Source organism: Mustelus asterias, chromosome 31 (genome assembly GCF_964213995.1).
Source record: "Mustelus asterias chromosome 31, sMusAst1.hap1.1, whole genome shotgun sequence".
NCBI classification, from domain to species: Eukaryota; Metazoa; Chordata; class Chondrichthyes; order Carcharhiniformes; family Triakidae; genus Mustelus; species Mustelus asterias.
In genome coordinates this window covers 3,292,814-3,434,621 of record NC_135831.1, presented here as the reverse complement: position 1 = coordinate 3,434,621, position 141,808 = coordinate 3,292,814, and the positions used below count along the sequence as shown (strand labels likewise).

Here is a 141,808-nt window from a genome sequence, read left to right as displayed (position 1 = left end):
ATGCTTTTCCATGACTATCCGAAAGTTTACGGAATTGTGGTCACTGTTCGCCACATGTTCCCCCACTGAAACTTTGATGACCTGACCGGGCTCATTCCCCAGTACTAGGTCCAGTATAGCCCCCTCTCTAGTTGGACTATCAACATATTGTTCCAAAGAACCTTCCTGGACACATTTTACAAATTCCTCCCTGTCCAGGCTCCCGGCCCTAAGGGATTTCCAGTCTATGTGAGGGAAATTAAAGTCTCCCCACTACAACAACCCTATTTTTCCTGCACCTGTCCAGGATCTCCTTACATGTCCGTTCCTCAACTTCCCGTGGGCTGTTGGGAGGCCTGTAGTACACCCCCAGCACAGTGACTGCGCCCTTCCTGTTTCTGAGCTCCACCCACAGTGACTCGTTACATGATCCTTCCAAATTGTCCACCCTCTGTACCGCTGTAATATGCTCCCTAACCAGTATTGCTACTCCCCCACCTCTCCTCGCCCCTCCTCTGTCTCGCCTAAAACACTTACACCCCGGAATATTCAGCTGCCAGTCTGTCGTTTTAACCAAGTCTCCGTCACTGCAACCACATCCAAGTTCCGCGCAAGCATTAAGGCTCTAAGCTCGTCTGTCTTGCCCGTGACGCTCCTTGCACTGAAGCAGATGCACTCCAGACCTCCAGGCCCACTGAGTTCATCCTCCCCCAGATTGCTCTTAAGAACATAAGAAATAGGAGCAGGAGTAGGCCATCTGGCCCTTCGAGCCTGCCCCGCCATTCAACAAGATCATGGCTGATCTGAAGCGAATCAGTTCCACTTACCCGCCTGCTCCCCATATCCCCTAATTCCCTTACCGATCAGAAAACTATCTACCCGTGATTTAAACATATTCAACGAGGAAGCCTCCACCACTTCAATGGGCAGAGAATTCCAGAGATTCACTACCCTCTGAGAGAAGAAGTTCCCCCTCAACTCTGTTCTGAACCGGCCCCCCCTTATTTTGAGGCTGTGCCCTCTAGTTCTGGTTTCCCTTCTAAGTGGAAAGAATCTCTCCACCTCGACCCTATCCAGCCTCTTCATTATCTTATATGTCTCGATAAGATCACCCCTCATCCTTCTAAACTCCAACGAGTACAGACCCAATCTGTTTAATCTCTCCTCATAAGCTACACCCCTCATCTCTGGTATCAACCTGGTGAACCTTCTCTGCACTCCCTCCAAGGCCAATATATCCTTTCGCAAATAAGGGGACCAAAACTGCACACAGTACTCCAGTTGCGGCCTCACCAGTGCCTTGTACAGTTGCAGCAAGACCTCCCTGCTTTTATATTCTATCCACCTCGCGATAAAGGCTTCCCCTGAGGTAGCCTTGTCTTGGCCCCATGCTCGTCCCCAGTCTCTACGTTTGCTGACCTATTGTCCTGATCCCGACCCCACCACCCCCCCCCCCCCCCCCCCCCCCCCCGCCACATTAGTTTAAACCCACCCGAACCACACTCGCAAACCTCCCAGCCAGGGCGTTGGTGCCCCTCCAGTTCAGGTGTAACCTGTAATGTACTCGGGAGAGCTTGCTAGCTGTAAATTATCCCCCTGCTTGTGAGTCTTTCTGTGCCGGAGGTCACTCGGAGGTTTTGCTGCCACAGAGCCTGTGCTGTAGGGTCCGTTCATTCCTTTGAATAGGTGAAGACGGTACTCACACGAATGAATTTCTTTGATTGAACAGAACTTGAAATTAAATCATTACAAAGGCAAAAAGAAAATAGTAAAACTGGAGAGAGACTGGCTTCTGCCAGTCCAGTACCGATCAAAACAGCCCTCGGAAACAGACTGCCCGCTGCGCGCCCGGCTCCAAAACTATATGTTAACTCTTATCTCGTATTGAAGTTGTTTGGCACATGCTGTCTCTGACTTGGAGAAACCAGCCTCGCAGACGTTGTTCATGAAAAACTTTGCTCTGCTTATAAAAAAAGTCTGTTTTTGCTGGCATTGTACTTTCCAGAAAGTAGGTGCGGGTTCGGTGGATTGTCCGTGCTAAATTGCCCCTCAGTGTCCTGGGATGCGTAGGTTAAGAGGGGGTTAGCAGGGTAAAATATGTGGGATTTGATTTATTATTGTCACATGTATTGGGATACGGTGAAAAGTATTGTTTCTTGCGCGCTATACAGACAAAGCATACCATTCATAGAGTACATAGGGGAGAAGGATTTGATTTGATTTATTATTGTCACATGTATTGGGATACAGTGAAAAGTATTGTTTCTTGCGCGCTATACAGACAAAGCATACCGTTCATAGAGTACATAGGGAAGAAGGATTTGATTTATTATGGGGGTATGGATTGGGATACAGTGAAAAGTATTGTTTCTTGCGCGCTATACAGACAAAGCATACCGTTCATAGAGTACACAGGGGAGAAGGATTTGATTTATTATTGTCACATGTATTGGGATACAGTGAAAAGTATTGTTTCTTGCCCGCTATACAGACAAAGCATACCGTTCATAGAGTACATAGGAAAAAAAACTCCACCAAATTTGTAAGGCACGACCTCCCTCTTACAAAACCTTTATAGGACGGGGTATAGAGTATAAAAGCTGGAGTCTGATGATGCAGCTGTATAGAACGCTGGTTAGGCCACATTTGGAATACTGCGTCCAGTTCTGGTCGCCGCACTACCAGAAGGACGTGGAGGCGTTAGAGAGAGTGCAGAGAAGGTTTACCAGGATGTTGCCTGGTATGGAGGGTCTTAGCTATGAGGAGAGATTGGGTAAAGTGGGGTTGTTCTCCTTGGAAAGACGGAGAATGAGGGGAGATCTAATAGAGGTGTACAAGATTATGAAGGGTATAGATAGGGTGAACAGTGGGAAGCTTTTTCCCAGATCAGAAGTGACGTTCACGAGAGGTCACGGGCTCAAGGTGAGAGGGGCGAAGTATAACTCAGATATCAGAGGGACGTTTTTTACACAGAGAGTGGTGGGGGCCTGGAATGCGCTGCCAAGTAGGGTGGTGGAGGCAGGCACGCTGACATCGTTTAAGACTTACCTGGATTGTCACATGAGCAGCCTGGGAATGGAGGGATGCAAACGAATGGTCTAGTTGGACCAATGAGCGGCACAGGCTTGGAGGGCCGAAGGGCCTGTTTCCTGTGCTGTACTGTTCTTTGTTCTTTTGTTCTTTGGAAGAAGGATTTGATTTATTATTGTCACATGTATTGGGACACAGTGAAAAGTATTGTTTCTTGCGCGCTATACAGACAAAGCATACCGTTCATAGAGAAGGAAAGGAGAGGGTGCAGAATGTAGTGTTACAGTCATAGCTAGGGTGTAGAGAAAGATCAACTTAATGCGAGGTAGGTCCATTCAAAAGTCTGACGGCAGCAGGGAAGAAGCTGTTCTTGAGTCGGTTGGTACGTGACCTCAGACTTTTGTATCTTTTTCCCGAAGGAAGAAGGTGGAAGAGAGAATGTCCGGGGTGTGTGGGGTCCTTAATTATGCTGGCTGCTTTTCCCCGAGGCAGCGGGAAGTGTAGACAGAGTCAATGGATGGGTGGCTGCTTTGCGTGATGGACTGGGCTACATTCACAACCTTTTGTAGTTCCTTGCGGTCTTGGGCAGAGCAGGAGCCCCAGACCAAGCTGTGTTACACCCAGAAAGGATGCTTTCTATGGTGTATCTGTAAAAGTTGGTGAGAGTTGTAGCTGACATGCCAAATTTCCTTAGACTTCTGAGAAAGTAGAGGCGTTGTTGGGGCTTTTTTAATTATAGTGTCGGCATCAAGGGACCAGGACAGGTTGTTGGTGATCTGGACACCTAAAAACTTGAAGCTCTCAACCCTTTCTACTTTGTCCCCATTGATGTAGACAGGGGAATGTTCTCCTTTACACTTCCTGAAGTCGATGACAATCTCCTTCGTTTTGTTGACATTGAGGGAGAGATTACTGTTGCCGCACCAGTTCACCAGATTCTCTATCTCATTCCTGTACTCTGTCTCGTCATTGTTTGAGATCCGACCCACTACGGTGGTGTCATCAACAAATTTGAAAATTGCATTGGAGGGGAATTTGGCCGCACAGTCATAGGTGTATAAGGAGTATAGTAGGGGGCTGAGACAGCCTTGTGGGGCACCGGTGTTGAGGATGATCGTGGAGGAGGTGTTGTTGCCTATCCTTACTGATTGTGGTCTGTGAGTTAGGAAGTTCAGGATCCAGTCGCAGAGGGAGGTGTTGGGTTATGGGTATAAGGCCTCGGGCCTAGATGGGATAGTTGTTGGTGCTGACTCGGGCCGAATAGCGTCCTTCTGCACTGTAGGGATGCTGTGAGATGCAGCCAATTCCTTGCTAACCCAGCATGCCTTCTGAGTTTTAAAATATAGTCAAGTTTTCGCTGAGTTAGTTCGTCATTGTTGAAGCTTTGCGTTGAAATGCAATTGCATCGGCAAAATACTAGGAAGTCCTTTGGCTGGACGAAGCCACCCACACACGATTTTTTCTCCCCCGCAGGATGGGTGCCACCTTCTTTGTCCAGCCCCTGGACCTGGTGAAGAACCGCATGCAGCTGAGCGGCCAAGGGGGGCGCTCGAAGGAATACAAGACCAGCTTCCACGCCCTGTCCAACATCCTGAAGGCTGAGGGGGTGCGAGGAATCTACACTGGGTGAGCGAACTGCCTGCCGTCACTGCTCCCCCCCCCCCCCCAACAACCCCTCCCTCCCCCGGATTCACGTATAGAGATCTCACTGGGCAGGTGACCCAGACCAGGCAACTGCCAATCTCAGTCTCACTGCGGGGAACTGGGGTTCAGGTCAAAAATCTGAAAGCCGGGGATTGGCGGGGAGGGGGCGGCGACACTGATTGGGATTTCAGAAGGCAGACTGGGCCCTGATTCGGGGTGGTCGGCAGCGGGCTCTTTAACTAAGGCAGGCGTCACAGCCGGACCAACTGTGAGCTGACACTCGCGCACATACACTCACACTAGCGCGCGCGCACTCCCTCGCACGCACTCCCTCGCGCGCGCCCCCCTCGCACGCACTCCCTCGCACGCACTCCCTCGCACGTGCCCCCCTCACGCGCGCCCCCCTCGCACGCACTCCCTCGCACGCACTCCCTCGCACGCGCCCCCCTCGCACGCACCCCCCTCGCACGCACTCCCTCGCACGCACGCACTCCCTCGCACGCGCCCCCCTCACGCGCGCCCCCTTCGCACGCACTCCCTCGCACGCACTCCCTCGCACGCGCCCCCCTCGCACGCACCCCCCTCGCACGCACTCCCTCGCACGCGCCCCCCTCACACGCACTCCCTCGCACGCACCCCCTCACGCGCGCCCCCCTCGCACGCACTCCCTCGCGCGCGCCCCCCTCGCATGCACTCCCTCGCGCGCGCCCCCCTCGCACGCACTCCCTCGCGCGCGCCCCCCTCGCACGCGCCCCCCTCGCACGCACTCCCTCGCGCGCGCCCCCCTCGCACGCACTCCCTCGCGCGCGCCCCCCTCGCACGCACTCCCTCGCACGCGCCCCCCTTACACGCACTCCCTCGCACGCGCCCCCCTCGCACGCGCTCCCTCGCGCGCGCCCCCCTCGCACGCGCCCCCCTCGCACGCACTCCCTCGCGCGCGCCCCCCTCGCACGCACTCCCTCGCACGCACTCCCTCGCGCGCACTCCCTCGCGCGCACTCCCTCGCACGCACTCCCTTGCACGCACTCCCTCGCGCGCACCGGATGAGGCTCAAGCGAGAGCTGGATTCTACCCCCCTGGGCATCACAGAGCACTGGACGGGCTGCTTATCTCGAACAATGGGGAGTCTCAGAACCGGCGGTGGGGGGTGGAGGGGGGGGGAAAGAGGTGCTGTTGCGAGCTTTGCCACCTCAGATAGGGTCCCGAGGTGTACACCCTCGACAGTGAGCGGGCAGCTTTGAGGACACGGTGTGTTGAAGCTTCTGTTTCAGTGCTGGCCACAGAGTGCCATTTTCCCTGACTACAATCGGCCCGGTTTGGCCTTTTCCTTTCTGCCCTCAGCCCGGGGGCTCCACCCTCAGCCCGGGACCCCTGACCCTCGGCTCTGGGACCCCCCCCCCCCCTCCCCCAGGCCCACTGGGTACATGATCCGATCCCCATTCACCTCAAACGCAGGTGTCACTTTGTTTGAGAAGTAACGTGAACAGGTGCATCCTCTGTGCTCCATCACCTCCCCCCCCCCCCCCCCCCTCGCTCCCGGTCCCCCCTCCCCTCCCTCGCTCCCGGTCCCCCCCCCCCCCTCCCTCGCTCCCGGTCCCCCCCCCCCCCACTCTCTCTCGCTCTCTCACTCCTCTCTCTCCGCCTGCAGCCTCTCCGCTGGTCTGCTGCGACAGGCCACGTACACAACCACCCGCCTGGGCATCTACACCATCCTCTTCGAGAAACTCACCCAGGATGACGGGACGCCGCCCAACTTCTTCCTCAAAGCGGGGATCGGGATGACGGCGGGCGCCATTGGCGCTTTTGTCGGAACGCCGGCTGAGGTGTCGCTCATCAGGATGACCGCCGATGGAAGGTACGTGCTTGTCCATTCGCCCCTTAGGAATTCAGTGCTTGAGTATCGTTGGGGGAACAAAAGAGACATCCTGTCGAACTTTTTGTACCTTGGACTCATCAGGCCAGGTGCAAGAATACCAAATTTCAAAGGGAACAGCGATTTGTACCGCATGAAGAAACGGTGCTTTCAGACCCCCAGTGCTAACAGAAGTTTAAAACGAGCAGAAAACCATTGATCCAACTCAGTCAGGACCCTCTGACCTTCTGAGGGTCAAGGACTTGGTTGGCAGGTGGACTCTGATAAGTTTCAGGGGAATAGGGATGTTTGGCTGCAATTGTACAGGGCGTTGGTGAGGCCACACCTGGAGTATTGTGTACAGTTTTGGTCTCCTTATCCGAGGAAAGATGTCCTTGCTATAGAGGGAGCGCAGCGAAGGTTTACCAGGCTGATTCCTGGGATGGCAGGTCTGTCATATGAGGAGAGACTAAGTCGGTGAGGATTATATTCAGTGGAGTTTAGGAGAGTGAGAGGGGGATCTCATAGAAACTCACCCCCCCTCTCCCTCTCTCTCCCACTCCCTCTCTCACCCCCTCTTTTTCTCTCTCCCGCTCCCCCTCTCCCTTTCCCCCTGTCTGTCTCTCGACCCTGCCTCCTGTCATACCTATGTGGCCAAATTTTTAGCCATCTGTCCAAATCTCTCCTTGAGTGTCAAATTGGGCGCTGGTTAGCACTGCTGCTTCACAGCTCCAGGGTCCTGGGTTCGATTCCCGGCTTCGGTCACTGTCTGTGTGAAGTTTGCACATTCTCCTCGTGTCTGCGTGGGTTTCCTCCGGGTGCTCCGGTTTCCTCCCACAGTCCAAAGTTGTGCGGGTTAGATTGATTGGCCATGCTAAAATTGCCCCTTAGTGTCCTGAGATGCGTAGATTAGAGGGATTAGCGGGTAAAATATTTAGGGATATGGGGGTAGGGCCTGGGTGGGATTGTGGTCGGTGCAGACTCGATGGGCCGAGTGGCCTCTTTCTGTACTGTAAGGATACTATGAGTTCCCATCTTGGGTCACTGTCTGTGCGGAGTCTGCACGTCCTCCCCATGTCTGCTAACCACTGTGCCACCATGCCCCCCCCCCCCCGGATTGCAGGTGGGACCTCAATAAATTCAGGCCCAAAGCACTCTTCCACTCTTTAGGATTATATTCACGAGTGTGTAGAAGAGTGAGAGGGGCAACTTATCAAATTCTAACAGGGTTAGACAGGGTGGATTCAGAAAGAAGGTTCCCGATGGTGAGGGGGGAGCCCAGAACTAGGGGGTCATAGTTTGAGGATAAGGGGTAAACCTTTTAGGACTGAGGTGAGGAGAGATTTCTTCACCCAGAGAGTGGTGGAATTCACTCCCACAGAAAGTAGCTGAGGCCAAAACGTTGTGTGATTTCAAGAAGGAATTAGATATCGCTCTTGGGGCTAAAGGGATCGAGTGGTATGGAGGGGAAATCAGGATATTGAATTCGATGATCAAAATGAATGGCAAAGCAGGTTCGAAGGGCTGAATGGCCTCCTCCTGCTTCACATAGAATCATGGAATCCTACAGTGCAGAAGAAGGCCATTCGGCCCATCAAGTCTGCACCGACCACAATCCCACCCAGGCCCTAACCCCGTAACCCCATGCATTTACCCGGGCTAGAACAGGCGCCGGAGTGTGGGGCGACTAGGGGAATTTCACAGCAACTTCATTGCAGTGTTAATGTAAGCCTTACTTGTGACACTAATAAATAAACTTTAACTTAGTCCCCCTGACACTAAGGGGCAATTTAGCATGGCCAATCCACCTAACCTGAACATCTTTGGACAGAGGGGCAATTTAGCATGGCCAATCCACCTAACCACATCTTTGGATACTAAGGGGCAATTTAGCATGGCCAATCCACCTAACCTACACATCTTTGGACACAAAGGGGCTATTTAGCACGGCCAATCCACCTAACCTGAACATCTTTGGACAGAGGGGCAATTTAGCATGGCCAATCCACCTAACCACATCTTTGGATACTAAGGGGCAATTTAGCATGGCCAATCCCCCTAACCCGCACATCTTTGGACACTAAGGGGCAATTTAGCACGGCCAATCCACCTAACCTGCACATCTTTGGACAGAGGGGCAATTTAGCATGGCCAATCCACCTAACCTACACATCTTTGGACAGAGGGGCAATTTAGCATGGCCAATCCACCTAACCACATCTTTGGATACTAAGGGGCAATTTAGCATGGCCAATCCACCTAACCTGCAAATCTTTGGACAGAGGGGCAATTTAGCATGGCCAATCCACCTAACCACATCTTTGGATACTAAGGGGCAATTTAGCATGGCCAATCCACCTAACCTACACATCTTTGGACAGAGGGGCAATTTAGCATGGCCAATCCACCTAACCACATCTTTGGATACGAAGGGGCAATTTAGCACGGCCAATCCACCTAACCACATCTTTGGATACTAAGGGGCAATTTAGCATGGCCAATCCACCTAACCTACACATCTTTGGACAGAGGGGCAATTTAGCATGGCCAATCCACCTAACCACATCTTTGGATACTAAGGGGCAATTTAGCATGGCCAATCCACCTAACCTACACATCTTTGGACAGAGGGGCAATTTAGCATGGCCAATCCACCTAACCACATCTTTGGACACTAAGGGGCAATTTAGCATGGCCATTCCACCTAACCTACACATCTTTAGACTGTGGGAGGAAACCCACGCAGACACGGGGAGAAAGTGCAAACTCCACACAGACAGTGACCGGAGCCGGGAATCGAACCCGGGTCCCTGGCGCTGTGAGGCAGCAGCGCTAACCCACTGTGCCACCCCTTAGTTTCTATGCTCCTAGGAATGGCGGAGCCGGCGCGAAGGTCCGAATTTGAGTCGTCGGCCGTATACGTGAAAAACCTCTCAATTAGTTCCACCTCGCTTCCCCGCTGCCAACCTGAAAAAAATGTCCTTTCTCTGCAGGTTGCCTGTCAGTCAACGCAGGGGCTACACAAACGTGTTCAACGCACTAATCCGCATTACCCGTGAGGAGGGGGTTGTCACGCTCTGGCGGGTAAGTTCGCACTGAAGGGGGGATTGGCACCGGGCAGGTAGCAGAGAAGCCGTTTCCCCTGTTTGCGGGGTCTAGAACCAGGGGGCGGGCAGCCACCGTCTCAGGGTAGGGGTTTCCTTGCGCTCGGAGGATTGTGAATATTTGCAGCCCTCTGTCCCCGCCGAGGGCCATGGAGGCCGCACCTGGAGTATCGTGCACTGTTTTGGTCCCTGTATTGGAGGAAAGATGTAGGAGGCAGTTCAGAGGAGGTTCACTCCAGATTGATTCCAGAGATGAGGGGTTTGTCGGGTGAAGAGAGATTGAACAGTTTAGGCCGAAACTCTCTGGAATTTAGAAGAATGAGGGGAGATCAAATTGAGGGAGACAAGATGATAAAAGGTGTGGATAAAGTAGACGTGGAGCGGATGCTTCCTCTTTGTGGGACATTCTGGGACGGGAGGTCTTAGTCTTAGGATAAGGAGCAGCAAATTTAAAACAGAGTTGAGGAGAAACTACTTCTCCCAAAGGGTTGTGAATCTGTGGAATTCGCTGCCCCCCAAAGTGCGGTGGATGCTGGGACAGTGAGTACATTAAAGGAGGGGTTAGACAGATTTTTAATGGGTTGAAGGGTTACGGGGAGAAGGCAGGAAAATGGGGATGAGGGGCATATCAGCCATGATCGAATGGCGGAGCAGACTCGATGGGCCGAATGGCCTCATTCTGCTCCTAGATCTTGAGCTTATGGTCGCCTGGTACAATCAAGACTGAAACTGATGGATCCTCGGACACTGAAGGATTTGGGGGGGTTTTGCAGGGAGCAGAGATGGAATTTAGATCCAAGGTCGACCTTGTCAAAAGGGATAGCATTGCCAGAGGGCCTGAGGGGCCCCCTCCAGCTCCCGTTTCTCACATTCCTTAAAGCTTCAAAGTTTATTTATCAGTGTCACAAGTAAGGCTTACATTAACACCGCAATGAAGTTAGTGTGAAGATCCCCTTGTCGCCCCACAGTCCGGCGCCTGTTTGGGTAACACTGAGGGTAGCACGGCCAATGCACCCAGCCAGCGCGTCTTTCGGAGTGTGGGAGGAAACCGGAGCACCCGGAGGAAACCCACGCAGACACGGGGGGAGAACGTGCAGACTCCGCACAGACAGTGACCCAAGCTGGGAATCGAACCCGGGTCCCTGGCTCTGTGAGGCAGCAGAGCTAACCCACTGTGCCACCGTACCGAGGGAAGAAGGATTTGATTTGATTTATTATTGGGATACAGTGAAAAGTATTGTTTCTTGCGCGCTATACAGACAAAGCCTACTGTTCATAGAGTACATAGGGGAGAAGGATTTGATTTATTATTGTCACATGTATTGGGATACAGTGAAAAGTATTGTTTCTTGCGCGCTATACAGACAAAGCCTACTGTTCATAGAGTACATAGGGGAGAAGGATTTGATTTATTATTGTCACATGTATTGGGATACAGTGAAAAGTATTGTTTCTTGCGCGCTATACAGACAAAGCATACCGTTCATAGAGTACATAGGGGAGAGGGATTTGATTTATTATTGTCACATGTATTGGGATACAGTGAAAAGTATTGTTTCCTGCGCGCTATACAGACAGAGCATACCGTTCATAGAGAAGGAAAGGAGAGAGTGCAGAATGTAGTGTTACAGTCATAGCTAGGGTGTAGAGAAAGATCAACTTAATGCGAGGTAGGTCCATTCAAAAGTCTGATGGCAAGGTTGCATGTCTTTGATGCTGGAGCTGTCTGGGGGTGGCACTAACTTTGACCCTCCTTGCTCGGTGTTTCCAGGGTTGTGTCCCTACGATGACTCGTGCTGTCGTGGTGAATGCAGCCCAGCTGGCATCGTACTCTCAATCCAAGCAGTTCCTCCTGGGCCTAGGTGAGATCTCTACCTTTCGGGCTCTGTCGCTCGCTCTCTCGCTCTGCTGTCTCACCCTCCTGTCTTCCTTTTCCCCATTACACCTTTCACAGGGTGTGGGTGTCTCTGGACACCGACTTATCATCCACTCCTCATTTCCCTGGAATTAAAAAGCTAGTTATGGGCAGTGTCGAGGGAGCTTTACTCTGTATCTAACCCCGTGCTGTATATGTCCTGGGAATGTTTGATGGGGGACAGTGTAGAGGGAGCTTTACTCTGTATCTAACCCCGTGCTGTATATGTCCTGGGAATGTTTGATGGGGGACAGTGTAGAGGGAGCTTTACTCTGTATCTAACTCCGTGCTGTACCTGTCCTGGGAGTGTTTGATGGGGGACAGTGTAGAGGGAGCTTTACTCTGTATCTAACCCCGTGCTGTACCTGTCCTGGGAGTGTTTGATGGGGGACAGTGTAGAGGGAGCTTTACTCTGTATCTAACTCCGTGCTGTACCTGTCCTGGGAGTGTTTGATGGGGGACAGTGTAGAGGGAGCTTTACTCTGTATCTCACCCCGTGCTGTCCCTGTCCTGGGAGTGTTTGATGGGGGACAGTGTAGAGGGAGCTTTACTCTGTATCTAACCCCGTGCTGTACCTGTCCTGGAAGTGTTTGATGGGGGGACAGTGCAGAGGGAGCTTTACTCTGTATCTAACCCCGTGCTGTACCTGTCCTGGGAGTGTTTGATGGGGGACAGTGTAGAGGGAGCTTTACTCTGTATCTAACCCCGTGCTGTACCTGTCCTGGGAGTGTTTGATGGGGACAGTGTAGAGGGAGCTTTACTCTGTATCTAACCCCGTGCTGTATCTGTCCTGGGAGTGTTTGATGGGGGACAGTGTAGAGGGAGCTTCACTCTGTATCTAACCCCGTGCTGTACCTGTCCTGGGAGTGTTTGATGGGGACAGTGTAGAGGGAGCTTTACTCTGTATCTAACCCTGTGCTGTACCTGTCCTGGGAGTGTTTGATGGGGGACAGTGTAGAGGGAGCTTCACTCTGTGTCTAACCCCGTACTGTGCCTGTCCTGGGAGTGTTTGATGGGGGGACAGTGTAGAGGGAGCTTTACTCTGTATCTAACCCCATGCTGTACCTGTCCTGGGAGTGTTTGATGGGGGGACAGTGTAGAGGGAGCTTTACTCTGTATCTAACCCCATGCTGTACCTGTCCTGGGAGTGTTTGATGGGGACAGTGTAGAGGGAGCTTCACTCTGTATCTAACCCCGTGCTGTACCTGTCCTGGGAGTGTTTGGTGGGGGGACAGTGTAGAGGGGAGCTTTACTCTGTATCTAACCCCATGCCTGCAGTTTGCTACAAAGTGATATCAACTCTCAAACTCCACATGGCTTCACAGTGTCATCACCAATACACTAATGTAATCACCTGCAGCTTTGAATATAGTTTATCTCAGTTGCAACACAATCTTGCAGATCGCAGAATCCTACAGTGCAGAAGAGGCCCTTTGGCCCATCGAGTTCACACCGACACATGAAAGGTCCTGACCTCCCACCTAATCCCATTTGCCAGCACTCGGCCCCATAGCCTTGAATGTTACGGCGCGCCAAGTACCCATCCGGGTACTGTTGAAAGGATGTGAGGCCTCCCGGCTCCACCACCCTCCCAGGCAGCGCATTCCAGACCCTCACCACCCTCTGGGTAAAAAAACGTTTTTCCTCAAATCTCCCCCTAAACCTCCTACCCGTCACTTCTAACTTGTGTCCCCTCGTGACTGACCCTTCAACTCAGGGGAACAGCTGTTCCGTATCCACCCTGTCCATGCCCCTCATAATCTTGAACACCTCGATCAGGTCGCCCCCTCAGTCTTCTCTGCTCCAGAGAAAACAACCCAAGCCTCGCTTTCATAACTTAAATGTTCCATCCCAGGCAGCATCCTGGTGAATCTCCTCTGCATTCCCTCCAGTGCATTCACGTCCTTCCTATAATGTGGCGACCAGAACTGCGCACCGTACTCCAGCTGTGGCCTCACCAAAGTTCTACACGACTCCATCATAGGGTGGCACAGTGGGTTGGCACTGCTGCCTCGCAGCTCCAAGGACCTGGGTCCGATTCCCGGCTCGGGCCACTGTCTGTCTGGAGTTTGCACATTCTCCTCGTGTCTGCGTGGGGTTTCCTCCGGGTGCTCCGGTTTCCTCCCACAGTCTCAAAGATGTGCGGGTTAGGTGGATTGCCCGTGGTAAAATTGTGTCCCGGGATGTGTAGGTTAGAGGGATTTGGGGGGGGGGTAACTGTGTGGGGATAGGGGCCTGGGGTGGGATTGTTGTCGGTACAGACTTGATGGGCAGAATGGCCTCCTTCTGCACTGTCGGGATTCTATGACCTCTCTGCTTCTGTAAGCTACTCCCCCATTGATAAAGGCGAGTGTGCCATGCGTCTGGGCAGCTGAGTTACAAGGAGTCCTCGCAGCAGATTGAACACAGCGGCTTTATGGAGGCAGCGTTGTTCCCATCTCTGACTTGTGGCTTTTCCCTTCACCGCAGGTTACTTCAATGATAACATCCTGTGCCATTTCTGTGCCAGTATGATCAGCGGGCTTGTGACAACAGCAGCCTCAATGCCAGTGGATATCGCAAAGACCCGGTAAGAACATGACCTCAACTGTGGGAGTGTTTGATGGGGGACAGTGTAGAGGGAGCTTTACTCTGTATCTAACCCCGTGCTGTACCTGTCCTGGGAGTGTTTAGTGGGGACAGTGCAGAGGGAGCTTTACTCTGTATCTAACCCCATGCTGTACCTGTTCTGGGAGTGTTTGATGGGGGACAGTGTAGAGGGAGCTTTACTCTGTATCTAACCCCGTGCTGTACCTGTCCTGGGAGTGTTTGATGTGGACAGTGTAGAGGGAGCTTTACTCTGTATCTAACCCCGTGCTGTACCTGTCCTGGGAGTGTTTGATGGGGGACAGTGTAGAGGGAGCTTTACTCTGTATCTAACCCCGTGCTGTACCTGTCCTGGGAGTGTTTGATGGGGGACAGTGTGGAGGGAGCTTTACTCTGTATCTAACCGTGTGCTGTACCTGTCCTGGGAGTGTTTGATGGGGGACAGTGTAGAGGGAGCTTTACTCTGTATCTAACCCCGTGCTGTACCTGTCCTGGGAGTGTTTGATGGGGGGACAGTGTAGAGAGAGCTTTACTCTGTATCTTACCCCGTGCTGTACCTGTCCTGGGAGTGTTTGATGGGGACAGTGTAGAGGGAGCTTTACTCTGTATCTAACCCCGTGCTGTACCTGTCCTGGGAGTGTTTGATGGGGGACAGTGTAGAGGGAGCTTTACTCCGTATTAAAGTTGGGATTTGCAGTTCGTGGCTCGTTTCCCTGTTTCCTGTGGTGGAACAGAACGTTGTAAAAGGGAAATAAACATTTCTTTTTTTTCACGTCACAGAATTCAGAATATGCGGATGATCGATGGAAAGCCGGAATACAAGAACGGCTTGGTAAGCTGATGTGTTACCCTGACCTGGAAGGGGGCGAGGGAGAGAGATACTGCAGGGTTGAGGGCAGAGGGGCTAACGCAAGGCTGCGGTCATGCAGGGTTCGACGGAGTTGGGGTCGCTTGCGGGGCGAGGGAGGAGGTGTAACGTGGGAGGGGCGGATGAGGGGGCTGACGCTGGGGTGTGAGGGAGGTGTGGTGGTACAGGGTCCAGGGGAAGATGCGCATCGCTGGGGCCCAGAGTGGAGGCATAATCATAGAATCCCTACAGTGCATATTGAGGCCGTTCAGCTCATCGAGTCTGCACCGACCACCATGCCACTCGGGGCCTATTCCCGTAACCCCACATATTTACCATGTTAATCCCCCTGACACTCAGTCAATTTACCATGACCAATCCACCCTAACCTGCACATCTTTGGACACTAAGGGGCAATTTACCATGACCAATCCACCCTAACCTGCACATCTTTGGACACTAAGGGGCAATTTACCATGACCAATCCACCCTAACCTGCACATCTTTGGACACTAGGGGCAATTTAGCATGGCCAATCCACCTAACCTGCACATCTTTGGACACTAAGGGGCAATTTAGCATGGCCAATCCACCTAACCTACACATCTTTGGGGAAATGGGCCGACTGAAGGGGTGGAGCGGGGAAACATTGCATGGGCTGAGGGAGGGGTCCCCATAGGGGTCGAGGGAGGGTGTATCACAGGGATTCGGGGGTGGGGGGGGGGCAGGGTATTGCAGGGGCTGAGGGAGGGATCCTCGGGATCGAGGGAGGGTGTGTCGCAGGGAATGGGGGGGTGGGGGGGTCTTGCAGGGGCTGAGAGAGGGGTCCTTGTGGTCGAGGGAGGATGTATCGAAGGGATTGAGCGACGGTCGTCATCGGGGAAAAGGAAGGGGATATCATAGGGTATGAGGGAGGGGGGAAGGTGGGGCCGAGGGGGGTGAGGTGGGGGCCGGGTGAGGAGGGGGCTGAGGGAGGGGCGGGTGAGGAGGGGGCTGAGGAAGGGGCGGGTGAGGAGGGGCTGAGGGAGGGGGCGGGTGAGGAGGGGGCTGAGGGAGGGGCGGGTGAGGAGGGGGCTGAGGGAGGTGCCGGATGGGGAGGGGCGGGTGAGGAGGGGGCTGAGGGAGGGGCGGGTGAGGAGGGGGCTGAGGAAGGGGCGGGTGAGGAGGGGGCTGAGGGGGGGGGGGGTGAGGTGGGGGCTGAGGGACGGGCGGGTGAGGTGGGGGCTGGGGGAGGGGTGGGTGGGGAGGGGGGAGGAGGGGGCGGGTGAGGAGGGGGCTGAGGGAGGGGCGGGTGAGGAGGGGGCTGAGGGAGGGGCGGGTGAGGAGGGGGCTGAGGGAGGGGCGGGTGAGGAGGGGGCTGAGGGAGGGGCGGGTGAGGGGGCTGAGGGAGGGGTGGGTGAGGTGGGGGCTGAGGGGGGGTGGTGAGGTGGGGGCTGGGGGATGTGGGTCCATCGCTGAACCCCCGAGTGTTACGCAGCGACAGAGCTGTGGCGGACGGGGTGTATTCTCTGTCGCTGTGTGGGGGTGGGGAAAGTCTCTCTCTCTCTCTCTCGCTCCTCCCCTCACCTCGCTGCTTTCTCTCACCCCTCGTCTCTCACAGGAAGTCCTGGTCAGAGTCATCCGGCAAGAGGGATTTTTCAGCCTGTGGAAAGGATTCACTCCGTACTATGCCCGCCTGGGCCCTCACACAGTCCTCACCTTCATATTCCTGGAGCAGATGAACAAGTTCTACAAGCAGTACTTCTTGGATCAATGAAATGATGACTCCGTTCGCCCACGCCCCGCCCCCCCCCCTGCCCTCGCTCTCCCCCATCACCTGCCTGAGGTGTGTAAAAAAAATATATATTAGTGCAAATGGGGAGAGGAGCGAGAGAGACTGACTGACTGTACAGTATTCGCCAGGCGTGGGGATCAGTGCTGGCATTTTCTGTGGTTATTCCCTCGGTTGTGGTGTGATTTTGTCCTGATGGGGGGGTGTATTTTCTGTTTTTCCGGGCGTCGGTCACTTTTACTTCTCAAAGTCTTCAATCCGGCCGGTTGCCGTGCTCTCCACGCAGGTTGGGGAGCGCTGAAGGGTGGCCTGCGTTCTGTCCTAACGTGGCACCCACGTTGCTGCTTCATTTTAATTAGCTTGGCCGGTTTCTCCTGACCTTTGACCCTCTGGGGAGGAGCTGCCCCTTCTCCTGACCTTTGACCCTCTGGGGAGGGGCTGCCCCTTCTCCTGACCTTTGACCCTCTGGGGAGGGGTTCCCCCTTCTCCTGACCTTTGACCCTCTGGGGAGGGGCTGCCCCTTCTCCTGACCTTTGACCCTCTGGGGAGGGGTTCCCCCTTCTCCTGACCTTTGACCCTCTGGGGAGGGGCTCCCCTTCTCCTGACCTTTGACCCTCTGGGGAGGGGCTCCCCCTTCTCATGACCTTTGACCCTCTGGGGAGGGGCTCCCCCTTCTCATGACCTTTGACCCTCTGGGGAGGCCACCCCCCTCCCTTTTTCCTGACCTTTGACCCTCTGGGGAGGCGCAAAGGAGTGTAGGAGGAGACCATTCGAGCCCTCGACTGGCCAACCCAGGTGTGAGCTGTGTCTTAAACCCCATCTCGAACCCCGGACGCCCATTGCCACTTGACCTGGGAGGAGGAAGTAGAGTTGGGGGGTAGGGGGGGTGGAGGTGGGGGGGCAGGGGCGAAGTTTAAAGGTGGTGGAGACCTTTCCAGTCGGACCCCTGACCCCAGGCCCTGAGATTCCTGGGACCCGTTGCCGGGGTTGGGGGGAGGGGGAGGGGAGCAGGAGGGAGGGGAGCAGGAGGGAGGGGGGATGGAAAGTGTTCCCCACCAGCAGTTACGCCTCGCTGCGCGGGACTCTGGTGAGGGCCCCTCCATGTCTGTCTCTCTCTCTCCAGCCGAGAGTTTCAGCATCTCGAGGGGGATCACCTTGGGTAGAGACTGCGGATTCTGTCCAGCGCACGGTACGCACTTATTCATGTACCTGTTGAGTGCTGGGGGTCGTGGGATTGGGGGAAGATGCGGGTCAGGATGGAATCAATGGGCTGGGAGAGGGAGGGGCTGCTGGAATAGAGTGAGGGGCCTCGGGTAGAAAGATCCGCTGCGGATCTTGTGTCCTATTATTCCAGCAGCTCTTGGGCCATGTGGCAGGACGTTGATAGCCAGGCCTGACTGATTGGGATATAATTAAATAAGCACCTTACAAGCTCAGGGCATTAAAATAGCCGCAAGAAATGTCACACAAGACACATCAACCGCACACTCATTAATGTCCCCAACAGTAATGCCTGGCTTCTCGAATATTCCCCGGCCCCCACCTGCAACATATAACTTGGGGAGGCGATGGCCCAGTGGTGTTATTGCTGGATTATTAATCCAGATACTCAGTTCATGTTCTGGGGGGACCCGGGTTCGAATCCCGCCCAAGGCCGATGGTGGAATTTGAATTCAATTAAAAATATCTGGGATTAAGAATCTACTGATGACCCGTTGTTGGAAAAACCCATCTGGTTCCCTTTAGGGAAGGAAATCTGCCGTCCTTACCCCGGTCTGGCCTACATGCGACTCCAGAGCCACAGCACTGGGTGGCACAGTGGGTTAGCACTGCTGCCTCTCAGCACCAGGAACCCGGGTTCGATTCCGGCCTCAAGTGACTGTCTGTGTGGAGACAGTGCGTTCTCTCCCCCCCCCCCCCCCCCGCCCTCCTTGTCTGCGTGGGTTTCCTCCGGGTGTGCCCCCCCCCCCCCCGCGTCTGTGTGGGTTTCCTCCGGGTGCTCCGATTTCCTCCCCCAGTCCAAAGATGTGTAGGTTAGGTGGGTTGGCCGTGCTAAATTGCCCCTTAGAGTCCAACGATGTGTAGGTTAGGTGGATTGGCCATGCTAAATTGCCCCTTAGAGTCCAACGATGTGTGGGTTAGGTGGATTGGCCATGCTAAATTGCCCCTTAGTGTCCAAAGATGTGTAGGTTAGATGGATTGGCCATGTAAATTGCCCCTTAGTGTCCAACGATGTGTAGGTTAGGTGGATTGGCCATGCTAAATTGCCCCATAGTGTCCAAAGATATGTAGGTTAGGTGGATTGGCCATGCTAAATTGCCCCTCAGTGTCCAAAGATATGTAGGTTAGGTGGATTGGCCATGCTAAATTGCCCCTTAGTGTCCAAAGATGTGTAGGTTAGATGGATTGGCCATGTAAATTGCCCCTTAGTGTCCAACGATGTGTAGGTTAGGTGGATTGGCCATGCTAAATTGCCCCATAGTGTCCAAAGATATGTAGGTTAGGTGGATTGGCCATGCTAAATTGCCCCTTCGTGCAAGGGGAACTGACAGGGTAAATATGTGGGGTTACGGGGATAGGGCCTGGGTGAGATTGTTGCCAACGCAGCCTCGATGGGCCGAATGCCTTCCTTCTGCACCACTCTGCTCCCACTGACTCACCAGCCTGTGAGGGAAAGCATTTCTCCCCGTCTCCGTCTCAAATGGGCACCCCCCCACCTTATTTATAAACCGTGACCCCACTAGTTCCAGATTCCCCCATAAGAGGAACCATCCTCTCTACATCCCACTCTGTCAGCGTGCCTCAGGATCGCAAAGGTTTCAATCGAATCGCCCCTTACTCTTCTAAGCTCCAGTGTTTACAGGCCCGACCTCTCCTCACCAGCCTATTCCTGGTATTCGTTGCATTAACCTTGTCTGAAATGCTTCTAATGTATTTACATCTTCCCTTAAATAAGGAATCCAATAGTGTGCACAGGTGTAGTCTCACCAACACCCCTGTACAAGTCAAGAACAGTCTCCCTGTCTTAACATTCAATTCTGCTCGCAATAAACAGTGATGTTCTATCAACTTTCCTCATTACTTGCTGTACCCCGTGAGGTGGCACAGCGGGTTAGCGCTGCTGCCTCACAGCGCCAGGGACCCGGGTTCGATTCCCGGCTCGGGTCACTGTCTGTGCGGAGTCTGCACGTTCTCCCCGTGTCTGCGTGGGTTTCCTCCGGGTGCTCCGGTTTCCTCCCACAGTCTGAAAGACATGACGGTTAGGGTGCTAAATCCTCCCTCGGCGTTACCCCGAACAGGCGCCGGAGTGTGGCGACTAGGGGATTTTCACAGTAACTTCATTGCAGTGTTAATCATAGAAATCCTACAGTACAGAAAGAGGCCATTCGGCCCATCGAGTCTGCACCGACCACAATCCCACCCAGGCCCTACCCCGATATCCCTATATATTTTACCCGCTAATCCCTCTAACCTACGCATCTCGATACTAAGGGGCAATTTTTAGCATGGCCAATCGACCTAACCCGCACATCTTTGGACTGTGGGAGGAAACCGGAGCACCCGGAGGAAATCCACGCAGACACGAGGAGAATGTGCAAACTCCACACAGACAGTGACCCGAGCCGGGAATCGAACCCAGGTCCCTGGAGCTGTGAAGCAGCAGCGCTAACCACTGTGCTACCGTGCTGCCTTACTTGTGACTAATAAAACTTTTTTAAAAAACTTTTACCTCCGTGCTAGGACACCCAGATCCCTCTTTTTATCTCAGAGTTCTGCAATGGGCGGCACGGTAGCACAGTGGTTAGCACTGCTGCTTCACAGCTCCAGGGACCTGGGTTCGATTCCCGGCTCGGGTCACTGTCTGTGTGGAGTTTGCACATTCTCCTCGTGTCTGCGTGGGTTTCCTCCGGGTGCTCCGGTTTCCTCCCACAGTCCAAAGATGTGTGGGTTTGGTTGATTGGCCATGATAAAAATTGCCCTTAGTGTCCTGAGATGCATAGGTTAGAGGGATTAGTGGGTAAATATGCAGGGATATGGGAGTAGGGACTGGGTGGGATTGTGGTCGGTGCAGACTTGATGGGCCGAATGGCCTCTTTCTGTACTGTAGGGATTCTATATTATTCTATATTAATGTCTCACCACTGCGAAAAAGTGCTATTTTAAAAAAATTCTTCCTGCTGGAAATCTAAAATAGATATTCTTTTTAAAAAACAGCAAGTTGGCTGTTGGGCTGGTGTGGTGCGGGGGGGGGGGTGTCTTTACAGTTGAAAATTTATTTATTAGTCACAAGTCGGCTTACATTAACACCGCAATGAAGTTACTGTCAAAATCCCCCTCGTCGCCCCACACTCCGGCGCCTGTTCGGGTAACACTGAGGGAGAATTTAGCACGGCCCAATGCACCCTAACCAGCACGGTCTTTCGGACTGTGGGAGGAAACCGGAGCACCCGGAGGAAACCCACGCAGACACGGGGAGAACGTACAGACTCCACACACAAGGCGGCACTGTGGGTTAGCGCTGCTGCCTCACAGCGCCAGGCACCCGGGTTCGATTCCCGGCTTGGGGTCACAATCTGTGCGGAATCTGCACGTTCTCCCCTCCCTCCCCCCCCCCCATCTCATGTCTGTGTGTGTCGTGAAGGCCGCCTTGGAGAACGCTTACCCGAAGATCAGTGCTCCAAAAGTTTGTGGCTTTTGCTACCAAATAAACCTGTTGGACTCTAACCTGGTGTTGTGAGACTTCTTACTGGGTTTACCCCAGTCCAACGCCGGCATCTCCACATCAGTCTCATACAACAGATCTGCTGTCCCTGGAATCAGCCTGGTAAACCTTCGCTGCGCTCCCTCTATAGCAAGGACATCCTTCCTCAGGTAAGGAGACCAAAACTGCACACAATACTCCAGGTGTGGCCTCACCAAGGCCCTGTATAATTGCAACAACACATCCCTGCTCCTGTACTCGAAACCTCTCGCAATGAAGGCCAACATACCATTTGCCTTCTTTACCGCCTGCTGCACCTGCATGCTTACCTTCAGCGACTGGTGCACAAGGACACCTGGGTCTCCTTGTACATTCCTCTCTCCTACTTTCAGATAATCTGCCTTCCCAGTTTTCCTGCCAAAGTGGATCACCTCACATTTACCCACAATATACTGCATCTGCCATGCACTTACCCATTTGGGCGGCACGGTAGCACAGTGGTTAGCACTGCTGCTTCACAGCTCCAGGGACCCGGGTTCGATTCCCGGCTCGGGTCACTGTCTGTGTGGAGTTTGCACATTCTCCTCGTGTCTGCGTGGGTTTCCTCCGGGTGCTCCGGTTTCCTCCCACAGTCCAAAGATGTGCGAGTTAGGTTGATTGGCCATGCTAAAATTGCCCCTTAGTGTCCTGAGATGTGTAGGTTAGAGGGATTAGCGGGTAAATATGTAGGGATATGGGGGTAGGGTCTGGGTGGAATTGTGGTCGGTGCAGACTCGATGGGCCGAATGGCCTCCTTCCGCACTGTAGGGTTTCTATGATAAAGGGGGAGGTGGCTAGATGGGTGGAGAACTGGCTTGGTCACAGATGACAGAGGGTGGTAGTGGAAGGGTCTTTTTCCGGCTGGATGCCTGTGACTAGTGGTGTTCCGCAGGGCTCTGTATTGGGACCTCTGCTGTTTGTGATTTATAAAAACAATCTGGAAGAGGGTGTAACTGGGGTGATCAGTAAGTTTGCGGACGACACGAAAATGAGGAACATTGTCAGAGGCTACAGAAGGATATAGACAGGCTGGAAATTTGAGCAAAGATGTGGCAGATGAAGTTCAATCCAGATAAATGCGAAGTGATGCATTTTGGTGGAACTAACGTAGGGGGGAGCTATACGATAAATGGCAGAACCATGAAGGTTGTAGATACGCAGAGGGACCTGGGTGTGCAAGTCCACAGATCCTTGAAGGTGACGTCACAGGTGGAGAAGGTAGTGAATAAGGCATATGGCATGCTTGCCTTTATAGGACGGGGCATAGAGTATAAAAGTTGGGGTCTGATGTTGCAGTTGGTTCGGCCGCATTTGGAATACTGCGCCCAGTTCTGGTCGCCACACTACCAGAAGGACGTGGAGGCTTTAGAGAGAGTGCAGAGGAAGTTTACCAGGATGTTGCCTGATATGGAAGGGCTTAGTTATGAGGAGAGATTGGGTAAACTGGGGTTGTTCTCACTGGAGAGACGGAGGATGAGGGGTGACCTGATAGAGGTGTATAAAATTATGAAAGGCACAGATAGGGTGAACGGTGGGAAGCTTTTTCCCAGGTCGGTGGTGACGTTCACGAGGGGTCATAGGTTCAAGGTGAGGGGGGTGGGGGAGGTTTAACATGGATATCAGAAGGGTGGTGGGGGCCTGGAATGCGCTGCTGGGCAAGGTGGTGGAGGCGGACACACTGGGAACGTTTAAGGCTTATCTCGACACACAGGGCTTAGGCAGAAAGGGCGAGGCAGGGTAAGTTATTTTTATCCAAACCTATATAGGAAAAGGGTAACTATGAATGATAGGCCAGTTCGGTGCTTCCGGTGTGAGATGTGGGAGTTCCTGGAAACACCTAGCCTCCCTGAGGTTCATATTTGCGCTGGGTGCGTGGAACTGCAGCTCCTGAGGGACTGCGTCACGGAACTGGAGCTGCAGATTGCTGACCTTGGTCTAGTCAGGGAGAATGAGAGAATAACTGACACGAGTTATAGGGTACTAGTTACACCGGGGCATCGGGAGGAAGACACGTGGGTCACAGTTAGGAGGAGTAAAGGTCAGAAGGGTAACGTACCAGAGAGTATTCCAGTGGCTGTCTCTCATAATAGGAAGGGCTCGGCGACAGGTGTGAGAGGGGAGGGGAGTGAGCAATTAGTGGAGGGGTCACCTGTGGTTGTCCCCCTCCAAAACAGGTATATTGTTTTGGATAGTGTGGAGGAGGATGACTCTCCAGGGGTAAGCCACAGTGACCAGGTCACTGGCACAGAGTCAGGCTCTGTGGTCCGGAAAGGAAAGAGAGGGGTTAGGAGAGCAATAGTGGTGGGGGACGCGTCGGTTAGAGGCACAGACAGGCGATTCTGTGGGTGCGAACGGGACTCCAGGATGGTAGTCTGCCTACCTGGTGCTGGGGTAATGGATGTCTCCAAGCGGATAGGAGGCATCTTAAAAGGGGAAGATAATGATGGTGGAAAGATGGTGCAAATGACGTAGATAGGAAGAGCAGGGGGATCCTACGAGAGCAATTCAGGGAGTTGGGAAATAGACTAAAAAGTAGGGCCTCCAGGGTGGCCATCTCTGGGCTGCTCCCAATGCCTCGTGCCAGTGAGGCTAAGAATAGGGAGTTAGTACAATTGAATGCTTGGCTAAAGGACTGGTCCAGGAGGGAGGGCTTCATTTTCCTAGATCAATGGGAAGTTTTCAGGAGAGGATGGCACCTGTACAAGGAGGATGGGTCACAACTAAGTTGGAAGGGCACGAATATCCTGGCTGGGAGTTTTGCTTGTGCAGTTCGGGGGGGTTTAAACTAGTATGGCAGGGGGGTGGGGATCAAAATATTAGGTCTACAAGTGTAGAGACTGGGGACGAGCTTGGGGCTGGGACAAGGCTGGCAAAGAAGAAGAGCACTCTGGGGGAGGATGACCTCACTGGGCCTGGAGGTCTGGAGTGCTTATACTTCAATGCAAGGAGCGTAGCAGGTAAGACAGACGAACTTAGGGCCTTAAAGATGTATAGAACGTTGGTTCGGCCGCATTTGGAATACTGCGCCCAGTTCTGGTCGCCTCACTACCAGAAGGATGTGGAGGCTTTGGAGAGAGTACAGAGGAGGTTTACCAGGATGTTGCCTGGTATGGAGGGGCTTAGTTATGAGGAGAGATTGGGTAAACTGGGGTTGTTCTCCCTGGAAAGACGGAGGATGAGGGGAGACTTAATAGAGGTGTATAAAATTATGAAAGGCATAGATAGGGTGAAAGGTGGGAAGCTTTTTCCCAGGTCGGTGGTGACGTTCACGAGGGGTCATAGGTTCAAGGTGAAGTGGGGGGAAGGTTTAACACAGAAATCAGAAGGGCATATTTTACACAGAGGGTGGTGGGGGCCTGGAATGCGCTGCCGGGCAAGGTGGTGGAGGCGGACACACTGGGAACGTTTAAGACTTATCTAGACAGCCACATGAACGGAGTGGGAATGGAGGGATACAAAAGAATGGTCTAGTTTGGGCCAGGGAGCGGCGCGGGCTTGGAGGGCCGAAGGGCCTGTTCCTGTGCTGTATTGTTCTTTGTTCTCTCAGCTTGTCCAAATCACGCTGAAGCATCTCTGCATCCTCCTCACAGCTCACCCTCCCGCTCAACTTTGTATCATCTGCAAATTTAAAGATTTGGGTTCCCTCATCGTTAATATATATTGTGAATTGCTGTGATCCCAGCACCGATCCAGAAGAAAAAGGACAGGCCGAATGGCCTCCTCCCGCACTGTGTGGATTCTATGGGATGTCCCTGAGGTGGTGGGAGACGCCATCCCGATGCAAACCTTTCCATCACTGTGCATAATTGCCTGCTGTGCCTTTTTCTTTGCGAGCGATACTTGATAACCCGTGCGTCTCTCTCTCTCTCTCACTCTCTCACTCACTTCCCGCTGATAACAGGAGGAAGAGAGTGTGCGGGGTGAGAGATAAAGCTGGGCGCCGGGTGGAAGGACGTGCATTCATCGGGGCTGCTCCAGAGCCAGGGAGGTCGTGATTCCTCGCTTGTCTCGCCGCCGGACCCTTCTCGGGAGCCAGGACCCTCGCGTTCCCGTGCCAGCAACGCCGCGTTTGTGGACTGAAGATCAGAAGGGAGAGCCTCCCCTCTGGAGAACAGTATGGGTAAGCATGCGCCCCTATCCTGCATTCTACTCTCCATCAGGCAAGCGAGGAAAGCGTTTATATGGAGCAAGGGGAAATATGAAGACATTGGACAGCAAATTAGAGGAGTAAATTGGAAGGAGGTATTCTCGGGGAAATGTACTGAAGAGAGGTGGCAGTTTTTCGAGGAATGTCTGTCTAGGGTTCTACAGGACAACGTTCCGAGCAGACAGGGAGGAGTTGGTAGGTTAAAGGAACCGTGGTGCACGAAAGCTGTGCGGGACCTAGTCGCGAAGAAAAGGAAAGCGTACAAAAGGTTCAGAGAGCTTGGCGAAGATAGGGATCTAGAGGAGTATACGGCTTGTAGGAAGGGACAAAAGAAGGAAATTAGGAGAGCCAGAAGGGGTCACGAGAAGGCCCTGGCAGGTAGGATTAAGGAGAACCCTAAGGCGTTCTATAAATGTGTGAAGAGTAAAAGGATGAGACGTGACAGAATAGGGCCTATAAAAGGTGAAGCGCGGAAAGTCTGTATGGAACCAGTAGAAATGGCAGAGGTGCTTAATGAGTATTTTGCCTCGGTTTTCACAGAGGAGAAGGGCCTGGGTGGATGTACTGCGGGCGTGCGGTGGACTGAAAGGATTGAGTATGTGGACTTTAAGGAAGAGGTTGTGCTGGAATCTTTGAATGGCATCAAGATAGATAAGTCGCTGGGTCCGGATGGGATGTACCCCAGGTTACTGTGGGAGGCGAGGGAAGAGATTGCAGAGCCTCTGGCGATGATCGTTGCGTCGTCGATGGAGACGGGAGAGGTGCCGGAGGATTGGAGGATTGCGGATGTGGTTCCTATTTTCAAGAAGGGGAATAGGGATAGCCGAGGTAATAACCGACCGGTGAGTCTAACCTCAGTGGTTGGTAAACTAATGGAGAAGATCCTGAGGGACAGGATATATGAGCATTTAGAGAGATTTAGTATGCTCAAGAATACTCAGCATGGCTTTGTCAAGGGCAGATCGTGCCTTACGAGCCTGGTGGAGTTCTTTGAAAATGTGACTAAACACATTGACGAAGGGAAGGCGGTAGATGTGGTTTATATGGATTTTAGCAAGGCGTTCGATAAGGTCCCCCATGCAAGGCTTCTAGAAAAAGTGAGAGGGCATGGGATCCAAGGGGCTGCTGCCCTGTGGATCAAGAACTGGCTTGCCCAAAGGAGGCAGAGAGTGGGTATAGATGGGTCTTTTTCTAAATGGAGGTCGGTCACCAGTGGAGTGCCCCAGGGATCTGTTCTGGGACCCTTGCTGTTTGTCATTTTCATAAATGACCTGGATGAGGAAGCGGAGGGATGGGTTGGTAAGTTTGCCGACGACACGAAGGTTGGTGGGGTTGTGGATAGTCTGGAGGGATGTCAGAAGTTACAGAGGGACATAGATAGGATGCAAGACTGGGCGGACAAGTGGCAGATGGACTTCAACCCAGATAAATGCGTCGTGGTCCATTTTGGTAGGTCAAATGGGATGAAGGAGTACAATATAAAGGGAAAGACTCTTAGTACTGTAGATGATCAGAAGGATCTTGGGGTCCGGGTCCATAGGACTCTGAAATCGGCCCTGCAGGTGGAGGAGGTGGTTAAGAAGGTGTATGGTGTGCTGGCCTTTATCAATCGAGGGATTGAGTTTAGGAGTCCGGGGATAATGATGCAGCTATATAAGACCCTCATCAGACCCCACTTGGAGTACTGTGCTCAGTTCTGGTCGCCTCATTACAGGAAGGATGTGGAAAAGATTGAAAGGGTGCAGAGGAGATTTACAAGGATGTTGCCTGGATTGAGTGGCATGCCTTATGAGGATAGGCTGAGGGAGCTCGGTCTTTTCTCCTTGGGGAGACGAAGGATGAGAGGAGACCTAATAGAGGTGTACAAGATGTTGAGAGGCATAGATCGGGTGGACTCTCAGAGGCTTTTCCCCAGGGTGGAAATGTCTGCTACGAGAGGACACAGGTTTAAGGTGCTGGGGGGTAGGTACAGGGGAGATGTTAGGGGGAAGTTTTTCACACAGAGGGTGGTGGGCGAGTGGAATCGGCTGCCGTCAGTGGTGGTGGAGGCGAACTCCATTGGGTCTTTTAAGAGACCCCTGGATGAGTACATGGAGCTTAATAGGATGGAGGGTTATAGGTAGGTCTAAAAGGTGGGGATGTGTTCGGCACAACTTGTGGGGCCGAAGGGCCTGTTTGTGCTGTAGTTTTTCTATGTTCTATGTCTTTGTTCTGATGTCGGGGGGAGATAAGGGCTGAAGGAACCTCCAGGTGCGTTTTGTTTTGGAATCCAGAATCTGTCCCAGTTATATTCAGACTGAAGCTCCCTTCCCTAGGTCCCCAGCACTCGCAGTTCACCCGAGTGTTATAAGAAAGGCAGGCTTGCATTTGCCGCAGTGTCTTCAGCTCTGAGATTTCTTCACTAAACCTGTCTGTCCCACGATCTCTCTCTTTGAGACACTCCTTAAATCCTACATCCTGCACCCTGCTTTTACTGATTCCTCCGATCAGTTCTTTCCCCTTTCTCGCTTGTCGATTTGCGTCCAACATCCGTGTGAAGCTCTTTGAGACAGAATGGTAGAATTCCTACCCTACAGAAGGTCCATTGAGCCTGCATCCTCAACAATGCCACCCAGGCCATTTCCCGTAGCCCCACGTATTTACCCTGCTAATCCCCCGACATTAAGGGGCAATTTAGCATGGCCAATCCACCTAACCTGCACATCTTTGGACCCTAAGGGGCAATTTAGCATGGCCAATCCACCTAACCTACACATCTTTGGACACGAAGGGGCAATTTTGCATAGCTGATCCACCTAACATGCACATCTTTAGACACTCAGGGGCAGTTTAACATGGCTAATCCACCTAACCCGCACATCTTTGGACACTAAGGGGCAATTTAGCATGGCTAATCCACCTAACCCGCACATCTTTGGACACTAAGGGACAATTTAGCATGGCCAATCCACCTAACCTGTACATCTTTGGACACTAAGGGACAATTTAGCATGGCCAATCCACCTAACCTGTACATCTTTGGACACTAAGGGACAATTTAGCATGGCCAATCCACCTAACCTGTACATCTTTGGACACTAAGGGCAATTTAGCATGGCCAATCCACCTAACCTGTACATCTTTGGACACTAAGGGCAATTTAGCATTGCCAATCCACCTAACCTGCACATCTTTGGACACTAAGGGCAATTTAGCATGGCCAATCCACCTAACCTGCACATCTTTGGACACTAAGGGACAATTTAGCATGGCCAATCCACCTAACCTGCACATCTTTAGACACTAAGGGGCAATTTAGCATGGCCAATCCACCTAACCTGTACATCTTTGGACACTAAGGGGCAATTTAGCATGGCCAATCCACCTAACCTGTACATCTTTAGACACTCAGGGGCAGTTTAGCATGGCCAATCCACCTAACCTGTAAATCTTTAGACACTCAGGGGCAGTTTAGCATGGCCAATCCACCTAACCAGCACATCTTTTGACACTAAGGGGCAATTTAGCATTGCCAATCCACCTAACCTGTACATCTTTGGACACTAAGGGCAATTTAGCATGGCCAATCCACCTAACCTGCACATCCTTTGACACTAAGGGGCAATTTAGCATGGCCAATCCACCTAACCTGCACATCCTTTGACACTAAGGGGCAATTTAGCATTGCCAATCCACCTAACCTGTACATGTTTGGACACTAAGGGGCAATTTAGCATGGCCGATCCACCCAACATGCACATCTTTAGACACTAAGGGGCAATTTAGCATGGCCAATCCACCTAACCTGTACATCTTTAGACACTCAGGGGCAGTTTAGCATGGCCAATCCACCTAACCAGCACATCTTTAGACACTAAGGGGCAATTTAGCATGGCCAATCCACCTAACCTGTACATCTTTAGACACTCAGGGGCAGTTTAGCATAGCCAATCCACCTAACCCACACATCTTTGGACACTAAGGGGCAACTTAATATGATCGATCCAACCTGCTCATCTTTGGGACTGTGGGAGGAAACCGGAGCACCCGGAGGAAACCCACGCAGACACGGGAAGAATGTGCAGAATTCGCACAGACAGTGACCCCAAGCCGGGAATCGAACCTGGAAGTTCCCCTCTGAGCCACTCACCATCCTGACTTAGAAATACATCAGCTGTTCCTTCACAGTCGCCGGGTCAAAATCCTGGAACTCGCTCCCTAACAGCACTCCGGAGAACCAACTCCGCATGGACTGCAGTGGGATCAAGAACGCAGCTCACCCACCACCTTCTCAGGGGGCAATTAGGGATGGGCAGTCAATAATCTAGCAAGCCCGTGAACTAAGATTAAAAAATGTAGAGAGTGGCTTGAAGGGGAACCTCCAGGCGGTGGTGTTCCCAGGTATCTGCTGCCCATGTCCTTCCAGATGGTAGAGGTGGCAGGTTTGCAAGCTGTTGTCGAAGGAGCCTGGTGGTTTTCATTTTGTAGTTGTGGACCATACTTACTTTAGTGATCTGGTCTGATGTGTAAGAACTTGCCTCACAACACACTAAAGTTTTTTTGTGAAGTAAAGTTTACTTATTAGTCACAAGTAAGGCTAACATTAACACTGCAATGAAGTTACTTTGAAAGTCGCCACAAGTCCGGCACCTGTTCGGGTCAATGCACCTAACCAGCAGGTCTTTCAGACAGTGGGAGGAACCCGGAGGAAACCCACGCAGACATGGGGAGAACGTGCAAACGCTGCACAGACAGTGACCCGAGCCGGGAATCGAACCTGGGTCCCTGGCGCTGTGAGGCAGCAGCGCTAACCCACTGTGCCGCTCCCACTCTTCAATAATGAGTGACCTATGATTATTATCATGTTGAGAGCTTTATTTATTAGTGTCACAAGTCGGCTTACATTAACACCGCAATGAAGTTACTGTGAAAATCCCCTAGTTCCCACACTCTGGCGTCTGTTTGGGTAACACTGAGGGAGAATTTAGCACGGCCGATGCACCCTAACCAGCACGTCCTTCGGACTGTGGGAGGAAACCGGAGCACCCGGAGGAAACCCACGCAGACACGGGGAGAATGTGCAGACTCCGCACAGACAGTGACCCAAGCCGGGAATCGAACCCGGGTCCCTGGCGCCGTGAGGCAGCAGTGGTGTCGATAAACAGGTCACATCAGATCTGGGAGAATCCCTCAACGTGAAACTTAATGGGGTAGACCTCTTGGTAATGTGGAGTCAGATGCTTCTGGTTTCTAGTCTCACTCCCAACACGTATAATCCAAGCTGATCATTTCATAAGACCATAAGATGTGGGAGTAGAATGAGACCATTCGGCCCATCGAGTCTGCTCCACTATTCGATCATGGTTGATATTTTTCTCACCCCATTCTCCTGCCTTTTCTCTGTAACTCTTGATCTCCTTATCAATCAGGAACCTATCTATCTCTGTCTTAACTTAAAGACACTCAATGACCCGGCCTCCACAGCCTTCTGCGGCAAAGAGTTCCACAGACTCACCGACCAGCAGCACAGTGGGTTAGCGCTGCTCCCTCACGGCGCCAGGGACCCGGGTTCGATTCCCGGCTTGGGGTCACTGTCTGTGTGGAGTCTGCACGTTCTCCCCCCCCGTGTCTGCGTGGGTTTCCTCCGGGTGCTCCGGTTTCCTCCCACAGTCCGAAAGACGTGCTGGTTAGGGTGCATTGGCTAAATTCTCCCTCAGTGTTACCCAAACAGGAGTGCGGCGACTAGGGGGAATTTCACAGTAACTTCATTGCAGTGTTAATGTACGCCGGTTTGTGACACTCATAAAAAAACTTTAACAGACGCCAGAGTGTGGGGCGATTAGGGAATTTTCACAGTAACTTCATTGCAATGTGAATGTAAGTCTACTTGTGACACCAGTAAATAAACTTTAAACTTAAGTTCTCCCTCAGTGTTACCCGAACAGGCGCCGGAGTGTGGGGCGACTGGGGGATTTTCACAGTAACTTCATTGCAGTGTTAATGTAAGCCTACTTGTGACACTAATAAATAAAATTTAAACTTAAATTCTCCCTCAGTGTTACCCGAACAGGAGTGCGGCGACTAGGGGGAATTTCACAGTAACTTCATTGCAGTGTTAATGTACGCCGGTTTGTGACACTCATAAAAAAACTTTAACAGACGCCAGAGTGTGGGGCGATTAGGGAATTTTCACAGTAACTTCATTGCAATGTGAATGTAAGTCTACTTGTGACACCAGTAAATAAACTTTAAACTTAAATTCTCCCTCAGTGTTACCCGAACAGGCGCCGGAGTGTGGGGCGACTGGGGGATTTTCACAGTAACTTCATTGCAGTGTTAATGTAAGCCTACTTGTGACACTAATAAATAAAATTTAAACTTAAATTCTCCCTCAGTGTTACCCGAACAGGCGCCAGAGTGTGGCAACTGGGGAGTTTTCACAGTAACTTCATTGCAGTGTTAATGTAAGCCTACTTGTGACACTAATAAATAAAATTTAACAGGTGCTGGAGTGTGGCGACTGGGGGATTTTCACAGTAACTGTGCCACTGATAAATAACTTACACTGCGGGACAGTTTAGCACTTGTGACACCAATATATAAATACACTTTAAACCTCTGGCTGAAGAAATTCCTCCTCATCTCGGTTCTAAAGCATCATCCCTTCACTCTGAGGCCACGTCCTCAGATCCTGGAATCTCCTACACAAGAGTGCGGTGCCGAGAGAGTACCGCACTGTCGGAGGAGCCTGGAGGGCCGGAATTCTGTCCACGTCGCGTCACTGCCAGCGAGGACGGAGCATTTGGCGCTCAGCCACACCTTCACTCACCGCAGCGGGCCGGGGGATCACGGCCCTGAGCGAGGTCAGAGAACCCGACCTCCCTCTGCCTCTCCAAGTGGACGGTCCAGCTCGAGAACCCCATAGGGAGAAGAACAGGGGGAGCGCAGCCTGGTATCCTGGCCAATATGTGACCCCCCCCCCCCCCCACCCCCCAGCCACTCATGTAGCCAACGTCTGCACAGCAAGATCCCATAAACAGCCGGGAGAAGACGATTGGATCATCGGTTTCCAGTGCAGTTGCTCTAGGGACTTTCATTTGATTTATTATTGTCACATGTATTGGGATACAGTGAAAAGTATTGTTTCTTGCGCGCTATACAGACAAAGCATACCGTTCATAGAGTACATAGGGGAGAAGGATTTGATTTATTATTGTCACATGTATTGGGATACAGTGAAAAGTATTGTTTCTTGCGCGCTATTCAGACAAAGCATACCGTTCATAGAGTACATAGGGGAGAAGGATTTGATTTATTATTGTCACATGTATTGGGATACAGTGAAAAGTATTGTTTCTTGCGCGCTATTCAGACAAAGCATACCGTTCATAGAGTACATAGGGGAGAAGGATTTGATTTATTATTGTCACATGTATTGGGATACAGTGAAAAGTATTGTTTCTTGCGCGCTATTCAGACAAAGCATACCGTTCATAGAGTACATAGGGGAGAAGGATTTGATTTATTATTGTCACATGTATTGGGATACAGTGAAAAGTATTGTTTCTTGCGCGCTATACAGACAAAGCATACCGTTCATAGAGTACATAGGGGAGAAGGATTTGATTTATTATTGTCACATGTATTGGGATACAGTGAAAAGTATTGTTTCTTGCACACTATACAGACAAAGCATACCATTCATAGAGAAGGAAACCATAAGACCATAAGACATAGGAGCAGAATGAGGCCACTCGGCCCATCGAGTCTGCTCCGCCATTCAATCACGGCTGATATTTTTCTCATCCCCATTCTCCTGCCCTTTTCCCCATAACCCCTGATCCCCTTATTAATCAAGAACCTATCTATCTCTGTCTCAAAGACACTCAATGACCCGGCCTCCATAGCCTTCTGCGGCAAAGAGTTCCACAGATTCACCACCCTCTGGCTGAAGAAATTCCTCCTCATCTCTGTTTTAAAGGATCGTCCCTTTAGCCTGAGGTTGTCTTGAAACGAGAGTGTGCAGAATGTAGTGTTACAGTCATAGCTAGGGTGGAGAGAAAGATCAACTTAATGCGAGGTAGGTCCATTCAAAAGTCTGACGGCAGCAGGGAAGAAGCTGTTCTTGATTTGGTTGGTACGTGACCTCAGACTTTTGTATCTTTTTCCTGACGGAAGAAGGTGGAAGAGAGAATGTCCGGGGCCCGTGGGGGTCCCTAATTATGCTGGCTGCTTTTCCCCGAGGCAGCGGGAAGTGTAGACAGAGTCAATGGATGGGAGGCTGGGTTTACGTGATGTATTGGGCTACATTCAAGAACTTTTGTCGTTCCTTGTGGTCTTGGGCAGAGCAGGAGCCCAGACCAAGCTGTGATACAACCAGAAAGAATGCTTTCTATGGGGCATCTGTAAAAGTTGGTGAGAGTCGTAGCTGACATGCCAAATTTCCTTAGTCTTCTGAGAAAGTAGAGGCGTTGGTGGGGCTTTCTTAACTATAGTGTCGGCATGGGGGGACCAGGACAGGTTGTTGGTGATCTGGACACCTAAAAGCTTGAAGCTTTCGACCCTTTCTACTGCGTCCTTGTTGATGTAGACAGGGGGTAGATAATGGCCCTGACACTGAGGCTAACCGCAGTCTGACGAAGGAATTAAGTTATCTCTTTCCTGTCATTTTATCAGAATTGGACTTTCAGAGTACCAATTCATTTCCTGTTCTTGGAAATGCAGAGTGACAGCGGTGAGATAAGGAATTGTTCAAACATTCTGCTCCGCTCCCTGCCTGTCCCAGATAAGGCACGCCGCTGCCCCAAGCCAGAGCAGCGGACTTCTTAACTCACCCCAGCCTGCGTCCTAACCCGCTCCGAGCCTCGCACAGCCAACCGATCTCGTGTCCACTGGCCCCGTGGGCATCTGGGCTCCTCGTACAAACACGGAACTCGTACGGCGCAGAAGGAGGCCGTTTGGCCGATGGTGTCTATCCGAGTACTCTGTGGGAAGTCACCGCGTTCCATGCTCCCCCCCCTTCCCCAGCCTTCTCCCCGTATCCCAGCACATTCTTCCATTGCTGATCAGATTCTATTGAATCTGCCTCCACCGCACTCTCGGACAGTGCATTCCCGGTCCTAACCCCTCGCCTGGTGACAAGGTTTCTCCTTGTGTCTCCATCTCTCTCTCCAGCTATATCTCTTTCTCTCTGTCTCTCTATCTCTCTCCATCTCCCTCTCTCTCCATCTCTCTCTCCAGCTATATCTCTTTCTCTCTGTCTCTCTATCTCTTTCCATCTCTCTCTCTCCATCTCTCTCTCCAGCTATATCTCTTTCGCTCTGTCTATCTCTCTCCATCTCTCTCTCTCTCCATCTCTCTCTTTCTTTCTATCTCTCTCCTCTTTCATTCTCTCCATCTCTCGCTCTCTCCGTCTCTCTCTCTCTCTCCTCTCTCTCACTCTCTCTCTTTCTCTCTATCTCTCTCCATCTCTCTCTCCATCTCTCGCTCTCTCTCTCCATCTCTCGCTCTCTCCGTCTCTCTCTCTCTCTCCATCTCTCTCTCTCTCTCTTTCTCTCTATCTTTCTCCATCTCTCACTATCTCTCTCCCTCTCTCTCTCTCCATCTCTCTTTCTCTCTCCATCGCTCTCTCTCTATCTCTCTCCCTCTCGCTCCCCATCTTGCTCTCTCTCTCCATCTCTCTCTCCATCTCTCTCTCCATCTCTGTCTCTCTATTTCTCTCCATCTCTCTCTTTCTCCATCTCTCTCTCCATCTCTTGCTCTCTCCGTCTCTCTCTCTCCATCTCTCTCTCTCCATCTCTTGCTCTCTCCGTCTCTCTCTCTCCGTCTCTCTCTCTCCATCTCTCTCTCTCTCTCTCTCTCTCAATTTCTCTCCTTCTCTCTCTCTCTCTCTCTCCATCTCTCTCTCTCTCTCTATTTCTCTCCATCTCTCTCTCTCTCCATCTCTCTCTCCACGCCTTGCTCTCTCTCTCTCTCTCTCTCTCCATCTCTCTCTCTCTCCACCTCTCTCTCTCTCCACCTCTCTCTCCATCTCTTTTTCTCTCTCTCCATCTCTCTTTCTCTCTCCATCGCTCTCTCTTTCTCTCTATCTCTCTCCCTCTCTCTCTCCATCTCTCTCTCTCTCTCTCAATTTCTCTCCATCTCTCTCTCTCTCTCTATTTCTCTCCATCTCTCTCTCTCTCCATCTCTCTCTCCACGCCTTGCTCTCTCTCTCTCTCTCCATCTCTCTCTCTCTCCACCTCTCTCTCTCCATCTCTCTCTCCATCTCTTTTTCTCTCTCTCCATCTCTCTTTCTCTCTCCATCGCTCTCTCTTTCTCTCTATCTCTCTCCCTCTCTCTCTCCATCTCTCTCTCTCTCTCTCTCAATTTCTCTCCATCTCTCTCTCTCTCTCTCTCTCTCCATCTCTCTCTCTCTATTTCTCTCCATCTCTCTCTCTCTCCATCTCTCTCTCTCTCCACCTCTCTCTCTCCATCTCTCTCTCCATCTCTTTTTCTCTCTCTCCATCTCTCTTTCTCTCTCCATCGCTCTCTCTTTCTCTCTATCTCTCTCCCTCTCGCTCTCCATCTCTCTCTCTCTCTCTCCATCTCTCACGCTCTCCGTCTCTCGCTCTCTCCATCTCTCTCTCTCTCTGCCTCTCTCTCTCCACGCCTTGCTCTCTCTCTCTCTCCATCTCTCTCTCTCTCCATCTCTCTCTCTCTCCACGCCTTGCTCTCTCTCTCTCTCCATCTCTCTCTCTCTCCATCTCTTTTTCTCTCTCTCCATCTCTCTTTCTCTCTCCATCGCTCTCTCTTTCTCTCTATCTCTCTCCCTCTCTCCCTCCATCTCTCACACTCTCCGTCTCTCTCTCTCTCTCCACCTCTCTCTCTCCATCTCTCCATCTCTGTCTCCCTCTCAAATCTCTTTTTCTTCCCTTTCTCATCCCATTTCTCTCTCAGTCCCTCTCTCTCTCTCTCTGTCTCTCTCTCCCTCTCTCAATCCTCTCACCCTCCCTCTCTCTCCTTCCCCCTCCCTCCCTCTCATCCTCCTCACCCTCTCTCTCACCATCTCTCCCCCTCCCTCGCTTATCCCCTTTCTTTCCCCTCTCTCGCCCCCTGTTTTTCTCCCTCCCTCCCCCTCCCTCTGTCTCACACCCCTCTCTCTCACTCCTCTCTATCCCCCCTCTCTCCCTTTCCCCACTCCCACTCTCCCCCCATCTCTCCCCTCTCCCACTCTCTCTTCCTCTCTACCTCCCTCTCTGACCCCCTCTCTTTCTCTCTCTCTCTCCCACTCCCCTGTCTCTCTCTCTCTCTTTCTCTCTCTCTGCGATCGTACCTCCAGCGTACCCATGTGGCCACATTTTTGGTCACCTGTCCAAATCTCCCTAAATGTCAAATTGGACAGCACGGTGACACAGTGGTTAGCGCTGCTGCCTCACAGCGCCAGGGACCCGGGTTCGATTCCCGGTTTGGATCACTGTCTATGTGGAGTCTACAAGCTCTCCCATGCCCGCTAACACTAGGCCACCATGCCACCCTGGACTGCAGGACGGACCTCAATAAATTCAGTCCCGAATTCTTTAGGGTTCTATTCACTGGAGTTTAGAAGAGTGAGAGGGGATCTCTAAATTAAGAAACTTATAAAATTCTAACAGGGTTAGACAGGGTAGATTCAGAAAGAATGTTCCCGATGGTGAGGGGGGAGTCCAGAACTAGGGGGTCAGAGTTTGAGGATAAGGGGTAAACCTTTTAGGACTGAGGTGAGGAGAAATTTCTTCACCCAGAGGGTGGTGAATGTGTGGAATTCACTCCCACAGAAAGTAGTTGAGGCCAAAACCTTGTGTGATTTCAAGAAGAAATTAGATATAGCACAGAATCCCTACAATGCAGAAGGAGGCCATTTGTCCCAAGGCCTAACTGCACATATTTACCCTGCTAATCCCTTGACACTAAGGGGCAATTTAGCATGGCCAATCCACCTAACCCACACATCTTTGGACACAAAGGGGCAATTTAGCATGGCCAATCCACCTAACCAGCACATCTTTGGACACTAAGGGGCAACTTAGCATGGCCAATCCACCTAACCTGCACATCTTTGGACACTAAGGGGCAATTTAGCACGGCCAATCCACCTAACCCACACATCTTTGGACACAAAGGGGCAATTTAGCATGGCCAATCCACCTAACCAGCACATCTTTGGACACTAAGGGGCAACTTAGCATGGCCAATCCACCTAACCTGCACATCTTTGGACACTAAGGGGCAATTTAGCACGGCCAATCCACCTAAACTGCACATCTTTGGACACTAAGGGACAATTTAGCATGGCCAATCCATCTGACCTGCACATCTTTGGACACTAAGGGGCAATTTAGCATGGCCAATCCACCTAACCCACACATCTTTGGACACAAAGGGGCAATTTAGCATGGCCAATCCACCTAACCAGCACATCTTTGGACACTAAGGGGCAACTTAGCATGGCCAATCCACCTAACCTGCACATCTTTGGACACTAAGGGGCAATTTAGCACGGCCAATCCACCTAACCCACACATCTTTGGACACAAAGGGGCAATTTAGCATGGCCAATCCACCTAACCAGCACATCTTTGGACACTAAGGGGCAACTTAGCATGGCCAATCCACCTAACCTGCACATCTTTGGACACTAAGGGGCAATTTAGCACGGCCAATCCACCTAAACTGCACATCTTTGGACACTAAGGGACAATTTAGCACGGCCAATCCACCTAACCTGCACATGTTTGGACACTAAGGGACAATTTAGCATGGCCAATCCATCTGACCTGCACATCTTTGGACACTAAGAGGCAATTTAGCATGGCCAATCCACCTAACCCACACATCTTTGGACACAAAGGGGCAATTTAGCATGGCCAATCCACCGAACCTGCACATCTTTGGACACTAAGGGGCAATTTAGCATGGCCAATCCACCTAACCTGCACATCTTTGGACACTAAGGGGCAATTTAGCATGGCCAATCCACCTAACCAGCACATCTTTGGACACTAAGGGGCAATTTAGCATGGCCAATCCACCTAACCAGCACATCTTTGGACACTAAGGGGCAATTTAGCATGGCCAATCCACCTAACCTGCACATCTTTGGACTCTAAGGGGCAATTTAGCACGGCCAATCCACCTAACCAGCACATCTTTGGACACTAAGGGGCAATTTAGCACGGCCAATCCCCCTAACCTGCACATCTTTGGACACTAAGGGGCAATTTAGCATGGCCAATCCACCGAACCTGCACATCTTTGGACACTAAGGGACAATTTAACATGGCCAATCCACCTAACCTGCACATCTTTGGACACTAAGGGACAATTTACCATGGCCAATTCACCTAATGTGTACACCTTCGGAGACCGGAATCCTAGCTCTTGGGGTTAAAGGGATCAAGGGATATGAGGGGGAAGGCCGGGGGGGGGGGGGTGGAATCAGGATATTGAATTCGATGATCAGCCATGATAATAATGAATGGTGGAGCAGGCTCGAAGGACCGTAATGGCCTACTCTTGTTTCTAGTTTCTATGTTTCCATTGGGATGTCAATGACCAGGGGTTGATCACTCAGTGGAGATGGGTCAGGAGTATGGAAGTGATGGTCGAGACTTACAATTGTTGTGCTTCTGGTTTTCACTCTTAGGAATGTGGCTATTGAGGATGTTGTATCTGCAAATCCTCTGTCTCCAATACCTCTTCAAGGATTCCTTATCTGCGCCCCCGTGCACCTCATATGTCGATCTGGAAGGTAAAAGAGGAACCAACTGCAGTCACCGGTCCCTTGTGTCCGTCCCTCATCCTCTCCCACCGGATACAGAGATCCTCTTACTGAACTACAACAACCTCTCCTCTGTCCCCTTAACCTCGTTCCAAAGCCTCCCGTACCTCAAAGACCTCGATCTCTCCCACAACCAGATTCAACACTTTGACCTGGTCTCTCTTCTCCCATTGGAAAAGTTGGATATCTCGTCCAACTCCTTGACCGGAATTCCTGACTTCAAGAACCTCCGGAACCTCAAGAAGCTGGTCCTCGACCACAATCAGATTCCCGATCTCCCCGAGAGAGCGTTCGACGTCTTGGTGTCCCTGGAGGAGCTCAGCGTCAAGGGAAACGCGATCCGCGTCATTCCCGATGGCATCTTTGACCAGTTGGAGGAACTCACACGCCTAACCCTGTCTGGGAACCGAATCGAGAGATTCCCTGGGAATTTTCTGCAAGGCCCCAAAAACCTGGACACCTTTGACATCTCAAACAACAATCTAAGTTCATTTCCTCGAGCCTTTGAGAACATCTTTGCCCCTTACATCTATATTTACAACAATCCGTGGCATTGTGATTGCGACACTGTGGAGAACTTTACAGAATGGATTAGGAATGTTGACGGAAGTATTTACGATAGTATAGGACTGTCCGACTCCAAAAGCGTTGTTTGTTCTAGTCCGCCGGGATGGAAAACGACGCCGATTGTCGAATTCCCGCTCGAACAAATCTGTCACGTTGTGACAACCATCAGAACGGCCCCTCAGATGCCCACAGGCACAGAAAGATCCCACATATCCACTTCCACCCTTAATTTGTTCAAGACATCTCCTCCCCCGGAGCTTTGCGCCTCATACACCGATTTGGAAGGTAAGAGAGGAACCAACTGCAGTCACCGGTCCCTTGTGTCCATCCCTCATCCTCTCCCAACGGATACAGAGATCCTCTTACTGAACTACAACAACCTCTCCTCTGTCCCCTTAACCTCGTTCCAAAGCCTCCCGCACCTCAAAGGCCTCGATCTCTCCCACAACCAGATTCAACATTTTGACCCTGACTCTCCACTCGCCTTGGAAAAGTTGGATCTCTCGTCCAACTCCTTGACCGGAATTCCGGAGTTCAAGAACCTCCGGAACCTCAGGAAGCTGGTCCTCGACCACAATCAGATTCCTGATCTCCCCGAGAGAGCGTTCGACCTCTTGGTGTCCCTGGAGGAGCTCAGGGTCAAGGGGAACGCGATCCGGGTAATTCCCGATGGCATTTTTGACTCCTTGGGGAATCTCAGACACTTAATCCTGTCTGGGAACCGAATCGAGAGATTCCCTGAAAACTCTCTACGAGGCGCCCAAAACCTGGACACCTTTGACATCTCAAACAACAATCTAAGTTCAGTTCCTCGAGGCTTTGAGAACATCTTTGCCCCTTACATCTATCTTTACAACAATCCGTGGCATTGTGATTGCGACACTGTGCCCAATTTAATAGAATGGATTCAGTTCAAAAATGGAAGTATTTACGAAAGTATAGGACAGTCCGATTCCAAGAGTGTTGTTTGTTCTAGTCCGCCGGGATGGAAAGGGACCCCGATTATCGAATTTCCGCTCAAACAAATCTGTCACGTTGTGACAACCATCAGAACGGCCCCTCAGACGCCCACAGGCACAGAAAGATCCCACATATCCACTTCCACCGTTAATTTGTTCAAGACATCTCCTCCCCCGGAGATTTGTGCCTCATACACCGATTTGGAAGGTAAGAGAGGAACCAACTGCAGTCACCGGTCCCTTGTGTCCGTCCCTCATCCTCTCCCAACGGATACAGAGATCCTCTTACTGAACTACAACAACCTCTCCTCTGTTCCCTTAACCTCGTTCCAAAGCCTCCCGCACCTCAAAGACCTCGATCTCTCCCACAACCAGATTCAACACTTTGACCCGGACTCTCCACTCCCCTTGGAAAAGTTGGATCTCTCGTCCAACTCCTTGACCGGAATTCCTGACTTCAGGAACCTCCGGAATCTCAGGAAGCTAGTCCTCGACCACAATCAGATTCCCGATCTCCCCGAGAGAGCGTTCGACGTCTTGGTGTCCCTGGAGGCGCTCAGCGTCAAGGGGAACGCGATCCGGGTCATTCCCGATGGCATCTTTGATTCCTTGGGGAATCTCAGACACTTAATCCTACCTGGGAACCGCATTGAGAGATTCCCCAATAACTCACTCCACAGCCTGAGAAATCTGACAACCTTAGACATCTCCAACAACCAGATCAGGACAATTCCTCGGGAGATTTTTGGGATAAATCCTGCATTTTGTCTCCTTCTGTCTGGGAACCCATTGCATTGTAATTGTGACGTTGAGTATTTGATGGAATGGATGGAGTTGATGGAGAGAGCAATGTCTTGTGGCAATGGAACCTTCGATGACAAAGGCATTATTTGCAATACCCCCATTAGCATGGAAGGGCGACCCCTCTTTCAGCTTTCCCCATTGGAACTGTGCAAATCCAGCACGCCTGGATACGGGGCCCTGACGGTTCGCAGCAGCCCTCAGGCCACCAGTCGATCCCACCCGACCTCCGCCAGCCCCGAGGATTCAGTTAACCGCTGGGGGCGGATGTTTGGCCTCCTCGAGGCGCTGGGCCCCTGGGGTTCGAGCTGCTACCTGCTCTTCCTCCTCCACTGCCTCGCCCTCGCCCTTGTGCTGTTAGCGAACTGCCTCCTCCTGTTGTCTGTTGCCCGCTTTCACCGCAGGTGCCTGGTGCCCATGAGGGAGCTGGCCCGGAGGCCCTTTGGCATCAAGCTGGTGCGGTACAGCCTGCTGCTGCCCGACCCTCGGCAGATCTACCCCGCCCCCAGCCCTGACGGCGAGCCGGGGGGCAGGGAGAGGGACGACAGTGGGCAGCTCCTGGATGATGACTTAACCCCCAGCATCAGTGGGATGGGGAGCCCCCCACCATCGGGCGAAGGCTCCTACTGACGCCTTTGTGCGCTTGTATTGGAAAATCAAACATAGGAGCAGGAGTAGGCCATTCGGCCCCTCAAGCCTGTTCTGCCAGTCAATAAGATCATGGCTGATCTGATTGGAGCCTTAAATCTGCATCGCCTCCACCCCTGCTATTCCTGATAACCTTTCACCCCTCCTTGTTAATCAAGAATCGATCTCGCCCTGTCTTAAAAACATTGCAAGAAAGCAGACAAAATACCGAAAGGACTACGGATCACGAACCCACTCAGGTCAACCTATAACACAGACTACGCTGAGAGACTTTGCCGTCGCACCTCTCTCACCCTCCTCAACCACCTCATACACCAACTCTACAGCAAACGCCGCAGCCTGGAAACCAAGATAGAGTCCATATTCTCAACTTGCGCTCAGGACGCAGACCAGGTGTGAAACTCTGCCAAGCAGACGAGACAACGGAACTACGCCATCTACATGCACACCAAGAACAGGAAACTTGAGAAACTCGGCATCACCACCAGCATCAACCAAGCCTCCCCCGGTACCACAGTAGGAAACAGTACCACTGCAGGGAAGTCCATTGTCAACTTGTCCGACTACACACTTCAACCAGATGAAATCGAAGTTCTAAGCCGAGGGCTTAATTTTTGCCCCACCACCAAAATAGACCCATCAGTCTCGCAGCAGACACAGAGGAATTCATCAGGCGAATGAGGCTGCGGGAGTTCTTCCACAAACCCCAAGAGGCCAACAGCGAACACAATGAGACAGCCAATGAACCGGAACAGCCGACAGAGAGATCCGCAGTGCATCCGAAGAGGAAAGAGTCGAATTGGACTCCTCCGGAAGGCCGCTGCCCTCGACTTGACATGTATGCCCAAGCCGTCAGGAGGTGCGTCAACACCAAATTCATCAGCCGCACTCACAAGACAGCCCCGAACATCACCCAAGCACAACGTAACGCCATCCACGCTCTCAAGACCAACCGCAACATTGTCATCAAACCAGCAGACAAAGGAGGGGCCATCGTGATATTGAACGGAACAGATTACTGCAAAGAAGTGTACTGACAACTCAACAACGAGGAACACTACAGACAGTTACCTGCAGATCCGACCAAAGAACACACCCGTCAACTCAACAGACTGATCAAGACCTTTGATCCGGACCTTCAGAGCACCCTCCGTGCTCTCATCCCACGTACTCCCCGCGTTGGAGATCTCTACTGCCTCCTGAAGATACACAAGGCAAACACACCCGGCCGTCCCATCGTATCGGGCAATGGGACCCTGTGCGAGAACCTCTCCGGCTATGTCGAGGGCATCCTGAAACCCATTGTACAAAGAACCCCCAGCTTTTGTCGTGACACGACGGACTTCCTACAGAAACTCGGCACACATGGAGCAGTTGAACCAGGAGCGCTCCTCGTCACAATGGATGTCTCGGCACTCTACACCAGCATCCCCCATGACGATGGCATTGCTGCAACGGCCTCAGTGCTCAGCGCCAACAACTGCCAGTTTCCAGATGCAATTTTACATCTCATCTGCTTCATCCTGGACCACAATATCTTCACCTTCAACAACCAGTTCTTCATCCAGACACACGGAACAGCCATGGGAACCAAATTCGCACCTCAATATGCCAACATCTTCATGCACAGGTTCGAACAAGACTTCTTCACCGCACGGGACCTTCAACCGATGCTATACACTAGATACATCGATGACATTTTCTTCCTTTGGACTCATGGTGAACAATCACTGAAACAACTCTATGATGACATCAACAAGTTCCATCCCACCATCAGACTCACCATAGACTACTCTCCGGAATCGGTTGCATTCTTGGACACACGCATCTCCATTAAGGACGGTCACCTCAGCACCTCACTGTACCGCAAGCCCACGGATAACCTCACGATGCTCCACTTCTCCAGCTTCCACCCTAAACACGTAAAAGAAGCCATCCCCTACGGACAAGCCCTCCGAATACACAAGATCTGCTCGGATGAGGAGGATCGCAACAGACACCTCCAGACGCTGAAAGATGCCCTCATAAGAACAGGATATGGCGCTCGACTCATTGATCAACAGTTCCAACGTGCCACAGCGAAAAACCGCACCGACCTCCTCACAAGACAAACACGGGACACAGTGGACAGAGTACCCTTCGTCGTCCAGTACTTCCCCGGAGCGGAGAAGCTACGGCATCTCCTCCGGAGCCTTCAACATGTCATTGATGAAGACGAACATCTCGCCAAGGCCATCTCCACACCCCCACTTCTTGCCTTCAAACAACCGCACAACCTCAAACAGACCATTGTCCGCAGCAAACTACCCAGCCTTCAGGAGAACAGTGACCATGACACCACACAACCCTGCCACAGCAACCTCTGCAAGACGTGCCGGATCATCGACACGGATGCCATCATCTCACGTGAGAACACCATCCACCAGGTACACGGTACATACTCTTGCAACTTGGCCAACGTTGTCTACCTGATACGCTGCAGGAAAGGATGTCCCGAGGCATGGTACATTGGGGAAACTAAGCAGACGCTGCGACAACGGATGAATGAACACCGCTTGACAATCACCAGGCAAGACTGTTCTCTTCCTGTTGGGGAGCACTTCAGCGGTCACGGGCATTCGGCCTCTGATATTCGGGTAAGCGTTCTCCAAGGCGACCTTCGCGACACACGACAGCGCAGAGTCGCTGAGCAGAAACTGATAGCCAAGTTCCGCACACACGAGGACAGCCTCAACCGGGATATTGGGTTCATGTCACACTATTTGTAACCCCCACAGAGTTTCACTGGCTGTCTTGTCTGGAGACAATACACATCTTTTTAGCCTGTCTTGATGCTCTCTCCACTCACGTTGTTTTGTTTCTTAAAGACTTGATTAGTTGTAAGTATTCGCATTCCAACCATTATTCATGTAAATTGAGTCTGTGTCTTTATAAGTTCTGTTTGTGAACAGAATTCCCACTCACCTGAAGAAGGGACTTGGAGCTCCGAAAGCTTGTGTGGCTTTTGCTACCAAATAAACCTGTTGGACTTTAACCTGGTGTTGTTAAACTTCTTACTGTGTTTAAAAACATTCACAGCTTATTTTCATATTCATTAGCGGGGCATGGGCATCGTTGGCTGGGCCCAGCATTTATTGCCCATCCCTAGTTGCCCTTGGAGGGCAGTTGAGAGTCAACCACATTGCCTTGGCTCTGGAGTCACATTTAATTTGATTTATTATTGTCACATGTATTGGGATACAGTGAAAAGTATTGTTTCTTGCGCGATATACAGACAGAGCGTACCGTTCATAGAGAAGGAAAGGAGAGGGTGCAGAATGTAGTGTTACAGTCATAGCTAGGGTGTAGAGAAAGATCAACTTAATGCGAGGTAGGTCCATTCAAAAGTCTGACGGCAGCAGGGAAGAAGCTGTTCTTGAGTCGGTTGGTGCGTGACCTCAGACATTTGTATCTTTTTCCTGACGGAAGAAGGTGGAAAAGAGAATGTCCGGGGGCGCGTGGGGTCCTTGATTATTCTGGCTGCTTTTCCCCCCGAGGCAGCGGGAAGTGTAGACAGAGTCAATGGATGGGAGGCTGGTTTGCGTGATGGCCAGACAGGGGTAAGGACGGCAGATTTCCTTCCCTAAAGGAACCGGATTGGTTTTTCCGACAATGGGTCATCAGTAGGTTCTGAATTCCAGACTTTTTAAAAATTAAATTCAAATTCCACCAACTGCCGTGACGGGATTCGAACCCGGGTCCCCCAGAACATTAGCTGAGTTTCTGGGTTAATAGTCTAGCGATAATACCACTAAGCCTCTCTTGAGGAAGAGAGTTCCAGAGAGTCATCGCCCTCTAAGAGTAAACATTTCTCCCCATCTCCGTCTCAAATGGGCCTCCCTTATTTTTAAACACTGGCCCCCTAGTTCCAGTTTCTCCCACAAGAAGAAAGATCCTCTCCACATCCCACCCTGTCAACAGCCCTCAGAATCTTAAAGCCACAAAAGTCTGAGGTCACGTACCAACCGTCTCAAGAACAGCTTCTTCCCTGCTGCTGTCAGACTTTTGAATGGACCGACCTCGCATTAAGTTGATCTTTCTCTACACCCTAGCTATAACTGTAACACTACATTCTGCATTCTCTGCTTTCCTTCTCTATGAACGGTATGCTTTGTCCACACAGCGTGCAAGAAACAATACTTTTCACTGTATCCCAATACATGTGACAATAATAAATCAAATCCTTCTCCCCTATGTACTCTATGAACGGTATGCTTTGTCTGTATAGCGCGCAAGAAACAATACTTTTCACTCTATCCCAATACATGTGACAATAATAAATCAAATCCTTCTCCCCTATGTACTCTATGAACGGTATGCTTTGTCTGTATAGTGCGCAAGAAACAATACTTTTCACTCTATCCCAATACAATAATAAAACGTGCAAAGTGGCCAAACTCTAGTTTAATTTTAGTTCCAATTTGAACTCTTTATCTTTAAGTTTTTGAGTGAATGCAAATACTACCCACATGGGTGAACTGGCCAGGTCCGCTTCCCAGTACGAATCTTCCTCTCGGTCCTTCTCTGAAGCTATCTTCGGGGCACACGTTGCCAATGCCATTCTCACACTTCTGGCGAGGACAAAGACTTCTTTTATCTTAAGCTTCGCACATCCTTCCAGAAAGTTCTCTGGACTCCAGCCAATGACACCACCGGAAACTGATGGCAATATTCGATTGTAGCCAGTGGAGTTACTCGTCAGCCACTCCCAAACGGTTATACCAGGGCGGCATGTAAGGTACGTAGCCTCACCGTGTATGGTGACAAAGGCTCAGGGGATGCCTAACACCGGCCTAAACAACCATCCTTAATTGGTCAACAAAGGAATGTCAAGTAACCTCTCCCAGGACAGGTCATAGGGTCATGGAGCACCACAGCATGGGAACAGGCTCTTCGGCCCAACCGATCCATGCTGCTCTCCTAGCTAGTCCCAATTGCCCGCGTTTGGCCCATATCCCTCTAATTCTTTCCCATCCCTGTACTTATCCAAATGCTTTCTAAATGTCGCTATTATACCTGCCTCGACCACTTTCTTTGGCATTCCATACAGGCACCACCCTCTGCGTCAGGAAGGTGCCCCTCAGGTCCCTTTCCCCTCTCACCTTTAACCTCTGCCCTCCGGTTTTCAATTCCCTCTATCCTGGGATAAAGACTTTGTGCGTTCTTCCTATCTCTGCCCCTCGTGGTTTTAAACGCCTCAGATACGTCACTCATTCTCCTATGTCCCAAGGAATAAAGTCCTAGTTTGGCCAACCGCTCCCTAAAACCCAGGCCCACCAGTCCTGGCAACATTCTGGTAAATCTTCTCTGCACTCTTTCCAGTTTGTCAATATCTTTGGCTTTGTCAAAGGCAGATCGTGCCTTCCGAGCCTGGTGGAGTTCTTCGAAAATGTGACTAAACACATTGACGAAGGGAAGGCGGTAGATGTGGTTTATATGGATTTTAGCAAGGCGTTCGATAAGGTTCCCCATGCAAGGCTTCTAGAAAAAGTGAGAGGGCATGGCATCCAAGGGGCTGCTGCCCTGTGGATCCAGAACTGGCTTGCCCAAAGGAGGCAGAGAGTGGGTATAGATGGATCATTTTCTAAATGGAGGTCGGTCACCAGTGGGGTGCCCCAGGGATCTGTTCTGGGGCCCTTGCTGTTTGTCATTTTCATAAATGACCTGGATGAGGAAGTGGAGGGATGGGTTGGTACGTTTGCCGACGACACGAAGGTTGGTGGGGTTGTGGATAGTCTGGAGGGATGTCAGAGGTTACAGAGGGACATAGATGGGATACAAGACTGGGCGGTGAAGTGGCAGATGGACTTCAACCCAGATAAATGCGTAGTGGTCCATTTTGGCAGGTCAAATGGGATGAAGGAGTACAATATAAAGGGAAAGACTCTTAGTACTGTAGAGGATCGGAAGGACCTTGGGGTCCGGGTCCATAGGACTCTAAAATCGGCCCCGCAGGTGGAGGAGGTGGTTAAGAAGGCGTATGGTGTGCTGGCCTTTATCAATCGAGGGATTGAGTTTAGGAGTCCAGGGATAATGATGCAGTTATATAAGACCCTCGTCAGACCCCACTTGGAGTACTGTGCTCAGTTCTGGTCGCCTCATTACAGGAAGGATGTGGAAAAGATTGAAAGGGTGCAGAGGAGATTTACAAGGATGTTGCCTGGATTGAGTGGCATGCCTTATGAGGATAGGCTGAGGGAGCTCGGTCTTTTCTCCTTGGAGAGACGTAGGATGAGAGGAGGCCTAATAGAGGTATATAAGATGTTGAGAGGCATAGATCGGGTGGACTCTCAGAGGCTTTTTCCCAGGGTGGAAATGTCTGCTACGAGAGGACACAGGTTTAAGGTGCTGGGGGGTAGGTACAGGGGAAATGTTAGGGGGAAGTTTTTCACACAGAGGGTGGTGGGCGAGTGGAATCGGCTGCCGTCAGTGGTGGTGGAGGCAAACTCAATAGGGTCTTTTAAGAGACTCCTGGATGAGTACATGGGACTTAATAGGATGGAGGGTTATAGGTAGGCCTAAAAGGTAGGGATATGTTCGGCACAACTTGTGGGGCCGAAGGGCCTGTTTTGTGCTGTGGTTTTTCTATGTTTCTATTTTTCTATGTCTTTCCTTTAATGGTGTAGCCTTAGAAATCATAGAAACCCTACAGTGCAGAAGGAGGCCATTCGGCCCATCGAGTCTGCACCGACCACAATCCCACCCAGGCCCTACCCCCACATATTTACCCGCTAATCCCTCTAACCTACGCATCTCAGGACTCTAAGGGGCAATTTATTTTTAGCATGGCCAATCAACCTAACCCGCACATCTTTGGACTGTGGGATGAAACCGGAGCACCCGGAGGAAACCCACGCAGACACGAGGAGAATGTGCAAACTCCACACAGACAGTGACCCAAGCCGAGAATCGAACCCGGGACCCTGGAGCTGTGAAGCAGCAGTGCTAACCACTGTGCCACCGTGCCGCCCTTCTCTGACCTGCATCTGTGTCCGACCCAGCTTGGCTATAATTCCCAGCATGCTTGTCTCTCACAGTTACCGTTGCCGTGGCTGAATCCGGCCACGCCGTGTACAACAACAACCTGTGCCTTCGCTAACGCCTTTCACATGACGAGACGTCCCCCCACGGCCATTCGCAGGAGTTCTGAAAAAACAAGCTACATAGAAACCAGAAGCAGGGGTGGCACAGTGGGTTAGCACTGCTGCCTCACAGAACCAGGTTCGATTCTCGGCTTGGGTCACTGTCTGTGCGGAGTCTGCACACTCTCCCCGTGTCTGCGTGGGTTTCCTCCGGGTGCTCTGGTTTCCTCACACTGTCTAAGATGAGGTGCGGGTTCGGTGCTTAGGCCATGTTAAATTGCCCCTTAGTATCCAAAGATGTGTAGGTTAGGTGGATTGGCCATGTTAAATTGCCCCTTAGTATCCAAAGATGTGTAGGTTAGGTGGATTCACCGTGCTAAATTGCCCCTTAGTGTCCAAAGATGTGTAGGTTAGGTGGATTGGCCATGCTAAATTGCCCCTTAGTGTCCAAAGATGTGCAGGTTAGGTGGATTGGCCATGCTAAATTGCCCCTTAGTGTCCAAAGATGTGCAGGTTAGGTGGATTGGCCATGTTAAATTGCCCCTCAGTGTCCAAAGATGTGTAGGTTAGGTGGATTGGCCATGCTAAATTGCCCCTTAGTGTCCAAAGATGTGCAGGTTAGGTGGATTGGCCATGCTAAACTGCCCCTTAGTGTCCAAAGATGTGCAGGTTAGGTGGATTGGCCATGCTCAATTGTCCCTTAGTGTCCAAAGATGTGCAGGTTAGGTGGATTGGCCATGCTAAATTATCCCTTAGTGTCCAAAGATGTGTAGGTTAGGTGGATTGGCCATGCTAAATTATCCCTTAGTGTCCAAAGATGTGCAGGTTAGGTGGATTGGCCATGCTAAATTATCCCTTAGTGTCCAAAGATGTGTAGGTTAGGTGGATTGGCCATGCTAAATTGTCCCTTAGTGTCCAAAGATGTGTAGGTTAGGTGGATTGGCCATGCTAAATTGTCCCTTAGTGTCCAAAGATGTGCAGGTTAGGTGGATTGGCCACGCTAAATTGCCCCTGAATGTCAAGGGGACTAGCTTGGGTATATGCAGGGGGTTTTGGGAATGGGGCCTTTGTGGGAATGTGCTCGGTGCAGACTTGATGAACTGAATGGTCTCCTTCTGCACTGTCGGGATTCTATGAATCACATGGAGTCACAGAGGTTTACAGCATGGAATCAGGCCCTCCCACCCAGCTTGTCCATGCCGCCCTTTTTTTTAAACGATTAAGCTCGTCCCAATTGCCCACGTTTGCCCCAGATCCCTCTGTACCCATCTTACCCTCTGTGTGAAAACATTACCTCTCTGGACACTTTTGTATCTCTCCCCCTCTCACCTTAAACCTATGCCCTCTAGTTTTAAACTCCCTCACCTTTGAGCCCATCATTCCAGGGCATGGTGGCGCCGTGGTTAGCACTGCTGCCTCACAGCCCCAGGGACCCGGGTTCGATTCCCGGCTTGGGGTCGCTGTCTGTGTGGAGTCTGCACGTTCTCCCCGTGTCTGCGTGGGTTTCCTCCGGGTGCTCCGGTTTCCTCCCACAGTCCGAAAGACGTGCTGGTTCGGGTGAATTGGCCATGCTAAATTCTCGTTCAGTGTTACCCCAACAGGCGCTGGAGTGTGGGGCGACTGGGGGATTCTCACAGTAACTTCATTGCAGCGTTAATGTAAGACATATTTGTGACGAATAAGTAAACTTTTTTTAAAAAAACAGAGTTTGGCCCAGGGCCCTTGGGTGGTGTGGGGGAGGGAGGGCTGTGCACTGAATGCTGGGAAGGGGCAGGGTCCAGTGGGCAGGGCCTCAAATTGGAACCAGTGGTCATTGGGGCAAAGGTCTCTCTGACTAACACAGCGACACGGGTCGGTGGAGAGAGCAGGCATGTCCAACTGAACCAGCAGAAAAATCTAATATCCCCGCGAGATCTTCCGCACAGAATCCGCTGGCCATAGATTTTGGGATCTTGCTGTGCCTTGTCCCCACGGTATTGGCAGTGGACGGTGAGTCCTAAGATCTGCTTTCCAAAGGCGTGACGCTTAACCACCGCACCCCCTCCTCCAACCCCCTACTTTGCCCCCCCCCAACCCCACCCCCCCCAAGGTGGAATTGTATAATCCCGTTCCCCTGTTGGGGCCTTTCAGCAAAGACATGGGGCTATTCCACTGCGAGAAGCATCACAGACCAGTCCCAGTTTTGTCTCCAACTAAGTCTTTGGCCGTGCACACTCCCACTGCCACTCCCTCGAGTGGGCACTGTTGGTATTTATTACTCATCCCGAATTGACCCCCCCTTGAGAAGGTGGTGGGTGAGCCGCCATCTTGAACCCGCCTGCAGATGTAGGTGTAGGTGCACCCTGAGTGCTGTCAGGGAAGGGGTCACTGTCCATGTGGAGTCGGCACGTTCTCCCCATGTTGGCGTGGGTTTCCTCCGGGTGCTCCGGTTTCCTCCCACAGTCTGAAAGATGTGCGGGTTGGGTGGATTGGCCATGTTCAATTGCCCCTTCGTGTCAGGAGGACTAGCAGGGTAAATGCATGGAGTTAAGGGGATAGGGCCTGGGTGGGATTGTAGTCAGTGCAGACTCGATGGGCCAAATGGCCTCCTTCTGTACCGTAGGAATTTTATGATTCTATGAAAATTATGAGAGGCATAGATCCTTAGTGTCCAAAGATGTGCAGGTCAGGTGGATTGGCCATGCTAAATTGCCCCTTAGTGTCCAAAGATGTGCAGGTTAGGTGGATTGGCCATGCTAAGTTGCCCCTCAGTGTCCAAAGATGTGCAGGTTAGGTGGATGTTCCGTGCTAAATTGCCCCTTAGTGTCCAAAGATGTGCAGGTTAGGTGGATTGGCCATGCTAAATTGCCCCTTAGTGTCCAAAGATGTGCAGGTTAGGTGGATTGGCCATGCTAAATTGCCCCTTAGTGTCCAAAGATGTGCAGGTTAGGTGGATTGGCCGTGCTAAATTGCCCCTTAGTGTCCAAAGATGTGCAGGTTAGGTGGATTGGCCGTGCTAAGTTGTCCCTCAGTGTCCAAAGATGTGCAGGTTAGGTGTTATAACAAAGGCAGGCTTGCATTTGCCGCAGTGTCTTAAGCTCTGAGATTTCTTCACAAAACCTGTCTGTCCCACGATCTCTCTCTTTGAGACACTCCTTAAATCCTACATCCTACACCCTGCTTTTACTGATTCCTCCTATCAGTTCTTTCCCCTTTCTCGCTTGTCGATTTGCGTCCAACATCCGTGTGAAGCTCTTTGAGACAGAATCGGAGAATTCCTACCCTACAGAAGGTCCATTGAGCCTGCATCCACAACAATCCCACCCAGGCCATTTCCCGTAGCCCCACGTATTTACCCTGCTAATCCCCCTGACAACAAGGGGCAAATTAGCATGGCCAATCCACCTAAACTTCACATCTTTGGACACTGAGGGGCAATTTAGCATGGCAAATCCACCTAACCTACCCAACTTTGGACACTAAGGGGCAATTTTGCATAGCCGATCCACCTAACATGCACATCTTTTGACACTCAGGGGCAGTTTAACATGGCCAATCCACCTAACCCGCACATCTTTGGACACTAAGGGACAATTTAACATGGCCAATCCACCTAACCCGCACATCTTTGGACACTAAGGGACAATTTAGCATGGCCAATCCACCTAACCTGCACATCTTTTGACACTAAGGGGTAATTTAGCATGGCCAATCCACCTAACCTGCACATCTTTGGACACTAAGCGATAATTTAGCATGGCAAATCCACCTAAACTTCACATCTTTGGACACTAAGGGGCAATTTAGCACGGCCAATCCACCTAACCTGCAAACCTTTGGACACTAAGGGACAATTTACCATGGCCAATTCACCTAATGTGTACACCTTCGGAGACCGGAATCCTAGCTCTTGGGGTTAAAGGGATCAAGGGATATGAGGGGGAAGGCCGGGGGGGGGGGTGGAATCAGGATATTGAATTTGATGATCAGCCATGATAATAATGAATGGTGGAGCAGGCTCGAAGGACCGTAATGGCCTACTCTTGTTTCTAGTTTCTATGTTTCCATTGGGATGTCAATGACCAGGGGTTGATCACTCAGTGGAGATGGGTCAGGAGTATGGAAGTGATGGTCGAGACTTACAATTGTTGTGCTTCTGGTTTTCACTCTTAGGAATGTGGCTATTGAGGATGTTGTATCTGCAAATCCTCTGTCTCCAATACCTCTTCAAGGATTCCTTATCTGCGCCCCCGTGCACCTCATATATCGATCTGGAAGGTAAAAGAGGAACCAACTGCAGTCACCGGTCCCTTGTGTCCATCCCTCATCCTCTCCCACCGGATACAGAGATCCTCTTACTGAACTACAACAAGCTCTCCTCTGTCCCCTTAACCTCGTTCCAAAGCCTCCCGTACCTCAAAGACCTCGATCTCTCCCACAACCAGATTCAACACTTTGACCTGGTCTCTCTTCTCCCATTGGAAAAGTTGGATCTCTCGTCCAACTCCTTGACCGGAATTCCTGACTTCAAGAACCTCCGGAACCTCAGGAAGCTGGTCCTCGACCACAATCAGATTCCCGATCTCCCCGAGAGAGCGTTCGACGTCTTGGTGTCCCTGGAGGAGCTCAGCGTCAAGGGGAACGCGATCCGCATCATTCCCGATGGCATCTTTGACCAGTTGGAAGAACTCTCACGCTTAATCCTGTCTGGGAACCGAATCGAGAGATTCCCTGGGAACTCTCTGCAAGGCGCCCAAAACCTGGACACCTTTGACATCTCAAACAACAATCTAAGTTCATTTCCTCGAGGCTTTGAGAACATCTTTGCCCCTTACATCTATCTTTACAACAATCCGTGGCATTGTGATTGCGACACTGTGGAGAACTTTACAGAATGGATGAGGAATGTTGATGGAAGTATTTACGATAGTATAGGACAGTCCGACTCCAAAAGCGTTGTTTGTTCTAGTCCGGCGGCATGGAAAGGGATCCCGATTGTCAAATTCCCGCTCGAACAAATCTGTCACGTTGTGACAACCATCAGAACGACCCCTCAAATGCCCACCGGCACAGAAAGATCCCACATATCCATTTCCACCCTTAATTTGTTCAAGACATCTCCTCTTCCGGAGATTTGTGCCTCATACACCGATTTGGAAGGGAAGAGAGGAACCAACTGTAGTCACCGGTCCCTTGTGTCCATCCCTCATCCTCTCCCACCGGATACAGAGATCCTCTTACTGAACTACAACAACCTCTCCTCTGTCCCCTTAACCTCGTTCCAAAGCCTCCCGTACCTCAAAGACCTCGATCTCTCCCACAACCAGATTCAACACTTTGACCTGGTCTCTCTTCTCCCATTGGAAAAGTTGGATCTCTCGTCGAACTCCTTGACCAGAATTCCTGACTTCAAGAACCTCCGGAACCTCAAGAAGCTGGTCCTCGACCACAATCAGATTCCCGATCTCCCCGAGAGAGCGTTCGACGTCTTGGTGTCCCTGGAGGCGCTCAGCATCAAGGGGAATGCGATCCGCGTCATCCCCGATGGCATCTTTGACTCCTTGGGGAATCTCAGACACTTAATCCTGTCTGGGAACCGAATCGAGAGATTCCCTGGAAACTCACTGCAAGGCGCCCAAAACCTGGACACCTTTGACATCTCAAACAACAATCTAAGTTCAGTTCCTCGAGGCTTTGAGAACATCTTTGCCCCTTACATCTATCTTTACAACAATCCGTGGCATTGTGATTGCGACACTGTGCCCAATTTAATAGAATGGATTCAGTTCAATGATGGAAGTATTTACGATAGTATAGGACAGTCCGATTCCAAGAGTGTTGTTTGCTCTAGTCCGCCGGGATGGAAAGGGATCCCGATTGTCAAATTCCCGCTCGAACAAATCTGTCACATTGTGACAACCATCAGAACGGCCCCTTAGATGCCCACAGGCACAGAAAGATCCCACATATCCACTTCCACCGTTAATTTGTTCAAGACATCTCCTCCCCCGGAGATTTGTGCCTCATACACCGATTTGGAAGGTAAGAGAGGAACCAACTGCAGTCACCGGTCCCTTGTGTCCGTCCCTCATCCTCTCCCAACGGATACAGAGATCCTCTTACTGAACTACAACAAGCTCTCCTCTGTCCCCTTAACCTCGTTCCAAAGCCTCCCGTACCTCAAAGACCTCGATCTCTCCCACAACCAGATTCAACACTTTGACCTGGTCTCTCTTCTCCCATTGGAAAAGTTGGATCTCTCGTCCAACTCCTTGACCGGAATTCCTGACTTCAAGAACCTCCGGAACCTCAGGAAGCTGGTCCTCGACCACAATCAGATTCCCGATCTCCCCGAGAGAGCGTTCGACGTCTTGGTGTCCCTGGAGGAGCTCAGCGTCAAGGGGAACGCGATCCGCGTCATTCCCGATGGCATCTTTGACCAGTTGGAAGAACTCTCACGCTTAATCCTGTCTGGGAACCGAATCGAGAGATTCCCTGGGAACTCTCTGCAAGGCGCCCAAAACCTGGACACCTTTGACATCTCAAACAACAATCTAAGTTCATTTCCTCGAGGCTTTGAGAACATCTTTGCCCCTTACATCTATCTTTACAACAATCCGTGGCATTGTGATTGCGACACTGTGGAGAACTTTACAGAATGGATTAGGAATGTTGAAGGATGTATTTACGATAGTATAGGACAGTCCGATTCCAAGAGTGTTGTTTGTTCTAGTCCGCCGGGATGGAATGGGATCCCGATTGTCAAATTCCCGCTCGAACGAATCTGTCACGTGTGACAACCATTGGAACGGCCCCTCAGACGCCCACAGGCACAGAAAGATCCCACATATCCATTTCCACCGTTAATTTGTTCAAGACATCTCCTCCCCCGGAGATTTGTGCCTCATACACCGATCTGGAAGGTAAGAGAGGAACCAACTGCAGTCACCGGTCCCTTGTGTCCATCCCTCATCCTCTCCCAACGGATACAGAGATCCTCTTACTGAACTACAACAACCTCTCCTCTGTCCCCTTAACCTCGTTCCAAAGCCTCCCGCACCTCAAAGACCTCGATCTCTCCCACAACCAGATTCAACACTTTGACCCGGACTCTCCACTCCCCTTGGAAAAATTGGATCTCTCGTCCAACTCCTTGACCGGAATTCCTGACTTCAGGAACCTCCGGAACCTCAGGAAGCTGGTCCTCGACCACAATCAGATTCCCGATCTCCCCGAGAGAGCGTTCGACGTCTTGGTGTCCCTGGAGGAGCTCAGCGTCAAGGGGAACGCGATCCGGGTCATTCCCGATGGCATCTTTGATTCCTTGGGGAATCTCAGACACTTAATCCTACCTGGGAACCGCATTGAGAGATTCCCCAATAACTCACTCCACAGCCTGAGAAATCTGACAACCTTAGACATCTCCAACAACCAGATCAGGACAATTCCTCGGGAGATTTTTGGGATAAATCCTGCATTTTGTCTCCTTCTGTCTGGGAACCCATTGCATTGTAATTGTGACATTGAGTATTTGATGGAATGGATGGAGTTGATGGAGAGAGCAATGTCTTGTGGCAATGGAACCTTCGATGACAAAGGCATTATTTGCAATACCCCCATTAGCATGGAAGGGCGACCCCTCTTTCAGCTTTCCCCATTGGAACTGTGCAAATCCAGCACGCCTGGATACGGGGCCCTGACGGTTCGCAGCAGCCCTCAGGCCACCAGTCGATCCCACCCGACCTCCGCCAGCCCCGAGGATTCAGTTAACCGCTGGGGGCGGATGTTTGGCCTCCTCGAGGCGCTGGGCCCCTGGGGTTCGAGCTGCTACCTGCTCTTCCTCCTCCACTGCCTCGCCCTCGCCCTTGTGCTGTTAGCGAACTGCCTCCTCCTGTTGTCTGTTGCCCGCTTTCACCGCAGGTGCCTGGTGCCCATGAGGGAGCTGGCCCGGAGGCCCTTTGGCATCAAGCTGGTGCGGTACAGCCTGCTGCTGCCCGACCCTCGGCAGATCTACCCCGCCCCCAGCCCTGACGGCGAGCCGGGGGGCAGGGAGAGGGACGACAGTGGGCAGCTCCTGGATGATGACTTAACCCCCAGCATCAGTGGGATGGGGAGCCCCCCACCATCGGACGAAGGCTCCTACTGACGCCTTTGTGCGCTTGTATTGGAAAATCAAACATAGGAGCAGGAGTAGGCCATTCGGCCCCTCAAGCCTGTTCTGCCAGTCAATAAGATCATGGCTGATCTGATTGGAGCCTTAAATCTGCATCGCCTCCACCCCTGCTATTCCTGATAACCTTTCACCCCTCCTTGTTAATCAAGAATCGATCTAGCCCTGTCTTAAAAACATTGCAAGAAAGCAGACAAAATACCGAAAGGACTACGGATCACGAACCCACTCAGGTCAACCTATAACACAGACTACGCTGAGAGACTTTGCCGTCGCACCTCTCTCACACTCCTCAACCACCTCATACACCAACTCTACAGCAAACGCCGCAGCCTGGAAACCAAGATCGAATCCATAGTCTCAACTTGCGCTCAGGACGCAGACCAGGTGTGAAACTCTGCCAAGCAGACGAGACAACGGAACTACGCCATCTACATGCACACCAAGAACAGGAAACTTGAGAAACTCGGCATCACCACCAGCATCAACCAAGCCTTCCCCGGTACCACAGTAGGAAACAGTACCACTGCAGGGAAGTCCATTGTCAACTTGTCCGACTACACACTTCAACCAGATGAAATCGAAGTTCTCAGCCGAGGGCTTAATTTTTGCCCCACCACCAAAATAGACCCATCAGTCTCGCAGCAGACACAGAGGAATTCATCAGGCGAATGAGGCTGCGGGAGTTCTTCCACAAACCCCAAGAGGCCAACAGCGAACACAATGAGACAGCCAATGAACCGGAACAGCCGACAGAGAGATCCGCAGTGCATCCGAAGAGGAAAGAGTCGAATTGGACTCCTCCGGAAGGCCGCTGCCCTCGACTTGACATGTATGCCCAAGCCGTCAGGAGGTGCGTCAACACCAAATTCATCAGCCGCACTCACAAGACAGCCCCGAACATCACCCAAGCACAACGTAACGCCATCCACGCTCTCAAGACCAACCGCAACATTGTCATCAAACCAGCAGACAAAGGAGGGGCCATCGTCATACTGAACAGAACGGATTACTGCAAAGAAGTGTACTGACAACTCAACAACGAGGAACACTACAGACAGTTACCTGCAGATCCGACCAAAGAACACACCCGTCAACTCAACACTCTGATCAAGACCTTTGATCCGGACCTTCAGAGCACCCTCCGTGCTCTCATCCCACGTACTCCCCGCGTTGGAGATCTCTACTGCCTCCCGAAGATACACAAGGCAAACACACCCGGCCGTCCCATCATATCGGGCAATGGGACCCTGTGCGAGAACCTCTCCGGCTATGTCGAGGGCATCCTGAAACCCATTGTACAAAGAACCCCCAGCTTTTGTCGCGACACAACGGACTTCCTACAGAAACTCGGCACACATGGAGCAGTTGAACCAGGAGCGCTCCTCGTCACAATGTAGTACATTGTGTCCTACATTCCTACATACATTGTGGACATTCATGAACACAGACACAGATCGGCACTCTACACCAGCATCCCCCATGACGATGGCATTGCTGCAACGGCCTCAGTGCTCAGCGCCAACAACTGCCAGTTTCCAGATGCAATTTTACATCTCATCTGCTTCATCCTGGACCACAATATCTTCACCTTCAACAACCAGTTCTTCATCCAGACACACGGAACAGCCATGGGAACCAAATTCGCACCTCAATATGCCAACATCTTCATGCACAGGTTCGAACAAGACTTCTTCACCGCACGGGACCTTCAACCGATGCTATACACTAGATACATCGATGACATTTTCTTCCTTTGGACTCATGGTGAACAATCACTGAAACAACTCTATGATGACATCAACAAGTTCCATCCCACCATCAGACTCACCATAGACTACTCTCCGGAATCGGTTGCATTCTTGGACACACGCATCTCCATTAAGGACGGTCACCTCAGCACCTCACTGTACCGCAAGCCCACGGATAACCTCATGATGCTCCACTTCTCCAGCTTCCACCCTAAACACGTTAAAGAAGCCATCCCCTACGGACAAGCCCTCCGAATACACAGGATCTGCTCGGATGAGGAGGATCGCAACAGACACCTCCAGACGCTGAAAGATGCCCTCATAAGAACAGGATATGGCGCTCGACTCATTGATCAACAGTTCCAACGTGCCACAGCGAAAAATCGCACCGACCTCCTCAGAAGACAAACACGGGACACAGTGGACAGAGTACCCTTCGTCGTCCAGTACTTCCCCGGAGCGGAGAAGCTACGGCATCTCCTCCGGAGCCTTCAACATGTCATTGATGAAGACGAACATCTCGCCAAGGCCATCCCCACACCCCCACTTCTTGCCTTCAAACAACCGCACAACCTCAAACAGACCATTGTCCGCAGCAAACTACCCAGCCTTCAGGAGAACAGTGACCATGACACCACACAACCCTGCCACAGCAATCTCTGCAAGACGTGCCGGATCATCGACACAGATGCCATCATCTCACGTGAGAACACCATCCACCAGGTACACGGTACATACTCTTGCAACTCGGCCAACGTTGTCTACCTGATACGCTGCAGGAAAGGATGTCCCGAGGCATGGTACATTGGGGAAACTATGCAGACGCTGCGACAACGGATGAATGAACACCGCTCGACAATCACCAGGCAGGAGTGTTCTCTTCCTGTTGGGGAGCACTTCAGCGGTCACGGGCATTCGGCCTCTGATCTTCGGGTAAGCGTTCTCCAAGGCGGCCTTCGCGACACACGACAGCGCAAAGTCGCTGAGCAGAAACTGATAGCCAAGTTCCGCACACACGAGGACGGCCTCAACCGGGATATTGGGTTCATGTCACACTATTTGTAACCCCCACAGAGTTTCACTGGCTGTCTTGTCTGGAGACAATACACATCTTTTTAGCCTGTCTTGATGCTCTCTCCACTCACATTGTTTTGTTTCTTAAAGACTTGATTAGTTGTAAGTATTCGCATTCCAACCATTATTCATGTAAATTGAGTTTGTGTCTTTATATGCTCTGTTTGTGAACAGAATTCCCACTCACCTGAAGAAGGGGCTTGGAGCTCCAAAAGCTTGTGTGGCTTTTGCTACCAAATAAACCTGTTGGACTTTAACCTGGTGTTGTTAAACTTCTTACTGTGTTTAAAAACATTCACAGCTTATTTTCATATTCATTAGCGGGGCATGGGCATCGTTGGCTGGGCCCAGCATTTATTGCCCATCCCTAGTTGCCCTTGGAGGGCAGTTGAGAGTCAACCACATTGCCTTGGCTCTGGAGTCACATTTAATTTGATTTATTATTGTCACATGTATTGGGATACAGTGAAAAGTATTGTTTCTTGCGCGCTATACAGACAGAGCGTACCGTTCATAGAGAAGGAAAGGAGAGAGTGCAGAATGTAGTGTTACAGTCATAGCTAGGGTGTAGAGAAAGATCAACTTAATGCGAGGTAGGTCCATTCAAAAGTCTGACGGCAGCAGGGAAGAAGCTGTTCTTGAGTCGGTTGGTGCGTGACCTCAGACATTTGTATCTTTTTCCTGACGGAAGAAGGTGGAAAAGAGAGAATGTCCGGGGGCGCGTGGGGTCCTTGATTATGCTGCCTGCTTTTCCCCGAGGCAGGGGGAAGTGTAGACATAGTCAATGGATGGGAGGCTGGTTTGCGTGATGGCCAGACAGGGGTAAGGACGGCAGATTTCCTTCCCTAAAGGAACCGGATTGGTTTTTCCGACAATGGGTCATCAGTAGGTTCTGAATTCCAGACTTTTTAAAAATTAAATTCAAATTCCACCAACTGCCGTGACGGGATTCGAACCCGGGTCCCCCAGAACATTAGCTGAGTTTCTGGGTTAATAGTCTAGCGATAATACCACTAAGCCTCTCTTGAGGAAGAGAGTTCCAGAGAGTCATCGCCCTCTAAGAGTAAACATTTCTCCCCATCTCCGTCTCAAATGGGTCCCCCTTATTTTTAAACACTGGCCCCCTAGTTCCAGTTTCTCCCACAAGAAGAAAGATCCTCTCCACATCCCACCCTGTCAACAGCCCTCAGCATCTTAAAGCTACAAAAGTCTGAGGTCACGTACCAACCGTCTCAAGAACAGCTTCTTCCCTGCTGCTGTCAGACTTTTGAATGGACCTACCTCGCATTAAGTTGATCTTTCTCTACACCCTAGCTATGACTGTAACACTACATTCTGCACTCTCGCCTTTCCTTCTCTATGAACGGTATGCTTTGTCCACACAGCGCGCAAGAAACAATACTTTTCACTGTATCCCAGTACATGTGACAATAATAAATCAAATCAAATCCTTCTCCCCTGTGTACTCTATGAATGGTATGCTTTGTCTGTACAGCGCGCAAGAAACAATACTTTTCACTGTATCCCAGTACATGTGACAATAATAAATCAAATCCTTCTCCCCTGTGTACTCTATGAACGGTATTCTTTGTCTGTATAGCGCGCAAGAAACAATACTTTTCACTGTATCCCAATACATGTGACAATAATAAATCAAATCCTTCTCCCCTATGTACTCTATGAACGGTATGCTTTGTCTGTACAGCGCGCAAGAAACAATACTTTTCACTCTATCCCAATACATGTGACAATAATAAATCAAATCCTTCTCCCCTATGTACTCTATGAACGGTATGCTTTGTCTGTATAGCGCGCAAGAAACAATACTTTTCACTCTATCCCAATACATGTGACAATAATAAATCAAATCCTTCTCCCCTATGTACTCTATGAACGGTATGCTTTGTCTGTACAGCGCGCAAGAAACAATACTTTTCACTCTATCCCAATACATGTGACAATAATAAATCAAATCCTTCTCCCCTATGTACTCTATGAACGGTATGCTTTGTCTGTATAGCGCGCAAGAAACAATACTTTTCACTCTATCCCAATACAATAATAAAACGTGCAAAGTGGCCAAACTCTAGTTTAATTTTAGTTCCAATTTGAACTCTTTATCTTTAAGTTTTTGAGTGAATGCAAATACTACCCACATGGGTGAACTGGCCAGGTCCGCTTCCCAGTACGAATCTTCCTCTCGGTCCTTCTCTGAAGCTATCTTCGGGGCACACGTTGCCAATGCCATTCTCACACTTCTGGCGAGGACAAAGACTCAAAACGTTTCTTTTATCTTAAGCTTCGCACATCCTTCCAGAAAGTTCTCTGGACTCCAGCCAATGACACCACCGGAAACTGATGGCAATGTTCGATTGTAGCCAGTGGAGTTACTCGTCAGCCACTCCCAAACGGTTATACCAGGGCGGCATGTAAGGTACGTAGCCTCACCGTGTATGGTGACAAAGGCTCAGGGGATGCCCAACACCGGCCTAAACAACCATCCTTAATTGGTCAACAAAGGAATGTCAAGTAACCTCTCCCAGGACAGGTCATAGGGTCATGGAGCACCACAGCATGGGGACAGGCCCTTCGGCCCAACCGATCCATGCTGCTCTCCGAGCTAGTCCCAATTGCCCGCGTTTGGCCCATATCCCTCTAATTCTTTCCCATCCCTGTACTTATCCAAATGCTTTCTAAATGTCGCTATTATACCTGCCTCGACCACTTTCGTTGGCACTCCATACAGGCACCACCCTCTGCGTCAAGAAGGTGCCCCTCAGGTCCCTTTCCCCTCTCACCTTTAACCTCTGCCCTCCGGTTTTCAATTCCCTCTATCCTGGGATAAAGACTTTGTGCGTTCTTCCTATCTCTGCCCCTCGTGGTTTTAAACGCCTCAGATACGTCACTCATTCTCCTATGTCCCAAGGAATAAAGTCCTAGTTTGGCCAACCGCTCCCTAAAACCCAGGCCCGCCAGTCCTGGCAACATTCTGGTAAATCTTCTCTGCACTCTTTCCAGTTTGTCAATATCTTTGGCTTTGTCAAAGGCAGATCGTGCCTTCCGAGCCTGGTGGAGTTCTTCGAAAAGGTGACTAAACACATTGACGAAGGGAAGGCGGTAGATGTGGTTTATATGGATTTTAGCAAGGCGTTCGATAAGGTTCCCCATGCAAGGCTTCTAGAAAAAGTGAGAGGGCATGGCATCCAAGGGGCTGCTGCCCTGTGGATCCAGAACTGGCTTGCCCAAAGGAGGCAGAGAGTGGGTATAGATGGATCATTTTCTAAATGGAGTTCGGTCACCAGTGGGGTGCCCCAGGGATCTGTTCTGGGGCCCTTGCTGTTTGTCATTTTCATAAATGACCTGGATGAGGAAGTGGAGGGATGGGTTGGTACGTTTGCCGACGACACGAAGGTTGGTGGGGTTGTGGATAGTCTGGAGGGATGTCAGAGGTTACAGAGGGACATAGATGGGATACAAGACTGGGCGGTGAAGTGGCAGATGGACTTCAACCCAGATAAATGCGTAGTGGTCCATTTTGGCAGGTCAAATGGGATGAAGGAGTACAATATAAAGGGAAAGACTCTTAGTACTGTAGAGGATCGGAAGGACCTTGGGGTCCGGGTCCATAGGACTCTAAAATCGGCCCCGCAGGTGGAGGAGGTGGTTAAGAAGGCGTATGGTGTGCTGGCCTTTATCAATCGAGGGATTGAGTTTAGGAGTCCAGGGATAATGATGCAGCTATATAAGACCCTCGTCAGACCCCACTTGGAGTACTGTGCTCAGTTCTGGTCGCCTCATTACAGGAAGGATGTGGAAAAGATTGAAAGGGTGCAGAGGAGATTTACAAGGATGTTGCCTGGATTGAGTGGCATGCCTTATGAGGATAGGCTGAGGGAGCTCGGTCTTTTCTCCTTGGAGAGACGTAGGATGAGAGGAGGCCTAATAGAGGTATATAAGATGTTGAGAGGCATAGATCGGGTGGACTCTCAGAGGCTTTTTCCCAGGGTGGAAATGGCTGCTACGAGAGGACACAGGTTTAAGGTGCTGGGGGGTAGGTACAGGGGAGATGTTAGGGGGAAGTTTTTCACACAGAGGGTGGTGGGCGAGTGGAATCGGCTGCCGTCAGTGGTGGTGGAGGCAAACTCAATAGGGTCTTTTAAGAGACTCCTGGATGAGTACATGGGACTTAATAGGATGGAGGGTTATAGGTAGGCCTAAAAGGTAGGGATATGTTCGGCACAACTTGTGGGGCCGAAGGGCCTGTTTTGTGCTGTGGTTTTTCTATGTTTCTATTTTTCTATGTCTTTCCTTTAATGGTGTAGCCTTAGAAATCATAGAAACCCTACAGTGCAGAAGGAGGCCATTCGGCCCATCGAGTCTGCACCGACCACAATCCCACCCAGGCCCTACCCCCACATATTTACCCGCTAATCCCTCTAACCTACGCATCTCAGGACTCTAAGGGGCAATTTATTTTTAGCATGGCCAATCAACCTAACCCGCACATCTTTGGACTGTGGGATGAAACCGGAGCACCCGGAGGAAACCCACGCAGACACGAGGAGAATGTGCAAACTCCACACAGACAGTGACCCAAGCCGAGAATCGAACCCGGGACCCTGGAGCTGTGAAGCAGCAGTGCTAACCACTGTGCCACCGTGCCGCCCTTCTCTGACCTGCATCTGTGTCCGACCCAGCTTGGCTATAATTCCCAGCATGCTTGTCTCTCACAGTTACCGTTGCCATGGCTGAATCCGGCCACGCCGTGTACAACAACAACCTGTGCCTTCGCTAACGCCTTTCACATGACGAGACGTCCCCCCACGGCCATTCGCAGGAGTTCTGAAAAAACAAGCTACATAGAAACCAGAAGCAGGGGTGGCACAGTGGGTTAGCACTGCTGCCTCACAGAACCAGGTTCGATTCTCGGCTTGGGTCACTGTCTGTGCGGAGTCTGCACACTCTCCCCGTGTCTGCGTGGGTTTCCTCCGGGTGCTCCGGTTTCCTCACACTGTCTAAGATGAGGTGCGGGTTCGGTGCTTAGGCCATGTTAAATTGCCCCTTAGTATCCAAAGATGTGTAGGTTAGGTGGATTGGCCATGTTAAATTGCCCCTTAGTATCCAAAGATGTGTAGGTTAGGTGGATTGGCCATGCTAAATTGCCCCTTAGTGTCCAAAGATGTGTAGGTTAGGTGGATTGGCCATGCTAAATTGCCCCTTAGTGTCCAAAGATGTGCAGGTTAGGTGGATTGGCCATGTTAAATTGCCCCTTAGTGTCCAAAGATGTGTAGGTTAGGTGGATTGGCCATGCTGAATTGCCCCTCAGTGTCCAAAGATGTGTAGGTTAGGTGGATTGGCCATGTTAAATTGCCCCTTAGTGTCCAAAGATGTGTGGGTTAGGTGGATTGGCCATGCTAAATTGTCCCTTAGTGTCCAAAGATGTGCAGGTTAGGTGGATTGGCCATGCTCAATTGTCCCTTAGTGTCCAAAGATGTGCAGGTTAGGTGGATTGGCCATGCTAAATTATCCCTTAGTGTCCAAAGATGTGCAGGTTAGGTGGATTGGCCATGCTAAATTGCCCCTTAGTGTCCAAAGATGTGCGTGTTAGGTGGATTGGCCATGCTAAATTGCCCCTTAGTGTCCAAAGATGTGCAGGTTAGGTGGATTGGCCACGCTAAATTGCCCCTGAATGTCAAGGGGACTAGCTTGGGTATATGCAGGGGGTTTTGGGAATGGGGCCCGTGTGGGAATGTGCTCGGTGCAGACTTGATGAACTGAATGGCCTCCTTCTGCACTGTCGGGATTCTATGAATCACATGGAGTCACAGAGGTTTACAGCATGGAATCAGGCCCTCCCACCCAGCTTGTCCATGCCGCCCTTTTTTTTAAACGATTAAGCTCGTCCCAATTGCCCACGTTTGGCCCATATCCCTCTGTACCCATCTTACCCTCTGTGTGAAAACATTACCTCTCTGGACACTTTTGTATCTCTCCCCCTCTCACCTTAAACCTATGCCCTCTAGTTTTAAACTCCCTCACCTTTGAGCCCATCATTCCAGGGCATGGTGGCGCCGTGGTTAGCACTGCTGCCTCACAGCCCCAGGGACCCGGGTTCGATTCCCGGCTTGGGGTCGCTGTCTGTGTGGAGTCTGCACGTTCTCCCCGTGTCTGCGTGGGTTTCCTCCGGGTGCTCCGGTTTCCTCCCACAGTCCGAAAGACGTGTTGGTTCGGGTGAATTGGCCATGCTAAATTCTCCTTCAGTGTTACCCCAACAGGCGCTGGAGTGTGGGGCGACTGGGGGATTCTCACAGTAACTTCATTGCAGCGTTAATGTAAGACATATTTGTGACGAATAAGTAAACTTTTTTTAAAAAAACAGAGTTTGGCCCAGGGCCCTTGGGTGGTGTGGGGGAGGGAGGGCTGTGCACTGAATGCTGGGAAGGGGCAGGGTCCAGTGGGCAGGGCCTCAAATTGGAACCAGTGGTCATTGGGGCAAAGGTCTCTCTGACTAACACAGCGACACGGGTCGGTGGAGAGAGCAGGCATGTCCAACTGAACCAGCAGAAAAATCTAATATCCCCGCGAGATCTTCCGCACAGAATCCGCTGGCCATAGATTTTGGGATCTTGCTGTGCCTTGTCCCCACGGTATTGGCAGTGGACGGTGAGTCCTAAGATCTGCTTTCCAAAGGCGTGACGCTTAACCACCGCACCCCCTCCTCCAACCCCCTACTTTGCCCCCCCCCAACCCCACCCCCCCCCAAGGTGGAATTGTATAATCCCGTTCCCCTGTTGGGGCCTTTCAGCAAAGACATGGGGCTATTCCACTGCGAGAAGCATCACAGACCAGTCCCAGTTTTGTCTCCAACTAAGTCTTTGGCCGTGCACACTCCCACTGCCACTCCCTCGAGTGGGCACTGTTGGTATTTATTACTCATCCCGAATTGACCCCCCCTTGAGAAGGTGGTGGGTGAGCCGCCATCTTGAACCCGCCTGCAGATGTAGGTGTAGGTGCACCCTGAGTGCTGTCAGGGAAGGGGTCACTGTCCATGTGGAGTCGGCACGTTCTCCCCATGTTGGCGTGGGTTTCCTCCGGGTGCTCCGGTTTCCTCCCACAGTCTGAAAGATGTGCGGGTTGGGTGGATTGGCCATGTTCAATTGCCCCTTCGTGTCAGGAGGACTAGCAGGGTAAATGCATGGAGTTAAGGGGATAGGGCCTGGGTGGGATTGTAGTCAGTGCAGACTCGATGGGCCAAATGGCCTCCTTCTGTACCGTAGGAATTTTATGATTCTATGAAAATTATGAGAGGCATAGATCCTTAGTGTCCAAAGATGTGCAGGTTAGGTGGATTGGCCGTGCTAAATTGCCCCTTAGTGTCCAAAGATGTGCAGGTTAGGTGGATTGGCCATGCTAAATTGCCCCTTAGTGTCCAAAGATGTGCAGGTTAGGTGGATTGGCCATGCTAAATTGCCCCTTAGTGTCCAAAGATGTGCAGGTTAGGTGGATTGGCCGTGCTAAATTGCCCCTTAGTGTCCAAAGATGTGCAGGTCAGGTAGATTGGCCGTGCTAAGTTGCCCCTCAGTGTCCAAAGATGTGCAGGTTAGGTGGATTGGCCGTGCTAAGTTGTCCCTCAGTGTCCAAAGATGTGCAGGTTAGGTGTTATAACAAAGGCAGGCTTGCATTTGCTGCTGTGTCTTAAGCTCTGAGATTTCTTCACAAAACCTGTCTGTCCCACGATCTCTCTCTTTGAGACACTCCTTAAATCCTACATCCTACACCCTGCTTTTACTGATTCCTCCTATCAGTTCTTTCCCCTTTCTCGCTTGTCGATTTGCGTCCAACATCCGTGTGAAGCTCTTTGAGACAGAATCGGAGAATTCCTACCCGACAGAAGGTCCATTGAGCCTGCATCCTCAACAATGCCACCCAGGCCATTTCCCGTAGCCCCACGTATTTACCCTGCTAATCCCCCTGACAACAAGGGGCAAATTAGCATGGCCAATCCACCTAAACTTCACATCTTTGGACACTGAGGGGCAATTTAGCATGGCAAATCCACCTAACCTACCCAACTTTGGACACTAAGGGGCAATTTTGCATAGCCGATCCACCTAACATGCACATCTTTAGACACTCAGGGGCAGTTTAACATGGCCAATCCACCTAACCCGCACATCTTTGGACACTAAGGGACAATTTAGCATGGCCAATCCACCTAACCTGCACATCTTTTGACACTAAGGGGTAATTTAGCATGGCCAATCCACCTAACCTGCACATCTTTGGACACTAAGCGATAATTTAGCATGGCAAATCCACCTAAACTTCACATCTTTGGACACTAAGGGGCAATTTAGCACGGCCAATCCACCTAACCTGCAAACCTTTGGACACTAAGGGACAATTTACCATGGCCAATTCACCTAATGTGTACACCTTCGGAGACCGGAATCCTAGCTCTTGGGGTTAAAGGGATCAAGGGATATGAGGGGGAAGGCTGGGGGGGGGTGGAATCAGGATATTGAATTTGATGATCAGCCATGATAATAATGAATGGTGGAGCAGGCTCGAAGGACCGTAATGGCCTACTCTTGTTTCTAGTTTCTATGTTTCCATTGGGATGTCAATGACCAGGGGTTGATCACTCAGTGGAGATGGGTCAGGAGTATGGAAGTGATGGTCGAGACTTACAATTGTTGTGCTTCTGGTTTTCACTCTTAGGAATGTGGCTATTGAGGATGTTGTATCTGCAAATCCTCTGTCTCCAATACCTCTTCAAGGATTCCTTATCTGCGCCCCCGTGCACCTCATATATCGATCTGGAAGGTAAAAGAGGAACCAACTGCAGTCACCGGTCCCTTGTGTCCATCCCTCATCCTCTCCCACCGGATACAGAGATCCTCTTACTGAACTACAACAACCTCTCCTCTGTCCCCTTAACCTCGTTCCAAAGCCTCCCGTACCTCAAAGACCTCGATCTCTCCCACAACCAGATTCAACACTTTGACCTGGTCTCTCTTCTCCCATTGGAAAAGTTGGATCTCTCGTCCAACTCCTTGACCGGAATTCCTGACTTCAAGAACCTCCGGAACCTCAAGAAGCTGGTCCTCGACCACAATCAGATTCCCGATCTCCCCGAGAGAGCGTTCGACGTCTTGGTGTCCCTGGAGGAGCTCAGCGTCAAGGGGAACGCGATCCGCGTCATTCCCGATGGCATCTTTGACCAGTTGGAAGAACTCTCACGCTTAATCCTGTCTGGGAACCGAATCGAGAGATTCCCTGGGAACTCTCTGCAAGGCGCCCAAAACCTGGACACCTTTGACATCTCAAACAACAATCTAAGTTCATTTCCTCGAGGCTTTGAGAACATCTTTGCCCCTTACATCTATCTTTACAACAATCCGTGGCATTGTGATTGCGACACTGTGGAGAACTTTACAGAATGGATGAGGAATGTTGATGGAAGTATTTACGATAGTATAGGACAGTCCGACTCCAAGAGCGTTGTTTGTTCTAGTCCGGCGGCATGGAAAGGGATCCCGATTGTCAAATTCCCGCTCGAACAAATCTGTCACGTTGTGACAACCATCAGAACGACCCCTCAAATGCCCACCGGCACAGAAAGATCCCACATATCCATTTCCACCCTTAATTTGTTCAAGACATCTCCTCTTCCGGAGATTTGTGCCTCATACACCGATTTGGAAGGGAAGAGAGGAACCAACTGTAGTCACCGGTCCCTTGTGTCCATCCCTCATCCTCTCCCACCGGATACAGAGATCCTCTTACTGAACTACAACAACCTCTCCTCTGTCCCCTTAACCTCGTTCCAAAGCCTCCCGTACCTCAAAGACCTCGATCTCTCCCACAACCAGATTCAACACTTTGACCTGGTCTCTCTTCTCCCATTGGAAAAGTTGGATCTCTCGTCCAACTCCTTGACCAGAATTCCTGACTTCAAGAACCTCCGCAACCTCAGGAAGCTGGTCCTCGACCACAATCAGATTCCCGATCTCCCCGAGAGAGCGTTCGACGTCTTGGTGTCCCTGGAGGAGCTCAGCGTCAAGGGGAACGCGATCCGCGTCATTCCCGATGGCATCTTTGACCAGTTGGAAGAACTCTCACGCTTAATCCTGTCTGGGAACCGAATCGAGAGATTCCCTGGGAACTCTCTGCAAGGCGCCCAAAACCTGGACACCTTTGACATCTCAAACAACAATCTAAGTTCATTTCCTCGAGGCTTTGAGAACATCTTTGCCCCTTACATCTATCTTTACAACAATCCGTGGCATTGTGATTGCGACACTGTGGAGAACTTTACAGAATGGATTAGGAATGTTGAAGGATGTATTTACGATAGTATAGGACAGTCCGATTCCAAGAGTGTTGTCTGTTATAGTCCGCCGGGATGGAATGGGATCCCGATTGTCAAATTCCCGCTCGAACGAATCTGTCACGTGTGACAACCATTGGAACGGCCCCTCAGACGCCCACAGGCACAGAAAGATCCCACATATCCATTTCCACCCTTAATTTGTTCAAGACATCTCCTCCCCCGGAGATTTGTGCCTCATACACCGATCTGGAAGGTAAGAGAGGAACCAACTGTAGTCACCGGTCCCTTGTGTCCGTCTCTCATTCTCTCCCACCGGAAACAGAGATCCTCTTACTGAACTACAACAACCTCTCCTCTGTCTCCTTAACCTCATTCCAAAGCCTCCCGTACCTCAAAGACCTCGATCTCTCCCACAACCAGATTCAACACTTTGACTCGGACTCTCCACTCCCCTTGGAAAAGTTGGATGTCTCGTCCAACTCCTTGACCAGAATTCCTGACTTCAGGAACCTCCGGAACCTCAGGAAGCTGGTCCTCGACTACAATCAGATTCCCGATCTCCCCGAGAGAGCGTTCGACGTCTTGGTGTCCCTGGAGGAGCTCAGCGTCAAGGGGAACGCGATCCGGGTCATTCCCGATGGCATCTTTGATTCCTTGGGGAATCTCAGACACTTAATCCTACCTGGGAACCGCATTGAGAGATTCCCCAATAACTCACTCCACAGCCTGAGAAATCTGACAACCTTAGACATCTCCAACAACCAGATCAGGACAATTCCTCGGGAGATTTTTGGGATAAATCCTGCATTTTGTCTCCTTCTGTCTGGGAACCCATTGCATTGTAATTGTGACGTTGAGTATTTGATGGAATGGATGGAGTTGATGGAGAGAGCAATGTCTTGTGGCAATGGAACCTTCGATGACAAAGGCATTATTTGCAATACCCCCATTAGCATGGAAGGGCGACCCCTCTTTCAGCTTTCCCCATTGGAACTGTGCAAATCCAGCACGCCTGGATACGGGGCCCTGACGGTTCGCAGCAGCCCTCAGGCCACCAGTCGATCCCACCCGACCTCCGCCAGCCCCGAGGATTCAGTTAACCGCTGGGGGCGGATGTTTGGCCTCCTCGAGGCGCTGGGCCCCTGGGGTTCGAGCTGCTACCTGCTCTTCCTCCTCCACTGCCTCGCCCTCGCCCTTGTGCTGTTAGCGAACTGCCTCCTCCTGTTGTCTGTTGCCCGCTTTCACCGCAGGTGCCTGGTGCCCATGAGGGAGCTGGCCCGGAGGCCCTTTGGCATCAAGCTGGTGCGGTACAGCCTGCTGCTGCCCGACCCTCGGCAGATCTACCCCGCCCCCAGCCCTGACGGCGAGCCGGGGGGCAGGGAGAGGGACGACAGTGGGCAGCTCCTGGATGATGACTTAACCCCCAGCATCAGTGGGATGGGGAGCCCCCCACCATCGGACAAAGGCTCCTACTGACGCCTTTGTGCGCTTGTATTGGAAAATCAAACATAGGAGCAGGAGTAGGCCATTCGGCCCCTCAAGCCTGTTCTGCCAGTCAATAAGATCATGGCTGATCTGATTGGAGCCTTAAATCTGCATCGCCTCCACCCCTGCTATTCCTGATAACCTTTCACCCCTCCTTGTTAATCAAGAATCGATCGAGCCCTGTCTTAAAAACATTGCAAGAAAGCAGACAAAATACCGAAAGGACTACGGATCACGAACCCACTCAGGTCAACCTATAACACAGACTACGCTGAGAGACTTTGCCGTCGCACCTCTCTCACCCTCCTCAACCACCTCATACACCAACTCTACAGCAAACGCCGCAGCCTGGAAACCAAGATAGAGTCCATATTCTCAACTTGCGCTCAGGACGCAGACCAGCTGTGAAACTCTGCCAAGCAGACGAGACAACGGAACTACGCCATCTACATGCACACCAAGAACAGGAAACTTGAGAAACTCGGCATCACCACCAGCATCAACCAAGCCTTCCCCGGTACCACAGTAGAAAACAGTACCACTGCAGGGAAGTCCATTGTCAACTTGTCCGACTACACACTTCAACCAGATGAAATCGAAGTTCTCAGCCGAGGGCTTAATTTTTGCCCCACCACCAAAATAGACCCATCAGTCTCGCAGCAGACACAGAGGAATTCATCAGGCGAATGAGGCTGCGGGAGTTCTTCCACAAACCCCAAGAGGCCAACAGCGAACACAATGAGACAGCCAATGAACCGGAACAGCCGACAGAGAGATCCGCAGTGCATCCGAAGAGGAAAGAGTCGAATTGGACTCCTCCGGAAGGCCGCTGCCCTCGACTTGACATGTATGCCCAAGCCGTCAGGAGGTGCGTCAACACCAAATTCATCAGCCGCACTCACAAGACAGCCCCGAACATCACCCAAGCACAACGTAACGCCATCCACGCTCTCAAGACCAACCGCAACATTGTCATCAAACCAGCAGACAAAGGAGGGGCCATCGTGATATTGAACGGAACAGATTACTGCAAAGAAGTGTACTGACAACTCAACAACGAGGAACACTACAGACAGTTACCTGCAGATCCGACCAAAGAACACACCCGTCAACTCAACAGACTGATCAAGACCTTTGATCCGGACCTTCAGAGCACCCTCCGTGCTCTCATCCCACGTACTCCCCGCGTTGGAGATCTCTACTGCCTCCCGAAGATACACAAGGCAAACACACCTGGCCGTCCCATCGTATCGGGCAATGGGACCCTGTGCGAGAACCTCTCCGGCTATGTCGAGGGCATCCTGAAACCCATTGTACAAAGAACCCCCAGCTTTTGTCGTGACACGACGGACTTCCTACAGAAACTCGGCACACATGGAGCAGTTGAACCAGGAGCGCTCCTCGTCACAATGGATGTCTCGGCACTCTACACCAGCATCCCCCATGACGATGGCATTGCTGCAACGGCCTCAGTGCTCAGCGCCAACAACTGCCAGTTTCCAGATGCAATTTTACATCTCATCTGCTTCATCCTGGACCACAATATCTTCACCTTCAACAACCAGTTCTTCATCCAGACACACGGAACAGCCATGGGAACCAAATTCGCACCTCAATATGCCAACATCTTCATGCACAGGTTCGAACAAGACTTCTTCACCGCACGGGACCTTCAACCGATGCTATACACTAGATACATCGATGACATTTTCTTCCTTTGGACTCATGGTGAACAATCACTGAAACAACTCTATGATGACATCAACAAGTTCCATCCCACCATCAGACTCACCATAGACTACTCTCCGGAATCGGTTGCATTCTTGGACACACGCATCTCCATTAAGGACGGTCACCTCAGCACCTCACTGTACCGCAAGCCCACGGATAACCTCACGATGCTCCACTTCTCCAGCTTCCACCCTAAACACGTAAAAGAAGCCATCCCCTACGGACAAGCCCTCCGAATACACAAGATCTGCTCGGATGAGGAGGATCGCAACAGACACCTCCAGACGCTGAAAGATGCCCTCATAAGAACAGGATATGGCGCTCGACTCATTGATCAACAGTTCCAACGTGCCACAGCGAAAAACCGCACCGACCTCCTCACAAGACAAACACGGGACACAGTGGACAGAGTACCCTTCGTCGTCCAGTACTTCCCCGGAGCGGAGAAGCTACGGCATCTCCTCCGGAGCCTTCAACATGTCATTGATGAAGACGAACATCTCGCCAAGGCCATCTCCACACCCCCACTTCTTGCCTTCAAACAACCGCACAACCTCAAACAGACCATTGTCCGCAGCAAACTACCCAGCCTTCAGGAGAACAGTGACCATGACACCACACAACCCTGCCACAGCAACCTCTGCAAGACGTGCCGGATCATCGACACGGATGCCATCATCTCACGTGAGAACACCATCCACCAGGTACACGGTACATACTCTTGCAACTCGGCCAACGTTGTCTACCTGATACGCTGCAGGAAAGGATGTCCCGAGGCATGGTACATTGGGGAAACTAAGCAGACGCTGCGACAACGGATGAATGAACACCGCTTGACAATCACCAGGCAAGACTGTTCTCTTCCTGTTGGGGAGCACTTCAGCGGTCACGGGCATTCGGCCTCTGATATTCGGGTAAGCGTTCTCCAAGGCGACCTTCGCGACACACGACAGCGCAGAGTCGCTGAGCAGAAACTGATAGCCAAGTTCCGCACACACGAGGACAGCCTCAACCGGGATATTGGGTTCATGTCACACTATTTGTAACCCCCACAGAGTTTCACTGGCTGTCTTGTCTGGAGACAATACACATCTTTTTAGCCTGTCTTGATGCTCTCTCCACTCACGTTGTTTTGTTTCTTAAAGACTTGATTAGTTGTAAGTATTCGCATTCCAACCATTATTCATGTAAATTGAGTCTGTGTCTTTATAAGTTCTGTTTGTGAACAGAATTCCCACTCACCTGAAGAAGGGGCTTGGAGCTCCGAAAGCTTGTGTGGCTTTTGCTACCAAATAAACCTGTTGGACTTTAACCTGGTGTTGTTAAACTTCTTACTGTGTTTAAAAACATTCACAGCTTATTTTCATATTCATTAGCGGGGCATGGGCATCGTTGGCTGGGCCCAGCATTTATTGCCCATCCCTAGTTGCCCTTGGAGGGCAGTTGAGAGTCAACCACATTGCCTTGGCTCTGGAGTCACATTTAATTTGATTTATTATTGTCACATGTATTGGGATACAGTGAAAAGTATTGTTTCTTGCGCGATATACAGACAGAGCGTACCGTTCATAGAGAAGGAAAGGAGAGGGTGCAGAATGTAGTGTTACAGTCATAGCTAGGGTGTAGAGAAAGATCAACTTAATGCGAGGTAGGTCCATTCAAAAGTCTGACGGCAGCAGGGAAGAAGCTGTTCTTGAGTCGGTTGGTGCGTGACCTCAGACATTTGTATCTTTTTCCTGACGGAAGAAGGTGGAAAAGAGAATGTCCGGGGGCGCGTGGGGTCCTTGATTATTCTGGCTGCTTTTCCCCCCGAGGCAGCGGGAAGTGTAGACAGAGTCAATGGATGGGAGGCTGGTTTGCGTGATGGCCAGACAGGGGTAAGGACGGCAGATTTCCTTCCCTAAAGGAACCGGATTGGTTTTTCCGACAATGGGTCATCAGTAGGTTCTGAATTCCAGACTTTTTAAAAATTAAATTCAAATTCCACCAACTGCCGTGACGGGATTCGAACCCGGGTCCCCCAGAACATTAGCTGAGTTTCTGGGTTAATAGTCTAGCGATAATACCACTAAGCCTCTCTTGAGGAAGAGAGTTCCAGAGAGTCATCGCCCTCTAAGAGTAAACATTTCTCCCCATCTCCGTCTCAAATGGGTCCCCCTTATTTTTAAACACTGGCCCCCTAGTTCCAGTTTCTCCCACAAGAAGAAAGATCCTCTCCACATCCCACCCTGTCAACAGCCCTCAGAATCTTAAAGCCACAAAAGTCTGAGGTCACGTACCAACCGTCTCAAGAACAGCTTCTTCCCTGCTGCTGTCAGACTTTTGAATGGACCGACCTCGCATTAAGTTGATCTTTCTCTACACCCTAGCTAGGGCTGTAACACTGCATTCTGCACTCTCTCCTTTCCTTCTCTATGAACGGTATGCTTTGTCCACACAGCGTGCAAGAAACAATACTTTTCACTGTATCCCAATACATGTGACAATAATAAATCAAATCCTTCTCCCCTATGTACTCTATGAACGGTATGCTTTGTCTGTATAGCGCGCAAGAAACAATACTTTTCACTCTATCCCAATACATGTGACAATAATAAATCAAATCCTTCTCCCCTATGTACTCTATGAACGGTATGCTTTGTCTGTACAGCGCGCAAGAAACAATACTTTTCACTCTATCCCAATACATGTGACAATAATAAATCAAATCCTTCTCCCCTATGTACTCTATGAACGGTATGCTTTGTCTGTATAGCGCGCAAGAAACAATACTTTTCACTCTATCCCAATACAATAATAAAACGTGCAAAGTGGCCAAACTCTAGTTTAATTTTAGTTCCAATTTGAACTCTTTATCTTTAAGTTTTTGAGTGAATGCAAATACTACCCACATGGGTGAACTGGCCAGGTCCGCTTCCCAGTACGAATCTTCCTCTCGGTCCTTCTCTGAAGCTATCTTCGGGGCACACGTTGCCAATGCCATTCTCACACTTCTGGCGAGGACAAAGACTTCTTTTATCTTAAGCTTCGCACATCCTTCCAGAAAGTTCTCTGGACTCCAGCCAATGACACCACCGGAAACTGATGGCAATATTCGATTGTAGCCAGTGGAGTTACTCGTCAGCCACTCCCAAACGGTTATACCAGGGCGGCATGTAAGGTACGTAGCCTCACCGTGTATGGTGACAAAGGCTCAGGGGATGCCTAACACCGGCCTAAACAACCATCCTTAATTGGTCAACAAAGGAATGTCAAGTAACCTCTCCCAGGACAGGTCATAGGGTCATGGAGCACCACAGCATGGGAACAGGCTATTCGGCCCAACCGATCCATGCTGCTCTCCTAGCTAGTCCCAATTGCCCGCGTTTGGCCCATATCCCTCTAATTCTTTCCCATCCCTGTACTTATCCAAATGCTTTCTAAATGTCGCTATTATACCTGCCTCGACCACTTTCTTTGGCATTCCATACAGGCACCACCCTCTGCGTCAGGAAGGTGCCCCTCAGGTCCCTTTCCCCTCTCACCTTTAACCTCTGCCCTCCGGTTTTCAATTCCCTCTATCCTGGGATAAAGACTTTGTGCGTTCTTCCTATCTCTGCCCCTCGTGGTTTTAAACGCCTCAGATACGTCACTCATTCTCCTATGTCCCAAGGAATAAAGTCCTAGTTTGGCCAACCGCTCCCTAAAACCCAGGCCCACCAGTCCTGGCAACATTCTGGTAAATCTTCTCTGCACTCTTTCCAGTTTGTCAATATCTTTGGCTTTGTCAAAGGCAGATCGTGCCTTCCGAGCCTGGTGGAGTTCTTCGAAAATGTGACTAAACACATTGACGAAGGGAAGGCGGTAGATGTGGTTTATATGGATTTTAGCAAGGCGTTCGATAAGGTTCCCCATGCAAGGCTTCTAGAAAAAGTGAGAGGGCATGGCATCCAAGGGGCTGCTGCCCTGTGGATCCAGAACTGGCTTGCCCAAAGGAGGCAGAGAGTGGGTATAGATGGATCATTTTCTAAATGGAGGTCGGTCACCAGTGGGGTGCCCCAGGGATCTGTTCTGGGGCCCTTGCTGTTTGTCATTTTCATAAATGACCTGGATGAGGAAGTGGAGGGATGGGTTGGTACGTTTGCCGACGACACGAAGGTTGGTGGGGTTGTGGATAGTCTGGAGGGATGTCAGAGGTTACAGAGGGACATAGATGGGATACAAGACTGGGCGGTGAAGTGGCAGATGGACTTCAACCCAGATAAATGCGTAGTGGTCCATTTTGGCAGGTCAAATGGGATGAAGGAGTACAATATAAAGGGAAAGACTCTTAGTACTGTAGAGGATCGGAAGGACCTTGGGGTCCGGGTCCATAGGACTCTAAAATCGGCCCCGCAGGTGGAGGAGGTGGTTAAGAAGGCGTATGGTGTGCTGGCCTTTATCAATCGAGGGATTGAGTTTAGGAGTCCAGGGATAATGATGCAGTTATATAAGACCCTCGTCAGACCCCACTTGGAGTACTGTGCTCAGTTCTGGTCGCCTCATTACAGGAAGGATGTGGAAAAGATTGAAAGGGTGCAGAGGAGATTTACAAGGATGTTGCCTGGATTGAGTGGCATGCCTTATGAGGATAGGCTGAGGGAGCTCGGTCTTTTCTCCTTGGAGAGACGTAGGATGAGAGGAGGCCTAATAGAGGTATATAAGATGTTGAGAGGCATAGATCGGGTGGACTCTCAGAGGCTTTTTCCCAGGGTGGAAATGGCTGCTACGAGAGGACACAGGTTTAAGGTGCTGGGGGGTAGGTACAGGGGAGATGTTAGGGGGAAGTTTTTCACACAGAGGGTGGTGGGCGAGTGGAATCGGCTGCCGTCAGTGGTGGTGGAGGCAAACTCAATAGGGTCTTTTAAGAGACTCCTGGATGAGTACATGGGACTTAATAGGATGGAGGGTTATAGGTAGGCCTAAAAGGTAGGGATATGTTCGGCACAACTTGTGGGGCCGAAGGGCCTGTTTTGTGCTGTGGTTTTTCTATGTTTCTATTTTTCTATGTCTTTCCTTTAATGGTGTAGCCTTAGAAATCATAGAAACCCTACAGTGCAGAAGGAGGCCATTCGGCCCATCGAGTCTGCACCGACCACAATCCCACCCAGGCCCTACCCCCACATATTTACCCGCTAATCCCTCTAACCTACGCATCTCAGGACTCTAAGGGGCAATTTATTTTTAGCATGGCCAATCAACCTAACCCACACATCTTTGGACTGTGGGATGAAACCGGAGCACCCGGAGGAAACCCACGCAGACACGAGGAGAATGTGCAAACTCCACACAGACAGTGACCCAAGCCGAGAATCGAACCCGGGACCCTGGAGCTGTGAAGCAGCAGTGCTAACCACTGTGCCACCGTGCCGCCCTTCTCTGACCTGCATCTGTGTCCGACCCAGCTTGGCTATAATTCCCAGCATGCTTGTCTCTCACAGTTACCGTTGCCATGGCTGAATCCGGCCACGCCGTGTACAACAACAACCTGTGCCTTCGCTAACGCCTTTCACATGACGAGACGTTCCCCCCACGGCCATTCGCAGGAGTTCTGAAAAAACAAGCTACATAGAAACCAGAAGCAGGGGTGGCACAGTGGGTTAGCACTGCTGCCTCACAGAACCAGGTTCGATTCTCGGCTTGGGTCACTGTCTGTGCGGAGTCTGCACACTCTCCCCGTGTCTGCGTGGGTTTCCTCCGGGTGCTCCGGTTTCCTCACACTGTCTAAGATGAGGTGCGGGTTCGGTGCTTAGGCCATGTTAAATTGCCCCTTAGTATCCAAAGATGTGTAGGTTAGGTGGATTGGCCATGTTAAATTGCCCCTTAGTATCCAAAGATGTGTAGGTTAGGTGGATTGGCCATGCTAAATTGCCCCTTAGTGTCCAAAGATGTGTAGGTTAGGTGGATTGGCCATGCTAAATTGCCCCTTAGTGTCCAAAGATGTGCAGGTTAGGTGGATTGGCCATGTTAAATTGCCCCTTAGTGTCCAAAGATGTGTAGGTTAGGTGGATTGGCCATGCTGAATTGCCCCTCAGTGTCCAAAGATGTGTAGGTTAGGTGGATTGGCCATGTTAAATTGCCCCTTAGTGTCCAAAGATGTGTGGGTTAGGTGGATTGGCCATGCTAAATTGTCCCTTAGTGTCCAAAGATGTGCAGGTTAGGTGGATTGGCCATGCTCAATTGTCCCTTAGTGTCCAAAGATGTGCAGGTTAGGTGGATTGGCCATGCTAAATTATCCCTTAGTGTCCAAAGATGTGCAGGTTAGGTGGATTGGCCATGCTAAATTGCCCCTTAGTGTCCAAAGATGTGCGTGTTAGGTGGATTGGCCATGCTAAATTGCCCCTTAGTGTCCAAAGATGTGCAGGTTAGGTGGATTGGCCACGCTAAATTGCCCCTGAATGTCAAGGGGACTAGCTTGGGTATATGCAGGGGGTTTTGGGAATGGGGCCCGTGTGGGAATGTGCTCGGTGCAGACTTGATGAACTGAATGGCCTCCTTCTGCACTGTCGGGATTCTATGAATCACATGGAGTCACAGAGGTTTACAGCATGGAATCAGGCCCTCCCACCCAGCTTGTCCATGCCGCCCTTTTTTTTAAACGATTAAGCTCGTCCCAATTGCCCACGTTTGGCCCATATCCCTCTGTACCCATCTTACCCTCTGTGTGAAAACATTACCTCTCTGGACACTTTTGTATCTCTCCCCCTCTCACCTTAAACCTATGCCCTCTAGTTTTAAACTCCCTCACCTTTGAGCCCATCATTCCAGGGCATGGTGGCGCCGTGGTTAGCACTGCTGCCTCACAGCCCCAGGGACCCGGGTTCGATTCCCGGCTTGGGGTCGCTGTCTGTGTGGAGTCTGCACGTTCTCCCCGTGTCTGCGTGGGTTTCCTCCGGGTGCTCCGGTTTCCTCCCACAGTCCGAAAGACGTGTTGGTTCGGGTGAATTGGCCATGCTAAATTCTCCTTCAGTGTTACCCCAACAGGCGCTGGAGTGTGGGGCGACTGGGGGATTCTCACAGTAACTTCATTGCAGCGTTAATGTAAGACATATTTGTGACGAATAAGTAAACTTTTTTTAAAAAAACAGAGTTTGGCCCAGGGCCCTTGGGTGGTGTGGGGGAGGGAGGGCTGTGCACTGAATGCTGGGAAGGGGCAGGGTCCAGTGGGCAGGGCCTCAAATTGGAACCAGTGGTCATTGGGGCAAAGGTCTCTCTGACTAACACAGCGACACGGGTCGGTGGAGAGAGCAGGCATGTCCAACTGAACCAGCAGAAAAATCTAATATCCCCGCGAGATCTTCCGCACAGAATCCGCTGGCCATAGATTTTGGGATCTTGCTGTGCCTTGTCCCCACGGTATTGGCAGTGGACGGTGAGTCCTAAGATCTGCTTTCCAAAGGCGTGACGCTTAACCACCGCACCCCCTCCTCCAACCCCCTACTTTGCCCCCCCCCAACCCCACCCCCCCCCAAGGTGGAATTGTATAATCCCGTTCCCCTGTTGGGGCCTTTCAGCAAAGACATGGGGCTATTCCACTGCGAGAAGCATCACAGACCAGTCCCAGTTTTGTCTCCAACTAAGTCTTTGGCCGTGCACACTCCCACTGCCACTCCCTCGAGTGGGCACTGTTGGTATTTATTACTCATCCCGAATTGACCCCCCCTTGAGAAGGTGGTGGGTGAGCCGCCATCTTGAACCCACCTGCAGATGTAGGTGTAGGTGCACCCTGAGTGCTGTCAGGGAAGGGGTCACTGTCCATGTGGAGTCGGCACGTTCTCCCCATGTTGGCGTGGGTTTCCTCCGGGTGCTCCGGTTTCCTCCCACAGTCTGAAAGATGTGCGGGTTGGGTGGATTGGCCATGTTCAATTGCCCCTTCGTGTCAGGAGGACTAGCAGGGTAAATGCATGGAGTTAAGGGGATAGGGCCTGGGTGGGATTGTAGTCAGTGCAGACTCGATGGGCCAAATGGCCTCCTTCTGTACCGTAGGAATTTTATGATTCTATGAAAATTATGAGAGGCATAGATCCTTAGTGTCCAAAGATGTGCAGGTTAGGTGGATTGGCCGTGCTAAATTGCCCCTTAGTGTCCAAAGATGTGCAGGTTAGGTGGATTGGCCATGCTAAATTGCCCCTTAGTGTCCAAAGATGTGCAGGTTAGGTGGATTGGCCATGCTAAATTGCCCCTTAGTGTCCAAAGATGTGCAGGTTAGGTGGATTGGCCGTGCTAAATTGCCCCTTAGTGTCCAAAGATGTGCAGGTCAGGTAGATTGGCCGTGCTAAGTTGCCCCTCAGTGTCCAAAGATGTGCAGGTTAGGTGGATTGGCCGTGCTAAGTTGTCCCTCAGTGTCCAAAGATGTGCAGGTTAGGTGTTATAACAAAGGCAGGCTTGCATTTGCTGCTGTGTCTTAAGCTCTGAGATTTCTTCACAAAACCTGTCTGTCCCACGATCTCTCTCTTTGAGACACTCCTTAAATCCTACATCCTACACCCTGCTTTTACTGATTCCTCCTATCAGTTCTTTCCCCTTTCTCGCTTGTCGATTTGCGTCCAACATCCGTGTGAAGCTCTTTGAGACAGAATCGGAGAATTCCTACCCGACAGAAGGTCCATTGAGCCTGCATCCTCAACAATGCCACCCAGGCCATTTCCCGTAGCCCCACGTATTTACCCTGCTAATCCCCCTGACAACAAGGGGCAAATTAGCATGGCCAATCCACCTAAACTTCACATCTTTGGACACTGAGGGGCAATTTAGCATGGCAAATCCACCTAACCTACCCAACTTTGGACACTAAGGGGCAATTTTGCATAGCCGATCCACCTAACATGCACATCTTTAGACACTCAGGGGCAGTTTAACATGGCCAATCCACCTAACCCGCACATCTTTGGACACTAAGGGACAATTTAGCATGGCCAATCCACCTAACCTGCACATCTTTTGACACTAAGGGGTAATTTAGCATGGCCAATCCACCTAACCTGCACATCTTTGGACACTAAGCGATAATTTAGCATGGCAAATCCACCTAAACTTCACATCTTTGGACACTAAGGGGCAATTTAGCACGGCCAATCCACCTAACCTGCAAACCTTTGGACACTAAGGGACAATTTACCATGGCCAATTCACCTAATGTGTACACCTTCGGAGACCGGAATCCTAGCTCTTGGGGTTAAAGGGATCAAGGGATATGAGGGGGAAGGCCGGGGGGGGGGGTGGAATCAGGATATTGAATTTGATGATCAGCCATGATAATAATGAATGGTGGAGCAGGCTCGAAGGACCGTAATGGCCTACTCTTGTTTCTAGTTTCTATGTTTCCATTGGGATGTCAATGACCAGGGGTTGATCACTCAGTGGAGATGGGTCAGGAGTATGGAAGTGATGGTCGAGACTTACAATTGTTGTGCGTCTGGTTTTCACTCTTAGGAATGTGGCTATTGAGGATGTTGTATCTGCAAATCCTCTGTCTCCAATACCTCTTCAAGGATTCCTTATCTGCGCCCCCGTGCACCTCATATATCGATCTGGAAGGTAAAAGAGGAACCAACTGCAGTCACCGGTCCCTTGTGTCCATCCCTCATCCTCTCCCACCGGATACAGAGATCCTCTTACTGAACTACAACAACCTCTCCTCTGTCCCCTTAACCTCGTTCCAAAGCCTCCCGTACCTCAAAGACCTCGATCTCTCCCACAACCAGATTCAACACTTTGACCTGGTCTCTCTTCTCCCATTGGAAAAGTTGGATCTCTCGTCCAACTCCTTGACCGGAATTCCTGACTTCAAGAACCTCCGGAACCTCAAGAAGCTGGTCCTCGACCACAATCAGATTCCCGATCTCCCCGAGAGAGCGTTCGACGTCTTGGTGTCCCTGGAGGAGCTCAGCGTCAAGGGGAACGCGATCCGCGTCATTCCCGATGGCATCTTTGACCAGTTGGAAGAACTCTCACGCTTAATCCTGTCTGGGAACCGAATCGAGAGATTCCCTGGGAACTCTCTGCAAGGCGCCCAAAACCTGGACACCTTTGACATCTCAAACAACAATCTAAGTTCATTTCCTCGAGGCTTTGAGAACATCTTTGCCCCTTACATCTATCTTTACAACAATCCGTGGCATTGTGATTGCGACACTGTGGAGAACTTTACAGAATGGATGAGGAATGTTGATGGAAGTATTTACGATAGTATAGGACAGTCCGACTCCAAGAGCGTTGTTTGTTCTAGTCCGGCGGCATGGAAAGGGATCCCGATTGTCAAATTCCCGCTCGAACAAATCTGTCACGTTGTGACAACCATCAGAACGACCCCTCAAATGCCCACCGGCACAGAAAGATCCCACATATCCATTTCCACCCTTAATTTGTTCAAGACATCTCCTCTTCCGGAGATTTGTGCCTCATACACCGATTTGGAAGGGAAGAGAGGAACCAACTGTAGTCACCGGTCCCTTGTGTCCATCCCTCATCCTCTCCCACCGGATACAGAGATCCTCTTACTGAACTACAACAACCTCTCCTCTGTCCCCTTAACCTCGTTCCAAAGCCTCCCGTACCTCAAAGACCTCGATCTCTCCCACAACCAGATTCAACACTTTGACCTGGTCTCTCTTCTCCCATTGGAAAAGTTGGATCTCTCGTCGAACTCCTTGACCAGAATTCCTGACTTCAAGAACCTCCGCAACCTCAGGAAGCTGGTCCTCGACCACAATCAGATTCCCGATCTCCCCGAGAGAGCGTTCGACGTCTTGGTGTCCCTGGAGGAGCTCAGCGTCAAGGGGAACGCGATCCGCGTCATTCCCGATGGCATCTTTGACCAGTTGGAAGAACTCTCACGCTTAATCCTGTCTGGGAACCGAATCGAGAGATTCCCTGGGAACTCTCTGCAAGGCGCCCAAAACCTGGACACCTTTGACATCTCAAACAACAATCTAAGTTCATTTCCTCGAGGCTTTGAGAACATCTTTGCCCCTTACATCTATCTTTACAACAATCCGTGGCATTGTGATTGCGACACTGTGGAGAACTTTACAGAATGGATTAGGAATGTTGAAGGATGTATTTACGATAGTATAGGACAGTCCGATTCCAAGAGTGTTGTCTGTTATAGTCCGCCGGGATGGAATGGGATCCCGATTGTCAAATTCCCGCTCGAACGAATCTGTCACGTGTGACAACCATTGGAACGGCCCCTCAGACGCCCACAGGCACAGAAAGATCCCACATATCCATTTCCACCGTTAATTTGTTCAAGACATCTCCTCCCCCGGAGATTTGTGCCTCATACACCGATCTGGAAGGTAAGAGAGGAACCAACTGTAGTCACCGGTCCCTTGTGTCCGTCTCTCATTCTCTCCCACCGGATACAGAGATCCTCTTACTGAACTACAACAACCTCTCCTCTGTCTCCTTAACCTCGTTCCAAAGCCTCCCGCACCTCAAAGACCTCGATCTCTCCCACAACCAGATTCAACACTTTGACTCGGACTCTCCACTCCCCTTGGAAAAGTTGGATGTCTCGTCCAACTCCTTGACCAGAATTCCTGACTTCAGGAACCTCCGGAACCTCAGGAAGCTGGTCCTCGACTACAATCAGATTCCCGATCTCCCCGAGAGAGCGTTCGACGTCTTGGTGTCCCTGGAGGAGCTCAGCGTCAAGGGGAACGCGATCCGGGTCATTCCCGATGGCATCTTTGATTCCTTGAGGAATCTCAGACACTTAATCCTACCTGGGAACCGCATTGAGAGATTCCCCAATAACTCACTCCACAGCCTGAGAAATCTGACAACCTTAGACATCTCCAACAACCAGATCAGGACAATTCCTCGGGAGATTTTTGGGATAAATCCTGCATTTTGTCTCCTTCTGTCTGGGAACCCATTGCATTGTAATTGTGACGTTGAGTATTTGATGGAATGGATGGAGTTGATGGAGAGAGCAATGTCTTGTGGCAATGGAACCTTCGATGACAAAGGCATTATTTGCAATACCCCCATTAGCATGGAAGGGCGACCCCTCTTTCAGCTTTCCCCATTGGAACTGTGCAAATCCAGCACGCCTGGATACGGGGCCCTGACGGTTCGCAGCAGCCCTCAGGCCACCAGTCGATCCCACCCGACCTCCGCCAGCCCCGAGGATTCAGTTAACCGCTGGGGGCGGATGTTTGGCCTCCTCGAGGCGCTGGGCCCCTGGGGTTCGAGCTGCTACCTGCTCTTCCTCCTCCACTGCCTCGCCCTCGCCCTTGTGCTGTTAGCGAACTGCCTCCTCCTGTTGTCTGTTGCCCGCTTTCACCGCAGGTGCCTGGTGCCCATGAGGGAGCTGGCCCGGAGGCCCTTTGGCATCAAGCTGGTGCGGTACAGCCTGCTGCTGCCCGACCCTCGGCAGATCTACCCCGCCCCCAGCCCTGACGGCGAGCCGGGGGGCAGGGAGAGGGACGACAGTGGGCAGCTCCTGAATGATGACTTAACCCCCAGCATCAGTGGGATGGGGAGCCCCCCACCATCGGACGAAGGCTCCTACTGACGCCTTTGTGCGCTTGTATTGGAAAATCAAACATAGGAGCAGGAGTAGGCCATTCGGCCCCTCAAGCCTGTTCTGCCAGTCAATAAGATCATGGCTGATCTGATTGGAGCCTTAAATCTGCATCGCCTCCACCCCTGCTATTCCTGATAACCTTTCACCCCTCCTTGTTAATCAAGAATCGATCGAGCCCTGTCTTAAAAACATTGCAAGAAAGCAGACAAAATACCGAAAGGACTACGGATCACGAACCCACTCAGGTCAACCTATAGCACAGACTACGCTGAGAGACTTTGCCGTCGCACCTCTCTCACCCTCCTCAACCACCTCATACACCAACTCTACAGCAAACGCCGCAGCCTGGAAACCAAGATAGAGTCCATATTCTCAACTTGCGCTCAGGACGCAGACCAGGTGTGAAACTCTGCCAAGCAGACGAGACAACGGAACTACGCCATCTACATGCACACCAAGAACAGGAAACTTGAGAAACTCGGCATCACCACCAGCATCAACCAAGCCTTCCCCGGTACCACAGTAGGAAACAGTACCACTGCAGGGAAGTCCATTGTCAACTTGTCCGACTACACACTTCAACCAGATGAAATCGAAGTTCTCAGCCGAGGGCTTAATTTTTGCCCCACCACCAAAATAGACCCATCAGTCTCGCAGCAGACACAGAGGAATTCATCAGGCGAATGAGGCTGCGGGAGTTCTTCCACAAACCCCAAGAGGCCAACAGCGAACACAATGAGACAGCCAATGAACCGGAACAGCCGACAGAGAGATCCGCAGTGCATCCGAAGAGGAAAGAGTCGAATTGGACTCCTCCGGAAGGCCGCTGCCCTCGACTTGACATGTATGCCCAAGCCGTCAGGAGGTGCGTCAACACCAAATTCATCAGCCGCACTCACAAAACAGCCCCGAACATCACCCAAGCACAGCGCAACGTCATCCACGCTCTCAAGACCAACCGCAACATTGTCATCAAACCAGCAGACAAAGGAGGGGCCATCGTCATACTGAACAGAACGGATTACTGCAAAGAAGTGTACCGACAACTCAACAACGAGGAACACTACAGACAGTTACCTGCAGATCCGACCAAAGAACACACCCGTCAACTCAACACTCTGATCAAGACCTTTGATCCGGACCTTCAGAGCACCCTCCGTGCTCTCATCCCACGTACTCCCCGCGTTGGAGATCTCTACTGCCTCCCGAAGATACACAAGGCAAACACACCCGGCCGTCCCATCGTATCGGGCAATGGGACCCTGTGCGAGAACCTCTCCGGCTATGTCGAGGGCATCCTGAAACCCATTGTACAAAGAACCCCCAGCTTTTGTCGCGACACGACGGACTTCCTACAGAAACTCGGCACACATGGAGCAGTTGAACCAGGAGCGCTCCTCGTCACAATGGATGTCTCGGCACTCTACACCAGCATCCCCCATGACGATGGCATTGCTGCAACGGCCTCAGTGCTCAGCGCCAACAACTGCCAGTTTCCAGATGCAATTTTACATCTCATCCGCTTCATCCTGGACCACAATATCTTCACCTTCAACAACCAGTTCTTCACCCAGACACACGGAACAGCCATGGGGACCAAATTCGCACCTCAATATGCCAACATCTTCATGCACAGGTTCGAACAAGACTTCTTCACCGCACGGGACCTTCAACCGATGCTATACACTAGATACATCGATGACATTTTCTTCCTTTGGACTCATGGTGAACAATCACTGAAACAACTCTATGATAACATCAACAAGTTCCATCCCACCATCAGACTCACCATGGACTACTCTCCGGAATCGGTTGCATTCTTGGACACACGCATCTCCATTAAGGACGGTCACCTCAGCACCTCACTGTACCGCAAGCCCACGGATAACCTCACGATGCTCCACTTCTCCAGCTTCCACCCTAAACATGTTAAAGAAGCCATCCCCTACGGACAAGCCCTCCGAATACACAGGATCTGCTCGGATGAGGAGGATCGCAACAGACACCTCCAGATGCTGAAAGATGCCCTCATAAGAACAGGATATGGCGCTCGACTCATTGATCAACAGTTCCAACGCGCCACAGCGAAAAACCGCACCGACCTCCTCACAAGACAAACACGGGACACAGTGGACAGAGTACCCTTCGTTGTCCAGTACTTCCCCGGAGCGGAGAAGCTACGGCATCTCCTCCGGAGCCTTCAACATGTCATTGATGAAGACGAACATCTCGCCAAGGCCATCCCCACACCCCCACTTCTTGCCTTCAAACAACCGCACAACCTCAAACAGACCATTGTCCGCAGCAAACTACCCAGCCTTCAGGAGAACAGTGACCATGACACCACACAACCCTGCCACAGCAATCTCTGCAAGACGTGCCGGATCATCGACACAGATGCCATCATCTCACGTGAGAACACCATCTACCAGGTACACGGTACCTACTCTTGCAACTCGGCCAACGTTGTCTACCTGATACGCTGCAAGAAAGGATGTCCCGAGGCATGGTACATTGGGGAAACTATGCAGACGCTGCGACAACGGATGAATGAACACCGCTTGACAATCACCAGGCAAGACTGTTCTCTTCCTGCTGGGGAGCACTTCAGCGGTCACGGGCATTCGGCCTCTGATATTCGGGTAAGCGTTCTCCAAGGCGGCCTTCGCGACACACGACAGCGCAGAGTCGCTGAGCAGAAACTGATAGCCAAGTTCCGCACACACGAGGACGGCCTCAACCGGGATATTGGGTTCATGTCACACTATTTGTAACCCCCACAGAGTTTCACTGGCTGTCTTGTCTGGAGACAATACACAACTTTTTAGCCTGTCTTGATGCTCTCTCCACTCACGTTGTTTTGTTTCTTAAAGACTTGATTAGTTGTAAGTATTCGCATTCCAACCATTATTCATGTAAATTGAGTTTGTGTCTTTATATGCTCTGTTTGTGAACAGAATTCCCACTCACCTGAAGAAGGGGCTTGGAGCTCCAAAAGCTTGTGTGGCTTTTGCTACCAAATAAACCTGTTGGACTTTAACCTGGTGTTGTTAAACTTCTTACTGTGTTTAAAAACATTCACAGCTTATTTTCATATTCATTAGCGGGGCATGGGCATCGTTGGCTGGGCCCAGCATTTATTGCCCATCCCTAGTTGCCCTTGGAGGGCAGTTGAGAGTCAACCACATTGCCTTGGCTCTGGAGTCACATTTAATTTGATTTATTATTGTCACATGTATTGGGATACAATGAAAAGTATTGTTTCTTGCGCGCTATACAGACAGAGCGTACCGTTCATAGAGAAGGAAAGGAGAGCGTGCAGAATGTAGTGTAACAGTCATAGCTAGGGTGTAGAGAAAGATCAACTTAATGCGAGGTAGGTCCATTCAAAAGTCTGACGGCAGCAGGGAAGAAGCTGTTCTTGAGTCGGTTGGTGCGTGACCTCAGACATTTGTATCTTTTTCCTGACGGAAGAAGGTGGAAAAGAGAATGTCCGGGGTGCGTGGGGTCCTTGATTATGCTGCCTGCTTTTCCCCGAGGCAGGGGGAAGTGTAGACAGAGTCAATGGATGGGAGGCTGGTTTGCGTGATGGCCAGACAGGGGTAAGGACGGCAGATTTCCTTCCCTAAAGGAACCGGATTGGTTTTTCCGACAATGGGTCATCAGTAGGTTCTGAATTCCAGACTTTTTAAAAATTAAATTCAAATTCCACCAACTGCCGTGACGGGATTCGAACCCGGGTCCCCCAGAACATTAGCTGAGTTTCTGGGTTAATAGTCTAGCGATAATACCACTAAGCCTCTCTTGAGGAAGAGAGTTCCAGAGAGTCATCGCCCTCTAAGAGTAAACATTTCTCCCCATCTCCGTCTCAAATGGGTCCCCCTTATTTTTAAACACTGGCCCCCTAGTTCCAGTTTCTCCCACAAGAAGAAAGATCCTCTCCACATCCCACCCTGTCAACAGCCCTCAGCATCTTAAAGCTACAAAAGTCTGAGGTCACGTACCAACCGTCTCAAGAACAGCTTCTTCCCTGCTGCTGTCAGACTTTTGAATGGACCTACCTCGCATTAAGTTGATCTTTCTCTACACCCTAGCTATGACTGTAACACTACATTCTGCACTCTCGCCTTTCCTTCTCTATGAACGGTATGCTTTGTCCACACAGCGCGCAAGAAACAATACTTTTCACTGTATCCCAGTACATGTGACAATAATAAATCAAATCAAATCCTTCTCCCCTGTGTACTCTATGAATGGTATGCTTTGTCTGTACAGCGCGCAAGAAACAATACTTTTCACTGTATCCCAGTACATGTGACAATAATAAATCAAATCCTTCTCCCCTGTGTACTCTATGAACGGTATTCTTTGTCTGTATAGCGCGCAAGAAACAATACTTTTCACTGTATCCCAATACATGTGACAATAATAAATCAAATCCTTCTCCCCTATGTACTCTATGAACGGTATGCTTTGTCTGTACAGCGCGCAAGAAACAATACTTTTCACTCTATCCCAATACATGTGACAATAATAAATCAAATCCTTCTCCCCTATGTACTCTATGAACGGTATGCTTTGTCTGTATAGCGCGCAAGAAACAATACTTTTCACTCTATCCCAATACATGTGACAATAATAAATCAAATCCTTCTCCCCTATGTACTCTATGAACGGTATGCTTTGTCTGTACAGCGCGCAAGAAACAATACTTTTCACTCTATCCCAATACATGTGACAATAATAAATCAAATCCTTCTCCCCTATGTACTCTATGAACGGTATGCTTTGTCTGTATAGCGCGCAAGAAACAATACTTTTCACTCTATCCCAATACAATAATAAAACGTGCAAAGTGGCCAAACTCTAGTTTAATTTTAGTTCCAATTTGAACTCTTTATCTTTAAGTTTTTGAGTGAATGCAAATACTACCCACATGGGTGAACTGGCCAGGTCCGCTTCCCAGTACGAATCTTCCTCTCGGTCCTTCTCTGAAGCTATCTTCGGGGCACACGTTGCCAATGCCATTCTCACACTTCTGGCGAGGACAAAGACTCAAAACGTTTCTTTTATCTTAAGCTTCGCACATCCTTCCAGAAAGTTCTCTGGACTCCAGCCAATGACACCACCGGAAACTGATGGCAATGTTCGATTGTAGCCAGTGGAGTTACTCGTCAGCCACTCCCAAACGGTTATACCAGGGCGGCATGTAAGGTACGTAGCCTCACCGTGTATGGTGACAAAGGCTCAGGGGATGCCCAACACCGGCCTAAACAACCATCCTTAATTGGTCAACAAAGGAATGTCAAGTAACCTCTCCCAGGACAGGTCATAGGGTCATGGAGCACCACAGCATGGGGACAGGCCCTTCGGCCCAACCGATCCATGCTGCTCTCCTAGCTAGTCCCAATTGCCTGCGTTTGGCCCATATCCCTCTAATTCTTTCCCATCCCTGTACTTATCCAAATGCTTTCTAAATGTCGCTATTATACCTGCCTCAACCACTTTCGTTGGCATTCCATACAGGCACCACCCTCTGCGTCAAGAAGGTGCCCCTCAGGTCCCTTTCCCCTCTCACCTTTAACCTCTGCCCTCCGGTTTTCAATTCCCTCTATCCTGGGATAAAGACTTTGTGCGTTCCTCCTATCTCTGCCCCTCGTGGTTTTAAACGCCTCAGATACGTCACTCATTCTCCTATGTCCCAAGGAATAAAGTCCTAGTTTGGCCAACCGCTCCCTAAAACCCAGGCCCACCAGTCCTGGCAACATTCTGGTAAATCTTCTCTGCACTCTTTCCAGTTTGTCAATGTCTTTGGCTTTGTCAAAGGCAGATCGTGCCTTACGAGCCTGGTGGAGTTCTTCGAAAATGTGACTAAACACATTGACGAAGGGAAGGCGGTAGATGTGGTTTATATGGATTTTAGCAAGGCGTTCGATAAGGTTCCCCATGCAAGGCTTCTAGAAAAAGTGAGAGGGCATGGGATCCAAGGGGCTGCTGCCCTGTGGATCCAGAACTGGCTTGCCCAAAGGAGGCAGAGAGTGGGTATAGATGGATCATTTTCTAAATGGAGTTCGGTCACCAGTGGGGTGCCCCAGGGATCTGTTCTGGGGCCCTTGCTGTTTGTCATTTTCATAAATGACCTGGATGAGGAAGTGGAGGGATGGGTTGGTACGTTTGCCGACGACACGAAGGTTGGTGGGGTTGTGGATAGTCTGGAGGGATGTCAGAGGTTACAGAGGGACATAGATGGGATACAAGACTGGGCGGTGAAGTGGCAGATGGACTTCAACCCAGATAAATGCGTAGTGGTCCATTTTGGCAGGTCAAATGGGATGAAGGAGTACAATATAAAGGGAAAGACTCTTAGTACTGTAGAGGATCGGAAGGACCTTGGGGTCCGGGTCCATAGGACTCTAAAATCGGCCCCGCAGGTGGAGGAGGTGGTTAAGAAGGCGTATGGTGTGCTGGCCTTTATCAATCGAGGGATTGAGTTTAGGAGTCCAGGGATAATGATGCAGTTATATAAGACCCTCGTCAGACCCCACTTGGAGTACTGTGCTCAGTTCTGGTCGCCTCATTACAGGAAGGATGTGGAAAAGATTGAAAGGGTGCAGAGGAGATTTACAAGGATGTTGCCTGGATTGAGTGGCATGCCTTATGAGGATAGGCTGAGGGAGCTCGGTCTTTTCTCCTTGGAGAGACGTAGGATGAGAGGAGGCCTAATAGAGGTATATAAGATGTTGAGAGGCATAGATCGGGTGGACTCTCAGAGGCTTTTTCCCAGGGTGGAAATGGCTGCTACGAGAGGACACAGGTTTAAGGTGCTGGGGGGTAGGTACAGGGGAGATGTTAGGGGGAAGTTTTTCACACAGAGGGTGGTGGGCGAGTGGAATCGGCTGCCGTCAGTGGTGGTGGAGGCAAACTCAATAGGGTCTTTTAAGAGACTCCTGGATGAGTACATGGGACTTAATAGGATGGAGGGTTATAGGTAGGCCTAAAAGGTAGGGATATGTTCGGCACAACTTGTGGGGCCGAAGGGCCTGTTTTGTGCTGTGGTTTTTCTATGTTTCTATTTTTCTATGTCTTTCCTTTAATGGTGTAGCCTTAGAAATCATAGAAACCCTACAGTGCAGAAGGAGGCCATTCGGCCCATCGAGTCTGCACCGACCACAATCCCACCCAGGCCCTACCCCCACATATTTACCCGCTAATCCCTCTAACCTACGCATCTCAGGACTCTAAGGGGCAATTTATTTTTAGCATGGCCAATCAACCTAACCCACACATCTTTGGACTGTGGGATGAAACCGGAGCACCCGGAGGAAACCCACGCAGACACGAGGAGAATGTGCAAACTCCACACAGACAGTGACCCAAGCCGAGAATCGAACCCGGGACCCTGGAGCTGTGAAGCAGCAGTGCTAACCACTGTGCCACCGTGCCGCCCTTCTCTGACCTGCATCTGTGTCCGACCCAGCTTGGCTATAATTCCCAGCATGCTTGTCTCTCACAGTTACCGTTGCCATGGCTGAATCCGGCCACGCCGTGTACAACAACAACCTGTGCCTTCGCTAACGCCTTTCACATGACGAGACGTTCCCCCCACGGCCATTCGCAGGAGTTCTGAAAAAACAAGCTACATAGAAACCAGAAGCAGGGGTGGCACAGTGGGTTAGCACTGCTGCCTCACAGAACCAGGTTCGATTCTCGGCTTGGGTCACTGTCTGTGCGGAGTCTGCACACTCTCCCCGTGTCTGCGTGGGTTTCCTCCGGGTGCTCCGGTTTCCTCACACTGTCTAAGATGAGGTGCGGGTTCGGTGCTTAGGCCATGTTAAATTGCCCCTTAGTATCCAAAGATGTGTAGGTTAGGTGGATTGGCCATGTTAAATTGCCCCTTAGTATCCAAAGATGTGTAGGTTAGGTGGATTGGCCATGCTAAATTGCCCCTTAGTGTCCAAAGATGTGTAGGTTAGGTGGATTGGCCATGCTAAATTGCCCCTTAGTGTCCAAAGATGTGCAGGTTAGGTGGATTGGCCATGTTAAATTGCCCCTTAGTGTCCAAAGATGTGTAGGTTAGGTGGATTGGCCATGCTGAATTGCCCCTCAGTGTCCAAAGATGTGTAGGTTAGGTGGATTGGCCATGTTAAATTGCCCCTTAGTGTCCAAAGATGTGTGGGTTAGGTGGATTGGCCATGCTAAATTGTCCCTTAGTGTCCAAAGATGTGCAGGTTAGGTGGATTGGCCATGCTCAATTGTCCCTTAGTGTCCAAAGATGTGCAGGTTAGGTGGATTGGCCATGCTAAATTATCCCTTAGTGTCCAAAGATGTGCAGGTTAGGTGGATTGGCCATGCTAAATTGCCCCTTAGTGTCCAAAGATGTGCGTGTTAGGTGGATTGGCCATGCTAAATTGCCCCTTAGTGTCCAAAGATGTGCAGGTTAGGTGGATTGGCCACGCTAAATTGCCCCTGAATGTCAAGGGGACTAGCTTGGGTATATGCAGGGGGTTTTGGGAATGGGGCCCGTGTGGGAATGTGCTCGGTGCAGACTTGATGAACTGAATGGCCTCCTTCTGCACTGTCGGGATTCTATGAATCACATGGAGTCACAGAGGTTTACAGCATGGAATCAGGCCCTCCCACCCAGCTTGTCCATGCCGCCCTTTTTTTTAAACGATTAAGCTCGTCCCAATTGCCCACGTTTGGCCCATATCCCTCTGTACCCATCTTACCCTCTGTGTGAAAACATTACCTCTCTGGACACTTTTGTATCTCTCCCCCTCTCACCTTAAACCTATGCCCTCTAGTTTTAAACTCCCTCACCTTTGAGCCCATCATTCCAGGGCATGGTGGCGCCGTGGTTAGCACTGCTGCCTCACAGCCCCAGGGACCCGGGTTCGATTCCCGGCTTGGGGTCGCTGTCTGTGTGGAGTCTGCACGTTCTCCCCGTGTCTGCGTGGGTTTCCTCCGGGTGCTCCGGTTTCCTCCCACAGTCCGAAAGACGTGTTGGTTCGGGTGAATTGGCCATGCTAAATTCTCCTTCAGTGTTACCCCAACAGGCGCTGGAGTGTGGGGCGACTGGGGGATTCTCACAGTAACTTCATTGCAGCGTTAATGTAAGACATATTTGTGACGAATAAGTAAACTTTTTTTAAAAAAACAGAGTTTGGCCCAGGGCCCTTGGGTGGTGTGGGGGAGGGAGGGCTGTGCACTGAATGCTGGGAAGGGGCAGGGTCCAGTGGGCAGGGCCTCAAATTGGAACCAGTGGTCATTGGGGCAAAGGTCTCTCTGACTAACACAGCGACACGGGTCGGTGGAGAGAGCAGGCATGTCCAACTGAACCAGCAGAAAAATCTAATATCCCCGCGAGATCTTCCGCACAGAATCCGCTGGCCATAGATTTTGGGATCTTGCTGTGCCTTGTCCCCACGGTATTGGCAGTGGACGGTGAGTCCTAAGATCTGCTTTCCAAAGGCGTGACGCTTAACCACCGCACCCCCTCCTCCAACCCCCTACTTTGCCCCCCCCCAACCCCACCCCCCCCCAAGGTGGAATTGTATAATCCCGTTCCCCTGTTGGGGCCTTTCAGCAAAGACATGGGGCTATTCCACTGCGAGAAGCATCACAGACCAGTCCCAGTTTTGTCTCCAACTAAGTCTTTGGCCGTGCACACTCCCACTGCCACTCCCTCGAGTGGGCACTGTTGGTATTTATTACTCATCCCGAATTGACCCCCCCTTGAGAAGGTGGTGGGTGAGCCGCCATCTTGAACCCGCCTGCAGATGTAGGTGTAGGTGCACCCTGAGTGCTGTCAGGGAAGGGGTCACTGTCCATGTGGAGTCGGCACGTTCTCCCCATGTTGGCGTGGGTTTCCTCCGGGTGCTCCGGTTTCCTCCCACAGTCTGAAAGATGTGCGGGTTGGGTGGATTGGCCATGTTCAATTGCCCCTTCGTGTCAGGAGGACTAGCAGGGTAAATGCATGGAGTTAAGGGGATAGGGCCTGGGTGGGATTGTAGTCAGTGCAGACTCGATGGGCCAAATGGCCTCCTTCTGTACCGTAGGAATTTTATGATTCTATGAAAATTATGAGAGGCATAGATCCTTAGTGTCCAAAGATGTGCAGGTTAGGTGGATTGGCCGTGCTAAATTGCCCCTTAGTGTCCAAAGATGTGCAGGTTAGGTGGATTGGCCATGCTAAATTGCCCCTTAGTGTCCAAAGATGTGCAGGTTAGGTGGATTGGCCATGCTAAATTGCCCCTTAGTGTCCAAAGATGTGCAGGTTAGGTGGATTGGCCGTGCTAAATTGCCCCTTAGTGTCCAAAGATGTGCAGGTCAGGTAGATTGGCCGTGCTAAGTTGCCCCTCAGTGTCCAAAGATGTGCAGGTTAGGTGGATTGGCCGTGCTAAGTTGTCCCTCAGTGTCCAAAGATGTGCAGGTTAGGTGTTATAACAAAGGCAGGCTTGCATTTGCTGCTGTGTCTTAAGCTCTGAGATTTCTTCACAAAACCTGTCTGTCCCACGATCTCTCTCTTTGAGACACTCCTTAAATCCTACATCCTACACCCTGCTTTTACTGATTCCTCCTATCAGTTCTTTCCCCTTTCTCGCTTGTCGATTTGCGTCCAACATCCGTGTGAAGCTCTTTGAGACAGAATCGGAGAATTCCTACCCGACAGAAGGTCCATTGAGCCTGCATCCTCAACAATGCCACCCAGGCCATTTCCCGTAGCCCCACGTATTTACCCTGCTAATCCCCCTGACAACAAGGGGCAAATTAGCATGGCCAATCCACCTAAACTTCACATCTTTGGACACTGAGGGGCAATTTAGCATGGCAAATCCACCTAACCTACCCAACTTTGGACACTAAGGGGCAATTTTGCATAGCCGATCCACCTAACATGCACATCTTTAGACACTCAGGGGCAGTTTAACATGGCCAATCCACCTAACCCGCACATCTTTGGACACTAAGGGACAATTTAGCATGGCCAATCCACCTAACCTGCACATCTTTTGACACTAAGGGGTAATTTAGCATGGCCAATCCACCTAACCTGCACATCTTTGGACACTAAGCGATAATTTAGCATGGCAAATCCACCTAAACTTCACATCTTTGGACACTAAGGGGCAATTTAGCACGGCCAATCCACCTAACCTGCAAACCTTTGGACACTAAGGGACAATTTACCATGGCCAATTCACCTAATGTGTACACCTTCGGAGACCGGAATCCTAGCTCTTGGGGTTAAAGGGATCAAGGGATATGAGGGGGAAGGCCGGGGGGGGGGGTGGAATCAGGATATTGAATTTGATGATCAGCCATGATAATAATGAATGGTGGAGCAGGCTCGAAGGACCGTAATGGCCTACTCTTGTTTCTAGTTTCTATGTTTCCATTGGGATGTCAATGACCAGGGGTTGATCACTCAGTGGAGATGGGTCAGGAGTATGGAAGTGATGGTCGAGACTTACAATTGTTGTGCTTCTGGTTTTCACTCTTAGGAATGTGGCTATTGAGGATGTTGTATCTGCAAATCCTCTGTCTCCAATACCTCTTCAAGGATTCCTTATCTGCGCCCCCGTGCACCTCATATATCGATCTGGAAGGTAAAAGAGGAACCAACTGCAGTCACCGGTCCCTTGTGTCCATCCCTCATCCTCTCCCACCGGATACAGAGATCCTCTTACTGAACTACAACAACCTCTCCTCTGTCCCCTTAACCTCGTTCCAAAGCCTCCCGTACCTCAAAGACCTCGATCTCTCCCACAACCAGATTCAACACTTTGACCTGGTCTCTCTTCTCCCATTGGAAAAGTTGGATCTCTCGTCCAACTCCTTGACCGGAATTCCTGACTTCAAGAACCTCCGGAACCTCAAGAAGCTGGTCCTCGACCACAATCAGATTCCCGATCTCCCCGAGAGAGCGTTCGACGTCTTGGTGTCCCTGGAGGAGCTCAGCGTCAAGGGGAACGCGATCCGCGTCATTCCCGATGGCATCTTTGACCAGTTGGAAGAACTCTCACGCTTAATCCTGTCTGGGAACCGAATCGAGAGATTCCCTGGGAACTCTCTGCAAGGCGCCCAAAACCTGGACACCTTTGACATCTCAAACAACAATCTAAGTTCATTTCCTCGAGGCTTTGAGAACATCTTTGCCCCTTACATCTATCTTTACAACAATCCGTGGCATTGTGATTGCGACACTGTGGAGAACTTTACAGAATGGATGAGGAATGTTGATGGAAGTATTTACGATAGTATAGGACAGTCCGACTCCAAGAGCGTTGTTTGTTCTAGTCCGGCGGCATGGAAAGGGATCCCGATTGTCAAATTCCCGCTCGAACAAATCTGTCACGTTGTGACAACCATCAGAACGACCCCTCAAATGCCCACCGGCACAGAAAGATCCCACATATCCATTTCCACCCTTAATTTGTTCAAGACATCTCCTCTTCCGGAGATTTGTGCCTCATACACCGATTTGGAAGGGAAGAGAGGAACCAACTGTAGTCACCGGTCCCTTGTGTCCATCCCTCATCCTCTCCCACCGGATACAGAGATCCTCTTACTGAACTACAACAACCTCTCCTCTGTCCCCTTAACCTCGTTCCAAAGCCTCCCGTACCTCAAAGACCTCGATCTCTCCCACAACCAGATTCAACACTTTGACCTGGTCTCTCTTCTCCCATTGAAAAAGTTGGATCTCTCGTCGAACTCCTTGACCAGAATTCCTGACTTCAAGAACCTCCGCAACCTCAGGAAGCTGGTCCTCGACCACAATCAGATTCCCGATCTCCCCGAGAGAGCGTTCGACGTCTTGGTGTCCCTGGAGGAGCTCAGCGTCAAGGGGAACGCGATCCGCGTCATTCCCGATGGCATCTTTGACCAGTTGGAAGAACTCTCACGCTTAATCCTGTCTGGGAACCGAATCGAGAGATTCCCTGGGAACTCTCTGCAAGGCGCCCAAAACCTGGACACCTTTGACATCTCAAACAACAATCTAAGTTCATTTCCTCGAGGCTTTGAGAACATCTTTGCCCCTTACATCTATCTTTACAACAATCCGTGGCATTGTGATTGCGACACTGTGGAGAACTTTACAGAATGGATTAGGAATGTTGAAGGATGTATTTACGATAGTATAGGACAGTCCGATTCCAAGAGTGTTGTCTGTTATAGTCCGCCGGGATGGAATGGGATCCCGATTGTCAAATTCCCGCTCGAACGAATCTGTCACGTGTGACAACCATTGGAACGGCCCCTCAGACGCCCACAGGCACAGAAAGATCCCACATATCCATTTCCACCGTTAATTTGTTCAAGACATCTCCTCCCCCGGAGATTTGTGCCTCATACACCGATCTGGAAGGTAAGAGAGGAACCAACTGTAGTCACCGGTCCCTTGTGTCCGTCTCTCATTCTCTCCCACCGGATACAGAGATCCTCTTACTGAACTACAACAACCTCTCCTCTGTCTCCTTAACCTCGTTCCAAAGCCTCCCGCACCTCAAAGACCTCGATCTCTCCCACAACCAGATTCAACACTTTGACTCGGACTCTCCACTCCCCTTGGAAAAGTTGGATGTCTCGTCCAACTCCTTGACCAGAATTCCTGACTTCAGGAACCTCCGGAACCTCAGGAAGCTGGTCCTCGACTACAATCAGATTCCCGATCTCCCCGAGAGAGCGTTCGACGTCTTGGTGTCCCTGGAGGAGCTCAGCGTCAAGGGGAACGCGATCCGGGTCATTCCCGATGGCATCTTTGATTCCTTGGGGAATCTCAGACACTTAATCCTACCTGGGAACCGCATTGAGAGATTCCCCAATAACTCACTCCACAGCCTGAGAAATCTGACAACCTTAGACATCTCCAACAACCAGATCAGGACAATTCCTCGGGAGATTTTTGGGATAAATCCTGCATTTTGTCTCCTTCTGTCTGGGAACCCATTGCATTGTAATTGTGACGTTGAGTATTTGATGGAATGGATGGAGTTGATGGAGAGAGCAATGTCTTGTGGCAATGGAACCTTCGATGACAAAGGCATTATTTGCAATACCCCCATTAGCATGGAAGGGCGACCCCTCTTTCAGCTTTCCCCATTGGAACTGTGCAAATCCAGCACGCCTGGATACGGGGCCCTGACGGTTCGCAGCAGCCCTCAGGCCACCAGTCGATCCCACCCGACCTCCGCCAGCCCCGAGGATTCAGTTAACCGCTGGGGGCGGATGTTTGGCCTCCTCGAGGTGCTGGGCCCCTGGGGTTCGAGCTGCTACCTGCTCTTCCTCCTCCACTGCCTCGCCCTCGCCCTTGTGCTGTTAGCGAACTGCCTCCTCCTGTTGTCTGTTGCCCGCTTTCACCGCAGGTGCCTGGTGCCCATGAGGGAGCTGGCCCGGAGGCCCTTTGGCATCAAGCTGGTGCGGTACAGCCTGCTGCTGCCCGACCCTCGGCAGATCTACCCCGCCCCCAGCCCTGACGGCGAGCCGGGGGGCAGGGAGAGGGACGACAGTGGGCAGCTCCTGGATGATGACTTAACCCCCAGCATCAGTGGGATGGGGAGCCCCCCACCATCGGGCGAAGGCTCCTACTGACGCCTTTGTGCGCTTGTATTGGAAAATCAAACATAGGAGCAGGAGTAGGCCATTCGGCCCCTCAAGCCTGTTCTGCCAGTCAATAAGATCATGGCTGATCTGATTGGAGCCTTAAATCTGCATCGCCTCCACCCCTGCTATTCCTGATAACCTTTCACCCCTCCTTGTTAATCAAGAATCGATCGAGCCCTGTCTTAAAAACATTGCAAGAAAGCAGACAAAATACCGAAAGGACTACGGATCACGAACCCACTCAGGTCAACCTATAACACAGACTACGCTGAGAGACTTTGCCGTCGCACCTCTCTCACACTCCTCAACCACCTCATACACCAACTCTACAGCAAACGCCGCAGCCTGGAAACCAAGATAGAGTCCATATTCTCAACTTGCGCTCAGGACGCAGACCAGGTGTGAAACTCTGCCAAGCAGACGAGACAACGGAACTACGCCATCTACATGCACACCAAGAACAGGAAACTTGAGAAACTCGGCATCACCACCAGCATCAACCAAGCCTTCCCCGGTACCACAGTAGGAAACAGTACCACTGCAGGGAAGTCCATTGTCAACTTGTCCGACTACACACTTCAACCAGATGAAATCGAAGTTCTCAGCCGAGGGCTTAATTTTTGCCCCACCACCAAAATGGACCCCATCAGTCTCGCAGCAGACACAGAGGAATTCACCAGGCGAATGAGGCTGAGGGAGTTCTTCCACAAACCCCAAGAGGCCAACAGCGAACACAATGAGACAGCCAATGAACCGGAACAGCCGACAGAGAGATCCGCAGTGCATCCGAAGAGGAAAGAGTCGAATTGGACTCCTCCGGAAGGCCGCTGCCCTCGACTTGACATGTATGCCCAAGCCGTCAGGAGGTGCGTCAACACCAAATTCATCAGCCGCACTCACAAAACAGCCCCGAACATCACCCAAGCACAACGTAACGCCATCCACGCTCTCAAGACCAACCGCAACATTGTCATCAAACCAGCAGACAAAGGAGGGGCCATCGTCATACTGAACAGAACGGATTACTGCAAAGAAGTGTACCGACAACTCAACAACGAGGAACACTACAGACAGTTACCTGCAGATCCGACCAAAGAACACACCCGTCAACTCAACACTCTGATCAAGACCTTTGATCCGGACCTTCAGAGCACCCTCCGTGCTCTCATCCCACGTACTCCCCGCGTTGGAGATCTCTACTGCCTCCCGAAGATACACAAGGCAAACACACCCGGCCGTCCCATCGTATCGGGCAATGGGACCCTGTGCGAGAACCTCTCCGGCTATGTCGAGGGCATCCTGAAACCCATTGTACAAAGAACCCCCAGCTTTTGTCGCGACACGACGGACTTCTTACAGAAACTCGGCACACATGGAGCAGTTGAATCAGGAGCACTCCTCGTCACAATGGATGTCTCGGCACTCTACACCAGCATCCCCCATGACGATGGCATTGCTGCAACGGCCTCAGTGCTCAGCGCCAACAACTGCCAGTTTCCAGATGCAATTTTACATCTCATCCGCTTCATCCTGGACCACAATATCTTCACCTTCAACAACCAGTTCTTCATCCAGACACACGGAACAGCCATGGGGACCAAATTCGCACCTCAATATGCCAACATCTTCATGCACAGGTTCGAACAAGACTTCTTCACCGCACGGGACCTTCAACCGATGCTATACACTAGATACATCGATGACATTTTCTTCCTTTGGACTCATGGTGAACAATCACTGAAACAACTCTATGATGACATCAACAAGTTCCATCCCACCATCAGACTCGCCATAGACTACTCTCCGGAATCGGTTGCATTCTTGGACACACGTATCTCCATTAAGGACGGTCACCTCAGCACCTCACTGTACCGCAAGCCCACGGATAACCTCACCATGCTCCACTTCTCCAGCTTCCACCCTAAACACGTTAAAGAAGCCATCCCCTACGGACAAGCCCTCCGTATCCACAGGATCTGCTCGGATGAGGAGGATTGCAACAGACACCTCCAGACGCTGAAAGATGCCCTCATAAGAACAGGATATGGCGCTCGACTCATTGATCAACAGTTCCGACGTGCCACAGCGAAAAACCGCACCGACCTCCTCAGATGACAAACACGGGACACAGTGGACAGAGTACCCTTCGTTGTCCAGTACTTCCCCGGAGCGGAGAAGCTACGACATCTTCTCCGGAGCCTTCAACATGTCATTGATGAAGACGAACATCTCACCAAGGCCATCCCCACACCCCCACTTCTTGCCTTCAAACAACCACGCAACCTCAAACAGACCATTGTCCACAGCAAACTACCCAGCCTTCAGGAGAACAGTGACCACGACACCACACAACCCTGCCACAGCAATCTCTGCAAGACGTGCCGGATCATCGACACAGATGCCATCATCTCACGTGAGAACACCATCCACCAGGTACACGGTACATACTCTTGCAACTCGGCCAACGTTGTCTACCTGATACGCTGCAAGAAAGGATGTCCCGAGGCATGGTACATTGGGGAAACTATGCAGACGCTGCGACAACGGATGAATGAACACCGCTTGACAATCACCAGGCAAGACTGTTCTCTTCCTGTTGGGGAGCACTTCAGCGGTCACGGGCATTCGGCCTCTGATCTTCGGGTAAGCGTTCTCCAAGGCGGCCTTCGCGACACACGACGGTGCAGAGTCGCTGAGCAGAAACTGATAGCCAAGTTCCGCACACACGAGGACGGCCTCAACCGGGATATTTGGTTCATGTCACACTATTTGTAACCCCCACAGAGTTTCACTGGCTGTCTTGTCTGGAGACAATACACATCTTTTTAGCCTGTCTTGATGCTCTCTCCACTCACGTTGTTTTGTTTCTTAAAGACTTGATTAGTTGTAAGTATTCGCATTCCAACCATTATTCATGTAAATTGAGTTTGTGTCTTTATATGCTCTGTTTGTGAACAGAATTCCCACTCACCTGAAGAAGGGGCTTGGAGCTCCAAAAGCTTGTGTGGCTTTTGCTACCAAATAAACCTGTTGGACTTTAACCTGGTGTTGTTAAACTTCTTACTGTGTTTAAAAACATTCACAGCTTATTTTCATATTCATTAGCGGGGCATGGGCATCGTTGGCTGGGCCCAGCATTTATTGCCCATCCCTAGTTGCCCTTGGAGGGCAGTTGAGAGTCAACCACATTGCCTTGGCTCTGGAGTCACATTTAATTTGATTTATTATTGTCACATGTATTGGGATACAGTGAAAAGTATTGTTTCTTGCGCGCTATACAGACAGAGCGTACCGTTCATAGAGAAGGAAAGGAGAGGGTGCAGAATGTAGTGTTACAGTCATAGCTAGGGTGTAGAGAAAGATCAACTCAATGCGAGGTAGGTCCATTCAAAAGTCTGACAGCAGCAGGGAAGAAGCTGTTCTTGAGTCGGTTGGTGCGTGACCTCAGACTTTTGTATCTTTTTCCTGACGGAAGAAGGTGGAAAAGAGAATGTCCGGGGGCGCGTGGGGTCCTTGATTATTCTGGCTGCTTTTCCCCCCGAGGCAGCGGGAAGTGTAGACAGAGTCAATGGATGGGAGGCTGGTTTGCGTGATGGCCAGACAGGGGTAAGGACGGCAGATTTCCTTCCCTAAAGGAACCGGATTGGTTTTTCCGACAATGGGTCATCAGTAGGTTCTGAATTCCAGACTTTTTAAAAATTAAATTCAAATTCCACCAACTGCCGTGACGGGATTCGAACCCGGGTCCCCCAGAACATTAGCTGAGTTTCTGGGTTAATAGTCTAGCGATAATACCACTAAGCCTCTCTTGAGGAAGAGAGTTCCAGAGAGTCATCGCCCTCTCAGAGTAAACATTTCTCCCCATCTCCGTCTCAAATGGGCCCCCCTTATTTTTAAACACTGGCCCCCTAGTTCCAGTTTCTCCCACAAGAAGAAAGATCCTCTCCACATCCCACCCTGTCAACAGCCCTCAGCATCTTAAAGCTACAAAAGTCTGAGGTCACGTACCAACCGTCTCAAGAACAGCTTCTTCCCTGCTGCTGTCAGACTTTTGAATGGACCTACCTCGCATTAAGTTGATCTTTCTCTACACCCTAGCTATGACTGTAACACTACATTCTGCATTCTCTGCTTTCCTTCTCTATGAACGGTATGCTTCGTCTGTACAGCGCGCAAGAAACAATACTTTTCACTGTATCCCAGTACATGTGACAATAATAAATCAAATCAAATCCTTCTCCCATATGTACTCTATGAACGGTATGCTTTGTCTGTATAGCGCGCGAGAAACAATACTTTTCACTGTACCCCAATACATGTGACAATAATAAATCAAATCCTTCTCCCCTGTGTACTCTATGAACGGTATGCTTTGTCTGTATAGCGCGCAAGAAACAATACTTTTCACTGTATCCCAATACATGTGACAATAATAAATCAAATCCTTCTCCCCTATGTACTCTATGAACGGTATGCTTTGTCTGTATAGCGCGCAAGAAACAATACTTTTCACTCTATCCCAATACATGTGACAATAATAAATTAAATCCTTCTCCCCTATGTACTCTATGAACGGTATGCTTTGTCTGTATAGCGCGCAAGAAACAATACTTTTCACTCTATCCCAATACAATAATAAAACGTGCAAAGTGGCCAAACTCTAGTTTAATTTTAGTTCCAATTTGAACTCTTTATCTTTAAGTTTTTGAGTGAATGCAAATACTACCCACATGGGTGAACTGGCCAGGTCCGCTTCCCAGTACGAATCTTCCTCTCGGTCCTTCTCTGAAGCTATCTTCGGGGCACACGTTGCCAATGCCATTCTCACACTTCTGGCGAGGACAAAGACTCAAAACGCTTCTTTTATCTTAAGCTTCGCACATCCTTCCAGAAAGTTCTCTGGACTCCAGCCAATGACACCACCGGAAACTGATGGCAATGTTCGATTGTAGCCAGTGGAGTTACTCGTCAGCCACTCCCAAACGGTTATACCAGGGCGGCATGTAAGGTACGTAGCCTCACCGTGTATGGTGACAAAGGCTCAGGGGATGCCTAACACCGGCCTAAACAACCATCCTTAGTTGGTCAACAAAGGAATGTCAAGAAACCTCTCCCTGGACAGGTCATAGGGTCATGGAGCACCACAGCATGGGGACAGGCCCTTCGGCCCAACCGATCCATGCTGCTCTCCTAGCTAGTCCCAATTGCCTGCGTTTGGCCCATATCCCTCTAATTCTTTCCCATCCCTGTACTTATCCAAATGCTTTCTAAATGTCGCTATTATACCTGCCTCAACCACTTTCGTTGGCATTCCATACAGGCACCACCCTCTGCGTCAAGAAGGTGCCCCTCAGGTCCCTTTCCCCTCTCACCTTTAACCTCTGCCCTCCGGTTTTCAATTCCCTCTATCCTGGGATAAAGACTTTGTGCGTTCTTCCTATCTCTGCCCCTCGTGGTTTTAAACGCCTCAGATACGTCACTCATTCTCCTATGTCCCAAGGAATAAAGTCCTAGTTTGGCCAACCGCTCCCTAAAACCCAGGCCCACCAGTCCTGGCAACATTCTGGTAAATCTTCTCTGCACTCTTTCCAGTTTGTCAATATCTTTGGCTTTGTCAAAGGCAGATCGTGCCTTCCGAGCCTGGTGGAGTTCTTCGAAAATGTGACTAAACACATTGACGAAGGGAAGGCGGTAGATGTGGTTTATATGGATTTTAGCAAGGCGTTCGATAAGGTTCCCCATGCAAGGCTTCTAGAAAAAGTGAGAGGGCATGGCATCCAAGGGGCTGCTGCCCTGTGGATCCAGAACTGGCTTGCCCAAAGGAGGCAGAGAGTGGGTATAGATGGATCATTTTCTAAATGGAGGTCGGTCACCAGTGGTGTGCCCCAGGGATCTGTTCTGGGACCCTTGCTGTTTGTCATTTTCATAAATGACCTGGATGAGGAAGTGGAGGGATGGGTTGGTAAGTTTGCCGACGACACGAAGGTTGGTGGGGTTGTGGATAGTCTGGAGGGATGTCAGAGGTTACAGAGGGACATAGATGGGATACAAGACTGGGCGGAGAAGTGGCAGATGGACTTCAACCCAGATAAATGCGTAGTGGTCCATTTTGGCAGGTCAAATGGGATGAAGGAGTACAATATAAAGGGAAAGACTCTTAGTACTGTAGAGGATCGGAAGGACCTTGGGGTCCGGGTCCATAGGACTCTAAAATCGGCCCCGCAGGTGGAGGAGGTGGTTAAGAAGGCGTATGGTGTGCTGGCCTTTATCAATCGAGGGATTGAGTTTAGGAGTCCGGGGATAATGATGCAGCTATATAAGACCCTCGTCAGACCCCACTTGGAGTACTGTGCTCAGTTCTGGTCGCCTCATTACAGGAAGGATGTGGAAAAGATTGAAAGGGTGCAGAGGAGATTTACAAGGATGTTGCCTGGATTGAGTGGCATGCCTTATGAGGATAGGCTAAGGGAGCTCGGTCTTTTCTCCTTGGAGAGACGTAGGATGAGAGGAGGCCTAATAGAGGTATATAAGATGTTGAGAGGCATAGATCGGGTGGACTCTCAGAGGCTTTTTCCCAGGGTGGAAATGGCTGCTACGAGAGGACACAGGTTTAAGGTGCTGGGGGGTAGGTACAGGGGAAATGTTAGGGGGAAGTTTTTCACACAGAGGGTGGTGGGCGAGTGGAATCGGCTGCCGTCAGTGGTGGTGGAGGCAAACTCAATAGGGTCTTTTAAGAGACTCCTGGATGAGTACATGGGACTTAATAGGATGGAGGGTTATAGGTAGGCCTAAAAGGTAGGGATATGTTCGGCACAACTTGTGGGGCCGAAGGGCCTGTTTTGTGCTGTGGTTTTTCTATGTTTCTATTTTTCTATGTCTTTCCTTTAATGGTGTAGCCTTAGAAATCATAGAAACCCTACAGTGCAGAAGGAGGCCATTCGGCCCATCGAGTCTGCACCGACCACAAACCCACCCAGGCCCTACCCCCACATATTTACCCGCTAATCCCTCTAACCTACGCATCTCAGGACTCTAAGGGGCAATTTATTTTTAGCATGGCCAATCAACCTAACCCGCACATCTTTGGACTGTGGGATGAAACCGGAGCACCCGGAGGAAACCCACGCAGACACGAGGAGAATGTGCAAACTCCACACAGACAGTGACCCAAGCCGAGAATCGAACCCGGGACCCTGGAGCTGTGAAGCAGCAGTGCTAACCACTGTGCCACCGTGCCGCCCTTCTCTGACCTGCATCTGTGTCCGACCCAGCTTGGCTATAATTCCCAGCATGCTTGTCTCTCACAGTTACCGTTGCCATGGCTGAATCCGGCCACGCCGTGTACAACAACAACCTGCGCCTTCGCTAACGCCTTTCACATGACGAGACGTCCCCCCACGGCCATTCGCAGGAGTTCTGAAAAAACAAGCTACATAGAAACCAGAAGCAGGGGTGGCACAGTGGGTTAGCACTGCTGCCTCACAGAACCAGGTTCGATTCTCGGCTTGGGTCACTGTCGGTGCGGAGTCTGCACACTCTCCCCGTGTCTGCGTGGGTTTCCTCCGGGTGCTCCGGTTTCCTCACACTGTCTAAGATGAGGTGCGGGTTCGGTGCTTAGGCCATGTTAAATTGCCCCTTAGTATCCAAAGATGTGTAGGTTAGGTGGATTGGCCATGTTAAATTGCCCCTTAGTATCCAAAGATGTGTAGGTTAGGTGGATTGGCCATGCTAAATTGCCCCTTAGTGTCCAAAGATGTGTAGGTTAGGTGGATTGGCCATGCTAAATTGCCCCTTAGTGTCCAAAGATGTGCAGGTTAGGTGGATTGGCCATGTTAAATTGCCCCTTAGTGTCCAAAGATGTGTAGGTTAGGTGGATTGGCCATGCTGAATTGCCCCTTAGTGTCCAAAGATGTGTGGGTTAGGTGGATTGGCCATGTTAAATTGCCCCTTAGTGTCCAAAGATGTGTGGGTTAGGTGGATTGGCCATGCTAAATTGTCCCTTAGTGTCCAAAGATGTGCAGGTTAGGTGGATTGGCCATGCTCAATTGTCCCTTAGTGTCCAAAGATGTGCAGGTTAGGTGGATTGGCCATGCTAAATTATCCCTTAGTGTCCAAAGATGTGCAGGTTAGGTGGATTGGCCATGCTAAATTGCCCCTTAGTGTCCAAAGATGTGCGTGTTAGGTGGATTGGCCATGCTAAATTGCCCCTTAGTGTCCAAAGATGTGCAGGTTAGGTGGATTGGCCACGCTAAATTGCCCCTGAATGTCAAGGGGACTAGCTTGGGTATATGCAGGGGGTTTTGGGAATGGGGCCCGTGTGGGAATGTGCTCGGTGCAGACTTGATGAACTGAATGGTCTCCTTCTGCACTGTCGGGATTCTATGAATCACATGGAGTCACAGAGGTTTACAGCATGGAATCAGGCCCTCCCACCCAGCTTGTCCATGCCGCCCTTTTTTTTAAACGATTAAGCTCGTCCCAATTGCCCACGTTTGCCCCAGATCCCTCTGTACCCATCTTACCCATGGAACTGTCTAAACGCTTTTTAAAAGACAAAATTGTACCCGCCTCTACTACTGCCTCTGGCAGCTTGTTCCAGACACTCACCACCCTCTGTGTGAAAAAATTGCCCCTCTGGACACTTTTGTATCTCTCCCCCTCTCACCTTAAACCTATGTCCTCTAGTTTTAAACTCCCTCACCTTTGAGCCCATCATTCCAGGGCATGGTGGCGCCGTGGTTAGCACTGCTGCCTCACAGCGCCGGGTTCCCGGGTTCGATTCCCGGCTTGGGGTCACTGTCTGTGCGGAGTCTGCACGTTCTCCCCGTGTCTGTGTGGGTTTCCTCCGGGTGCTCCGGTTTCCTCCCACAGTCTGAAAGACGTGCTGGTTCGGGTGCATTGGCCGTGCTAAATTCTCCCTCAGTGTTACCCAAACAGGCACCGGAGTGTGGGGCGACTCGGGGATTCTCACAGTAACTTCATTGCAGCGTTAATGTAAGACATATTTGTGACGAATAAGTAAACTTTTTTAAAAAAAACAGAGTTTGGCCCAGGGCCCTTGGGTGGTGTGGGGGAGGGAGGGCTGTGCACTGAATGCTGGGAAGGGGCAGGGTCCAGTGGGCAGGGCCTGAAATTGGAACCAGTGGTCATTGGGGCAAAGGTCTCTCTGACGAACACAGCTACACGGGTCGGTGGAGAGAGCAGGAATGTCCAACTGAACCAGCAGAAAAATCTAATATCCCCGCGAGATCTCCCGCACAGAATCCGCTGGCCATGGATTTTGGGATCTTGCTGTGCCTTGTCCCCACGGTATTGGCAGTGGACGGTGAGTCCTAAGATCTGCTTCACAATGGCGTGACGCTTAACCACCACCCCTCCCTCCTCCGACCCCTTACTTTGCCCACCCCCACCCCCCCCCCGCCAAGGTGGAATTGTATAATCCCGTTCCCCTGTTGGGGCCTTTCAGCAAAAACATGGGGCTATTCCACTGCGAGAAGCATCACAGACCAGTCCCAGTTTTGTCTCCAACTAAGTCTTTGGCCGTGCACACTCCCACTGCCACTCCCTCGAGTGGGCACTGTTGGTATTTATTACTCATCCCGAATTGACCCCCCCTTGAGAAGGTGGTGGGTGAGCCGCCATCTTGAACCCGCCTGCAGATGTAGGTGTAGGTGCACCCTGAGTGCTGTCAGGGAAGGGGTTCCAGGATTTCGACCCAGCCACAGTGAAGGAACGGCTGATATATTTCCAATTCGGGATGGCACAGCAGACAGCACTGCTGCCTCACAGCGCCAGGGACCCGGGTTCGATTCCCGGCTTGGGTCACTGTCTGTGTGGAGTTTGCACGTTCTCCCCGTGTCTGCGTGGGTTTCCTCCGGGTGCTCTAGTTTCCTCCCACAGTCCAAAAGATGTGCGGGTTAGGTGGATTGGCCATGCTAAATTGCCCCTTAGTGTCCAAAAATGTGCAGGTTAGGTGGATTGGCCATGCTAAATTGCCCCTTAGTGTCCAAAGATGTGCGGGTTAGGTGGATTGGCCATGCTAAATTGCCCCTTAGTGTCCAAAGATGTGCAGGTTAGGTGGATTGGCCGTGCTAAATTGCCCCTTAGTGTCCAAAGATGTGCAGGTTAGGTGGATTAGCCATGCTAAATTGCCCCTTACTGTCCAAAGATGTGCGGGTTAGGTGGATTGGCCATGCTAAGTTGCCCCTTACTGTCCAAAGATGTGCTGGTTAGGTGGATTGGCCATGCTAAATTGCCCCTTAGTGTCCAAAGATGTGCAGGTTAGGTGGATTGGCCATGCTAAATTGCCCCTTAGTGTCCAAAGATGTGCAGGTTAGGGTGGATTGGCCGTGCTAAATTGCCCCTTAGTGTCCAAAGATGTGCAGGTTTGGTTGATTGGCCATGCTAAATTGCCCCTTAGTGTCCAAAGATGTGCAGGTTTGGTTGATTGGCCATACTAAATTGCCCCTTAGTGTCCAAAGATGGGTAGATTAGGCGGATTGGCCATGCTAAATTGCCCCTTACTGTCCAAAGATGTGCTGGTTAGGTGGATTGGCCATGCTAAATTGCCCCTTAGTGTCCAAAGATGTCCAGGTTAGGTGGATTGGCCATGCTAAATTGCCCCTTAGTGTCCAAAGATGTCCAGGTTAGGTGGATTGGCCATGCTAAATTGCCCCTTAGTGTCCAAAGATGTGCGGGTTAGGTGGATTGGCCATGCTAAATTGCCCCTTAGTGTCCAAAGATGTGCGGGTTAGGTGGATTGGCCATGCTAAATTGCCCCTTAGTGTCCAAAGATGTGCGGGTTAGGTGGATTGGCCATGCTAAATTGCCCCTTAGTGTCCAAAGATGTGCGGGTTAGGTGGATTGGCCATGCTAAATTGCCCCTTAGTGTCCAAAGATGTGCGGGGTAGGTGGATTGGCCATGCTAAATTGCCCCTTAGTGTCGGGGGATTGAACACAGAAGACGATCAGAGCAGGATGAGGCCGTTTGGCCCTTCCAGCCAAAGGTAGCAGGGTAAATTTGCGGAGTGACGGGAATGGGTCCTGGGTGGGATGGTGTTCGGTGCAGAGCCGATGGGCTGAATGGCCTCCTTCTACACTGTAGCGATTCTACGAGAACCAAGGTCATTATCCTGGTCATCTTTACCTGCGGGGTCTTGCTGTGCGTGGATTGGCTGCCCCCTTAACCGTCCATTGGCGCCGGTTGACTCACGGGTCGAAGAACGCTCCAGGAACCTTCACGTCCTCTCGGCACGTCCAGCGGGTGGTGGCGGTGGGCGCTATATAAATTCAGGTCATTTTTTTTTTCTTTTGTGTCTCCACCAGTTGTGCTTTTGGACACAGAGTTGGAACAAGACGAACTCAACTGGCTGGTGACTCCTGCTAACGGGGTAAGGCTCAGGCTGACACCGGGGCGGATTAATATCAAGGTCTTGTGACACGATCGGGATAAGAGCCGGGGAGGGGAGGGGTCAGGCTTCCCAGCCTGACACACTGGCAGTGCCTACTGGGCAACAGCCAGTGCCAAGAGAGCAGGGCCTGAGGGGGTGGGGCCTATGGGGAGGCAGGCAGGGTGAAATGATGAGCACTCTGCAATGGGGATCGGATGGGGGAGATCCTGCACACTTTGCAACCGGCGATCAACCGGTGGTGGGAAGAGGGGAGGGGTGGTCAATCGGCTTACCCCTGTGGGGGAGGGGGTGTAGTGATCAGCCATGGAGGCCATGGGGCGAGGTCGTGACAGGTCTCTTTTCCCTGTGCTGTTGCATGGAACAGAGAGACCTGCGCATGTGCAATTGCGCCCTCTGCTGTCAGCTGCCGGCTTTCTGGTGAGCTTGAGCCCTGCCTCCTCCTCCCCCCAACCCCTGCTGGTGGGAAACAGATTTAGCAAGATTTCCTTGTACATAAGAGTGACATACGTTTTGACTTGTTGCCTCGCCAAGACGACGGATCTGAAACTCTCCCGTTTTCACGTCCGTTTGGTCTCTCTATTCAGCGAACTGAACCTATTTAAACGGAGTCTCTTAGAACTACAGCAAATGGAAGATTATCGGCATAACTACAGCAACAGCAGGGAGATTTCTTCAACGAAACGCAGGGGGTGGAGAACAGGCGGCACAGTGGCACAGTGGGTTAGCACTGCTGCTTCACAGCTCCAGGGTCCCAGGTTCAATTCCCGGCTCGGGTCACTGTCTGTGTGGAGTTTGCACATTCTCCCCGTGTCTGCGTGGGTTTCCTCCGGGTGCTCCGGTTTCCTCCCACAGTCCAAAGATGTGCGGGTTAGGTTGATTGGCCAGGTTAAAAATTGTCCCTGAGATGCGTAGGTTAGAGGGATTAGCGGGTAAATATGTGGGGGTAGGGCCTGGGTGGGATTGTGGTTGGTGCAGACTCGATGGGCCGAATGGCCTCCTTCTGCACTGTCGGGTTTCTATGATTTCTATGACCCAAATTCTACCAGTTAACCTCAATCCCAGCCGCTTACGGTCCACTGTTATTTGTCATTTATATTAGTGATTTGGATGAGAATATAGGAGGCATGGTCAGTCAGTTTGCAGATGACACCAAGATTGGTGGCATAGTGGACAGTGAAGAAAGTTATCTCTGATTGCAACGGGATCTTGATCAATTGGGCCAGTGGGCTGACGAATGGCAGATGGAGTTTAATTTAGATAAATGCTAGGTGATGCATTTTGGTAGATCGAACCAGGGCAGGACTTACTCAGTTAATGGTAGGGCGTTGGGGTGAGTTACAGAACAAAGAGATCTAGGGGTACATGTTCAGAGCTCCTTGAAAGTGGAGTCACAGGTGGACAGAGTGGTGAAGAAGGCATTCGGCATGCTTGGTTTCATCGGTCAGAACATTGAATACAGGAGTTGGGACGTCTTGTTGAAGTTGTACAAGACATTGGTAAGGCCACACTTGGAATACTGTGTGCAGTTCTGGTCACCCTATTATAGAAAGGATATTATTAAACCAGAAAGAGTGCAGAAAACGGGCAGACTCGATGGGCCGAATGGCCTCTTTCTGTGCTGTAGGGTTTCTAAGATTCTAAGAAAAGATTTACTAGGATGCTACCGGGACTTGATAGTTTGATTATAAGGAGAGGCTGGATAGACTGGGACTTTTTTCCCTGGAGTGTAGGAGGCTGAGGGGTGATCTTATAGAGGTCTATAAAATAATGAGGGGCACAGATCAGCTAGATAGTCAAATCTCTTCCCAAAGGTAGGGGAATCTAAAACTAGAGGGCATAGGTTTAAGGTGAGAGGGGAGAGATACAAAAGGGTCCAGAGGGGCAATTTTTTCACACAGAGGGTGGTGAGTGTCTGGAACGAGCTGCCAGAGGCAGTAGCAGAGGCGGGTATGATTTTGTCTTTTAAAATCATTTAGACAGTTGCATGGGTAAAATGGGTATAGAGGGATAGAATCATAGGATCCCTACAGTGCAGAAGGAGGCCATTCAGCCCATCAAGTCTGCACCGACCACAATCCCACCCAGACCCCATCCCTGTAACCCCTCATATTTACCCTGCCAATCTCCCTGACAGTAGGGGCAATTTACCATGGCCAATCCACCTAACCCGCATGTCTTTCAGACTGTGGGAGGAAACCGGAGCATCCGGAGGAAATCCACGCAGACACGGAGGTGGGGGGGGGGGGGCGAGGAGATTGTACAGACTCTGCACAGAGAGTGACCCAAGGCTGGAATTGAACACGGGTCCCTGGCGCTGCGAGGCAGCAGTGCTAACCACTGCGCCACCGTGCCGCCCACGGGTATGGGCCATACGCGGGCAATTGGGACTTGCTTGGTGGTTTAAAAAAAAAAGGAGACGGCATGGACAAGTTGGGCCGAAGGGCCTGTTTCCATGCTGTTCAACCTCTATGACTTCTATGTCTCTGTGACTCTCTATGACTCTATGACCTCTATGACTCTATGACCCGATGACCTCTATGACTCTGATCTCGATGACTCTATGTGTCTACATTACCCCATTGTTCTCCCTATTCTGGCAGGGGAGCTGTAGTGTTTGGAAGGGAGGAGGGTTGGGATGTCGGAAGAAGAGTTTATTATTTTTGTTGCGTTTTCTCTCTCGTGGCAGTGGGAAGAAGCAGTGGCTGTCGACCAAAACTTCAACACCATGAGGACTTATCGGGTTTGCAATGTTGAAGGCCCGAACCAGGACAATTGGTTACGGAGCACCTACATAGCGAGGGGCGAGGCTCAGATGGTTTACGTAGCCCTCAGATTCACAGTGAGAGACTGCAGTTCCATCGTCAGCGTTGGTGGCTCTTGCCGGGAGACCTTTGCCGTCTACTACCTCGAGACGGACTCCGAGAGCGCCCCGGAGGCCAGCACCGCTGCCCGGATGAAGGCCGCCTACACCAAGGCCCGGGACGTCACCGGCCAACACGTCTTCGCCCTCAACGGCAGGGGCAAGGTCAACCGGGCCACCGTACCCATCGGGCCGCTGCGCAAGGCCGGCTTCCACCTGGCCTTCCGCGACCGGGGGGCCTGCGTCAACCTCCTCAGCGTGCGGGCCTCCTACAAGAAGTGCCCGTCCACCGTCACCAACCTGGCCCGCTTCCCCGAGACCGCGGCGGGCCACGACCTGACCTCGCTGGTCATAGCCCCGGGTGCCTGCGTCGCCAACGCGGAGGAGGTCTCCGTGCCACTCAAGATGTACTGCACCAGCGAGGGAGGCTGGGTGGTGCCTATTGGTGGTTGCAGGTGCCGGGCTGGGTACCAGAGCAACGAGGAACACACCGAGTGCGCAGGTAATGGGATCGCCAGCTAATCTATTCCCCTGGCACTCGCCAGGCCTTTCTCTTTCTTGTATCTTCGGAATGGTGAGTGCGTGGCATGTGGGCATCATTGGCATTGCCCCTCCCTATTTGCCCCTTGAGAAGGTTGATTGATGATTGACCATACTGAGGTAGCAGAGAGAGGATACCTATCTCGTCCAGGCACTAGATGGGTCGAATGGCCCATTTTTTCCATAAGATATAGGAGCAGAATTAAGCCGTTCCGCCCCATTGGGTCCGCTCCGCCATTCGATCGTGGCTGATATGCCCCTCATCCCCATTTTCCTGCCTTCTTCCCATAACCCTTCAACCCATTCCCAATTAGAAATCCATCTAACTCCTCCTTAAATTTACTCATTGTCCCAGCATCCACCGCACTTCGGGGTAGCGAATTCCACGAATAAAGTTTATTTATTAGTGTCACAAGTCGGCTTACATTAACACTGCAATGAAGTTACTGTGAAAATCCCCCCGTCACCACAGTCCTGCATCTGTTCAGGTAACATGAAGGGTCAATTTAGCATGGTCAATCCCCCTAACCTACACATCTTTGGACATAAAGGAACAATTTAGCACGGCCAATCCACCTAACCTGCACATCTTTGGACACTAAGGGGCAATTTAGCATGGCCAATCCACCTAACCTGCACATCTTTGGACACTAAGGGGCAATTTAGCATGGCCAATCCACCCAACCTGCACATCTTTGGACATAAAGGAACAATTTAGCATGGCCAATCCACCTAACCTGCACATCTTTGGACACTAAGGGGCAATTTAGCATGGCCAATCCACCTAACCTGCACATCTTTGAACACTAAGGGGCAATTTAGCATGGCCAATACACCTAACCTGCACATCTTTGAACACTAAGGGGCAATTTAGCATGGCCAATCCACCTAATCTACACATCTTTGGACACTAAGGGGCAATTTAGCACGGCCAATACACCTAACCTGCACATCTTTGAACACTAAGGGGCAATTTAGCATGGCCAATCCACCTAACCTGCACATCTTTGAACGCTAAGGGGCAATTTAGCATGGCCAATCCACCCAACCTGCACATCTTTGAACGCTAAGGGGCAATTTAGCATGGCCAATCCACCTAACCTGCACATCTTTGGACACTAAGGGGCAATTTAGCATGGCCAATCCACCTAACCTACACATCTTTGAACACTAAGGGGCAATTTAGCATGGCCAATCCACCTAACCTGCACATCTTTGAACACTAAGGGGCAATTTAGCACGGCCAATCCACCTAACCTGCACATCTTTGGACACTAAGGAACAACTTAAGCACGGCTAATCCACCTAACCTGCACATCTTTGAACACTAAGGGGCAATTTAGCATGGCCAATCCACCTAATCTGCACATCTTTGGACACTAAGGGGCAATTTAGCACGGCCAATCCACCTAACCTGCACATCTTTGGACACTAAGGAACAACTTAAGCACGGCTAATCCACCTAACCTAAACATTTTTGGGACAAGAAAGGGCAATTTAGCATGGCCAATCCCCCTAACCTACACATCCACCAAGATTGGCGGAGTAGTGGATGAGGTGGAGGGCTGTTGTAGACTGCAAAGAGACATAGATAGGATTCAAAGCTGGGCTGAAAAATGGCAAATGAAGTTTAACCCTGATAAATGTGAGGTGATTCATTTTGGTAGGACAAATTTAAATGTGGATTACAGGGTCAAAGGTAGGGTTCTGAAGACTGTGGAGGAACAGAGAGATCTTGGGGTCCATATCCACAGATCTCTAAAGGTTGCCACTCAAGTGGATAGAGCTGTGAAGAAGGCATATAGTGTGTTAGCTTTTATTAACAGGGGGTTGGAGTTTAAGAGCCGTGGGGTTATGCTGCAACTGTACAGGACCTTGGTGAGACCACATTTGGAATATTGTGTGCAGTTCTGGTCACCTCACTATAAGAAGGATGTGGAAGCGCTGGAAAGAGTGCAGAGGAGATTTACCAGGATGCTGCCTGGTTTGGAGGGTAGGTCTTATGAGGAAAGGTTGAGGGAGCTAGGGCTGTTCTCTCTGGAGCGGAGGAGGTTGAGGGGAGACTTAATAGAGGTTTATAAAATGATGAAGGGGATAGATAGAGTGAACGTTCAAAGACTATTTCCTCGGGTGGATGGAGCTATTACAAGGGGGCATAACTATAGGGTTCATGGTGGGAGATACAGGAAGGATATCAGAGGTAGGTTCTTTACACAGAGAGTGGTTGGGGTGTGGAATGGACTGCCTGCAGTGATAGTGGAGTCGGACACTTTAGGAACATTTAAGCGGTTATTGGATAGGCACATGGAGCACACCAGGATGATAGGGAGTGGGATAGCTTGATCTTAGTTTCAGATAAAGCTCGGCACAACATCGTGGGCCGAAGGGCCTGTTCTGTGCTGTACTGTTCTATGTTCTATCTTTGAACTGTGGGAGGAAACCGGAGCACCCGGAGGAAACCCACGCAGACACGGGGAGAACGTGCAGACTCCACACAGACAGTGAACCCAAGCCGGGAATTGAACCCAGGTCCCTGGTGCTATGAGGCAGCAGTGCTAACCCACTGTGCCACCCACAGATTCACAAACCTTTGGGAGAAGTAGTTTCTCCTCAACTCTGTTTTAAATTTGCTGCCCCTTATCCCAAGACAATGACCTCTCGTCCCAGAATGTCCCACCAGAGGAAGCATCCGCTCCCCGTCTACTTTATCCACACCTTTTATCATCTTGTATCCCTCAATTTGATCTCCCCTCATTCTTCTAAATTCCAGAGAGTTTCGGCCTAAACTGTTCAATCTCTCTTCACCCGACAAACCCCTCATCTCTGGAATCAATCTAGTCAACCTCCTCTGAACTGCCTCCTACATCTTTCCTCCACAAAGGGGGCCAAAACTGGGCACAATACTCCAGGTGTGGCCTCCATGGCCCTCGGTGGGGACAGAGGGCTCCAAATATTCACAATACTCCGAGCGCAAGGAACCCCCTACCCTGAGACTGTGACCATCCACCCCCTGGTTCGAGAGAGAACTTACCCGCCAGAGTGTGCCAACCTCCTCCTCATGGGTAATGCGGATTAGTGCGTCAAACACATTTGTCTACCCCCATGTTGACCGATAGACAACTTTCCATTGGCGGTCATTCCCTACTGAATGCTTTCTTACCCAATTTCTATCAATCCCACCAACAAACAAGAGTCTATTTCAACAGGGTCTTTTATTCAGCAAATAAAAAAGGGAGTGGGGAGAATGTGGGTCTCGCTCCCACTGGGAGTGGGGGAGAATGTGGGATTCGCTCCCACGGGGAGTGGGGGAGAATGTGGGACTCGGTCCCATGGGGAGTGGGGGAGAATGTGGGACTCGCTCCCATGGGGGGGAGTGGGGAGAATGTGGGTCTCGCTCCCATGGGGAGTGGGGAGAATGTGGGACTCGCTCCCACGGGGGGAGTGGGGGAGAATGTGGGACTCGCTCCCAAGGGGACTCGGGGAGAATGTGGGACTCGCTCCCACGGGGAGTGGGGGAGGATGTGGGACTCGCTCCCACGGGGGGAGTGGGGGAGAATGTGGGACTCGCTCCCACGGGGAGTGGGGGAGAATGTGGGACTCACTCCCACGGGGAGTGGGGGAGAATGTGGGACTCGCTCCCATGAGGAGTGGGGGAGAATGTGGGACTCGCTCCCACGGGGAGTGGGGGAGGATGTGGGACTCGCTCCCACGGGGAGTGGGGGAGGATGTGGGACTCGCTCCCACGAGGAGTGGGGGAGGATGTGGGACTCGCTCCCACGGGGAGTGGGGGAGGATGTGGGACTCGCTCCCACGAGGAGTGGGGAAGAATCTGGGACTCGCTCCCACGGGGAGTGGGGAGAATGTGGGACTTGCTCCCACGGGGAGTGGGGGAGAATGTGGGACTCGCTCCCACGAGGAGTGGGGAAGAATGTGGGACTTGCTCCCACGGGGAGTGGGGAAGAATGTGGGACTTGCTCCCACGGGGAGTGGGGAGAATGTGGGACTTGCTCCCACGGGGAGTGGGGGAGAATGTGGGACTCGCTTCCACGGGGAGTGGGGGAGAATGTGGGACTCGCTCCCACGGGGTGTGGGGGAGAATGTGGGACTCGCTCCCACGGGGGTGAGTGAGGGAGAATGTGGTTCGTTCTGGTGATTCAGTCTTAATTCATTCATGAGAGAGGTACCAAACTCAACTTGAAAGGAATGATGTAGCCTAGTGTCCACCTTACCGCAATGCATTGAACTCAATCCATTCCTTTCCAACGGCGATTGGAGACCCTCTCCCTCAGATGTCATCGGAGCAAGGCCCCTCCCAGGAGGCTTTGGGCCCCTCCTCCTGCAGCCGATTGGAGGACCAGCTCCGAGCCAATCAGCAGCTGCTGGAAGAGCAGGCCAAGGCCTTGGCTCGGTTGACCCAGATGGTGGGTGCCTTCAACGCCACCCTCCTCACCATCTGGCAGAGTCTTCACATGCTGCCCAGAGACCACCTCCCACCCAATCACCCACCACCGGCCGATGATGTGATCGCTCTGGGAGCCAATGGCGGAGAAGGGAATTGAGGGAGCGACCGAGCATCAGCAAGAACGTGGGAAAAGCCAAATCCTCCTCGTCCGCCTAAATTCACGACAGTCGCTGGGAAACCTCCGGTGATCGCGAGGCACAATTGTTCATGGACTTCCTTCCTTATTCTCACTCCCACAAGCTCCAACCAAGATTGACTGTTGAGATCCCCGGTCCCCCTCAATGCCATCGAACCCTACAGTGCAGAATGAGGCCATTTGGCCCATCGGGTCTGCACCGACTCTCCGACAAATATTACTCCCCTCTGCCCTATCCCCGTTACCCAACGCATGGCCAATCCACCTAACCTACACATCTTTGGACACTAAGGGGCAATTTAGCATGGCCAATCCACCTAACCTACACATCTTTGGACACTAAGGGGCAATTTAGCATGGCCAATCCACCTAACCTACACATCTTTGGACACTAAGGGGCAATTTAGCATGGCCAATCCACCTAATCTGCACATCTTTGGACACTAAGGGGCAATTTAGCACGGCCAATCCAGCTAATCTGCACATCTTTGGACACTAAGGGGCAATTTAGCACGGCCAATCCGCACCTAACCTACACATCTTTGGACACTAAGGGGCAATTTAGCACGGCCAATCCAGCTAATCTGCACATCTTTGGACACTAAGGGGCAATTTAGCACGGCCAATCCGCACCTAATCTACACATCTTTGGACACTAAGGGGCAATTTAGCATGGCTAATCCACCTAACCCGCACATCTTTGGACACTAAGGGGCAATTTAGCATGGCCAATCCACCTAACCTGCACATCTTTGGACACTAAGGGGCAATTTAGCATGGCCAATCCACCTAACCTGCACATCTTTGGACACTAAGGGGCAATTTAGCATGGCCAATCCACCTAACCTACACATCTTTGGACACTAAGGGGCAATTTAGCACGGCCAATCCAGCTAATCTGCACATCTTTGGACACTAAGGGGCAATTTAGCACGGCCAATCCGCACCTAATCTACACATCTTTGGACACTAAGGGGCAATTTAGCATAGCTAATCCACCTAACCCGCACATCTTTGGACACTAAGGGGCAATTTAGCATGGCCAATCCACCTAACCTGCACATCTTTGGACACTAAGGGGCAATTTAGCATGGCCAATCCACCTAACCTGCACATCTTTGGACACTAAGGGGCAATTTAGCATGGCCAATCCACCTAACCTACACATCTTTGGACACTAAGGGGCAATTTAGCACGGCCAATCCGCACCTAACCTACACATCTTTGGACACTAAGGGGCAATTTAGCATGGCTAATCCACCTAACCCGCACATCTTTGGACACTAAGGGGCAATTTAGCATGGCCAATCCACCTAACCTACACATCTTTGGACACTAAGGGGCAATGTAGCCCCTTAATGTCCAAAGGAAACTGGATCACCCGGAAGAAACCCATGCAGACACAGGGGAGAACGTGCAAACTCCACACAGACCCAAGCAGGAATCAAACCTGGGTCCCTGGTGCTATGAGGCAGCAGTGCTAACCACTGTGCCATCATGTCCCCCCTCACACGCACAGCCCTCCCTCAGTGGAAAAACAGCTCAAACATAAAATATTATGACACAGCCATGAAAATTATTCACAACACGTGGATTCATTTTGTAGGGTGCAGGGATGGTGATGTTCTGGGTATGAAGGTAGAGGAAACTCTCCACTCAGGTCTACTGAATACAGTCACTGACGAACAGTGTATGAGATACACAACAGGCATTTTTACCAGATGTGACGATCTCGAAAAGATTTAATCATCGCCTGACCCAATCTTTCATTAAAACATCAAATCAGAATTGATTTAATCATTCTCCAAGCATAAGTTGAACAAAATAAGTATTTGACATCTTGTTGTGATAAATCAGTGTGAGGGGCAGGCCCCAACTCTCAGTGAAAGGACTAGGCCCCAACTCCCAGTGCAAGGGTCAGGCCCCAACCTACAGTGTGAGGGGCAGGCCCCAACCTTCAGTGTGAGGGGCAGGCCCCAACTCTCAGTGAAAGGACTAGGCCCCAACTCCCAGTGCAAGGGTCAGGCCCCAACCTACAGTGTGAGGGGCAGGCCCCAACCTTCAGTGTGAGGGGCAAGCCCCAACTCTCAGTGAAAGGACTAGGCCCCAACTCCCAGTGCAAGGGTCAGGCCCCAACCTACAGTGTGAGGGGCAGGCCCCAACCTTCAGTGTGAGGGGCAGGCCCCAACTCTCAGTGAAAGGACTAGGCCCCAACTCCCAGTGCAAGGGTCAGGCCCCAACCTACAGTGTGAGGGGCAGGCCCCAACCTACAGTGTGAGGGCCAGGCCCCAACTCCCAATGTGAGGGGCAGGCCCCAACCTACAGTGTGAGGGGCAGGCCCCAACCTACAGTGTGAGGGCCAGGCCCCAACTCCCAGTGTGAGGGGCAGGCTCAAACGCATTGTGTGAGGGGCAGGCCCCAACGCCCAGTGTGAGGGGCAGGCCCCAACTCCCAGTGTGAAGACAAGGCCCCAACGCCCAGTGTGAGGGGCAGGCCCCAACTCCCAGTGTGAAGACAAGGCCCCAACGCCCAGTGTGAGGGGCAGGCCCCAACGCCCAGTGTGAGGGGCAGGCCCCAACGCCCAGTGTGAGGGGCAGGCCCCAACTCCCAGTGTGAGGGGCAGGCCCCAACTCCCAGTGTGAGGGGCAGGCCCCAACTCCCAGTGTGAGGGGCAGGCCCCAACTCCCAGTGTGAGGGGCAGGCCCCAACTCCCAGTGTGAGGGGCAGGCCCCAACTCCCAGTGTGAGGGGCAGGCCCCAACTCCCAGTGTGAGGGGCAGGCCCCAACTCCCAGTGTGAGGGGCAGGCCCCAACTCCCAGTGTGAGGGGCAGGCCCCAACTCCCAGTGTGAGGGGCAGGCCCCAACTCCCAGTGTGAGGGGCAGGCCCCAACTCCCAGTGTGAGGGGCAGGCCCCAACTCCCAGTGTGAGGGGCAGGCCCCAACTCCCAGTGTGAGGGGCAGGCCCCAACTCCCAGTGTGAGGGGCAGGCCCCAACTCCCAGTGTGAGGGGCAGGCCCCAACTCCCAGTGTGAGGGGCAGGCCCCAACTCCCAGTGTGAGGGGCAGGCCCCAACTCCCAGTGTGAGGGGCAGGCCCCAACTCCCAGTGTGAGGGGCAGGCCCCAACTCCCAGTGTGAGGGGCAGGCCCCAACTCCCAGTGTGAGGGGCAGGCCCCAACTCCCAGTGTGAGGGGCAGGCCCCAACTCCCAGTGTGAGGGGCAGGCCCCAACTCCCAGTGTGAGGGGCAGGCCCCAACTCCCAGTGTGAGGGGCAGGCCCCAACTCCCAGTGTGAGGGGCAGGCCCCAACTCCCAGTGTGAGGGGCAGGCCCCAACTCCCAGTGTGAGGGGCAGGCCCCAACTCCCAGTGTGAGGGGCAGGCCCCAACTCCCAGTGTGAGGGGCAGGCCCCAACTCCCAGTGAAAGGACTAGGCCCCAACTCCCAGTGTGAGGGACAGGCCCCAACTCCCAGTGTGAGGGGCAGGCTCCAACTCCCAGTGTGAGGGGCAGGCCTTAGTGCCCAGTGTGAGGGATAGGCCTCACCATTCAGGATGAGTTGAATGTGGGGCCAAGTTCCCAATCGTAAAGAAATTAAATCAAAACTCCACAAGGTGACCTGCCCCACTGCATTCGAACACGGTCCACACAACCGCTCGTCAGTAAATGCCATGCCTCCTTGTCGAGACAAATACACAACCGGATGACTCAAACTGGTTCACCAGTGACAATAATTTATACTCAAACTACGATAGCACAATTACTATTAAAACCAAACCCTCCACTACCCCACTAAGCGAGCTGCATCATCTCATCTAGAGGTTCAAACTCGTTGTCTTTGCCCAGGTTTAGGAGGGAACTTTACCCTGCATTAAGCATGAGGCTTGGAGATAAAAGGGTACGGGTGCAGCATCCCCCTGGCACTGACCCCAACTGCCCATTGCTGTGGCCCCATAATCCCCAAACCGGGCGCCCAACCAATACTGTGGAGGGCAAACCCTCTGCCCGATTCCCCAACCCCAAACCGACCAACTGCCCCCATCCCCAGCCCGATTTTCCCCAAACCGCCCCCTCACCCACACGATCGCTCCCATCACCAAAACTTTACCCCCATCACCCAACTGTGCAGCCACCCGAATGACACGCCCAGCCCTTGGTATGTGTGTTAAAGTTTATTTATTAGTGTCACAAGTAAGGCTTACATTAACACTGCAATGAAGTTGCTGTGAGAATCCCCTAGTCGCCGCACTCCGGCGCCTGTTCGGGTAACACTGAGGGAGAATTTAGCACGGCCAATGCACCCTAACCAGCGCGTCTTTCAGACTGTGGGAGGAAACCGGAGCACCCGGAGGAAACCCACGCAGACACGGGGAGAACGTGCAGACTCCACACAGACAGTGACCCGAGCCGGGAATCGAACCCGGGTCCCTGGCGCTGTGAGGTAGCAGTGCTAACCACTGTGCCCTCGTGCGATTGGAGGGAACACTGGGCCCTATGGTTGTAACCTAATGCTACGTTCGAATGCATCTACAACACCATGCATTTACCCTAGCTAGTCCCCTTGTCACTAAGGGGCAATTTAGCATGGCCAGTTCACCTAACCTACACATCCTTGGACACTAAGGGGCAATTTAGCATGGCCAATCCAACTAATCTGCACATCTTCAGACACTAAGGTTCACGTTAGCATGGCCAATCCACCTAACCTGCACATCTTTGGACACTAAGGGGCAATTTAGCATGGCCAATCCACCTAACCTGCACATCTTTGGACACTATGGGCCAATTTAGCATGGCCAATCCACCTAACCTGCACATCTTTGGACACTATGGGCCAATTTAGCATGGCCAATCCACCTAACCTGCACATCTTTAGACACTATGGGCCAATTTAGCATGGCCAATCCACCTAACCTGCACATCTTTGGACACTATGGGCCAATTTAGCACGGCCAATGCACCCAATCCAGCACATCTGTCGGACCATGGGAGCAATCCGGAGCATCCGGAGGAAACCCACGCAGACACAGGGGAGAATGTGCAAACTCCACACAGACAGTGACCCAAGCCAGGAAGCGAGCCCGGGTCCCTGGCGCTGTGAGGCAGCCGTGCTAACCACTGCGCCCCCGTCGTCCATTCGGCCCATTCTCTTCTCGTCACTCAGTCAGATGGTGGCCCACCTCAGTCCCACTTTTACCCCCCCCCCGCTCCCCACCTCCCCTTCATTCCCTCTGTGTCCACATGGGTCGGAGTGTCTAATATACGTGATGGCTGAGTGACCACAAAGGTCCCCACCAGGGTGGAGAGTTCCAAAGATTCGCGGCCCCTTTTGAGTGAAGAAATTTCACCCCTGCATCCAAAATGGCTGACCCTGTCTCCCGAGACCGTGAGGCCCTCCCAGGTTTCGAGATTCTCCCACCCAAGGGAGGTGCAGGGATTCCCCCCTCAGCATTAACCTCCCTCCCAAGTGCGACCAACCCCTCATTCTTCTACACAAAGCTCCTGCTTGACTAGGCCGGGAGCCTTGGATTGAGATCTCGAGATAGAAACGTTCCGACTCCGGGGCGGGGGTTTAGTCAGGCTTTTGAATCGCTAGGCCAGTGGATGGTTACCGAGGTGGAAGGGTGAAGGGGCCTTGGTGACCGTCTCTGGATTCCCCCACTTTCTTGAAATTGGGAGGCTCAGGCCAGGCCCGCTAGCAGGGACAGGCCGAGTGAGGCGAGTGGGGGAATGAGGCAAGGCCTACAGGCCCTGGACGGGTCCAGCAGGGATGGGTAAAGGGGGCGCGGGCTGAAGGTTGGTTTCCAGGCAGTTTGATGGGCAGCTAATGGAGGTCCTTTCTGTTTGGCGTTTCAGTTTAGGGGCATTTCCTCTCCACGCACTGTTTTCCACCTTCTTCGTACTCCTGTTTAGAAATCCACATCTGCTGGAAGGTTCCCTGTGGAAACAGTCAACTCAGGATGAGAATATCAACTGATACGTTCCTTAAAACACGCTGGCCCACTCACATCGCATATCCCTCGCTCCCCGCCCTCTCCCCGTCTCCCTCGCTCCCCGCCCTCTCCCAGTCTCCCTCGCTCCCCGCCCTCTCCCCGTATCCCTCGCTTCCCGCCCTCTCCCCATATCCCTCGCTCCCCGCCCTCTCCCCATATCCCTCGCTCCCCGCCCTCTCCCCATATCCCTCGCTCCCCGCCCTCTCCCCATATCCCTCGCTCCCCGCCCTCTCCCCGTATCCCTCGCTCCCCGCCCTCTCCCCGTATCCCTCGCTCCCCGCCCTCTCCCCGTATCCCTCGCTCCCCGCCCTCTCCCCATATCCCTCGCTCCCCGCCCTCTCCCCGTATCCCTCGCTCCCCGCCCTCTCCCCATATCCCTCGCTCCCCGCCCTCTCCCCGTCTCCCTCGCTCCCCGCCCTCTCCCCGTATCCCTCGCTCCCCGCCCTCTCCCCGTATCCCTCGCTCCCCGCCCTCTCCCCGTATCCCTCGCTCCCCGCCCTCTCCCCGTATCCCTCGCTCCCCGCCCTCTCCCCGTATCCCTCGCTCCCCGCCCTCTCCCCGTATCCCTCGCTCCCCGCCCTCTCCCCGTATCCCTCGCTCCCCGCCCTCTCCCCGTATCCCTCGCTCCCCGCCCTCTCCCCGTATCCCTCGCTCCCCGCCCTCTCCCCGTATCCCTCGCTCCCCGCCCTCTCCCCGTATCCCTCGCTCCCCGCCCTCTCCCCGTATCCCTCGCTCCCCGCCCTCTCCCCGTATCCCTCGCTCCCCGCCCTCTCCCCGTATCCCTCGCTCCCCGCCCTCTCCCCGTATCCCTCGCTCCCCGCCCTCTCCCCCTATCCCTCGCTCACCACTCTCTCCCCGTCTCCCTCGCTCCCCGCCCTCTCCCCGTCTCCCTCGCTCCCCGCCCTCTCCCCGTATCCCTCGCTCCCCGCCCTCTCCCCGTATCCCTCGCTCCCCGCCCTCTCTCCGTATCCCTCGCTCCCCGCCCTCTCCCCATATCCCTCGCTCCACGCCCTCTCCCCATATCCCTCGCTCCCCGCCCTCTCCCCATATCCCTCGCTCCCCGCCCTCTCCCCGTATCCCTCGCTCCCCGCCCTCTCCCCATATCCCTCGCTCCCTGCCCTCTCCCCGTATCCCTCGCTCCCTGCCCTCTCCCCATATCCCTCGCTCCCTGCCCTCTCCCCATATCCCTCGCTCCCCGCCCTCTCCCCGTATCCCTCGCTCCCCGCCCTCTCTCCCGATCCCACGCTCCCCGCACTCTCCCCGTATCCCTCACTCCCCGCCCTCTCTCTGCATTTCTTGATCCTCGCTCTCTCCCTGTATCCCTCACTCCCCACCCTCGCTCCATATCCCTCGCTCCCTGCCCTCTGCCCAAATCCCTCGCTCCCTGCCCTCTCCCCGTCTCCCTCGCTCCCCGCCCTCTCCCCATCTCCATCGCCCCCGCCCTCTCTCTATATCCCTCGCTCCCCCGCCCTCTCCAGTCTCCCTCGCCCCCGCCCTCTCTCTATATCCCTTGCTCCCTGCCCTCTCCCCGTATCCCTCGCCCCCGCCCTCTCTCTATATCCCTCGCTCCCCGCCCTCTCTCCGTATCCCTCGCTCCCCCACTCTCTCCCCGTATCCCTCGCTCCCCGCCCTCTCCCCATATCCATCACTCCCTGCTCTCTCCCTGTATCCCTCGCTCACCCGCTCTCTCCCCGTATCCCTCGCTCCCCCACTCTCTCCCCGCCCCCTCCCCATATCTCTCAGCTCCCCGCCCTCTCTCCGTATCCATCACTTTCTGCCCTCTCTCCGTATCCGTCACTCCCCACCCTCTCTCTGTATCCCTCAGTCCCCGCCCACTCCCTGTATCCATCGCTCCCCGCCCTCTCCCCATATCCATCACTCCCTGCCCTCTCCTTGTATCCCTCACTCCCCGCTCTCTCCCCGTATTCCTCGCTCCCTGCCCTCTCTCCGTATCCCTCGCTCCCTGCCCTCTCTCCGTATCCCTCGCTCCCCGCCCTCACGCCGTATCCCTCGCTCCCTGACCTCTCCCCGTATCCCTCGCTCCCTGACCTCTCTCCGTATCCCTCGCTCCCTGCCCTCTCCCCGTATCCCTGGCTCCCTGACCTCTCTCCGTATCCCTCGCTCCCCGCCCTCACCCCGTATCCCTCGCTCCCTGACCTCTCCCCGTATCCCTCGCTCCCTGACCTCTCTCCATATCCCTCGCTCCCCGCCCTCTCCCCGTATCCTTCGCTCCTTGACCTCTCTCCGTATCCCTCGCTCCCCGCCCTCTCCCCGTATCCCTCGCTCCCTGACCTCTCTCCGTATCCCTCGCTCCCCGCCCTCTCCCCGTATCCCTCGCTCCCCGCCCTCTCCCCGTATCCCTCGCTCCCTGACCTCTCTCCGTATCCCTCGCTCCCCGCCCTCTCCCCGTATCCCTCGCTCCCTGACCTCTCTCCGTATCCCTCACTCCCCGCCCTCTCCCCGTATCCCTCGCTCCCCGCCCTCTCCCCGTATCCCTCGCTCCCCGACCTCTCTCCATATCCCTCGCTCCCCGCCCTCTCTCCGTATCCCTCGCTCCCTGACCTCTCTCCGTATCCCTCGCTCCCCGCCCTCTCCCCGTATCCCTCGCTCCCCGCCCTCTCTCCGTATCCCTCGCTCCCCGCCCTCTCCCCGTATCCCTCGCTCCCCGCCCTCTCCCCATATCTCTCAGCTCCCCACCTTCCCTACATATCCCTCGCTCCCCGCCCTCTCATCATATCCCTCGCTCCCCACCCTCTCCCCATCTCCCTCGCTCCCCGCCCTCTCCCCATCTCCCTCGCTCCTCGCCCTCTCCCCGTATCCCTCGCTCCCCGCCCTCTCCCCGTCTCCCTCGCTCCCCGCCCTCTCCCCGTATCCCTCGCTTCCCGCCCTCTCCCCGTCTCCCTCGGTCTATGTATCTTGTTCGCCCCTCGATCTGGGTCGTTCTGCTGGGGAATCACAGGTCCATATAAGGAACATTATATATCTGGAGACAGGGAATACTGCGTATTCCAACGCTCAGCATCAAATATTGCAATTCCGTCACCAACAACAACCTGAGCTGAAAACTCTGCGCCGAACCCAGTGCACTCACCAGAGAGGCCAGGATGGAGCCACCAATCCAGGGGCTGAATCTTCGCTCCACTGTGCTGTTATTGGCTATCAGCTTCAGCCGCATGCTCTGATTGGAGGAGAGGAGATGGGAAAATGAGGAATAATTAACAAGGATTGTCCACATTTACCCTCTGACCCCCCATTCACCCTCTGACCCCCCTTCGCCCTCTGACCCCCCTTCGCCCTCTGACCCCCCTTCGCCCTCTGACCCCCCCAATCGCCCTCTGACCCCCCATTCGCCCTCTGACCCCCCATTCGCCCTCCGACCCCCCATTCGCCCTCTGACCCCCCATTCGCCCTCTGACCCCCGCCAATCGCCCTCTGACCCCCCCAATCGCCCTCTGACTCCCCATTCGCCCTCTGACTCCCCATTCCCCCTCTGACCCCCCATTCATCCTCTGACCCCCCATTCACCCTCTGACCCCCCATTCACCCTCTGACCCCCCATTCACCCTCTGACCCCCCATTCACCCTCTGACCCCCCATTCACCCTCTGACCCCCCATTCACCCTCTTGACTCCCCATTCACCCTCTGACCCCCCAATCGCCCTCTGACCCCCCAATTGCCCTCTGACCCCCCCAATCACCCTCTGACCCCCATTCACCCTCTGACCCCCTCATTCACCCTCTGACCCCCCCCAATCACCCTCTGAGCCCCATTCCCCCTCTGACCCCCCCATTCACCCTCTGACCCCCATTCACCCTCTGACCCCCTCATTCACCCTCTGACCCCCTCATTCACCCTCTGACCCCCTCATTCACCCTCTGACCCCCTCATTCACCCTCTGACCCCCTCATTCACCCTCTGACCCCCTCATTCACCCTCTGACCCCCCAATCGCCCTCTGACCCCCCAATCGCCCTCTGACCCCCCAATCGCCCTCTGACTCCCCATTCGCCCTCTGACCACCTCATTCATACTCTGATCCCCCATTTGCCCTCTGACCTCCATTCGCCCTCTGACCCCCATTCACCCTCTGACCCCCATTCACACTCCGACCCCATTTATCCTCTGACTCCCCCATTCGCCCTCTGACCTCCATTCACCCTCTGACTTCCATTCGCCCTCTGACCCTCTCTATATTGACTTTGCCATTCCCTCCCCCAATGCCCTGAAGTGCCCCCTTCACCCACCCCCTGCTCCCCAATGCCACCTTGTGGCACTGCCCTACAGCACTGCCTCCAGTAGGGCATTAGTGTTACAGCAGCCGTTCAATGTTCAGATAGGAAACTGGCAACTGAAGGGACAATGGGGTTAATGGGGGAATGGGGTAATGGGGTAATGGGAGAAATGAGGGCAATGGGGGAATGGGGCAATGGGGCAATGGGGCAATGGGGCAATGGGGGAATGGGGGAATGGGGTAATGGGGCAATGGGGCAATGGGGCAATGGGGGAATGGGGGAATGGGGGAATGGGGCAATGGGGCAATGGGGCAATGGGGTAATGGGGTAATGGGGCAATGGGGCAATGGGGCAATGGGGCAATGGGGGAATGGGGGAATGGGGCAATGGGGCAATGGGGCAATGGGGGAATGGGGGAATGGGGGAATGGGGGAATGGGGCAATGGGAGAAATGAGGGCAATGGGGAAATGGAGACAATGGGGCAATGGGGACAATGTGGGAAATGAGGGAAATGGGAGAAATGGGGGCAATGGGGGCTGAGTGGCGTCTCCACTGGAGTCAGGGGAGGGGGCGGATTGCAAGCTGGGGTTAAGCTGCCCCTGGCGGGCCCGGGCCAACTGGTTGCTGCCCCGGAACAGCAGCAGCGTAGAGATTTACAGCATGGTGTCAGGCCATTCAGCCCATCCTGTGCTGGAAAACCTTTCCAGTATCTGCAGAGGAATCCAGCAATCAGACTCCCTCCATCTATTTTCCCCAATGTTGGTAGGTCACTGCACTCTGTCAGAGCACAGCCGAGGACTTATTATATGAGACTGAGTAAATTAAACATTCCTGGGGCTTGCATTTGGGCATGTTTGCTTGAATAATAATGTTTTAGACTGGAAAATTCTCGAGTTAATAATTATTATTGCTATGACCTGCTATTCAGTCCTCCCACCACTGGTGCCGCTGCAGTGTGGAGCTCACCGCCCTGCTATTCAGTCCTCCCACCACTGGTGCCGCTGCAGTGTGGAGCTCACCGCCCTGCTATTCAGTCCTCCCACCACTGGTGCCGCTGCAGTGTGGAGCTCAGCGCCCTGCTATTCAGTCCTCCCACCACTGGTGCCGCTGCAGTGTGGAGCTCACCGCCCTGCTATTCAGTCCTCCCACCACTGGTGCCGCTGCAGTGTGGAGCTCACCACCCTGCTATTCAGTCCTCCCACCACTGGTGTCGCTGCAGTGTGGAGCTCACCGCCCTGCTATTCAGTCCTCCCACCACTGGTGCCGCTGCAGTGTGGAGCTCAGCACCCTGCTATTCAGTCCTCCCACCACTGGTGCCGCTGCAGTGTGGAGCTCACCGCCCTGCTATTCAGTCCTCCCACCACTGGTGCCGCTGCAGTGTGGAGCTCACCACCCTGCTATTCAGTCCTCCCACCACTGGTGCCGCTGCAGTGTGGAGCTCAGCACCCTGCTATTCAGTCCTCCCACCACTGGTGCCGCTGCAGTGTGGAGCTCACCGCCCTGCTATTCAGTCCTCCCACCACTGGTGCCGCTGCAGTGTGGAGCTCACCACCCTGCTATTCAGTCCTCCCACCACTGGTGCCGCTGCAGTGTGGAGCTCACCGCCCTGCTATTCAGTCCTCCCACCACTGGTGCCGCTGCAGTGTGGAGCTCACCGCCCTGCTATTCAGTCCTCCCACCACTGGTGTCGCTGCAGGGTGGGGGCTCATGGCCCTGCTATTCCTTCGTCAATGTGTTTAGTCACATTTTCAAAGAACTCCACCAGGCTCGTAAGGCACGATCTGCCCTTGACAAAACCATGCTGGGTATTCTTGAGCATACTAAACCTCTCTAAATGCTCATATATCCTGTCCCTCAGGATCTTCTCCATCAGCTTACCAACCACTGAGGTTAGACTCACCGGTCGGTAATTTCCTGGGCTATCCCTATTCCCCTTCTTGAAAATAGGAACCACATCCGCAATCCTCCAATCATCCGGCACCTCTCCCGTCTCCATCGATGACGCAAACATCATCGCCAGAGGCTCTGCAATCTCTTCCCTCGCCTCCCACAGTAAACTGGGATACATCCCATCTGGTCCTGGGGTACATCCCATCAATCCTCCCACGACTGGTGTCATTGCTGTGTGGGGCTCATCACCCTGCTATTCAGTCCTCCCACCACTGGTGTCACTGCAGACTCACCACCCTGCTATTCAGTCCTCCCACCACTGGTGTCGCTGCAGGGTATGGGCTCACCACCCTGCTATTCAGTCCTCCCACCACTGGTGTCGCTGCAGTGTGGGGCTCACCGCCCTGCTATTCAGTCCTCCCACCAGTAGTGTCGCTGCAGTGTGTGTGGGGGGTACTCACTGCCCTGCTATTCAGTCTTCCCACCACTAGTGTCGCTGCATATGGCGGAGTGGCTCACCTCCCTGCTATTCAGTCCTCCCACCACTGGTGTCGGTGCAGTGTGGAGCTCGCCACCCTGCTATTCAGTCCTCCTACCACTGGTGTCGCTGCAGACTCACCGCCCTGCTATTCAGTCCTCCCATCACTGGTGTCGCTGCATTGTGGGGGCTCACCACCCTGCTATTCAGTCCTCCCACCACTGGTGTCGCTGCAGGGTGGGGGGGGGCACACGACCCTGCTATTCAGTCCTCCCAGCACTGGTGTTGCTGCAGACTCACTGCCCTGCTATTCATTCCTCCCACCACTGGTGTCACTGCAGACTCACCACCCTGCTATTCAGTCCTCCCACCACTGGTGTCGCTGCAGGGTGGGGGGGGGGCACGACCCTGCTATTCAGTCCTCCCAGCACTGGTGTCGCTGCAGACTCACTGCCCTGCTATTCATTCCTCCCACCACTGGTGTCACTGCAGACCCACCGCCCTGCTATTCAGTCCTCCCACCACTGGTGCCGCTGCAGTGTGGCATAAATCCGCCATTTTTGCACGAGGATGAGCAACGCCACGGGAGGTTGATGAGCAAATTTAAAAACCTTCCAATCAATCGGCCTTGGGAGCTTAAAAATAATAATTCTGGGGCAGATGAAGAAAGGGGGGTTGAATGGAATGGGCTGCCACCAGAAGTTTATAAATTTGCCAAATTCCCTCCCAGCAGTGGCCCTCAGGATGGGCCTATTTGTCGCAGGCGGCCATTGGAGCTGGACGGGCTCAAAGGTGCTTGAGGAATACTACGGCGTGCGTTAAAATAGTACAGCGCTCCTTTACACAAGAGATCAACGGCCACACGAACCATGAGCAATGCCACCGGGAGGGCGGCAAAGAAAATTTGCTAACTTCTGCCACGAAATCCAGCAGGATCTCCCCACTCCTTGGCATCAGAAGCCGAAAGATTCTACGGGAAGACCAGACCGCGGTTGACGTTTTACTCACTAGGGTCCAGCCGGACTTACGCCCCCTTTTAACTCATGCCCACTCCGTGATTCCAATCCACCCTCCCCCCGTCTCCCACACGGAGCATGCCATGCCCCCCCCCCCTCTACTCCCACCCTCGCCATCAGGAGGGCGCGGAGCAGGCCCCGCAAGGGAGTTCGGGCCTCATGCAGGTGGCAAAGGTGGCAAATCCTGTTCGAAGAGACAAATAAAAACTGGCGTGCAACCCCGCCGCCGGACTCACGGGAGGGGTTTTCTGTGAGAGTTCTCGGTTGAGCCTGTCCGTGAAGCCTTGAAGCAAGGTGTTGCCCCCGGTGACGATCACGCTGCCATACAGTCCCTGCCGGGAGACAAGAGCGGCAGGTTACCCAGGCGACCAGCTCCACGTCATCTGCCCCCACATCCCCCAACCACTTTCTCCCACTAAAGCGGGGCTAAACAGATTTTATTTACTTATTTATTAGTGTCACAAGCAGGCTTACATTAACACTGCAATGTAGTTACTGTGAAAATCTCCCAGTCGCCCACACACCAGCGCCTGTTCGATTAACACTGAGGGAGTATTTAGCATGGCCCAGTGGTTGGCACTGCCAGTTCACAGCGCCAGGGACCCAGGTTCGATTCCCGGCTCGGGTCACTGTCTGTGTGGAGTCTGCACATTCTCCCCCCGTGTCTGCGTGGATTTCCTCCGGGTGCTCCGGTTTCCTCCCCCAGTCCGAAAGACGTGCTGGTTAGGTGCTAAATTCTCCCTCAGTGTTACCCGGACAGGTCTGCGGCGACTCGGGGATTTTCACAGTAACTTCATTGCGGTGTTAATGTAAGCCTACTTGTGACACTAATAAAGTTTAAACTTAAATTCTCCCTCAGTGTTACCCGAACAGGCGCCGGAGTGTGGCGACTAGGGGATTTTCACAGTAACTTCATTGCAGTGTTAATGTATGCCTACTTGTGACAATAATAAATAAAATTACACTGCGGGAGAATTTAGCACGGCCGACGCACCCTAACCAGCACGTCTGTCAGACTGTGGGAGGAAACCGGAGCACCCGGAGGAAACCCACGCAGACACGGGGAGAACGTGCAGACTCCGCACAGACAGTGACCCGAGCCGGGAATCGAACCCGGGTCCCTGGCGCTGTGAGGCAGCAGTGCTAACCACTGGGCCACCGTACCGTCCGACAGATTGGCAAGTTCACGAGTCACCCAGTCTGGGTCTGACGTACCAGGAGGAAGCGATATTGGGGACGAACGAATCTCTCACCATCGTTCTTTCTCCTTGAGCAAGCAAGTCGCTCCAAAGCACAGGAAGATTGCACACCAGGTCAGTCTGAAAACTACTAGAGATTCTCTTGAGGACGGAATGAATTCTCATGTGGCGAGGTGTGGATTATGAAGGTTGGGCCTGTACTCGTGGGAGGGTGTTTTTTCGTTCAGGAGATTTTGGATTAATATTTATTGCCCATTCCCTAATTGTCCCTGGAACGCAGTGGGGTTGCCAAGCCGATTCAGAGAGGCATTTAAGCATCGTACACATTGCTGTGGGAATGGAGACCAAGTAAGGATGACAGATTATCTTCCCTAATGGACATTGATCAGTGAACCAGATGGGTTCCTCCGACAACCGTCATCCGTAGACTTCTAATTCCAGATTTTTATTGAGTTCAAATTTCACCATCAGCAGTGGTGGGATCCGAACCCGTGTCTTCAGGGTATTATTATCCCGGGTCTCTGGATTACGAGTGATAATACCACTACACCGCTACCCCCCCAGTAATGAGAATCAGAAGAAGGTGGTCGGAACATTTAAGACTCAGCACTTTCTCTTGTCACAGAAGTTGTTGTGCACAGTGGCCCAGTGGGTTAACACTGCAGCCTCACAGCGCCAGGGATCCGGGTTCGATTCCCGGCTTGGGTCACTGTCTGTGCGGAGTCTGCACGTTCTCCCCGTGTCTGCGTGGGTTTCCTCCGGGTGCTCCGGTTTCCTCCCACAGTCCAAAAGATGTACAGGTTCGGTGGGTTGGCCGTGCTAAATTGCCCCTTAGTGTCCAAAGATGTGCAAGTTAGGTGGATTGGCCATGCTAAATTGCCCCTTAGTGTCCAAAGATGTGCAAGTTAGGTGGATTGGCCATGCTAAATTGCCCCTTAGTGTCCAAAGATGTGCAAGTTAGGTGGATTGGCCATGCTAAATTGCCCCTTAGTGTTCCAAGATATACAGGTTAGATGGATTGGCCAAGCTAAATTGCCCCTTAGCGTCCAAAGATGTGCAGGTTAGGTAGATTAGCCATGCTAAATTGCCCCTTAGTGTCCAAAGATGTGCAGGTTAGGTGGATTGGCCATGCTAAATTGCCCCTTAGTGTCCAAAGATGTGTAGGTTAGGTGGATTGGCCATGCTAAATTGCCCCTTAGTGTTCCAAGATATACAGGTTAGATGGATTGGCCATGCTAAATTGCCCCTTAGCGTCCAAAGATGTGCAGGTTAGGTGGATTGGCCATGCTAAATTGCCCCTTCGTGTCCAAAGATGTGTAGGTTAGGTGGATTGGCCATGCTAAATTGCCCCTTAGTGTCCAAAGATGTGTAGGTTAGGTAGATTAGCCATGCTAAATTACCCCTTAGTGTCCAAAGATGTGCAGGTTAGGTGGATTGGCCATGCTAAATTGCCCCTTAGTGTCCAAAGATGTGTAGGTTAGGAGGATTGGCCATGCTAAATTGCCCCTGAGCGTCCAAAGATGTGCAGGTTAGGTAGATTAGCCATGCTAAATTGCCCCTTAGTGTCCAAAGATGTGCAGGTTAGGTGGATTGGCCATGCTAAATTGCCCCTTAGTGTCCAAAGATGTGCAGGTTAGGCGGATTGGCCATGCTAAATTGCCCCTTGGTGTCCAAGGATGTGCAGGTTAGGGGGATTAGTGGGGTAAGTAAGTGGGAGAGAGTCTGGGTAAGATGCTCTATCGGAGAGTTGGTGCAGACCCGATGGGCTGAATGGCCTCCTTCTGCACTATTGGGATTCTGTGATCGTTTGAAATGTGGCGTTCTTGCATTTGTCCTGATGTGTCTGGAACAGAAATAACTCCAATAAAAGATGTCTCTCCCTGCGCAGCGATAGATAAGTGAAGGGACGTAAAATGTGACAGTCTCTTAAAGATAACGCGGTGTGGGCTGTTAATCCCTGCTGGATGCTCGCTGTCCCAACTGGGAGCTCATCCCTTTCCGGGCTATAGGTTCCTGGCTCTGCGGCGGAATGCGAGGATATATTGAGGAAGGAGGGATAAATCCTCCGGACACGACTGCAAGTTGGCGTCCTCCCAGTACACTCACCGGCCGAATATCGATATCGCACATTCCAATACTGGTGGTGACAACGTGACTGACTCCCAGCATTGTGTTCCCCGACAGACCCTGGAACACACAGGCAAGAGGTCAAAATATAACACAGCACACAGGTGTAGCCCAATCCATCACGCAAACCCAGCCTCCCATCCATTGACTCTGTCTACACTTCCCGCTGCCTCGGGGAAAAGCAGCCAGCATAATCAAGGACCCCACGCACCCCGGACATTCTCTCTTCCACCTTCTTCCATCGGGAAAACGACACAAAAGTCTGAGGACACGCACCGACCGACTCAAGAACAGCTTCTTCCCTGCTGCTGTCAGACTTTTGAATGGAACCTACCTCGCATTAAGTTGATCTTTCTCTACACCCTAGCTATGACTGTAACACTACATTCTGCACTCTCTCCTTTCCTTCTCTATGAACGGTATGCTTTGTATAGCGCGCAAGAAACAATACTTTTCACTGCATCCCAATACATATGACAATAATAAATCAAATCCTTCTCCCCTATGTACTCTATGAACGGTATGCTTTGTCTGTATAGCGCGCAAGAAACAATACTTTTCACTGTATCCCAATACATGTGACAATAATAAATCAAATCCTTCTCCCCTATGTACTCTATGAATGGTATGCTTTGTCTGTATAGCGCGCAAGAAACAATACTTTTCACTGTATCCCAATACATGTGACAATAATAAATCGAATCCTTCTCCCCTATGTACTCTATGAACGGTATGCTTTGTCTGTATAGCGCGCAAGAAACAAAAATGTTATTCATTCCTGGGACATGGGGTGTCACTGGCCGGGTCCAGCATTTATTGCCCATTCCTAGTTGCCCCTTGAGAAGGTGGTGGTGAGCCGCCATCTTGAACCCGCTGCAGTCCACGTGCTGTGGGTTGACCCACAATGCCATTAGGCAGGGAGTTTGACCTGGACGAAGGAACGGCCGATATATTTGCAAGTCGGGATGGTGAGAGGCTTGGTGGGGAACTTGCAGGTGGTGGTGTTCCCCATGTATCTGCTGCCCGCTGTCCTTCTAGATGGAAGTGGTCGTGGGTTTGGAAGGTGCTGTCGAAGGAGCCTTGGTGAGTCGCTGCGGTGCATCGTGTAGATGGTACACACGGCTGCGTCGGGGGTGGAGGCAGTGGATGTTTGTGGATGGGGGGCCAATCAAGCGGATAGGCACCATATCTGACAGAGGGGCAGGCCATTCGGCCACCCTGATCTGGGCTGTCTCACCACCTCAATTCCACCTTTGCCTCCCTTTCCCTGTCTTTGAGAAGGCAGCCCAGTCCCTCGTGAACGCAGCCCAGTCCCTCGTGAACGCAGCCCAGTCCCTTGGAAACGCAGCCCAGTCCCTCGTGAACGCAGCCCAGTCCCTCGTGAACGCAGCCCAGTCCCTCGTGAACGCAGCCCAGTCCCTCGTGAACGCAGCCCAGTCCCTCGTGAACGCAGCCCAGTCCCTCGTGAACGCAGCCCAGTCCCTCGTGAACGCAGCCCAGTCCCTCGTGAACGCAGCCCAGTCCCTTGTGAACGCAGTCCAGTCCCTTGTGAACGCAGTCCAGTCCCTTGTGAACGCAGCCCAGCCCTTTGTGAATGCAGCCCAGTCCCTTGGGAACGCAGCCCAGTCCCTTGTGAACGCAGTCCAGTCCCTTGAGAACGCAGTCCAGTCCCTTGAGAACGCAGTCCAGTCCCTCGAGAACGCAGCCCAGTCCCTCGCGAACGCAGCCCAGTCCCTTGCGAACGCAGCCCAGTCCCTCACGAACGCAGCACAGTCCCTCGCGAACGCAGCACAGTCCCTCGCGAACGCAGCCCAGTCCCTTGGGAACGCAGCCCAGTCCATTCCGAACGCAGCCCAGTCCCTTCCGAACGCAGCCCAGTCCCTTCCGAACGCAGCCCAGTCCCTCGCGAACGCAGCCCAGTCCCTCGCGAACGCAGCCCAGTCCCTTGCGAACGCAGCCCAGTCCCTCACGAACGCAGCCCAGTCCCTCACGAACGCAGCCCAGTCCCTCGCGAACGCAGCCCAGTCCCTCGCGAACGCAGCCCAGTGATGCCTCAAATCCTTCTCAATCGTTAGAACCAGCATGAGCAATGCCAGGGGAGGTGTGCTGAGAGATAGTTATCAGTAGAGACTGTTGGGGGTCTCGCAGTCGCTCAGAGGTGCGAGTGTGCCGAGTCTTTGGCTTTCTCTAACTCCACAATAGTGATGACTCCCGACACGGGTTTCGACAGGTTGGCAGCTCCCAGCTACGGCCCAAGCCCTTACCTTGACGTTGGAGGGGTCGAACAGGCCTTCTGGTATCCGTAGCCTCTCGGCTCCGTAGTCACAGTTGTACCCGTTGGGCATCTCGTAGTGGATGGTGGGCATTTGGGCAGCAACCCTGAGGCGGAGCGACAGGAAGGAGCAGATTTAGGAGGTGGCACGGTTGCGGGAGAATGGCCGACTCACAGAGAAATATTAACATTGTCGCACAGGAGAGGAGACCATCTCTCAGGCCTGTAGCTTCGGCCTGTCTCCTATGCCTGTTTCTTAGGCCTTCTGTCAGGCCTGTCTCTCAGGCCTGTCTCTCAGGTCTTGTCTCCCAGGCCTGTCTCCCAGGCCTGTCTCCCAGGCCTGTCTCCCAGGCCTGTCTCTCAGGCCTGTCTCTCAGGCCTGTCTCCCAGGCCTGTCTCTCAGGCCTGTCTCTCAGGCCTGTCTCTCAGGCTTTGTCTCCCAGGCCTGTCCCTCAGGCCTGTCTCCTAGGCCTTTCTCTCAAGCCTGTCTCTCAGGCTTGACCCTCAGGCCTATCTCCTTGGCTGGTTTCTCAGGCCTGTCTCTTAGGCTTGTTTCTCAGGACTGTCAGCTAGGTCTGTTTCTTAGGCCTGCCCTTTAGGCCTGTCTCTCAGGCTTGTCCCTTCGGTTTATCTCCCAGGCCTGTCCCTTAGGCCTATCTCACAGGCATGTTTCTTAAGCCTGTCTCCCAGGCTTGTCCCTCAGACCTGTCTCTTGGGCCTGTTTCTTAGGCTTGTTTCTCAGCCCTGTTTCTTAGTCCTGTCTCCCAGTCTTGTCTCTAAGGTCAGACCCATTACCAAGATCTATATTTACTAGGTTTGCCTCCAAGGCTTAACTACTAGGCCAGGCTCACGTCCAAGTACTGTTTCCTGGGGCTATCTCCCAGGCCAGTTCCATCTTCCAAGCCCAACTTCCCTGGACCCTTCTCTCAGGCCAAGCCTGTCTGTAGGCCTGTTTCCTGGGCCTGCCTCACATCATCCTGCCTCAGCATCGCCCTGGCCTGTCCGCTCCTTTGTACCACTCTGGAGTAATGGCAAGAGTGTCGGGTTAGCCTGACTGAAAGCTCCCACCTCTCTCAGAGTCAGGTGGGGAGTCTAATCTGACTAGAAAAAACAAGAATATTGAGAACTAATGTCTATAACTAACTCTAATGTCCTTTAGGGAAGGAAATCTGCCGTCCTTACCCAGTCTGGCCTACATGTGACTCCAGAGCCACAGCCAATGTGGTTGACTCTCAACTGCCCTCCAAGGGGTAACTAGGGATGGGCAATAAATGCAGGGCCCAGCCAGCGACGCCCATGTCCCACGAAAGAATTTTTAAAACTATCGTTACTGACATAGGAACGAGGAGCAGAAGGAGGCCATTCAGCCCTTCCAGCCTGTTCCGTCACTCAGATCATGGCTGATCTCTCCCTGGTCTTAAATCCACCTCCCTGCCTCTTCCCCATCTCCCTTTAACCCATTTTGATATCAGAAATCTATCCATCTCCTTCTTGAAACCATTTAACGATTCAGACTCCCCCGCGCTATGGGACAGCGAGTTCCACAAATTCACCCCACCCTCTGAGAGAAGTAGTTCCTCCTCATCTCAGTTTTAAATCTCTCAACCTCTACCCTGTGACCTCTTGTTCGAGATTGCCCCACACGGGGGGAAACATTTGGTCCACATTCACTCTATCAATCCCTTTTAGTATTTTATATCCCTCGATCAGATCCCCCCTCATCCTTCCAAACTCCAGCGAGTACAAGCCCCAAACTGTTTAATCTCTCCTCCTACGTTGACCCACTACAACTCTCACCAACTTTTACAGATGCACCATAGAAAGCATCCTTTCTGGGTGTATCACAGCTTGGTCTGGGCTCCTGCTCTGCCCAAGACCGCAAGGAACTACAAAGGGTTGCGAAAGTAGCCCAATCCATCACGCAAACCCAGCCTCCCATCCATTGACTCTGTCTACACTTCCCGCTGCCTCGGGGAAAAGCAGCCAGCATAATCAAGGACCCCCACGCTCCCCGGACATTCTCTC

The 141,808-nt window shown here is 51.9% G+C and overlaps 9 protein-coding genes across 10 annotated transcripts in view; 8 read left to right on the top strand and 1 right to left on the bottom strand.

The window, feature by feature from the left end:
* slc25a11 (solute carrier family 25 member 11) overlaps window positions 1-19,451 on the top strand; it is a 29,477-nt gene extending 10,026 nt beyond the window's left edge. The window contains exons 2-8 of the mRNA XM_078200852.1: window positions 4,483-4,635; window positions 6,302-6,508; window positions 9,499-9,589; window positions 11,381-11,471; window positions 13,994-14,093; window positions 14,891-14,942; window positions 16,558-19,451. Of these exons, the coding sequence (XP_078056978.1) occupies window positions 4,483-4,635; window positions 6,302-6,508; window positions 9,499-9,589; window positions 11,381-11,471; window positions 13,994-14,093; window positions 14,891-14,942; window positions 16,558-16,713 (850 nt within the window). The 3' untranslated portion in view covers window positions 16,714-19,451. The remainder of the gene's footprint in view (window positions 1-4,482; window positions 4,636-6,301; window positions 6,509-9,498; window positions 9,590-11,380; window positions 11,472-13,993; window positions 14,094-14,890; window positions 14,943-16,557) is intronic.
* A 5,496-nt stretch (window positions 19,452-24,947) lies between these two features.
* On the top strand, window positions 24,948-55,552 carry LOC144481626 (uncharacterized). The gene is made up of 5 exons (XM_078200762.1): window positions 24,948-25,589; window positions 39,256-42,336; window positions 46,854-47,082; window positions 51,330-51,475; window positions 53,639-55,552. The coding sequence occupies exons 1-5, from the start codon at window positions 25,586-25,588 to the stop codon at window positions 55,402-55,404; spliced, it is 5,226 nt and encodes a 1,741-aa protein (XP_078056888.1). The 5' UTR covers window positions 24,948-25,585; the 3' UTR covers window positions 55,405-55,552.
* Window positions 55,553-56,056: 504 nt separating this feature from the next.
* On the top strand, window positions 56,057-60,709 carry LOC144481702 (uncharacterized). Its single transcript, XM_078200845.1, has one exon. The coding sequence runs from the start codon at window positions 56,208-56,210 to the stop codon at window positions 57,609-57,611; it is 1,404 nt and encodes a 467-aa protein (XP_078056971.1). The 5' UTR covers window positions 56,057-56,207; the 3' UTR covers window positions 57,612-60,709.
* A 6,222-nt stretch (window positions 60,710-66,931) lies between these two features.
* LOC144481608 (uncharacterized) lies at window positions 66,932-70,948 on the top strand. Its single transcript, XM_078200746.1, has 2 exons — window positions 66,932-67,123; window positions 69,182-70,948. Exon 2 carries the CDS (start codon window positions 69,184-69,186, stop codon window positions 70,921-70,923), a length of 1,740 nt encoding a protein of 579 aa, XP_078056872.1. The 5' UTR covers window positions 66,932-67,123; window positions 69,182-69,183; the 3' UTR covers window positions 70,924-70,948.
* Window positions 70,949-71,105: 157 nt separating this feature from the next.
* LOC144481624 (uncharacterized) lies at window positions 71,106-72,471 on the top strand (the record flags this gene model as incomplete). Its single annotated transcript, XM_078200761.1, has 1 exon — window positions 71,106-72,471. A coding segment is annotated over one exon (1,167 nt), but the record flags the coding sequence as incomplete, so codon positions are not given.
* Window positions 72,472-77,073: 4,602 nt separating this feature from the next.
* Window positions 77,074-85,317, top strand: LOC144481664 (uncharacterized). 2 transcript variants are annotated; one of them, XM_078200795.1, is made up of 2 exons: window positions 77,074-77,172; window positions 83,463-85,317. In XM_078200795.1, exon 2 carries the CDS (start codon window positions 83,465-83,467, stop codon window positions 85,202-85,204), a length of 1,740 nt encoding a protein of 579 aa, XP_078056921.1. In that variant the 5' UTR covers window positions 77,074-77,172; window positions 83,463-83,464; the 3' UTR covers window positions 85,205-85,317. The 2 variants fall into 2 exon arrangements, with proteins under 2 accessions (XP_078056921.1, XP_078056920.1); XM_078200794.1 differs by lacking the exon at window positions 77,074-77,172 and adding an exon at window positions 81,211-81,402.
* Window positions 85,318-95,817: 10,500 nt separating this feature from the next.
* On the top strand, window positions 95,818-101,160 carry LOC144481623 (uncharacterized). The gene is made up of 3 exons (XM_078200760.1): window positions 95,818-96,009; window positions 98,070-99,655; window positions 99,748-101,160. Exons 2-3 carry the CDS (start codon window positions 98,072-98,074, stop codon window positions 101,158-101,160), a joined length of 2,997 nt encoding a protein of 998 aa, XP_078056886.1. The 5' UTR covers window positions 95,818-96,009; window positions 98,070-98,071.
* A 9,174-nt stretch (window positions 101,161-110,334) lies between these two features.
* Window positions 110,335-115,965, top strand: LOC144481622 (ephrin type-B receptor 1-like). Its single transcript, XM_078200759.1, has 3 exons — window positions 110,335-110,497; window positions 112,498-112,562; window positions 115,270-115,965. Exons 1-3 carry the CDS (start codon window positions 110,446-110,448, stop codon window positions 115,963-115,965), a joined length of 813 nt encoding a protein of 270 aa, XP_078056885.1. The 5' UTR covers window positions 110,335-110,445.
* Window positions 115,966-124,619: 8,654 nt separating this feature from the next.
* Window positions 124,620-141,808, bottom strand: part of LOC144481743 (actin-like protein 6B) — a 37,644-nt gene continuing 20,455 nt past the window's right edge. The window contains exons 10-14 of the mRNA XM_078200891.1: window positions 139,776-139,890; window positions 137,491-137,571; window positions 134,422-134,517; window positions 129,660-129,746; window positions 124,620-126,513 (exon numbers count right to left, since the gene is read on the bottom strand). Coding sequence (XP_078057017.1) covers window positions 126,433-126,513; window positions 129,660-129,746; window positions 134,422-134,517; window positions 137,491-137,571; window positions 139,776-139,890 — 460 coding nt within the window. The 3' untranslated portion in view covers window positions 124,620-126,432. The remainder of the gene's footprint in view (window positions 126,514-129,659; window positions 129,747-134,421; window positions 134,518-137,490; window positions 137,572-139,775; window positions 139,891-141,808) is intronic.

What these genes read in the sequence shown, in the direction of transcription:
- LOC144481626 (XM_078200762.1), top strand. An exon ending in CCCCCCACCATCGGGCGAAG is followed by an intron (nt 42,337 to 46,853) that starts GCTCCTACTGAC and finishes TAAGTTTTTGAG; the next exon opens with TGAATGCAAATACTACCCAC. An exon ending in ACTGATGGCAATATTCGATT is followed by an intron (nt 47,083 to 51,329) that starts GTAGCCAGTGGA and finishes TGACTAACACAG; the next exon opens with CGACACGGGTCGGTGGAGAG.
- LOC144481702 (XM_078200845.1), top strand. Translation starts at nt 56,208, where the DNA reads ATGGAATGGGATCCCGATTGTCAAATTCCCGCTCGAACGAATCTGTCA.
- LOC144481608 (XM_078200746.1), top strand. Translation starts at nt 69,184, where the DNA reads ATGTGGCTATTGAGGATGTTGTATCTGCAAATCCTCTGTCTCCAATAC.
- LOC144481664 (XM_078200795.1), top strand. Translation starts at nt 83,465, where the DNA reads ATGTGGCTATTGAGGATGTTGTATCTGCAAATCCTCTGTCTCCAATAC.
- LOC144481623 (XM_078200760.1), top strand. Translation starts at nt 98,072, where the DNA reads ATGTGGCTATTGAGGATGTTGTATCTGCAAATCCTCTGTCTCCAATAC. An exon ending in GGCATTGTGATTGCGACACT is followed by an intron (nt 99,656 to 99,747) that starts GTGGAGAACTTT and finishes TGTCTGTTATAG; the next exon opens with TCCGCCGGGATGGAATGGGA.
- LOC144481622 (XM_078200759.1), top strand. Translation starts at nt 110,446, where the DNA reads ATGGATTTTGGGATCTTGCTGTGCCTTGTCCCCACGGTATTGGCAGTG. An exon ending in CACGGTATTGGCAGTGGACG is followed by an intron (nt 110,498 to 112,497) that starts GTGAGTCCTAAG and finishes TGTCTCCACCAG; the next exon opens with TTGTGCTTTTGGACACAGAG. An exon ending in TGGTGACTCCTGCTAACGGG is followed by an intron (nt 112,563 to 115,269) that starts GTAAGGCTCAGG and finishes CTCTCGTGGCAG; the next exon opens with TGGGAAGAAGCAGTGGCTGT.